General features: G+C 37.9%; 2 protein-coding genes across 2 annotated transcripts; both read left to right on the forward strand.

Annotated features, from left to right (window-relative positions):
- The first annotated feature begins 10,083 nt into the window (after positions 1-10,083).
- Positions 10,084-79,171, forward strand: CPB1 (carboxypeptidase B1). Its single transcript, XM_082459615.1, has 12 exons — positions 10,084-24,904; positions 34,293-34,532; positions 34,642-34,717; positions 42,341-42,465; positions 55,801-55,900; positions 55,994-56,095; positions 56,931-57,032; positions 59,394-59,504; positions 59,594-59,684; positions 60,365-60,567; positions 72,150-72,234; positions 73,967-79,171. Exons 2-12 carry the CDS (start codon positions 34,462-34,464, stop codon positions 74,152-74,154), a joined length of 1,254 nt encoding a protein of 417 aa, XP_082315741.1. The 5' UTR covers positions 10,084-24,904; positions 34,293-34,461; the 3' UTR covers positions 74,155-79,171.
- Positions 79,172-80,740: 1,569 nt separating this feature from the next.
- CPA3 (carboxypeptidase A3) lies at positions 80,741-120,793 on the forward strand (the record flags this gene model as incomplete). The annotated part of the gene is given in 17 exon segments (XM_082459465.1): positions 80,741-80,763; positions 80,936-80,979; positions 80,982-81,030; positions 81,128-81,203; positions 83,935-83,994; positions 83,998-84,059; positions 97,862-97,964; positions 98,074-98,175; positions 99,218-99,319; positions 101,059-101,115; positions 101,117-101,170; positions 102,069-102,159; positions 103,155-103,255; positions 103,259-103,357; positions 105,040-105,093; positions 105,095-105,125; positions 115,557-120,793. Coding segments are annotated over 17 exon segments (1,296 nt in total). The 3' UTR covers positions 115,745-120,793.
- Positions 120,794-121,896: the final 1,103 nt, after the last annotated feature.

The raw sequence follows: 121,896 nt of genomic DNA on the forward strand, positions 1-121,896 counted from the left end.
AAATTGCATCAGTCTTCTTGAGTATGACAGTCACGTCTGTTACACATAAAAATGTCAGGATGTCTATTATGCAAATTGAGCAGCTAAACACTCAATTACCCAATACACATGCACAAAATGCAGGCTCTGCATGTGAAAACAGTATCAAAAGTGTACTGTGGTAGAACCTAATAGAATTGTCCTGGAGGGAAACCCAAGGCATCTGAATATATAAATCAGGAATTTATAACCTCTACTTCTACTGTCTCATCTGCCACTGGTTACCTTGGAAACATGCAGCCCCCATGGAGACTTTTGCCAGTGGTCCAGTCTGTTCCAGAACCACATGGAAACAGTTTCTAAGTGGGTAAAGGTAAAAACCTGCCATCAGATCAGGGGTCTGCCTCTGCAAATCTGCCATCTTAGCTAAATACCCAAAATCACACAGCAGCAAGGCCAGAACTTAAACCAGGGCTTTGCTGATACTGTAACAGCAGCAATATTTCTGGGGAGTCTACCAGATGCCAGGCACTGAACTAGGTACCTGCTATCTCAGAACAACTAAACTAGTATAATTTTCTTATTTTCATAGATAAAATTTGAGTCAATAGTTATGGCAATTACATGAGGTCAGGTCACTAGTAAACTGGCAATTCAGGATTTGAATCCATGTCTTTCTGTCTCCAAAGTCCATGCTCTTTAAAAACACCCCAGATTATTCCCTTGAGCCTCCGTCTACTATTGTTCTCTCCACTATTCTATAGTTTCTTGCTTTTACCCAAGTAGAATTTGTTTCCCAAGATCTCATTTCGCAACTAGAGTTTACAGATCTCAAGATGGAACAAAGACATTCCAAGGAACAAAAACTGTATCTAAGATTTTCTCCTTTATCAAAGTATATCTAGTATTACTTGTTGTAAGTTATTATATTTTTCCCTCAGAGAAAAATGCTCCCACAGATCTTAGAGTTTGTGAAATGCTCATGAAGAGCCAAAACCTTAAATTAGGTGTTCTCTAGCTCGAAGAGGAACTATCGCACAAAAATGCAAATTTGGTGAGTATTTGTATTAAGATATAAGGAACTGGAGAAATCATCCTCAATTTGAAAGATGAGAAGAGAGAATTCTGAGTATCTGGTAACTTTTTATAGTCTCACTATAAAGTAATAGAATATTCCTGCTCCAAAGGTACCTTCAAGACCATCTATTCCAGTCCTCATTGTATTTATTCAGGCTTACTTATTCAGAAAAAAGGATTTGAAGGAACATTTAATTAAAAGATATATGAACTGGAACATTTAAAGTAAAAAGATAAATAACCATATAAAAGAAGGAAACAGATCATTCCATCTGGAAACTAAAGGGAGATCATAATTGTACTTGGGTATCAATTCCATTTGCAGCTTGTTGGCAGCAAAGGCAAAAATGGAAAATGTTATTTGTCTATAACAATTTATATTATGTCATAATGTTAAAAGCTAATATATATAGGAAAGGATGAGGTAGTACCTAGCACGACGTAAGTTGCTCACTAAGTGTTCCTGCCTCCCCTTTTTTAAAAGGGCCATTTTTCTTTATTTCACATAACTTCCAGTTAGAGAGTAGCATCCCTTTCTGAAATAACATGGTTTTGAAATTACTTTCTCCTGGGCACAGTTCTTTCCTTATTAAATAAATAAACAACTCCTATATTGTAGGATAAAATTCAACAAATAAGTGATAAGTTCTTCATAACCTTAAATTGCCCAAAGGACTAGATTTGAAGAGAAAGAGGAAAGGAAGAGAAGGGAAGGGAAGGGGAGGGATGAGGGAGGAGAAGACTGGAGAGAGGGGAGGTGGGGGAGGGGATAAAACCGGCATCTAATATGTATGTATGTTTATAAAAGTTTAAGTAAATTTCCTCTAGATCTCAAGATTCAGCTGACAATATTTTCCCTTAATCACTCAAGGCAACTCACCCACAAGCACCCAGTGATTCCAGGAAAGCCACACCCGTTCATTTATAAATGTTGATGAGGACTAGTGACAGGTAGGTGACGGCCATTCTTAAGAGCTATATGCATTTGAGGGTTTGATTACTTAATCAAATAATTTTATACATTTTAAGTGTTGGTTCACTTATTCAAAAGTTTTAAAGTTTTAATAAGTGCAAATATGGCTAAAGCATATGAGAACTTTAAGACCCCATAGACAAAAATCCTAATAAAATAGAGACAACATGGAATAATCCAAGGCTTTCCAATTGGCAGGCCACTGCCAAGGGTACAGATGTGCTAATAGGAAACAGGTGATCTGAGATAGTGCTCTCTCTCTCTCAGCCTCGGGGCTCTGGGAGCAAGTAGCCTTGCCTGTTTACCCCAGTGTGTAAAAATAGTATCATTTTCTACGCATAAAAAGAAGGGGAAAGCACCAAAAGAGACTATGAAACAACAGCAATGAATATGGAGAGAGAATGTTGATGAGAAGAATGATTTGAAACAGAAGAGGAAAATAAAGGCATTGAAAAAACAGGTCACAAATGGTTATAGAGATGTAGTCAATTCAAAAGAACACAATAATTACAAATAAGAGTTACAGTTTGAGCATTTCCAGGCAAGATACTATGGTTAAGAGTTAAACAGGCAAAGAAATACATTAAATGCTCTAAGGATGCTAGTGTCTGAAACAACAACTTTATTATAAAGTCTGCTTCTGGGATACTACAGGAAAGTAAATAAATATTTTGTTTTGTTTTGTTTTTATTTTTCTTAAAGCTATACAACTCAAAATTGCATTCCCTTCAGTGTACGCTAAAATGAAATACCCCATTGAACACAGTCACTCAGGTTTTAAACACACAACTGGTTTTAAAATGCATAACTTTTCATTGGTAACTATAAAAATCTGAGTACAAATATATATGCTATTCCACGAACTAATAATTAGTAGTTATTTCCTGTTTCAGTGAGTTTAAAATTCAAAATTTAGTCCTTGGTGCACTAAGAAAAACAAAGATTGGCTAAGTTACAAAGTTTTATTTAAACTTAACTTGGATAATCATATGAAGATTGTTTCTTATTAATATTCAATTTAAACTCAAGTGATAAAATCCCTTTGAGAATGCTCACAATGGCTTGAAATCAAAGTAACTTATTCACTTTCAAAACTTTTTATTCAATCCCAAATGTAGGGAAAACCTTACAACTAAACCTCCTAGGAACTATTTTTACTTTTAAGACACAGCCAGTCAAGACTATTGTTATTATAATTATTTGAGGAATTCTATGGTTTAGGAATGTTTGTCAAAGTTACTTTTCTGTTATCTCTACAGAAAATAAAATTAATTCGATAATAATCCCACAAACCAGAGACAATTACTCCTAACATTCTAATATATTCTTATAGACATTTTTCTTACACGTTATTTTTATTTTTTTACATAATCCTATAGTTTTGTATCATGCTTCCTAACCTAATATTATACTTTAAGCATTTCCTATCTACCTGATATTTCAATCACATTATTTGTAACAGTTACATATTACTCCATCGTATAACTACATTATAATTTATTCCAGCAGTGTTAACTATTGTTAAACATTTAAGTCATTTGCAAAATTTTATTACTAGAAACAATACAGACTTCCCTGGTCAAACATTAAAATGTGCAACAATGTACAACCAAAAAAATCAAAATAAAAAACTATTTTAATATATAGCCAAGTAAGAGAAAACTAAAAGTCTTAAGGTTAAGTAAGAGATTAAACCTCTCATCAGGGGTATTAGAATCAGATAGGCCATAGGTGCTGGAGGCTGCAATTTAACGAAGTTAGGAAACAGGAGACAAGATGTCACACCCATGAGAGTCAGAACTAAACTCTTCATAAAACTGGGAGCGTGAAGGACTGTGCATTCTATTCTACAAGCTCTGGTTGCCAGCCTTGGAAAGCTATAAAGAAACTGAGCATGTACATAGGGATAAGGTTGAAAAAGAATCACCTGTAGGAAAGCAGAGCACCAAACCAGTGCCATGGGTAAGAGGGTCATATTCCCTGGGTATGGAAATTCCAACATGAGAAACTAATAGAACTGTTTGTCCAAATCAGTAAAACTCATAAATCCCTGGAAGAGGCAAGTACAAAATCATTCCACAGGAATGACTCCACAGAGACAATTCCAAAACCCAGGATACTGGGACTTCTGTGGTAAACAACCCCTACTGAAGAACTGCTCACAGTAAAAACTTGTAAGCCCTACACAAAAGTGAGCTACACTGAAGCAGAGTGAGTAGATGCAACTAATGGAATCATCTGAACCCTAAGAAGGAGATAATAGAGCAGTCCAAAAGAAACCTGCAAATAAATATGAAAGTAAATTTCAAATGGTCAAAGAAATAAAGAACAGAATCTCAATGTCAAGAACAGAGAACAGAATCTCAACATCAAGATTAGATGTACAAATGTGATTTTAAAAAAAGAAACTCTATAAATAAAAATATGTGATCAACATAATTTTTTAAATTTAAATGTTTTAATTCAAAAGCCATTAAGTGGAGTTGAGTATGATGGGTGTCCATGCAAGGTCAATAAGTGGGGGACAAAGATGCAATGAGAAATGGGCCACATACAGGTAGGACTGATGCAATAAATATATCTAGGATAATGGAAGTCAGTTTCCTCATGTTAGAGAAAGGAGTGGCAAATACAAAAAGAAAAAATAAAGTGGATTGGAATTGAAGGTATTAGGGGAACTCATGGGTGTCAATATAGATGGTTTGGGAAGTAAATACAGAAGTATATATATGTTTACGTATTTATGTGTATGTATCTAGATATATACATACAGAAGGAGAGAGAGATAACGTGAGAGCGATCTGAGCGTAACAGCAATGATTCCACCTAACACTCAGGTCTTACTTTTGAAATAACCACTCTCCGCTAAAAGGAACCACAGGGCTCCTTGGAGAAAGGCTGCTTCCTGAGCTAGGGTAAGGAAAGTATAAGGTGAGCCTGAAACATCTTTGGGCCAAAAAGTAATAAAATGCTCAGGGAATCATGGGTAAATATCAAAGACACAGACATCAATGTAAAGAGATTCCCAGCCAATTTTTGGAAAACTTGAGCATCAAAATAAATAATTACTTCAGTGGATTATAATCCATTGAATAAAACAGAAATTCATGAGTCCATACTGATATAAATAAATAAATGAATATCTAAACATGGAGAAAAGAAAGCTTTTCCTTACAGCAGACTACCAGTGAATAAATAGAAATAGAATAAAGAAATCAGGAAATCACAATTTGACAACCATCAGAGAAATAATTAATTCAGCCAAGAAACACGAATGGATGCTAGAGCTACTTGGTGAAATTTTAATGAGAAATGGGATGTATAGTTAGTTTCAAAGTACTTCTTCTCAAAACCCTTATTAATTACAAAGGGATAAAGAGCACCTTTACTGTGGAGAATCCTGACAGATACCACTTTAATCATGGTTATGATGATAAGGGATGGGACAAATCAAAGCCATGTGCCACCTGATAGGATGCAATGAGAAGAATATGGTATCACTTCTGTAATATTCCTATCAAAATACACAAGCTGAATCTAACCATGAGGAGATATCAGAGATATGAAAACTGAGGGACAGTCTACAAAATAACTGGGCTGTAATCTTCAAAAGTTTCAACATGAAAGTCAACGAAGACTGAGGAACTGTTCCAGACCAAAGGAGCCTAAAGAGACAGCTACACGCAATGCATAATTCCGTGCTAAATTCTTTTACTAAAAAGGGCAATGTTGAGACAACTGGCAAAACCTAAATGGAGTCTAATTAGATGGTAATGTAATGTACCAATGTACCAATGGTTAACTTGTAATGTACCAATGTTAACTTCCTGATTTTGATGATTGTAGTTATGTAGGAGAATTTCTGCGTTTATAAGAATTACACACTACAAGCAGGAAAAACTACAATCCTGCAGCCTGTGGAACAAAAACCACATTCACAGAAAGACAGACAAGATGAAAAGCCAGAGGGCTATGTACCAGATGAAGGAACAAGATAAAACCCCAGAAAAACAACTACATGAAGTGGAGATAGGCAACCTTCCAGAAAAAGAATTCAGAATAATGATAGCGAAGATGATCCAGTAGCTCGGAAAAAGAATGTAAGCAAAGATCGAGAAGATGCAAGAAATGTTTAACAAAGACCTAGAAAAATTAAAGAACAAACAAACAAAGATGAACAATACAATAACTGAAATGAAAACTACACTAGAAGGAATCAATAGCAGAATAACTGAGGCAGAAGAATGGATAAGTGACCTGGAAGACAGAATGGTGGAATTCACTGCCATGGAACAGAATAAAGAAAAAAGAATGAAAAGAAATGAAGACAGCCTAAGAGACCTCTGGGACAATATTAGATGCAACAACATTTGCATTATAGGGGTCCCAGAAGGAGAAGAGAGAGAGAAAGGACCAGAGAAAATATTTGAAGAGATTATAGTCGAAAACTTCCCTAACATGGGAAAGGAAATAGCTACCCAAGTCCAGGAAGCGCAGAGAGTCCCACATTGGATAAAACCAAGGAGAAACACGCCGAGACACATAGAAATCAAGTTGGCAAAAATTAAAGACAAAGAAAAAGTATTAGAAGCAGCAAGGGAAAAACGACAAATAAAATACAAGGGAACTCCCATAAAGTTAACAGCTGATATCTCAGCAGAAACTCTACGAGCCAGAAGGGAGTGGTATGATATACTTAAAGTGATGAAAGGGAAAAACCTACAACCAAGATTACTCTACCCGGCAAGGATCTCATTCAGATTTGATGGAGAAATCAAAAACTTTAGAGACAAGCAAAAGCTAAGAGAATTCAGTACCACCAAGCCAGCTCCACAGCAAATGCTAATGGAGGTTCTCTAAGTGGGAAACACAAAAGAAGAAAAGGACCTACAAAAACAAACCCAAAACAATTAAGAAAATGGTAATAGGAACAAACATATCGATAATTACCCTAAATGTGAATGGATTAAATACTCCAACCAAAAGACACAGGCTTGCTGAATGGATACAAAAACAAGACCCATATACATGCTGTCTACAAGAGACCCACTTCAAACCTAAGGACACATACAGACTGAAAGTGAGGGGATGGAAAAAGATATTCCATGCAAATGTAAATCAAAAGAAAGCTGGAGTAGCAATACTCATATCAGATAAAATAGACTTTAAAATAAAGAATGTTACAAGAGACAAGGAAGGATACTACAAAATGATCAGGGGATCAATCCAAGAGGAAGATATAACAATTAAAATATATATGCACCCGAAATAGAAACACCTCAATACATAGCCTTATGCTCATAGCTGCTAACAGCTATAAAAGAGGAAATCGACAGTAACACAATAATAGTGGGGGACTTTAACACCTCACTTACACCAATGGACAGATCATCCAAAATGAAAATAAATAAGAAAACAGAAGCTTTAAATGACACAATAGACCAGATAGATTTAATTGATATTTATAGGACATTCTCCTAAAACAGCAGATTACACTTTCTTCGCAAGTGCGCATGGAACATTCTCCAGGATAGATCACATCTTGGGTCACAAATCAAGCCTCAGTAAATTTAAGAAAATTGAAATCATATCAAGCATCTTTTCTGACCACAACGCTATGAGATTAGAAATGAATTACAGAGAAAAAAAATGTAAAAAACACAAACACATGGAGGCTAAACAATACATTACTAAATAACCAAGAGATCACTGAAGAAATCAAAGAGGAAATCAAAAAATACCTAGAGACAAATGACAATGAAAACACGAGGATCCAAAACCTATGGGACGCAGCAAAAGCAGTTCTAAGAGGGAAGTTTATAGCTATACAAGCCTACCTCAAGAAACAACAAAAATCTCAAATAAACAATCTAACCTTACACCTAAAGGAACTAGAGAAAGAAGAACAAACAAAACCCAAATTTAGCAGAAGGAAAGAAATCATAAAGATCAGAGCAGAAATAAATGAAGTAGAAACAAAGAAAACAATAGCAAAGATCAATAAAACTAAAAGCTGGTTCTTTGAGAAGATAAACAAAATTGATAAACCATTAGCCAGACTCATCAAGAAAAAGAGAGGACTCAAATCAATAAAACTAGAAATGAAAAAGGAGAAGTTACAACAGACACCACAGAAATACAAAGCATCCTAAGAGACTACTACAAGCAACTCTGTGCCAATAAAATGGACAACCTGGAAGAAATGGACAAATTCTTAGAAAGGTATAACCTTACAAGACTGAACCAGGAAGAAACAGAAAATATGAACAGACCAATCACAAGTAATGAAATTGAAACTGTGATTAAAAATCTTCCAACAAACAAAAGTCCAGGACCAGATGGCTTCACAGGTGAATTCTATCAAACATTTAGAGAAGAGCTAACACCCATCCTTCTCAAACTCTTCCAAGAAATTGCAGAGGAAGGAACACTCCCAAACTCATTCTATGAGGCCACCATCACCCTGATACCAAAACCAGACAAAGATACTACAAAAAAAGAAAATTACAGACCAATATCACTGATGAACACAGATGCAAAAATCCTCAACAAAATACTAGCAAACAGAATCCAACAACACATTAAAAGGATCATACACCATGAACAAGTGGGATTTATCCCAGGGATGCAAGGATTCTTTAATATACACAAATCAATCAATGTGATACACCATATTAACAAATTGAAGAATAAAAACCATACGATCATCTCAATAGATGCAGAAAAAGCTTTTGACAAAATTCAACACCCATTTATGATAAAAACTCTCCAGAAAGTGGGCACAGAGGGAACCTACCTCAACATAATAAAGGCCATATATGACAAACCCACAGCAAACATCATTCTCAATGGTGAAAAACTGAAAGCATTTCCTCTAAGATCAGGTACAAGACAAGGATGTCCACTCTCACCACTATTATTCAACATAGTTTTGGAAGTCCTAGCCATGGCAATCAGAGAAGAAAAAGAAATAAAAAGGAATACAAATAGGAAAAGAAGAAGTAAAACTGTCACTGTTTGCAGATGACATGATACTATACATAGAGAATCCTAAAGATGCCACCAGAAAACTACTAGAGCAAATCAATGAATTTGGTAAAGCTGCAGTATACAAGATTAATGCACAGAAATCTCTTGCATTCCTATACACTAATGATGAAAAATCTGAAAGAGAAATTAAGGAAACACTCCCATTTACCATTGCAAAAAAAGAATAAAATACCTAGGAATAAACCTATCTAGGGAGACAAAAGACCTGTATGCAGAAAACTATAAGACACTGATAAAAGAAATTAAAGATGATACCAACAGATGGAGAGATATACCATATTCTTGGATTGGAAGAATCAATATTGTGAAAATGACTATACTACCCAAAGCAATCTACAGATTTAATGCAATCCTTATCAAATTATCAATGGAATTTTTTACGGAACTAGAACAAAAAATCTTAAAATCTGTAAGGAGACACAAACGACCCCGAATAGCCACAGCAGTCTTGAGGGAAAAAAACGGAGCTGGAGGAATCAGACTCCCTGACTTCAGACTATACTACAAAGCTACAGTAATGAAGACAATATGGTACTGGCACAAAAACAGAAATATAGATCAACGGAACAAGATAGAAAGCCCAGAGGTAAACCCATGCATCTATGGTCAACTAATCTATGACAAAGGATGCAAGGACATACAATGGAGAAAAGACAGTCTCTTCAATAAGTGGTGCTGGGAAAACTGGACAGCTACATGGAAAAGAATGAAATTTGAACACTCCCTAACACCATACACAAAAATAAACTCAAAATGGATTAGAGACCTAAATATAAGTCCAGACACTATAAAACTCTTAGAGGAAAACATAGGAAGAACACTCTTTGACATAAATCACAGCAAGATCTTTTTTGATCCACCTCCTAGAGTAATGGAAATAAAAACCAAAATAAACAAATGGGACCTAATGAAACTTCAAAGCTTTTTCACAGCAAAGGAAACCATAAACAAGACGAAAAGACAACCCTCAGAATGGGAGACAATGTTTGCAAATGAATCAACGGACAAAGGATTAATCTCCAAAATATATAAGCAGCTCATGCAGCTCAATATTAAAAAAACAAACAACCTAATCCAAAAATGGGCAGAAGACCTAAATAGACATTTCTCCAAAGAAGACATACAGATGGTCAAGAAGCACATGAAAAGCTGCTCAACATCACTAATCATTAGAGAAATGCAAATCAAAACTACAATGAGGTATCACCTCACACCAGTTAGAATGGGCATCATCAGAAAATCTACAAACAACAAATGCTGGAGAGGGTGTGAAGAAAAGGGAACCCTCTTGCACTGTTGGTGGGAATGTAAATTGATACAGCCACTATGGAGAACAGTATGGAGGTTCCTTAAGAAACTAAAAATAGAATTACCATATGATCCAGCAGTCCCACTGCTGGGCATATACCCTGAGAAAACCATAATTCAAAAAGACACATGCACCCCAATGTTCATTGCAGCACTGTTTACAATAGCCAGGTCATGGAAGCAACCTAAATGCCCATTGACTGACGAATGGATAAAGAAGATGTGGTACATATATACAACGGAATATTAGCCATAAAAAGGGATGAGACTGGGTCACTTGTTGAGACGTGGATGGATCTAGAGACTGTCATACAGAGTGAAGTAAGTCAGAAAGAGAAAAACAGATATCGTATATTAATGCATATATGTGGAACCTAGAAAAATGGTACAGATGAATCAGTTTGAAGTGCAGAAATTGAGACACAGATGGTAGAGAACAAACGTATGGACACCACGTGGGGAAAGCAGTGGGGTGGTGGTGGTGGTGTGATGAATTGGGCAATTGGGATTGACAGGTATACACTGATGTATATAAAATTGATGACTAATAAGAACCTGCTGCATAAAAAAATAAATATAATTAAAAAATTTTTTTAAAAAAGAATTACACACTAGAGTAATCAGAAGTGATAGGGCATCACATCGGCCACTTACTCTTAAATATGTCAGGAAGAAAAGTTCTTCATCCTATTCTGACAAGTTTTCTCTAGGTTTGAAATTATTGCAAGTTAAAAGAATAAAAATGTCAAGCAGTAGAGCAGGCACAGCTAACAGTGAATTATTTGGAACCTAGAACAGAAATGATTTGAAACCAAAGGGACTGTCCAGTAGAAACTAACACAACATTGTAAAGCAACTATGCTCTGATCAAAAAAAAATAAATAAATAACAATTTTAAAAATAAAACAAGGAGATTAAAATATGGGACAAAAACTAAGAAAATGAGTGGGAGATTTCAGAATTAAGGATTTGCAAGGGCCTTACATTGGTTCACAGGAGGATACAGATGTACTGTTTAACTTTAGAATTTAAGAAGGCACATAGAAATTTAAAGGTAACATAAGGTAGATATAGAATTAAAAACTTCCAAATTAGTAGAGAAAAATATGAGAAATAACAAAAACATGATCAATCTTATAGAAAGCTGGATAAAGAATAAAACCATAGAAACTGAGTAAGTGTGATTAAAAAAAAGTTATCAATACTATAATAAACATTCTTGGATATAATCTTCTTTATATATATTTAATCATATCCTTAGAATTCCCTAGAAATGGAATCACTGTGTTAAAATTTATGTCCACAATTTTATTATAGATGCATTAACTTTTGATACATCAACAAGTAAACTAAGGTTTTATTTTACAAACTACCAGTTTTTAATAAAACGTTTTAACTGCATATCTCTTAAACTTCACTTTGCCGTGATCCACCCTGTTGATGATGCCCCAGCCACACTATTCTTCTACCTGCTCCCAGAACACGGCAACCTCTTTCTCACCTTAGTGCCTTGCAGGTGCTGTTCCCTCTGTCTGGATGGTCTCCCACTTTCCCTCACAGCCCACGATCAACACGTTCCCTTTGGTCTTCCCACCATTTCCACCTTCCCAGAGAAGTCCTCCCCTAATTCTCCTTTAGCCCTTCCTAGGAGATCATCTCCCAGGGAATCCACAGCCACATTCTCCAGAAAACTTTCCACAACTTTCTCTCCTAAAACTGAGGAGTGCAGTGTCACCTTCTTATATTAATTTTTCTAAAGCAGTCTTTCTCTTCTGACACACTATATTCAATTTTTTTCTTTCATAAATCAAGCTGCTAAGTGCTAATAAAACATGTAATAAAAAGGTAAATGGCCTCTATTAATCTTAAGTACTGTCTCCTGTAATATGATTTTTAAAGCTATATTCTCAAATTATATAAACCCCGTGGGGCTGATTGTCAATGTCTTTCATACATAAGAAAGCCTCATTGTGGCTGTCATGTAACTTATGCCAAATCTGTTTTCTTCTCAAAAAAAAAAAAAAAAAAAAAACCTCGTTATAAGAGACTTCTGTGAACTTAATGCTAGTGAAAGGAGTCACACTAACTAACAGTTCATGACCTTGGCTAAACCACAGGAGAAACACCCTCTTAGATCACTGATATGCCTCACTTGCACTTCAACAAATCCACAGTTTCCCTATTAACAATCATCAAATACTGGTGAAAATTTTTGTCATTTTAGTTTTTTCCATTTCCACTAGGAAATGACTTGGACTGGCTTTAAGGGTCTGGTGATGGCCGCCAGGAACGAGCTGGTGAATTATTAACATTACTAGACCTGTCTGTAGCATTTAGGATTTTCAGAGTGTTTTACGATCCCTTTTCTTAGTCATAACTCACAGACTTGTGAAAGAGGCAGCCCCTGTCATTTTTGCTTTGCGATTTGGATGCTGATCTATGGAAAGGTTAAATACCGTTACCAAGGTCACCAAGAGTTCTCCTGACAGAGCCTACTTAAGCATTCATTGCTGCTGACATAGGGCTCTGGGGAGAAGGAAAGAGACGAGGTGAGGAAAAGCCCTAGGCTAAGCACATCCTGAGGATAGCCTTTCTCATAAACTACTAAAGACAACTACACCAGGAAATATCCGATTTTGTCCAATTCTCGCTAATATTAAATAGCGTTATCCTTAGAATTCCTGGGAACAGCAAAGCTAGAAACTGAAATAGAATGGGAAGGGGATGAAAGAGAGTACGTTAACTTTTTTCACACCTCCAAGATATACTATTTATTTTCTACTTATATCATGTTGATGCTAATACATGTAGCTTATATTTACAAACACTAATGTAGTCTGTCGTATGTGAGGAAAGCATTAATTTTTCTGTCTAAGGGTCACAATAGGATCTTAGTGTCAAAGGAACACTCTCATTACTGAGAGTGGTACACTGTCTTCAGAAAAGTTAAGTGGCTCCTCCAACATCACACACCCTGTCCCCAAGCCATGCTACCTCCCTCTGGCCTTCCTCTGATAGACACTACTGATACCCTTAAATATGTAGAAAACAACATCCATGAGGACATTTTAATTGGGGGGAGGCCATGAGTGGAGGGAATCAATTAGCAACAAGAGCTACTAATCAACTGGATTTGGATGAAATACTGAAAATACTCCAAAATCACATGATCTGAAGACCTTTAAGAAGAGGAAGTCACCATTGCTCAGTAATCATCAATCCTTGTTTACTGCTTATCCTAAGAACATAGACAAAGAGTTGGAAACCCAGCTGAGCTCTGGAAGCAGGCTGTGCCTCCAATCCTAGGCTCTTAGTCCCCATAATCACTAGTTTAATCAGACTACCTTCTGCACATAGAAGGGTGCAGTTATGGCTATTTCTCACAGAAAGCAAAGTAAGAGCGTAAGAATCAAATCTCTAGTCTTTTCTCTGTTTATTCCAGATACAAATTTATTTCCATCACGCTGTGGTTCATGAATACATTTGATCATAAAATCTTGGCAGCTCTTGGGAGTTAATGTTGTCTAACCTGGAGGAGAATGGATGCCAAGGCAGGGCCTAGAGCAACTAAACAGAACTGGACCTTCAACAAATTTCCTTCATTTACACCATCCTCTAAGCAGAGTCCAAGCATGGCCCTCTTACTCCTGCCTTCAGCAGCAAACCAAAGACTTTTCACTGGGGGATTTGGGGATTTGGTTTGTTTTCCCTTAGCCCTGTGACCATGATTTTTCTAGTATGTGAGCGAGTGCACTCTCTGCCGAGCTCCCCAACTGGTCCCCACAGAACAGACTTGGCGCCCAAGGCAACATAGCTAGGCAGACCACAAAGTCTCCAGAATGAGAAAATGTTGGAAGCTGATAATATATTCAGCTGAGCATTCTTCCTGGCAGTGTGAGCGAGAGCCTGATTTGGACCTTAAAAGCTAAGTGGCAACAACAAATGAGCACTGGCCTGGAAAATCCACTTCCTCTTAGGCAAGATAAGGTAGGTAAGGGGAAAATAAGTTTAGGTATTTGCAGAATCTCCCTGCATTAAAAAAAATCTTCACAGTCATATACAGGCTACTTTCATAGAATCATTCAGCTCTACATCCCTCGTGTGTAATCCAAACCTCTTTGCATCTCTGACTGCATTCCAGTACCTGAGGGTCAAGTATCCCACTGAGAGCTTGGAAAGAGAAGCCAAAAAGATTTGGAGCTGATACGGGTGACTGTAGAGCACAGATGGTCAGTTATCGATGTAATCTGTGTATCTGGGAGGCATGTGCTATAAGAAGGCAGCTGCTAAACCAAATGAATTAAGCCACCGTTTTTAAGAAGAGAGGGTGGATTGGAAAAGGATAAAAGTTTTGAATGTATGCAGCTGTGGATTTTCCCGAAGTGCAACCCTATGGAAGTCAGAGGGATAGTCCATTTTACTGTGTGTGTGTGTGTGTGTGTGTGTGTGTGTGTGTTGGGGGAGCGGGGGAGGGGGAGGCGGGAGTAATCATTTTGCAAGCTCACCTTTAACTGTCTCAGTCCATTGTTTTCCTGGTATGCTAGAATGTGTTATATTACATCGGTTGTCTGTGCTCTGGGATAAGATAGTAGTTCCAAGTTTAAAAGAAGGTATTGGCCTGCCATTTTCCTATGGAGGGAGAGCAGGGAATGCTTTTACTCCATTTATTGGTCACTTAGACGTGTGGCTTAATCTGTACGGCTGGATAAATTCTGAATTTTCTATCCGTGGTGTAACCCATAATGTTAGTGGAAAATGAGCCAACATTACTTTGTTCTGGCAATGTGAGCAGCACTGAATTCTAATTTTGTTTCTCTATCTAAGCCCCAGAATGGAAACTGCCAAGGTCAATTCATTTCAATAAATCAACTGTTTCAGATGGCCATCTATGCTGAACTACAGCTGCTGTTCTTTTTTTTTTTCCCTAACAAAATGATTATGAAGCAAGCATGTTCCAACTATTACACTGTTTTACTGAACTAATGAATTGCTCTGGGAAGACTGTTATGAAGACTTTTGATCAATTATCGTATACAAACTAGTTAAAAGGAAATACATCATAATTAGGCTAACAAAGCTGCTGTGACACCACCTCTCCTGATGAATGAATTCCTTTGAGACTAAGTGGGCACATAGGGGTACTTATGTGTGTTTCTTCTGTTTATGGATTTTCATACTTTATAATATGATAGATTAACCAACACTGGCTCACAACTGCTCTTTGTCCAGAGTTTAATGGAGGAAAAAAATACCTTTTGGTCTCTTTAAAAAATCTTCTCCTAGATGTGTGAGAGGAATAAGCATATGGTGTCCAGCAATACTACTGAGAACATGCACCTAGATCAAAATGAGGAAACACATTTCAGCTGTCACTTCCATGTCATTACAGCCCCTCCTCAACTGCATTTATGTTGCCAACAAGAATCCTCACCAGATCAAAATGATTGGAATCAGGCCCAAGACAGCTGTGGCCTAGATAAAGAAAACCAAGTGATTTTCAGTCTCCTGGATACCAAGGAACAGAATATGTCATTGATGGCCAGTTAGTGATATTATTCTACACTTCAGTACTGCTCGTCTGAGTGTGACACTTTCTGTATAGTCCTTGGACCATCACTGTTTGTTATAGTTTAAAAAGGAAAGGATTCCATTTACTTTAAAGCCTTTTACTGCAAAGTCGGGAACTCAGCAAGTGACGCAGAGAAAACTTCAGGAGACCATAAAAAGAACCAACCATCCAATCAACTACAATGCCCTTTATTCTAATAACTTTATTGTTCAAAAACTGAGGAGAAATTGGCATGTATACAGAGTTTAGATTAGAGAGTACCAAATGACATATGCAGTATGACTCTGGATTTACTAAAATTTGACCTTATACATTACTTAAAAGGGAGAAAATGACTACATGAAGGAAAAGTCATCAGTCAAACCTCTGGGCATTGAGAAGTTTGGGCATTGAGGAGAAATTAATCCTTTTACAGCTACCCATATTTAAAGACACTGTTAGCATTATGCTCTATGAGATGAAATTTAATGAGTTAAAATTTTGTAGGTCAGATATGAATGTGGGCAAGATCAAAGTCATTTGAACTTTATGCCCAAACAAATAGAAGAGAGTCTCTGGAACTCAGGGGTAGTACATTTCTTAGGAAGAATCCATGTACCATCTTCCCCTGTTCCACGAAAGAAGCCAAAAGGAGTCCCTTTAATGGGCCTCCATTTTCCCTTGTGAGTGATCTTGTTCTTGTCTGAGAGGCTCTCCCCCACGAACTCTTGAGCCTCTTAGTTTATAGAGCTTCTTGTTGCCCTAAGCTCTTCTTCCCCTCTGTAATCAACCCTCACTTTCCCTGAAATAAAGATAATAACACCATGTAGGAGATAATTTGAAAAAGTGTGGTATCCTTGGAAGACCAATGTTAAAAGAGTCCAATCACTAGTAACTTAAGAGTTCTCCCCCAACTTTTCTCATATCACAGGACACATAAAGTTCATATCTGTACAGACAAGGCTGTCTGAGGTCAGGCAAGCTGCCTGGGGTTGCTCCAGCTACAAATTGCCACCCTGAGGACTGAGAGCATAAACATCTCAGTTATACTGTAAGCTATTCACGTGGGAAGCTTTACTGTCCAGCAGAGGATCTTAACCCTTTTTGTGCCATCGACCCCTTTAGTATCTGGTGACGCCTATGGATCGTTTCTCAGAATAATATTTTTAAATGCATAAAATAAAATTCATAAGATTAAAAAGAAAACTGATTATACTGAAACAGTTTAAAATATTTAAAAACCAAATGTATGATATAGTGTATGTGCTTTTTTTATTAAAGCATGAAATAAGAAGATCTAGTGGCAAGTCTAGTAACTACCATAATTTCAAAGTAGTTGTGAGGATAGTTAATATTTCAAGATATCTGCAACAATTACATTGTAACATGAAAACATTTGTTATTTCTATTAAAGACAAAGTCATGGGTGTTGCTAATATGACAGTGGTTTGTGGCTTAAATTCACAGTTGAGGGCTATGCCAACTTGTAGTTAGAAGTGAGAGGAAATAATCACGTAATTTTTTCAAATCCCAACTCACAAACTCCCTGATTTTTCTCTATGGATCTCACGCTGAGACGCCTGCTTTAAGAGAAGAAAGCTACAGGAGAAAGAGTCTTCTCTGCTGCTTCGTATTCCTCCCTTTCCCCAGATTTGGCCTAAATCTCTTAATCCCCTTCCTGCTCCCTTTTCCTGCAGTTTCTCACTATTTCTTCCTGTATCTGTCTTCCCTTCACTCTTTCCTTACTTCCTCCTCTCATTCTCTTCCTTCTCTTCATTCTCTTTTCTCACTTTCCGGAATCCCCTTCTTGACGCACCGAGCACAGGAGCAGGCCGATCAGGACAGGCCCTTGAATTGGTCCATCCATGGCGCGCAGTGGAGGTTTGGGCACAGAGGGAAACGCATCATGAAATGAGGCCAAGGTGTGAGATGGATGCAGCCTGCTCCAGGCCAGGCTTCTCTGTCACAAGTGAAAGAAAGAAAGTAGTCTCCACAGCTCAGAATGGAAATGGGCAAATATTTGCTAACTTTAGTCAATATACAGTCACTAAAGTCATCCAATCTCCAAAGTAGAATGTTTGACATAATTTTTATCACTTAAATATCAAGTTCATCCTATAGAAACTAAGGTTACATTAGTTAATCCCATATTGTTACAGAAATTAGTATTAACAAAACCCTAAAAATATTTCTGGATACTCAAGAAGATTGGAAGGAAATTCAAGCATTTAAAATTGTTATTCACATACCTCAAATACACAGCACTCAAAAGTGTAACGATACTACACACACACACTTATCACCCTCCTCCTCAAATAATATTCTAGAAGCATCTTATATGATTATTCTCTTAGAGACCACTGAATTTTCTGGTTGGCCTTCTGGACCATGGCTGAGTAATCCAGAAGATGGTTAAATCCCCGAGTAAGTAGTTAATAAAAGATACTGAATAAATATGGAAACAATAGGAAAACAAGAGACTCATAAATAAAATTTATTTTCAAATTGTGCCAGATAGATTAGACTTCTCAGTGAGGAAAAGGAATTCATTAAATGTTAAATATTTCATTTCAGTAAAGCACATGTAACAACATTTAACATAATTTTGTGAGACCATCTGAACTAATTCTGCAACAAAAAACTCAGCCACCTGTGTAGAAAACTGTCTGAAAAAAATAATTATAATTTATAAGAATGCCAGTTGGGAGAAAGCACTTAATACTACGTTGTCTAGCCAAAGAAAATGAGATCTAGTCCAATTACTTCAATGTTCTGACATGAAGTTTTTGTGTTATTTTGTTCTTAATTCACCATGGAGAAGACTCAATCAAGAGGCAGGTAGAAGCATCTGTGTGAAAGTCACACCTGAATTCACACTCTTTTTTTTTTTTTTTTTCAGATGACTCTCCCCTTTCCAGACTTACACAGGTCTGCCTTCCTGTTCTTTCAAGTACAAATAAACATAATGTCTCTGATTCAGTTCTGGGCTCCCTGACCAATCGTGTGACCTTGAACAATTCCTTTTTTCTAAGTCCCAGTTTCTTCAAATATAATATAGGTGTAATTCATAGAACAAATATGAAAACCAAAATAGACAATCTATGGTAAGTTGTTAGTACTGAGCCTGGCACAGAGTAAGGTCTTCATAAATAATACAGTGATGGTCTTTAACTGATCCATCCAACTGATCAGATAATATTTCAAACTAGGAGAAGGAAGAACAGTTGAATTTTGTATACTGTGGAATGCCTTTTACCTGTTTAGGAATCTATTTGTTCTCCTTATATTTTGTGAAACATATACCAATGGTGTGCCAATGCTGTACCATTTTTTACACACCAAAGTTGTTAGAAGTATAATTTTAACTTCAAGTGTAAGCAGTTCATATTATGCCCGGGACTAAGTCTTCTGCCTTGATACAACATAAAGAAAACTCACATCTGCCTAGACAGAGAGAGAGAGGACAGCTATAGCATTGCTTCTATTCGGGAGAACAAATAAAAATTTTGTGATTTCTGTACTTTGAAATCCAAAGTACACTGGCTTAGCCTGGGGATTTCCAAAATAATAATTTTTTCTAAGTAATAATGATCTTTAAAACTAGGAAAATGATTACAAATCATCTCCTTTATTCAGTCCATTCAAATATAATATCCATAAAAGCTTTGTGTTGTATTAAGCCCTTACCATTTCCTCTCTCTGCTTGGTCTTTTCATTTATTCATTTCCCATTAATCGTAAAATTGAAATAAAAAGAGAATGAATTTTTTAAAGTCACTTTCCATTCTGGAACTTGGCTAATTTCTTCTAAGTGCACTTTAGTGCTGTTTAATTTGTACCTAGGGGTAGCACACTGTTACTGCACTATTCGCTTATTCCTCCAGATAAAAGCAATTAGCGGGGCTAGCCAAACCCTCCACCTGGCCACCATCCGCATATGCATAACACCGGGAGAAAACAGGAGGCTGAGTGTTCCTTAGGGCATGCTTCCTTGGATAGTCAAAATCCTCACTTTCTCCTGTGGGCCTGTGGTAGTGAAGGCATATTTATGGAACTCAGATCATCTCTGATCTAATCCCGGTAGACAATAAACATAGGTTGTATTCCTATTCTGATAGTTCAAAACCAAACACAGTTTTTTCTACTTAAAAGCTATTGCACTAACAAATAGAGAATCTTTAAATTGCACTTACTAATTTGGCGCTGGTTGATACTTCGGGGGTGTGTGTGTGTGTGTGTGTGTGTTTAATACCACCAAGCAATTTTCTGCAACACCAGCTGGGTGTCCTACAATTTAACTCAACTCTAACACTATCTACCTGGAGATAGCATCAGATCCTACAGGTTAAGGGTTCAGACCCACAAGGCTTGCTCACCCCCGCCTCCACCGCTTCAAGATGCCAATCACAAGTCCAGATTATCACCTGTGTTTCTGACCTACCAGCTGTAGACCAGTGGTTCCCACCACCCAATTAATTTGCTAGAGTGGCTCAAAGAACTCAGAGAAACACTTTATTTACTAGATTACTACTTTATTATAAAAGGATATAGCTCAGGAACAGCCAGATGGAAGAGATGCATAGGGCAAGCTATGTGGGAAGGGGCTGGAAGCTTCCATGTTCTCTGGGTGCAGCACTCTCCCTGAATCTTCATGCTTTCACCAACCCAGAAACTCCAAACCCCGTCCTTCTGGAGTTTTATGAAGACTTCATTACACAGGCACAATTGATTAAATCATTGGCCATCAGTGACTGATTCAACCTCCACTCCTCTTCCCTCCCCAACGGCAGGCAAGTGGGACTGAAAGTTCCAACCATCTAATTACACGGTTAGTTCTCCTGGCAACCAGCCCCCATACTTATGTGCTTTCCAAAAGTCACCTCATTAACATACACTCAGATGTGGTTGAAAGGGGTTTATTATGAAAATCAAGACACCTTTATGGCTCTTATCACTTAGGAAATTCCAAGGGTTTTAGGAGCTCTGTGCTAGGGATGGGGACAAAACCCAAATATATATTTCTTATTATAAATCACAACGTCACAATACTGGAACTCAATGTTTTGTTAATGTTATATAAGAAAAGTCTAGAAAGAAACAAGAGTGATCCTGGTATGACTCAACCAGTATTATGGATGTCCACACTTTGGAAAATGTAGTATAGATGCTGGACTACAGTAAGATTGTCTTTGTAGGGTCACTGGACAACTCCATAACCCTATGAATTAGAATTTAATAAATTTGAAGTGTAACTTGATATATGCCTGCGTTGAAAATGATTTTTCTCTTAGATGACGGCATCATTAGTTTCTAGGCTTTCTTCCCAAAACTTAGGATAGCATTTTCTCTAGTTTATAAGAAGTTTCACTCCCCAGATGTCATCTGATGAGTGCTCATTTTGATGCAGAAAAGTTTGAATTTAAAAATTAAATCATGCTTCATCTGGAAATTAATCTGGGAATCTGGTACCCAAGAGAGCAGTCATTTTTAACTAAGGATCTATTGTGTCACGCTCAACTGAAGCGAACATTAAGCATCTTGTACAAGATCAGTAGTGTAAAGAAATGTGCAAGAATTTTAGGTGAATAGAACACAGCACCACATTTTTATTCTGTGTGAAATGCTTGTAATTAATCTTGCATTTTTATTTTTGAACAATATTTATATCTTTCTCCTTAGGTTTCAACAAGAGACATAGGGTTCAGAAGGCCTCATCTTGGAGGTCTTGGAATTTTCACTTTAGAGAATGATTCTTCTTGTCCTTGGTCATGTTTTGCCTGATCTTAGAAGTTGCTCAGTACCAAATTCATAGGTGATTTAGGAAAAATGCCGACCAAGCTATTATATCAAAGAGTTGAAGGGAAGCCCCAAGGATCTTTAAACCAAGTAACTCAAAGTTGCAAATTTCTTCTTCCAAAGCAAATTAACTCTTTTTTTAATTAGTTGGGAAAACCATCTGCTAAATAGCTTCTTTCTTTACTATGTACAATTTAAACTGCTGTTCACAGCTGTAATCAGGGTGCCTAGCTCAGTGTCAAGCACAGGGAAGATGCTACATAAATACCTGTAGAAATAATAAAAGTTTAGTTTAATGAATAGATGAATCAATGAATGAATGAATGACCATATTATAAGTCTTATTCTATCACTACCAACTTAGCTGAAATGTCCTGAGAAGTGTTACTGTTAACATTATTTTAACATTCATCATCATCACATTTTCCCTATTCATACTGTCAAAAATATACAAATGTAGAATTGGACTCTAGATTGCTCTGCAGTTGTAAGAAGCCAGGGAACAGAGCAAATCAAGGTAGGGGAAATTTTCTAACCTCTTAACTTCTCTGGCAAATAAACTATCTTGCATGTTGTTCTGGATTTGAAAAGGTTTTAAAACAAATAACATTTTTCCTCTTAGCCCCTTTAAGAATCAATCTAAATCCCAGTTGTCAAATGTAAAATGTCCTTCAAACATAAAGGGACAAAAAAGGGAGGAGATGAACTGATACATTCAAGGACACAGTTTTAAAGAATTAGATTGCTACATTGCCTCAGAGCAGTCTGGAAATGAAAATTGCTAGGCTTTTTGGTGGTATTAGCAGAGTAGTAAATATAATGTATGTCATTTTTATTCCAGACAGGAAGACTGGAGGTAGTTACTAGTGAATGACAGTAAATTGTACCAGATGCCAAGTAAATTTTAACAGCCTTTTAGCTGCACTTCTCATATTCACATACTCATTAGTATTTTAATTTTTAGGTATATAACTCAAGGTTTCAATACAACCCCATGTAAAAACGAAAATTGCAAAGATGTCTATAGAACATCCTGCTCTTGAGACAAGAATCCACAGATTCTTGATCAAGAAATTATTCTGTATCTACCCAAGAGAAATGAAAACATATATCCACACAAAGACTTATATGTGAATGTTCTTATTATTATTCATAATAACAAAAACACCCATGAACTGGTAAATGGATAAACAAAATGTGGTCCATCTAGACAACGAAATATTATTCAGCAATAAAAAGGAATGAACTACTGATAAATACTACAACATGGATGAACCTCAAAAAACATGATGTTAAATGAAATAATCCAGGTGCAAAAGACCACTTACTATATCATTCAAGTTATATGAAATGCCCAGAAAAAAATCTATGGACATAGAGAGCAGATCAGTGATTAACTGCACAGGGGCCTGAGAGATCTATTTGGGGTGATAGAAAGATCCCAAAATTTGGATTTTGGTGATAGTTACACAGCTGTATAAATTTACATCCTCACTGGTTTCTCATCAATCCTCAGATTACATGATCTCTCAGGAGTGTGCTTTTCCGCCTTAGAGTTGATGCTGTAAAGGACTGAGACTTTGACGAATGTTGGGATGGGTGAATGCATTTGGTACCTTCACCTTTCCAAAGATCCAGACAGTCACTCCAAAGTGCCTACTGCACATTTCTACTTGGATAACACATTGGCAGTGCAGATTCATATACTGTATTTCATCAAATCTAAATCACCATCAGTTACAAAATAAACCATTACTTTACATACCATTAAGGAAAAAAGTCACCTATTTGATTATGATATGCTATTCATTGTAAGAATCACAGCAAATTAAGACACATTAACACGGGGAGAGTTCCCTGGTGGTCCAGTGGTTAGGATGTGGTGCTTTCACTGCCATGGCCTGCTTTCAATCCCTGGTCAGGGAAATGAGATCCCGAAAGCTGTGTGGCTTGGCCGAAATTTAAAAAAAAAAAAAAATGGGGAGGGGGACACTGTGCCTTGGGTTCAAAGAATTGTGGGAAGGAGGTGAAGAATTTCCTCAGCTGGACTTCAGAAAGAAAGTTATTTCAAGCAGCTGGCAGAGCACAAGCAAACGCATGGGTGTCTGAAAGTACCAGGTGTGTTTGGGCAACTATGGCACCTGGAAAGACCAAAACTAACTTGAAACAGCCTGTTATCAAAAAGATCTGAGCAACTAAACAGGCTTTCAACGATCACCCATAATCCCCTACCTCTGAAATGTACTCAGCATCCACATTCAAACTCTCACTGAAGCACAATCTCACTTCAAAAGAAGATGCACCATTCACTTCAGTCTTGAAACCACCCTCTTTTAAATCACCTAGTGAGCAGCTACACATTTTTAAGAATTCTATAACTTAGAAATCAGCAAATTACACTGGTTCTTTAGAATTCTAAATAAACAGAATATACCTTTAAAACATATTCCTTAAAAAATATGTGTTAAATGTAAAATTAAAAAACATAAATAAGGAAGGATGTCTGGTGCTTACACAGATTTTAACTAACAGCATTACGTAGGCTGAAGTTCAGAATGTGCTATGGGGAAATGTCAAGGATAACAAACATCATTTAATTGGATCATGGAGACAAGAATTAACAAGAAATGGGCCCCTCTTCTTTACTTCACTTTGGGGAGGTAGTATCATAACTAAAACAGAAAGAAATTAGAAGTACTCAGCTCCTAGTTGCCCCTGCCCCAGCTTATCTTCACCTGGAAAGGGTAGAAGGAACCAAGCCCAAGAAATATGGGGAATAGTGAGAAAGCATCAGTCTGTTTACTGCGGTCACAGGCTCTAGGCCCAGCTGGACTGTGCATGGAACTCAAGTTCCTCTGGGGAACTGGAAGTGCTTGCAGATGTTCAGAAGGAACAAATGCCAAGGAACTTTAAAGAATTCAAGTTACCTCTAGTCAAGAAAAGCCTCCCACTCAGTAACTGCCACCCTCTTTGTAGGCAACTGCTGCTGCTTTCCCACTTGTCACATCTGAGCTTCTACTCCTCAGGCCGTGTTTCAAGGTTTCTTTTGCCCTGGGTACAGTTGTTCCACTTCACCTCACAAAACCGCAGCTGCCTACAAGGCCACCAACCTCTCTGCACTGCTCAGTTCCAGAAAATAATCTATTGGAGCAAGCATCGTTTTCATGCTGGCATGTAAGTACCTCAGTGTCGCTGATGTTGTCTCGTGATGTAATGCTCTAATAGGTTCTTATGGATGATGATGGAGCCATAAAAGGCATGACTGATGTCTAATCTAAACATACTACACATATACCTTCTTCCTGATTTGCCTCTCCATCTGGGTCTACAGTCTTACTAAAGTTCAGAAGCCTTAGCTTGACTTGGAAGCAAGCTAATCCTACCAGTGGACCAGTGGTTCTCAACAGGAGAGGTTTAGCCCCGAGGCGACATTCAGCAAAGTCTGAAGACACTTTTAATCCTCACAACTCAGAGGGCGTAAGGGGGTTACTACTGGCATCTAATTGGTAGGGTCCAGGGTTACTACTGGCATCTAATTGGTAGGGTCTGCTAAACAGACTAAAATGCACAGGACAACCCCCAAACAAAGAATTACCAGACCAAAATGTCTATAATGTTAAGATTAAGAAACCCTGCAGTAGCCTAACAAAATATCATTAATTCCATGACTTTAAGCTCATTTCTCATTTGTCATGTATTTTTGGAGTACAGAGTTACAGTACTTGCCTTCAAAGATTGAACTAGAATACGAAACTGTTCTGCATACCTACCATGCATACATTTAAACCATATTCAGAGATCACCAGCATGAGATAAAATAATGCATGCCAAAAACATTGTTGACTCTTTTTTTAATTTCCAAAATACATGAAGCTATTAATATGCATAAATCATTAACAATTCATTTAATAAGTGCATGAAAGAGCGAAGTCTTGACAGTTTCTATGCATAATTTTCACTTATGAACCTGTCTCTAGACTCTTTCTCATCCCCATTAAAGTCTTACCTGCCTTAAACATAATATCCCCTACCATAACCAGGAAGAATATATGGAGTTCATCTTTCATATCAGCAGATTTGAGCCACACACCTGACCCTGCAGGGCAGGAATGTACATTATATTCTGAATCTGCCTGATGCCATTATGATACTCTCACTGAGGTATTAATATATATAAACATTCCATTTGATGGACAAAATGCTAAACAGAAATAAGCAAATGAATGAGTTTAAAAACGGTATGAGTTAGAGAGTGAAAAAGAAAGAAGACTGGGAACAGAAAAAGAGAGTGAGAGAAAGAGCTTTTCCAAAAAAGAAATCATCAAGGCTTATGCCAGATATGTTGGGGATAATTACTTCAGCTATGTCCTTCTCTCAGCTTCTGAAGCCCTGCCATTGTCCACAGTTTGTGACTTGGTCCTGTATTATTCTTGTTCAACTTGTCAGTCTGTCGGTTAGAATTTGTCATCAAACTAAACTTTTACCAGCTGCTACCCTTATGCCCGTTGGACTTAAACCAGCCACTCTTTCCCACATTTTATACTCTGAACTAAATTGTGTGTGAAAATTACCTTTTATTGACTTTAGTGAGAGCCTTATACAAACAACTGAGGGCAGATTTCAACTGCCCACTGCCAAAATAGCCCTCTGTCCCATCTGTTGGATGCACATATCATTAAGACTTTTATTAGCCTCGGAAATGGAGAACTCATTTTATGGTGTTAGTTAGCTAAAAATCTACAAAAGTCCTTGAAAAGCAGTTCTTACTGGTCCTGGTAACCACTGCATCTGAGCAAACGTTGTTAAAGAGCCAGACTGGGAACAGATATTGAAAGATAAGAATGCCTCTAAATGATAGCACCAAACTGTAATTTCATGTCTATAAATTCATACTTTACATTAAACTGCTCAGGGAAGATGTACCTATTGTCCTTCCAAAATGGAGACTTTTTAAAATTTAAGTTTTGAAAGAAAATAAGAAAAATTCCTCAGAAGCATTTGGGAAAACATAATTTCTTAAAGAAACCACTGTGAAGGAAAGACACGGCATAAGAGTCACCATCAGAAGAAATCAAGAACTTTCTTGGAAAAGTTATAAAAGGCTTAACCATTAGGGGCCCAGGGAGAAGTAATGATCTTTTACCAGAAGAAGAGAATAAAATCATGGAAGCCTAATATGGCTTTTTACAGCTCTGCTTACAATTACACATTAAACAATTTACCCCTTGTGGATGAGTTCCTGAAGCCTGCTGAGATGTGGCACTCAGAGAAACGAGTACATGCTGCTTTTCTTCTGTTGAGGTTTATTTTTATTAAAACAAGAAACTTACAACAACTAAAAAAAATTCATTTTTGCTGAATTTTACTCTTTCTAAGAAGACCGACAGCATGGATGAATATTTATCCAATGTTTGTAGTAAGTCCAACAATAAAAGACAATGGCTTATACATTCACGCCCAGTCAATGTCCTATGGGCTGGAATTCATAAAATAAAGGCAGCAGATGGCATTCCTAAATTTAATTTGCTATTTGACTCATCCTTGTGTTCCCACTCTGAAATGCAGACACTGAATGTTTATCTAACACTGTTAGAAAACACAAGACCATGCTTTGAGCAAGTTTATCATGTAATCTGATGTTGGACCATCAATCCTGAGAATGAAAACAGTAGCCCATCCACAGAGGCACTCTCTTCAGATTAAGAGGGACCAATATTAAGAGTAATTAAGAGTATTATCAACAGCCAATACGCCATGTATCAGGGATGGCATTTCATACAGTTTGGAATCACTTCTCATGACAGTAAAGCAGTACCAGAGACCATCAAAAAGAAGAATGTGCTTTGATTCTGCTGCTCTAATTTGAAATTAAAGAGGATATTTTTGTGTGTTTCGACCTTACCTCCCAATGTTCCATTAATGTGATCGCTTTTCCTTATGGGTTCTTCTCTTGAATACTGTGCTACTGTCTTTGATTGTCCATTAGTATGTATACATCAGACCAATATTCTAGACCACCACACTCTAAAATGAATACTTTTTGAGACTTACGTTACTGCTTCTGGCAGCTGTCAAAGTAATTCCTGCTGACATCACGTTTAACAGACTTGCCTCCCAGTCAGATCAATGTTGGGAAGCAGCATGCAGTGCTACAAAATTAGGTCATTAATTGTGAAGCAAGCTCACCCCTGCTTGCATTTGGAGACCAAAAAACTCTGAAGTTAAAAAAAAAAAAAAACTGAACAATCAAAGATTCTGGAATCTTCTTTTAAATCTCAATAAAGGTGTCAATTTAGCTACTTAATTCTCAGAGTTCTTTGGAAGAATTTTATTATTTAAAAGTATGGTGATATAATACCTAGTCCTCCAAAGGGATCTGAAAACATTCCAACATTAAAACATACACCACTCCTAAAGGGTGAAAATCCAAGTGCTAACACCCATTGTACTGACCATCTTTCTGAGCACTCAAATGTTAACTTTTTCAAATGACTACAGATGAATCTGTTGTTAACCTGTTACTCTCAAGTGTCAACCTGAGTGGTCATCATAGTATTTGCCTATAAAATTACCTCATAATAATATAAAAGAAACACAAGAGTCTCAATGACTTAGAACCTGGGAAGAGAAAAAACCAATCTGGTAGTTAGAACCAGACTGCCAAATGACAGCATCAGCTGCATTATCTGTGTGCCTGGAGGCTTCCCTTCCAAACTAATTTTAAGAATAAATTGAAATTGAACTGGAGCCATGCAAAGTAGAACACAGACCTTTTTGAAGATTCGTATCAGGTAAAGAGTAAACAGGTTGTCAGAGAATATTGACATTTTCTTTTTAGAATTGATTTTATGCTTTTATTTTTCTAGCCATATGGCATTTTATATTATTAACATTTATTTATTAAAACCCTGCCCTTTCCTCAAAAGGTTTTAAGGAGTTTGAATGTTCTGTTACAGCATTTTAAGATAAAAATAGCTCCCCATTATCTTACAAACTAGAATAAAACAAATATTTCTATCTGAATTAAAGGTGGAAATGTACACCTTCTTACAAGTTTGTTTCCAAAGCTGTTAAGATGGAAATACAAAAAAGGTCATTTATTAATTTAAAAATTCAAAATACCTGGAATCTTTCCCTAAAATCTATCATCTAATACGCAAATCAAAGATCAAAATATTAAGATGGTCTATAAGAATTAACAAAGATAAATCTTTTGTAGATCCAAAAACAGGTTGGTTTATTTGGCATCATTCCAATTTACCTCCCCACTCTTCTGTCCTGATTAATTGCCCTCAGCAAGGAGCTGTAACCTAGTTATTCTGTTTTCTTAATTCCTATTGATGGGGTGTTGATAGAAGGATAAAACAAGAACCAACTGCCTTTTAACTAACCCATTCTTCATGAGTTAATCAATCATAACTTGTCCATTTTAATTATCTCCCAAATTCCTAATAGAGATATGCTTGCAGTTTCCAAATATTTGCATGATTAAAGATGTTTTCCTTGTTTCAATAAGGAACCTCAAATTGATGAGTCAGGTGGCAAGATTTATGGGGTGAAGTTGTCCTGTTTATCTCCCAGCTTTCAAAAATACTGGTCTGCAATTCAGTAACAAAACAACATTCCCACCAGAGATATGCAGACTATGCCGATTAATGATAATGTACATGTTTAAAAAAATATATGTACCAACAGCAGTAGATGCCAGAGAGAAAAGCCTCCAAGAAAATGTTTACTAGCCTCCCTCTTCAGATCCATAAAAAGACAGTCTATTTGAATATTAAATATAATTACACAAAGCTAACAGGCCATTGGTACACCTGGATAACATTTTCAGGTCGTTTTTGCCCTCCTTGGAGCCATACCATAGATTGTGTCATCAATCAGTTATACCACTCAAATTACAGGGAAATTCTGGCTGCTTCACAAACTACTGGACAGTTCAGTTATGATAAAAACGTGAGCAGAATTTTCATTGCACTGACTGACAATCAGTTATTTTGATTGGATGCAAACAGAAACAAAAGCTAACTTTTTTCAAAAATAACTTCCCATTTAGGAACTACCCTCTTCTATCACTGAAAATCCTACCATGTTTTAAACATCAGAATTGAAGCAATAATGTTCCTCTTTCATAGTAAATGGTCTAGCAACTGATGATAGAATATGATGGTGATGACGACAACAATGATGATGATACCGGGTTTCTGAGAGAATAATTTTTATATAAAATTTTTCCTATTCAATATCCAATAGACACAAATATACGTACAAAGTAACTGAACTCCTCCAAGTCATTAGAACTGTTTTCTCTGATTTAACAGAAATTGCACATTCCCTGATTTATCTCTCTTCCCTTGAATCATCTGGTCCTTCAACAGTAAAGAAGAGCCTTCTATTTACTTCTCACCCATCAGTTCTAGGTAGCACTCAAGTTGAGAGAATGGTTTGCCCAGAATCACCAATTGACCCAATTGTTAAACCTACACGCTACAAAAAAGAAGAAAGATGTCAAGAAAACTACTTCCTTAAAATTTGTGTCTAACCACTAATATGCCTGGCACAGCAGGGCTTGAAGAGCAGAAATCAAGCCCTTTTCATCTCTGAATACTCAGAGTCACTTTGAGTCACTCCTCGCAGGAGGGGTGATCATTACTTGCCCCTCCTGAGAGGAGTGATTTATCTGCCTGGTGAAACTTGGGAGAGCCTGACATCCATGACAACATCATCCTGGAGGCAGGGTACTGTTTAGAAACATAGAGAGTGCAGGTCCATCTCTCCTTCTCTTGGACCTGTCTATCCTTCAGTGAAGCTTTTTTTATACAGCTCCAAAAGCAAGTTATACTTCAATATCATAAATCATATAATTAAATGTAATCAAATGTAACTATATATACATTTGTATATATTCACTGAACTTCCCTCTAAACAGTATAACTTATAATCCAAGGTGGGTGTTCAAAACATGCCTGTAAACATTCTTCTGAATATATTCTTAGTATTTTACAATCACACCGATAGCACTTAGCCCACTGACCTTAACACTGAAGTCACAATAAACTTTTTGGCCTTGAACAAAACAGACCAAGAATCCACAAGTTAATGTGATTCCCTTTGTTAACTCAGTCTAGAGTTTCCCAAAATGTGTTCCCAAAATCACTGGTCCTAAGTGATGCTTTCGAGGAAAACGTTCCACAGCCAAATACAATGGTCTAGCAATAGTCCTAAACCTTCTAATTTAGCTGGACTTAACCAACCTGGCACTCTACTGTGAGATAAGTTTGGGAAATACTGTATCAGAGTCCCTTTTTGATAATTTACAATACATATTAACAACTCTAAAAAGCCCTACACTAAATGAGTTGGTTTATTTTAGTTTAAAGCAAACACATTTGACCTTAGAACCCTTTCCTATTTAACACCATGGAATATGCTTGGGGAAGTGCTCTTCCAGAAAGTGAGACATCACATAGGATGAATCATAACTCCATGGGGCAGTTTACAGCCTCTCCAAAATCTCACGCTGTTACATGAAACACAAACAGATACAAAGGTGCCTCTTGGCTTATTAATCACCAAAGCTCCGCATAAAAAAGAAGAATTTAAATATATAAACATGAGATGGGAAGCAGCAATTTTAATATCTATGAAAAATTATTGCAACTAACAAAAACAAATGTTAATTACTGAAAATCCTAATTGCCCTCCACTTGGATTCACAAAGTACCAATTGAAATAAATTCTCTAGCATGTTTACCATCCCAAGTACAATACCACAAGTCATCCACAAATGATTATGTCATTCTTTTTTTAGCCATCCAGATCTGAACCCCTACTCTAAGTTGTTACACATGACAGAGTTGCTCTAGACTCCCTTCTTTCAGGCGATGGTGCAGTTTATACAATAGCTAATATTTCCTGTTGTAACTGTACTGTTGTCTCAGTGGAAGAGTCAATACTGAAATTTAAGAAGAAAGCTACCTGACTGTCTAAAGCAGACACTGATGTTTTATGGAATTTCTTCAGCCGGTTAGATCTGGTACCCTAGGGAGGCATGGCTGAGGTCAATACTACAGATTGGTTTCCTCATACTGTTGGGAGTCCTGTTGATATTAACCTTAATTAAATGCCATATTAGGCAAACTGAATGGATTTGGTCCCAGTCCCTGTCAGTCAGATTAGTAAGAGTGACCAACAGAGTAGCACACTCATGGAAAAATTCACCAGAAGTCAACAGTGTATAGAAAGAGGTAGGAACTGTTGAGAGACAAGTCTTCATGGATCCCTCTGTTTCTGCATGTCTTGGGACAGCTTTTATTTTGGACTATCTTTTCAAAGATGTTTGTACAGCAAACAACTTGAAAGACAGAAATGACATCCTCCTCTAGGGCAAAGGAAAGTTCTGTTTGCCGTTCAGGATATTAAAGCTAATGTCTCCTCTGGGGTAAAAGTTGGGCAGATTTGCTAGCAGCTCCCTTATAAGATTGAGAGGTTCCTAAACTTGGTATACCTCAATTGTGACACAAACCTTTGCACCCAGCATCTACCTGGGCCCTCCTCCACATCATCCCTATAGGACTGGGGAGTAAAAGGACTGAAACAAACATAAAGCTTATGCTGTCTGCTGTGCTTGCATAATAAAGTCCTTGAATTTTGATCCAGGAGTTTTGTCTTCTGCCAGCATCTATGAAACTGTGGCTGGATAACCTTTTATCTTGTACGTAGGATAGTATCTCAGACCCTTCACACTTTTTGACAAAGACCCAGATTAATGTACAGAGATAACATGCTTATAAGTTGGAAGACTCAAAAGTATAATTATATCAATTCTCCCCAAATTGATCTATAAATCAGTGCAACACCAATCAAAATTCCAGCAGGATTTTTCTATTTTCATAGACATTGACAAGTTGACACTGAAATATATATGAAAATGTAAAGTACTTAGACTAGCCAAGGCAATCTTGGAAAAGAACTAAACTGGAGGATTTATATACTCTCTGACCTTAAGATTTACTATATAGTAATTAAGACATTGTGATAGTTGCATGAAATTAGAGAAATAGATCAATGGAACACAATATGAAATCCAGAAATTACCCCGCACATATACGGCCAAATGAATTTGACAGAGACACCGACTGTAATTCAATGGGGAAAGAAAAACCTTCTCAACAAATAGTACTGGATCTACTAGATACCCATGTTTTTTTAAACGTGTTGATCCATAACTTACATTGTGCATAATGACCTAAACTACAAAGCTCCCATAAGAAAACATAGGCAAATATGTTTGAGGCCTTGGGATAGTCAAAGACTTCTTGGGAAAAAATGTAAAAGACCCAAATTATAAAAGAAAAACAATAATGAAAAGGCAAACAAGGGCTTCCCTGGTGGCGCAGTGGTTGAGAATCTGCCTGCCAATGCAGGGGACACGGGTTCGAGCCCTGGTCTGGGAAGATCCCACATGCCGCGGAGCAACTGGGCCCGTGAGCCACAACTACTGAGCCTGCGCGTCTGGAGCCTGTGCTCCGCAACAAGAGAGGCCGCGATAGTGAGAGGCCCACGCACTGCGATGAAGAGTGGCCCCCACTTGCCGCAACTGGAGAAAGCCCTCGCACAGAAACGAAGACCCAACACAGCCAAAAATAAATAAATTTTTTTAAAAAAATGTTAAAAAAAAAAAAAAGGCAAAAGACTTCAATAGATGCTTCACAAAAGAGGACTTACAAATGGCCAAAAAATTCATGACAAGATGTTCAATGTCATTGGCATCAGGGAAATATGAATTAAAACTACAATTAGATACCACTGCACACTCACTAAAATTACCAAAATTAAAGACTATAACACCAAAATGTTAGAGAGAATGCAGAGCAACTGGATACTGGGGGAAGCTTAAAATGATACAACCACTGTGGAAAAATGTTTGGCAGAATCTTAATAGTGTGAAGCCCTCCCTACATTATTACTTAGCAATTCCATTCTTATATTTACCTCCCTCCAAAAAGAAAACATACATCTACAAAAGGTCTTGTATACAAGGTTTATTGCAGCTTTATTCATGATAACACAAAATTGGAAACAATACAAATATCCACCAACAGGAAAATAAACTGTAGTATACAATAAAATACCATTCGTTAATAAAAAGGAACAAACCAATAATACAAACAAAACACTAATAAATCTCAAAAATGTTATCTCGAATGAAAGAAGCCAGACACAAAGAAATATATACCATATGACCTCATTTATATAAAGTTTTAGCACAGACAAAATTAACGCATGAAGCTAGAAATGGGAATAGTGGTTGCCTGAGGGGAGTACAGAAATAGACTGAAAAGATGCTCAAAGGAACTTCTTAGGCTGATGAAAATGTTCTACACCTTGACTGGGATGTCAAATTCTATAGAATTTGTTCTATATAATTCTCAAATCAAAAAAATGTTAAAGGCTATAAAATAGATTTTATTTAAAACTCCTTTACCTCCAGACTATTCTAGGTCTGACATCCAAATCAGACAGGCTGAACTTCAGATTATTTGCTCTGTTTCCACAGGTGTTAAGAGAGATATACTCGCAGACCTTACACAGCTACCAGGGCAACAATGCCAGGAAAACCTTTAATCAAGATTTGATAGTGCCTATTTGCAATCAGGAGAAGAAAACAAAGAACACCCCGGATTATAAAAGCAGGTGAAACCCACCAAAAGACCTAATCAGGCACAATGCTGGCGTTCTTGATTCTCGTGACTGTGACCCTAGCATCTGCTCACCATTCTGGTGAGCACTTTGAAGGGTAAGTGACTGACACCTTAAATGAGCAAGCCCTTCCTTGTTAGCCAAAAAATTTGAACACATTACCCAATTGTAAATTTTCTCTCTTTCTTCTGTATCTCACCATTCAGTGAGAAGGTGTTCCGTGTCAGTGTTGAAGATGAAAATGACATCAACTTACTCCGTGAGTTGGCCAGCATCAGTCAGGTAAATAACAATTCTATGCTATAGGGTTTCCTTCACACTTATTTTAAAATCTTAGATTATACTATGATTCCATCAAAGGAAGAATGACATGAAATATTAACTGTAGCACTTTTGTAGCAAGAAATAAAAACTTGAAAAACATTTAGTGCCCCCATGCCTTCTTTTTCTGCCTAAATTAGATTGCCATAAGCCCTATAGTATTATATATCCAGGGTAACTTTTTAAAGAGCTGCCAGAGCATGACAACTGAATGAGCTGAAACTGCTGCAAAGGTCATAGAACATCTAATGTACAGTAACTTCCCTTCTAAGGCAAAAGAGAAAAATGATCAGCTTGGATATTACAGAAAAACTGGGCTTTTGTCCAACTTGATATTCATTTCCACATCCCATGTATCATCTGTTCTCTTTGATTTTCTTTCATTCCAAATCAAACAGCTTGAGTTTTCATGACCTTGATTCAGGCCCTCTTAATGATATGGCATGAAGGGGGTAAAGAAGGTAAAAAGCCAGGAGTGATTTTCATACTTTTACTTTCAAGAAACCAAAATCTCTAGGCTACTTTATTTTTAAAAATCCACTGTATATGGGATGAAAACTGACAGTTTTAATTATATATATATAGTGTGTCAGGAAGCTATTGCTGACCACAATAGTTTACTTGATCCAATGCTGTCTTTTCATGAATATAGAAACCAAAATATTCTACTAGCTCCTAAGTATCTATCTATCCATCCATCCATCTATCTTTCTATAGTTATCTTTTTAGCTTTTAAGGTGTGGAGGAAAAAAGAAGGTAAAGAGTGTCATAATCTGAAACAGATTCAGAAGGTTAGAATTGAAAGAGAAAATAAAGTCATCTATTGCAGCCTTCCACTCAAATTTGAACTTCCTCACTGGAAACAGCATCCCTGGTTACTAGCCCTGATAAAAACTATTTATTTCCAAGGATAGTAGGAATACTGCTTTTTCAAGGTAGCAAATTTGCCTTACAAATCATTTTAATCGTCATACTGAGCTGAAAGCTACCTTCTCTATCTTTGACCCATTGGACCTAGCTAAGCCAAATACTGTCTCACTTCTAAGATTTATCTTTTCCAGGCCTTCCATCATTTCTCTTAGCACTGGTTTACAGACACTTGATCATTCTGGTCACCTCTGAATAGAGCTCAATCTTTCTGTCTATATTTCCTTTTTAAAATGTAGCTCTCAGAATTGACAATGGACTTCCAGGTGTGCTCTGATTAATACATACTGTAGAACCATTGCCTGCTTTCATTTGTAAAGCAGACACTTATTAATGGGGCCTAAGATTCTTTTTAGCATCTTGAACAGTTAGAATGCTCTTAGCTTATAGTAAACCTATTGCCAATCAAAACTATTAGGCTATTTTTTTCTCACGTGAATCACCCTCAAGCAAGGTATTCTTCCTTCTGTACTTGCGTAATTAATTTTTTAACCTAAATACAGGATTTTAGATTTACTCTGTTAAAAATTATCTTGATAGCATATTGAGACAGTTTTAAAAATTAATTCACTCATCCAAATAATTCTTCGCCCTAACTTTGTATCACCAGCAAGTTTGATAAACATGCCTTCTTGACTTTTATCTTTGTCACTGATAAAGAAAAAACATTAAGGAAGTCAGGGGTCAGCACAGAATTAGAGGCACCCTTCATGGTTCATTCATGTAATACCTGTTTATCATGAGGCTCCAATATGCCAGACACAGTGTTAAGTAAGCACTGAAAGTGGTTCATTAACCAACTCTCCTTGGATGAGTCTGCTCTACTTCCCAAGTTACTGTGGTGTTACCTACAGCTAACACTGTGCTTTCCAGCTTGTAAAGAAGAATATAAATGCAGAGACTTGGTCAAACGCTTTGCTAAGATCCAGATTCAGCATTCTATCAGGCTAGTGGTCTCTTTCAGTAATAACATGAAGTTAATTGGGCTTGACTTATTCTTTATTTTTTTGGCTTGACTTATTCTTGCTTTAAACCATGCTGGCTCCCAAGGATCATGGCTTCCTTTTCTGAATATTCGTAGTCCATCTGCTTCCAGTTTACTTTGCCAGTATCCATGCCAGGCCCCTGGAGCTCCCACTTCTGGGATTCATGTGTCTTCCTGTTCACGAAATCCAAGACGTGCCCCCTCCACTCCTCAGTGATCCCTTCAAGCTCTGATTCCTCCAAGATTGCTGGGAAAGTTCTGCAATCACATCCTCAGTATTTTTTTAGTTACCTAAAATTCAGCATTTTCTGGTGGTCAAGACCAGAGAATCTGGACTCAGACTTCCTGGGTTCGATTCCTGGCTCCACCATTTGCTAGCTGGACCTTGGATGCCTCTCTGGGTCTCAACTTTCTCATTTGTCAAATAAGGAGAATAAGAGCATTTACCTTACAGGATTGTTGTGAGATTTAAAAGAATTAATATAAGTAAAGCACTTAGAAAGAACTTATATAGTAAAAACTATGTAAGCATTTGTTGTTATTACTGTCATTAGATCCAGGATTTTGAATGCAATTTGCATTACCAGACTAATCCCCTCTCTCCTTATCTATCCTGGGCCTCAATGTTCTCTTTCCAAAGAAGGTTTTTCTGCTAAAATCATAATATTTGAAAATTTCTTTACTTACGGTAATTTCATCTCTCAGGAGAAGTAGAAAAAACAAGAGATAGTATAACTCCTTAGAAAAGACAAAAGCCAAACAAGAGTTCAATCTGGCTACTTCCTCTCTTCCAGCTGCAAACATTATACTTTAGCTCCAAGCAGTGAGACAGCATGTTTCTTCTTTATTCATTTTATTTCCAACATGATTGAAAAAGAGATTTTTAATCAACAGATGAATGGATAAAGAAGATGTGGCACATATATACAATGGAATATTACTCAGCCATAAAAAGAAACGAAATTGAGTTATTTGTAGTGAGGTGGATGGACCTAGAGTCTGTCATACAGAGTGAAGTAAGTCAGAAAGAAACAAATACCATATGCTAACACATATATATGGAATCTAAAAAAAGATAATGGTTGTGAAGAACCTAGGGGCGGGACAGGAATAAAGATGCAGAGGTAGAGAATGGACTTGAGGACATGGGGAGGGGGAAGGGTAAGCTGGGACGAAATGAGAGAGTGGCATGGACTAATATATACTACCAAATGTAAAATAGATAGTGGGAAGCAGCCGCATAGCACAGGGAGATCAGCTCGGTGCTTTGTGACCACCTAGAGGGCTGGGATAGGGAGGGTGGGAGGGAAAAGCAAGAGAGAGGACATATGGGGATATATGTATATGTATAGCTGATTCACTTTGTTATAAAGCAGAAACTAACACACCACTGTAAAGCAATTATACTCCAATAAAGATGTTAAAAAAAAGAGAGATTTTTACTCTCCTTAGCAATCTTGCAAGTGCAGCATATTCTGGACTGTAGCCTTCCTGATAAGATCACTACAAGGGCATCTAGTCTTTGTATTCATCCTTGGCCATGTGTCCTTCCTCCCTGCTTTTGAACATGTCCTTTTAAAAGTTGAATGTATTGGAGAGACCTGTGACCACAATGGACTCTAGCAGCCTCCCTCTTTCCATATGTAATTGTATAGTAAGGGTTTTATTTTATCTCCTTGCTCCTTTATTGGAGATATTCACCACAAAACCTATTCTCTTTTCTCAGTACTTTCTTGAACTCTGTTTCTGTAGTTTCAGGTGCATGCCCAAGATAACTTGGTTACAGTCTTCCAATGTTCCCATCACTTCCATTATGATTGTAAGCTTCTCCCTGCTGTCTGGAACTAGGCCTAGAGTAGAAGTCATTTCCTCTTCCAACAAGAAAGGAAAATTCCATCAAGATAAATGAAGAGTCTATAATATGCTCAACTCATAGTCAAACGTAACGTGAAGAAACAAATTTGTGTAAATATGTGAAGAACCAAAATTCCCCAACACAAATATTTATTCTTTTATGAATCTTTCTTATTCCCAAAAGAATTTAAGGTGAATACACTACTTGCTTTTGTGCTGGTTTTGTAATATACTTTAGGAAGGACTCTTTAAGTATTAGCCAGCTGGCTGATTAAGTTGACATTCCCACAGTGGTATCACTTAAAGACATTCCTTTATCTTCCAACAAATGGTTCTTTGTCACTCAGGTTCCTGGATTTATAATTTTATAACCTCAGTTTTATAACTCCTTTACATATAATAATTCAATTTCCCATATCTCATATCACATATTTTACTCCACTTCCATATTTTAAACATAGATCTCATTCACAAAGTGTTGGTAATTACCGAAATTTATATTTATCTCCCTGTACCAATATTTTAAGTTTATTATTTGTAACCATACTTAATGCATTGTAAACATCCATAGGCCTATAATGTTGCTCCTGATTTTTGGCTCCGTTTCTCCTAAGAACTGGGGACTAACTCCAGGTTACTAAGTCTGCATCATATTTGCAGGACTCCATAGTGCTGGATGTTGGTATGTTTGCTGGCCAATTTTCTCCTTGTCAAACTGGAGTTTTTACAGGACCTCAGGTTAGGTCTGCAAGTCTTCTGTCAAACATGCTTATGAAATTTCTCTACCCCATTTAAAAATATATATATATTTTCTTAAATGGGGTTCAGAAACTATATATATATATATATATATATATATATATATATATATATATATATATCTCCCAATATTTGGCAGAGTTGGGACAAACGTTTGCACAAGAGGTTAGAAGATTAGGGAAGGCAACTTTCAACTTAATATCAGAAGGAAAACCATCCAAAAGGCAATTAGGCTGTTCTGAAGTAGTACTAGATATACTCTAGATTGTATTAGAACCATCACCAAGGATATTGGGCAGGTATTTGTTACTCTAAGTGGGAAGCTAGCATCTTAATGTAGGTTCTTCCAGAGCAGATCCTTAGACAAAGATTCAAGGGCAAAGATTTCATTTGGAAAGTATAGGGAGCCTGGGTAGACAAGTGAGGAGTGATACAGAGAAGGGAGGGCAGCAAACAAAAGGGGCACTATTAAGCCAGCTACCACAGAGGATGACTAGAGCTTAATCCTACAGAGAAATTCCAGGAAAGGGTGCAAACCACATGCATCAAAATTATCCCACCCGAGAAATGACAGAATTGGAATATTTAGACATCAACTTGCTAGGGTCATTGGTTAAGCACTTCTCTGGAAAGAGTTATTTCTTTGGCACCTCCTGCCTGCTGTGAGCTGTTAGGCTTTTTCCAGTTTGGGGGAGTTTTCAAGCACAGAGATGAAGATCTTGGCAGTGGGGAGTCTCCAGAGCACGCTAAAAGGCCCCAGTGTTAGGTATGAGTGGGGCGCTGTCAAGTTGCCTACAGATGCTTGGAGGACTTTATGTGCTTTACCAATTCTAAACCTCTGTGTCTATAATAAAGATACACCTCCCTCTCCCATCCCACCATGGAATGACAGGCATTTATTAAGAACACAAATTCAGAGTTAACTTTCTTTAAATTTTTTTTTTTTTTAAAGATTTATTTATTGATTAGCTGATTGATTGCTATGTTGGGTCTTCGTTTCTGTGTTAGGGCTTTCTCCAGTTGCGGCAAGCGTGGGCCACTCTTCATCGCGGTGTGTGGGCCTCTCACTATCGCGGCCTCTCTTGTTGCGGAGCACAGGCTCCAGACGCACAGGCTCAGTAATTGTGGCTCACGGGCCTAGTTGCTCCGCGGCATGTGGGATCTTCCCAGACCAGGGCTCGAACCCGTGTCCCCTGCATTAGCAGGCAGATTCTCAACCACTGCGCCACCAAGGAAGCCCCAGAGTTAACTTTTAAAAATATGCTTTCTCCTATAATGTGCTTGTCTTCATGGCCCTTCTCTTTACAATGCTGGCTAACTAGAATTCATCACCCGCCCTTGCTTTCTCTGTCTTTATCATGATAAGCCTTTATACTTCCTCCACTACCTTTTTTTTTTTTTTTAATATTTATCTATTTATTTATTTGGCTGTGTTGCGTCTTAGTTGCGGCACGCAGGATCTTCGTTGCGCTCACGGGCTCTTTACTGCAGCACGCGGGCTTCTCTCTAGCTGAGGCGTGCGGGCTTCTAGAGCACGCAGGCTTAGTTGCCCCTTGGCATGTGGGATCTTAGTTCCCCGACCAGGGATCGAACCCGCGTGCCCTGCATTTGCAGGCGGATTCTTAACCACCGGACCACCAGGGAAGTCCCCCACCACTATCTTTTAACCTCTCACCTTTATCCTCTCATCTTTGACTCAATAGATCACATTCTGCAGCCAATCCTTGTCAAATTATCAGTACTCTCTCTTTTCAAACCTTAGTGACAACCACGCTCACACTATTTCTTCTGGAATCCCGCCTCTGTGTAATCCTAATGTCCCTGCCTCCCATTCCCCTGACCTTCCCTATGACCCTGACTCATGATTCAGTACCCTCTAGACATCTACAGAAGTTTGAAGATTACCAGGACAGGATATAGGCACCTGGATTCTCCACAGGTATATCTAAAACTGAGTCATCTTATTATCTTACATCATCAGTTTCTATTTAACAACCTCTAAGTCTGCCCAAACTCCCTTCTAAGTTCCAAAGCAATAGTCCTAAATACCACCACCTGTCACATCTCCATCCTGAGACTAGCTCATAAATATCTAAACAGGTATTGAGTGAGACACAGGGCAGAGAAAGATCCAATGTCAGGGTCACCTCAGGTTTCTAGGCCTTTACTCAGCTCAAGCAAAGAACAGAAAAACAGACCTGTGAGAGGCAGAATGTCATTGGTTAATGTTTTCCCAAGGAGAAAGGAGATCTGAAACCACACATCCACAAAGAAAAACATTAGAATTATCAAATATGTCATCCTACTTTTGTGCACAATTTCCTCTAAAATCTCCCCATGTTTGATTTGCTCACTAGTGTATTCCTGGTCTCAGGCACAGAGCCTAGCACATAGTAGGTCCTCAGTAACAGTTGATGAATAATTGAACAAATGAAAATGTCAGCACGTTATTGGATCCTCAAGAATATTTTGTTTCTGGCCATGGTGCCAACATGACCACTGTGGAAAGATACATTTTTCCTCCCTGATGGATCCTCCAGAGGTCAGGGATGTTCTTGGTTCCACACATTACTGTGACTTGTATAGCCCTGAGTTCCAAGATAAACTCATAAAATGAGTCCATTAAAAAGTAAGAGAAAGCTCAATTTCTCACTTTTAAGTTTTGTGGCTCCAGTTAATTCAGCATCATTCATTCAGCACATACATCCATTACCACAAACATTGCTATCACAATAAGCAACTGTTCTAGAAAACCAATAAATAGAAGAGAGCAGTTATAGAATACTGCAATTAACTAGCATTATGGGAGATAATTATATGCTCTTCATGCTTGTTCATAATCAATTAATGCTATGTACGTATGTGTAAACACTTTTAGTGACATCTAACTGCTTGGTCCCAACACTTATTCATTCAAAGGAGAGGTTTTTAAGAGATTGCATGGATAATTTGAGTCTGAAAATAACTCATTGGAGTACAGCAATAGTGTGCTTGCTGGTGATAATTCACCCGCTGAATTATAGGTGTCCAGAACAATATACATCTTATTCCTTATTCAGATCGACTTCTGGAAACCAGATTCTGTCACGCAAATCAAACCTCGCAGTACAGTTGACTTCCGTGTTAAAGCAGAAGATATTTTCACTGTGGAAGACTTTCTGAAGCAGAATGAACTACAGTATGAGTAAGTTTATGTTTTATAGTTATGAAAATTCTCTCTCATGTATGCTCTCATCCTGGTCTCCAAAAAACCCTGGGAAGATAAAAATAAGACCAAGACAATGGCTTCCCCAGGGCCCCACAAATAGGTCATGGCAGAGCTGGCCCTGAATTCCAAGTCTTAAGATGTCAAGTCTGGTAGATTTTGTGTTTAGTTATTGCTCTAATAAAAACAAGTTTGACTCTTGAATCCCAACTCTTCAGCCAGATATTTGACCTGCTACTGGTTTACAAGTGATATATAGACTAAAGGCCAAACCAGTGGATATTCTATTATCAGCCTGACACAGTTTTAGTCCCAAATCATATCAAGTCTTCTTGCCAGATAATCACCAGACCTATTGTGAGCCATGAGGGTTCTTCATGCTCCTTTAGATTAAGGACCAGACTAGAGTCAGACTGAGTGGTCCTTCTGTCCTTTTTCCTCCCAAAGTCCCCAACTATCTCTAATGATAGGAGAAGGCATGGAGAGAAGGACTGAAAGAAAGGAAAGTGGTTCCCCAAAGGCTTAGAGTAGAGTTGGCTAAGCTGATCACTCCATGAATCTTCCCCAAATACCACACTGATCCATCTAAGCCTTTTAAGATGAGAATGTCCTCTAAGTAGAGACGGCTGTCCATCTGTTGATCCAACAAATAGATAGTGAGCATCTACATATAACAAATGCTGAAAAAACAGATAGGGCCCATCCCCTTCAGAGGAAAATGAACAAAGAATTGCAATATGTGTAACAGATGTCAAGAAGAGTAAAGAGCTGGAATTGCAGGGGAATAGATCAAGTCTAGGGATCACGGAGGGCCACACTAGGAAAGGAGGCTTCAGCTGAGAACTAAAAGACGAGGAGTTAGCCAAACAAAGACAATGAAAAATCATACTCTAGGTAGAGAACAGACTATATGTTAAGGCTTAGAACTTCCCTCAATCTGCATTTGAGGGAAGGAGGAAATGAGGTCTTTAGTCTAAAGCAGAGTTTTTCCTCCAGAGAGTGGATCAGCAAGGAGCAAAGAGACAGTCTCACACTCCAGTCTTGAACATTCAAATGTTTATCCAACAGTCCTCTACCACAAGCTCAAGTCTCCATTATATTTTGAGAAACTGTGACCTACATAATTTTAACAGAAATTTTCTCTTATTTTTCACATCCTAAAACTATAGAATAGTATTTATGCTAGTAAAGATATCAGAATTTTCACCTATAAAATCTGCATCTCCATTAGGAGAAGTGGTACAGCATAATGCAACAAGCAAATGCCTTGGGAAAAAACAGACAAGGCTTAAATCCTGACTCTGCAACTTCCTGGCTGTCTGACCTTGGATAATTTGCTTAACCTTTCTGAGCTTCAGTTCCCTTGTCTTTATAAGGAAAGGATCCTTCTAACCGTATCTTCATAAAGTGAAGATATATACAATGCCACTCTCAAAGGGCTGTTGTGAAGATGAAATAAAACAATATGTAAATAAATTGCAACTGATAGTTTTATTGCTGTGAACGCTGCTATAGTTGACTCTTGTACAAAGAGGTAGATTATACATCTTTTAAAGGTCAACAGAAACTTGTTTAACCCCATTATCATGCTTCACACAGCTTAGCTATCTGCTTCTGCCTGAGGGAAGTGTCAAAATGTGACCTTAAGAATTGACTGTCTTTTTAAAACAAAGATATAATACAGTAAGTTTCAAAATGTGATTAAGATTCACGTCTGTGATATTTTGCTCTTTTTATTACACTAGGAAGGACTTCTAAAATCCTAGCCTATAGGAGCCCTTAATAATATTCAAAAAGATGAGTTTCCTTATAATTCTTTAAGAAAAACAGGAGGAAGATCAGTGACCATAAGCTAACCCTAGCCACCTGAATTGACATCCTAATTCTACTCAGATCACAAAGTAGTAAAATGGCTTCTAATCAGGTAACAATCTCCTTTTACCAGGAGGAAAATTCATGTCTTTTTTTAATGGGTAAACTTTTAGGGAACTGTGTATGAATGCTGTCTCACGTAGAATATAGGATGCTCCCTGAAGGCTAAGATCTTGTTAATTTTTGCTTAGCACATTTGTGGCATATAATTTTCTAAATATTAAGTAATAATAACTCCCTAGAAATCCTGGAGCAGCACACCAGCAATATCCTTGCCGGGGCTGCAAGCAGTCCCTGTGCATCCCATTATTACCTCATGTGGTAACTAATATGTATTTAGATGGTTTCCTGCTGGCAAGAATTTGCAGTTGTTTTGCTATGTAACAGGAACCATCTACTGTACAAGTTCTACCAAAATAGCTTTTCAGATTTTTCAGTGGTTCCAACCCTCTTCACTAAGACTTTCATCATTCGGTAGTTTTAATCAGATTCTGAATTACCATGGGAAAAAATTAAAAATGTGTGTACCAAGAAAAATAACTATTTTTTAATAGATCTTTATTGGAGTGTAACTGCTTCACAATACTTTGTTAGTTTCTGTTGTACAACAAAGTGAATCAGCCAGATGCATAAATATATCTCCATATCCCCTCCCTCTTGAGCCTCCCTCCCACCCTCCCTATCCCACCCCTCTAGGTGGTCACAAAGCACCGAGCTGATCTCCCTGTGCTATGCGGCTGCTTCCCACTAGCTATCTATTTTACATTTGGTAGTGTATGTATGTCCATGCCACTCAAACTTTGCCCCAGCTTCCCCCACCACCCCATGTCCACAAGTCCATTATCTAAGTCTATGTCTTTATTCTGCCCTGCCACTAGGTTCACAGTACCATTTTTTTTTTTTTTTTTTAGATTCCATATACATGTGTTAGCATACGGTATTTGTTTTTCTCTTTCTGACTTACTTCACTCTGTATGACAGACTCTAGGTCTATCCACCTCACTACAAATAACTCAGTTTCGTTTCTTTTTATGGCTGAGTAATATTCCATTGTATATATGTGCCACATCTTCTTTAACCATTCATCTGTCGATGGATACTTAGGTTGCTTCCATGCCCTGGCTATTGTAAAGAGTGCTGCAATGAACACTGTGGTACATGTATCTTTTTGAATTATGGTTTTCTGAGGGTATATGCCCAATAGTGGGATTGCTGGGTCATATGGTAATTCTATTTTTAGTTTTTTAAGGAACCTCCATACTGTTCTCCATAGTGGCTGTATCAATTTACATTCCCACCAACAGTGCAAGAGGGTTCCCTTTTCACCACACCCTTTCCACCATTTATTGTTTCTAGATTTTTTTATAATGGCCATTCTGACTGGTGTGAGGTGATACCTCACTGTAGTTTTGATTTGCATTTCTCTAGTAATTAGTGATGTTGAGCATCTTTTCATGTGCTTCTTGGCCATCTGTATGTCTTCTTCGGTGAAATGTCTATTTAGGTCTTCCACCCATTTTTTAATTGGATTGTTTGTTTTTTTGATATTGAGCTCCATGAGCTGTTTGTATATTTTGGAGATTAATCCCTTGTCTGTTGTTTCATTTGCAAGTATTTTCTCCCGTTCTGAGGGTTGTCTTTTCATCTTGTTTATGGTTTCCTTTGCTGTGCAAAAGCTTTGAAGTTTCATTAGGTCCCGTTTGTTTATTTTTGTTTTTATTTCCATTACTCTAGGAGGTGAGTCAAAAAAGATCTTGCTGTGGTTTATGTCAAAGAGTGTTCTACCTATGTTTTCCTCTAAGAGTTTTATAGTGTCTGGTCTTATATTTATGTCTTTAATCCGTTTTGAGTTTATTTTTGTGTATGGTGTTAGGGAGTGTTCTAATTTCATTCTTTTACATGTAGCTGTCCAGTTTTATCAGCACTACTTATTAAAGAGGCTGTATTTTCTCCATTGTATATTCTTGCCTCCTTTGTCATAAATTAGGTGACCATATGTGCGCGGGTTTATCTCTGGGCTTTCTATCCTGTTCCATTACTCTATATTTCTGTTTTTGTGCCAGTACCATACTGTCTTGATTACTGTAGCTTTGTAGTATAGTTTGAAGTCGGGGAGCCTGATTCTTCCAGCTCTGTTTTTATCCCTCAACACTGCTTTGGTTATTCAGGGTCATTTGTGTTTCCATACAAATTGTAAAATTTTTTGTTCTAATTCTGTGAAGAATGCCTTTGGTAGTTTGATAGGGAATGCATTGAATCTGTAGATTTCTTTGGGTACTATGGTCATTTTCACAATGTTGATTCTTCCTATCCAAGAACATGGTATATTTCTCCATCTGTTTATGTCATCTTTAATTTCTTTCATCAGTGTTTTATAGTTTTCTGAGTAAAAGTCTTTTGCCTCCTTAGGTAGGTTTATTCCTAGGTATTTTATTCTTTTTGTTGCAATGGTAAATGGGATTGTTTCCCTAATTTCTCTTTCTGATTTTTCGTTGTTAGTGTATAGGAAGGCCAGAGATTTCTGTGCATTAATTTTGTGTCTTGCAACCTTACCAAATTCACTGATTAGTTCTAGTAGTTTTCTGGTGGCATCTTTAGGATTTTCTATGTATAGTATCGTGTCGTCTGCAAACAGTGACAGTTTTACTTCTTCCTTTCCAATTTGTATCCCTTTTATTTCTTCTTTCTTCTCTGATTGCCATGACTAGGACTTCCAAAACTATGTTGAATAAGAGCAAGAGTGAACAACCTTGTCTTCTTCCTGATCTTAGTGGAAATGCTTTCAGTTTTTCACCACTGAGTATGATATTTGCTGTGGGTTTGTCATATATGGCCTTTATTATATTGAGGTAGGTTCCCTCTATGACCATTTTCTAAAGAGTTTTTAAGATAAATGGGTGTTGAATTTTGTCAAAAGCTTTTTCTGCATCTATTGAGATGATCATATGGTTTTTATCCTTCAATTTGTTAATATGGTGTATCACATTGATTGATTTGCATATATTGAAGAATCCCTGCATCCCTGGGATAAATCCCACTTGATCATGGTGTATGATCCTTTTAGTATGTTGTTGGATTCTGTTTGCTAGTATATTGTTGAGGATTTTTGCATCTATGTTTATCAGTGATATTGTTCTATAGTTTTCTTTTTTTGTGATACCTTTCTGGTTTTGGTATCAGGGTGATGGTGGCTTCATAGAATGAATTTGAAAGTGTTCCTCCTTCTGCAATTTTTTGAAAGAGTCTGAGAAGGATGGGTGTTAGCTCTTCTCTAAATGTTTGATAGAATTTGCTTGTGAAGCCATCTGGCCCTGGACTTTTGTTTGTTGGAAGATTTTTAATTACACTTTCAATTTCATTACTTGTGATAGGTGTGTTTATATTTTCTAATTCTTCCTGGTTCAGTCTTGGAAAATTGTACCTTTCCAAGAATTTGTCCATTTCTTCGTGGTTGTCCATTTTATTGGCATATAGTTGTTTGTAGTAGTCTCTTATAATCCTTTGTATTTCTGTGGTGTCAGTTGTGATTTGTCCTTTATCATTTCTAATTTTATTGATTTGCATCCTCTCCCTTTTTTTCTTGATGAGTCTGGCTAAGGGTTTATCAATTTTGTTTTTCTTCTCAAAGAACCAACTTTTAGTTTTATTGATCTTTGCTATTGTTTCCTTCATTTCTATTTCATTTATTTCTGCTCCGATCTTTATGATTTCTTTCCTTCTACTGACATTGGTTTTCTTTGTTCTTCTTTCTCTAGCTGCTTTAGGTGTAGGGTTAGATTGTTTATTTGAGATTTTTCTTGTTTCTTGAGGTGAGATTGAATTGCTATAAACTTCCCTCTTAGAACTGCTTTTGCTGCATCCCATAGGTTTTGGGTCATTGTGTTTTTGTTGTCTTTTGTTTCTATGTATTTTTTTCTTCTTTGATTTCTTCAGTGATCTTTTGGTTATTTAGTAGTGCACTGTTCAGCCTCCATGTACTTGTGGTTTTTACAGGTTTTTTCCTGTAATTGATTTCCAGTCTCATAGCATTGTGGTCAGAAAAGATGCTTGATATGATTTCAATTTTCTTAAATTTACCAAGTCTTGATTTGTGACCTAAGATGCGATCTATCCTGGAGAATGTTCCGTGCGCACTTGAGAAGAAACTGGATTCTGCCACTTTCAGGTGGAATGTTCTATAAATATCCATTAAATCTATCTGGTCTACTGTGTCATTTAAAGCTTGTGTTTCCTTATTTATTTTCTATTTGGATGATCTGTCAATTGGTGTAAGTGGGGTGTTAAAGTCCCCTACTTTTATTGTGTTACTGTCGATTTCCCATTTCATGGTTGTTAGCATTTGCCTTATGTATTGAGATGCTCCTATGTTGGATGCATAAACATTTATAATTGTTATATCTTCTTCTTGGATTGATCCCTTGATCATTATGTAGTGTCCTTCCTTATTTCTTGTAACAGCCTTTATTTTAAAGTCCATTTCATCTGATATGAGTATTGCTACTCCAGCTTTCTTTTGATTCCATTTGCATGGAATATCTTTTTCCATCCCTTCACTTTCAGTCTGTATGTGTCCCTAGGTCTGAAGTGGGTCTCTTGTAGACAGCATATATATGGGTCTTGTTTCTGTATCATTCAGCCAGTCTGTGTCTTTTGGTTGGGGCATTTAATCCGTTTACATTCAAGGTTATTATTATTACTTTGTTCTTTTCACACACACACACACACACACACACACACACACACACACTGTATTTTATTTTTACAAGAGATAAACTGACACCAAGCATTGTAAATGGATGACCACAACAAAAGCAACAATGATTGCAATTACCAAACACGAAACACACTCATACTATGTCATAATATTGACATTCAGTCCAGTAATCCTCCACTGTAACAGCTCCTTTAGTTTGCAGTGAAAACTGATTTGTATATTTTTTTGCCTCTGAGTCCTTGTGGGATTTTTTTTTTTTTTGTATTCAAACAGAAAGTCACAAAAATTATAATCATCCTCATCAGTTCACTCAGTCCCATGTAATTAATTCTTTTCTTATCTTGATCTTTTGTTAGCACTTTTATGAATTCATCAGTTTTTCCATTAGAGTTCTGAAAATGCTTATTCATTCAGTTCAGCAGTATAGTCAGTTACCAGAGACCTGTACTTGTCAGAGTCTTTTCCTTGAATTCCTTGAAGATGAAACCCTTTTACAGGAACATTTTTGCAAAAGCATCAGAGTACACCCAGAACTGTCTGTAAATGACAAAAGACTTAAAAATGACCACGGTTAAAGATTTGTTGAAAGTTCATTATAATGCAATTGACAAGGAAATTTAGTTATTTCTGAGATATACATTTTAAAGTAATAACTAGAATTATGGCTTATAACATTATACCAGAACATATAAGATTTTTAGAAATTTCATGTAATGTCTGAAACGTTTATATTAACATATTTCCATACAAATACCCCAAAGAAAGTTTAGTATTAGTTGTTTTTTTGTTTGTTTGTTTATACTGCAGGTTCTTATTAGTCATCAATTTTATACACATCAGTGTATACACATGTCAATCCCAATTGCCCAATTCAGCACACCACCATCCCCCCACCCCCGTGGCTTTCCCCCCTTGGTGTCCATACATTTGTTCTCTACATCTGTGTCTCAACTTCTGCCCTGCAAACTGGTTCATCTGTATCGAGGTTATTATTGATATGTATGTTCCTATTACCATTTTCTTAATTGTTTTGGGTTTGTTTTTGTGGGTCTTTCCTTCTCTTGTGTTTCCCGCCTAGAGAAGTTTCTTTAGCATTTGTTGTAAAGCTGGTTCGGTGGTGCTGAATTCTCTTAGCTTTTGCTTGTATGAAAAGCTTTTGATTTCTCTGGTGAATCTGAATGAGATCCTTGCTGAGTAGAGCAATCTTGGTTGTAGGTTCTTCTCTTTCATCACTTTAAGTATATCCTGCTACTCCCTTCTGGCCTGCAGAGTTTCTGCTGAAAAATCAGCTGATAACCTTATGGGGAGTCCTTTGTATGTTATTTTTTGTTTTCCCTTGCTTCTTTTAATATTTTTTCTTTGAATTTAATTTTTGTTAGTTGGATTAATATGTGTCTTGGTGTGTTTCTCCTAGGGTTTATCCTGTATGGGATGCTCTGTGCTTCCTGGACTTGAGTGACTATTTCCTTTCCCATGTTACGGAAGTTTTCCACTATAATCTCTTCTAATGTTCTCTCAGACCCTTTCTTTTTCTCTTCTTCTGGGACCCCTATAATTTGAATGTTGGTGCGTTTAGTGTTGTCCCAGAGGTCTCTGATATTGTCTTCAACTCTTTTCATTCTTTTTTCTTTGTTCTGTTCCTCAGCAGTTATTTCCAACATTTTGTCTTCCCACTCATTCGTTCTTCTGCCTCAGTTATTCTGTTATTGATTCCTTCTAGTGTATTTTCCATTTCAGTTATTGTGTTTTCATCTCTGTTTGTTTGTACTTTAGTACTTCTAGATCTTTGTTAAACATTTCTTGTATTTTCTCAATCCATGCCTCTATTCTATTTCAGAGATTCTGGATCATCTTTACTATCATTACTCTGAATTCTTTTTCAGGTAGATTGCCTACTTCCTCTTCATTTATTTGGTCTTGTAGATTTTTACCTTGCTCCTTCATCTGTGACATTTTTATTTTGCCGTCTCATTTTTTTTTTCCTTTTTTTTTTATAAGTGGGATTGTGTTCCTGTCTTACTGGTTGTTTGACCTGAGGCTTCCAACACTGGAGTTTGTAAGCTGTTGGGTAGAGCTGGGTCTTGGTGCTGAGATGAGGACCTCCAGGAGACCTCACTCCAATGAATATTCCCTGGGGTCTGAGGCTCTGTTATTCCAGTGGTTCGGACTCAGAGCTCCCACCACAGGAGCTTTGGTCCAACCCCTGGCTCATGAACCAAGATCCCGCAAGTCGTGCGGGGTGGCAAAAAAAAAAAAAAAAAAGAAGAACAATAACAAAGTAAAAAATAAAATTAGACTTAGAAAGTAACAGCTATGTTAAAAAACATAAAATCAAAATTTTGATGAAACAACAACTGGAAGGTAAAACAGAACCACAATAGTAAAAAAAGAGGTGGAAAAAAAAATAGGTGGAAAAGGCCTTGGCTGTGGAGGGCGGGGCCTAAGCAGGGGTGAGGTTTGGGCGGTGGGCGGGGCCTATGCTTAGGACCCACAGGGCTGGAAAAGGCCGGGGGTGGGGGGCCTTAGGCTCAACAGAAGGGACCCAGGCGTGACTCCCGCCTCTGGTCTCAGAGGGCAGGGGACCCCACCTGGGAGCCCAGCAGGCTTCCTCCACTCCTCTCCTGCTCCTCCTGGAGGTCCCCTCCCACCTGCCTCTCCTGATCTCCCTCTTATGCCACCCGGGCCCACGTGGCCTGGAGGGGACTTTGGAGTGCAGGGGACTGGCCTGGGAGCTCAGCAGGCTCCCCCAGCCTGAGTGGGTGGGGCAAACGCCCTCTGCTCCTTTCCACTCCTCTGGTCCTGGAGGGCCCCTCCCACCTGCCTCTCCTGTTCTCTCCTGGGCTCCCTCCTATGCCCCCAGGACCAACCCAGCCCGGAGGGGACCTCTGAGGGTGTAGGACCTGGCCCAGAGAGCCGGGCAGACTTCCCTGGCCGATTGGGCAGGGGAAACACCTGGCCCACTCCCCCCTGATCTGAGTCTCCAAGGGTCCCTCCAGGGTGGGAACCCCTCCCCCATCTCAGCCACCCCTCAGGGGCGCCGGTCCTGTCCGGCCTCTGTACTCCCACGTTCTACCAGTTCGTTTGGGGGTTCTTCCCGTCTCCTTGGGCATCGGTGTCCCCCACCAGCATCCGGCAGGCACCCTAGTTGTGGGGAGACACGAACTCTGAGTCTTCCCACACTGCCATCTTGACTTCACCCCCCAGTAACTGTATTTTTAAATGCTTATGTCACACCCTAGATACAGAAAGACTAGGAATTGGATGGTGTAAATCTCCCACTTATGGTTCTGAAGCCAAGTTGACAGAATCTTTCGGTGGGTGGGCCTTCACAGAATTCCTTCTTACAAATTTCAGGAAGGTGGTCTATGCCCTATCCAATGCAGGAAGAGAGTGATTGTTGCTATCTGCCTATAACATTTTTCTTCATATTTCAGATTCGATCAGTAAAGTGTCCTTGGATAACAATGTGTCCATAGTAATGTTCTTCAGTAGCAATGGGTGTGTAGTCTGGGGACTGACCTAATACTCCTTTTTCAGGAATCTGAAAGGGGGAGAAAACTAAGTCATGTCTCTCCTCCTCAGACACTGTGGTTCTTGCTTTGTTGGGAGTCCCGTTATCTAATTTGCCTGCATGCTAAAAAAAAAAAAAAAGAAGAAGAAGTGGGATAGCACTATAAAAGGAACATATAAAAGTATAAAACAGTGTACATGCCTCTGTATTTTGGAGCTGTAATGCAGTCCCTATTACCTTATGAGTCATTATTTTAATCTCCTAGAATAGAAGCTCATTATTTAGTAATAATATTTTGTAATGTAGCTAAAGTAGTACTTTGTCCTAAATCTAATAAAATCAAATTATCATAGGGCTGGAAAGGATCATTTAAGGTCAATTTCCCACCTTCAGGCAAAAGCACCACATTTCAACCTCATTCTGATACTCTTTTGCAAGTTACTAGAGGACACTTTTACTCTTGGGTGTCATCTTAAATCTAACTGGTTTTATTATGCTTCTTTGTCCTGATTATTGATGAAAATGTTTAAATATTAACATAATAATAACTCTAACAGAATGTCTCTTCTTAGTACCAAACAAAACACTAACCTCCACATAGTCACTTAGTCTCCCAAATAATCTGAATTTGAGGATTGTATGCAAAAGAAGGATATTGCAATATGCTGTGGAGGTCCTATTTCCCCCCTCTACTCAGAGCTGTTCCTGGTAGGTCAGAGATCACTATGGTTATGGTCTTAGGGACAAATGTCTACTGAATGTCCTGAGGCTGTAGAATGCCTGGGAGCAATTAAGTGATGATTTCTTTTCTCTGGGCAGCCACTAAGAAGCCACGTGACCTAGATGATTATTTTACTTGCTGTCAATGGAAAATCTTGTTAAAGGGAAAGTAGATGTCATTTACCATTTCCTCTTGGATTTTTAGTTTTGCCATTCTGTCAGAGAAGTTCATCCTTGTTAGGCAGGATTTGTTCTTTCAAACTGATAATCTTGGAATACAGTTGTTTTCTTAACGGTTTCTGCCTGTTGATTTTTAGCTTTCAAGGTTTTTGTCTTATTGGTTTTGTTTTGTTTTTAGTTTTTAGTTATATTTGAAAATCATTTACCTAAACTATCTCTATTCTAGATGTTTCCCTAGAGTTTATGAAGGTGGCAACTGGCAACTTTACTGTAGTTTAATTTTTTTTCTTCATAAACCTTGGAAGACATCTATGTAAATGACCAAGGCCTAGGGATTTGAGTCAAGTCATTGCATTTTAGAACTGAAAAGGACATTGAATACCAGCTAATAAATATCCCATTATACAAGTTATGAAATTAAGGCCCAGAGATTAAATGACTTTGCTGAAACCAATTTACATGTTAGGCGAAACTATGACCCTGATCTTTTGATTTCTAATTCTAGATTCTTTCTAATTCCACCCTATTCCCTAACAATCCAATTTGGGTGTTGAATATAATTAATTATAGCACTTACTATAATCATTGTTCTTAACTATAGCAGGCAGAATGACTGTCCCTCCAAAATGTCTACATCTCAACCCCTAGAATATCTGAATATATGCTAATGGCAAAGAGAAGTTAGGATTGTAGATGGAATTAAGGTTGCTAAGCAGCTGAACTTAAAATAGGTAGGTTGTCCTAAATTGTCCAGAGAAGTCCAAAGTAACCACAGGGTCCTTACAAGTGGAAGAGGGAGGCAGAAGAGGAAGTCAGAGTGATGAAACATGAGAAGGACTTGAGCTGCTATTGCTGGCTTTGAAGATGGAGAAGGGCAAAGAGCCAAGGAATGTGGGCAGCCTTTAAAGGGCAAGGAATCAGACTCTCCCCTAGAGCTTCCAGAAAGCACTTCACTGTTAACACGTTGATCTTAGCCCAGTGAGACCTGTGTTGGACTTCTAAGCTGTAAAATAATAAATTCATGTTGTTTTAAGTCACTTAGTTTGTGGTAACTTATAGCAGACTTAGTTTGTGGTAACTTATAGCAGCCATAGAAATGAAAGCACTAACAAAGTACTGATGGCTGCTTAATGGGAAATTTTCTTTCCACAGAATAAATATTAAACTCTTCTCCTTTTCCTTTTTTTTTTTTTTAAATACTACCTTAAGATAGTTAAGCCCTTAAGACAGTATTTGCCTCTTGCTAGGAAACAAATATCATTTAGTATTAATTTATTGCATTTTCCATAAACAGACACAAGTTCATGCACAGTTAACCAAAAGGAGAGACCAGGAGGGAGGTTCAGAGGATGTCCCTGACATACTTCATCAGAATGCCCTTGGGGCAGCCGGAGGAGAAGTAGACTTTTGATATGCGGCTACAATTCTCTGTGTGTCAGATAAAAACATTTCAAGGCTTGACTGTGGATAATAGAAGTTTCTGTAAACTAACTACTGCCCATGATATTTACAGTCTATGATCAAGGACATTAGTGCTCATAAAATTTTGTCCCTTCAGAACACACTTTCCACTCAAAAGTAGCAAAGAGAAACAAAGTCATATATACCCATACCTTCACACCTGCCTCTTATAATAAGACCTTTCACCTGAATAATCATTTTTAGAAATAAGCAAGCCTCAAAGTTTCTGTCACCAATTTTCATATTACCTTGCTACAGAACCATTCTTACATTACTTTAAACCAGCCAAAAGAAAGGCAAGCAGAAACGAGTACTTTAAACTCAGTATTCTTTGGTCTAAAAAAATCTTTAGCTTGTCAATATTTCTGAATTTCCACCCATCAAGATATTTTTCTCAAAACCTAGAGAAAGGCCTCAGGTGACCGGCTGTCCCAATCTACCTGGGATTGAGTAGGTTCCTGGGACATGGGACTTTCAGTGCTAAAACGAGGAAAATCTTGAGGAAGAAAGACCATAGACAGGGCTGGAGGGCATGTTTCTGTGTTGCAGCCCAAGGCCCTGATGCAGAATGCCCCAGGTACCAGGGAAATCATTTTCCAAGTTTAAGGTCCAAGGACCCCCAAACAGGTGAAGTTTGGGCCAAAGAAGAGCCTGCCCTGCTCACAGTCTCCAGTATCCTTCTCAATGATTTACTTACTTTGTGTGATGAGCAGCTCAAGTTGAAAAGCATAATCAGAGGACAGATCTGATTTCATGGAGAATGTACTGTACCATTGGCTAAAGCATAAACTCCAGGTTTTTGCTGACTGGCAAACATGCTTATGTTCACAGGAGTACCCCCTTTGATTTATTACAGGGTATTAATAAGCAACCTCAGATCTGCACTGGAGGCTCAGTTTGATAGCAGGGTCCGTGCAACTGGACACAGTTACGAGAAGTACAACAACTGGGAAACGGTATGACGTGCACCATGTGATTTAGACAGACATTGCTTTGGGAATTGAACCAAGAATGTCACACATTAATCCACAAATGGTTCCATTTGGTAGATAGAGGCTTGGACTCAACAAGTCGCCAGAGAAAATCCAGACCTCATCTCTCGCAGTGCCATCGGAACGACATTTTTAGGAAACACTATATACCTCCTCAAGGTAATCCTTTTTAACCATAACCTTCCCATGTCTGAGGGCTTTAAATCAATGACTTCTAACACACTAACATCTGTTTTACAGACATATTCATCCCAAACATTGTTATAACTCTTTCCCTTACTCAAACAGCTTCCCCAGATTGTTTTATCATATGTGAATTCTTAAATCATTATTTTGATTTACTCAAAAGGAAAAATGCAATAAAATAAGAGCAGTCCTATAAATTTAACCACATCCCTGTAAGCAATGTAAATGATCACCTACCTTGATGCAATTGTCCTCTCCCAGATGTTGTTTGCAAATCCATTTGCTAAAGAGGTTCATAAACTTCATATCTATCAGACAACAGTACACAACGTATCAACAATTTGTTTCTGTCGTCCTCTAATGCCATTTTTGTCATGCAATTCTAATGAAGAAAATAAAAAGACGTGGAATAAATGGGAGAGAAGGAAAACTTCTTACAAGATTAGCAACAATCATGATTACTTCTAATTACTCATCCAGTTGTCTTGGTCACGGCCCCTAACAGTAGCAGCAGAAAATAACCTCCATGTGAGTACAATTAAGCAGGGTAATCAAGCATCTTCTGAAAAATATGAGCTTGTCAAGCTTAATAAAAATAATAAACAGCCATGTAAGCCTTCAGCTCAAATATTGTGAGTGTCTAGAGGCAAGAACATACCGTGCTAGTATTATGTTTTAATTTAATCGTGGAATGTACCTCTTGCTGCTGTCAGCTTTCACCTTTCGAGTCCAAAGCCCAGATGGGTAGTGAATGTTAACCCCTGAATATGATGAATCACAGTTTCCCTTTTCCTTTTGTTTGCAATAGATTGGCAGACCTGGACCAAATAAGCCTGCCATTTTCATGGACTGCGGTTTCCATGCCAGAGAATGGATTTCCCCTGCATTTTGCCAGTGGTTTGTGAGAGAGGTCAGTATGTAGAATGATTACTGGCAGAGGAAAGTAGAAAGTTTTTTCTTTTTTTATTTCAATCAATCCCTTGTAAACTAGCTATAATAAAAAAGAATAATAGCATAGAAAAAATTCATAATTCCAAGATCCAAGCTACAAAGGTCACTAAGAGAACTTGATAAGGCAAAATTTTTAAACAGTTAAAAAATGGTATTTATTTGTATTTCACTCATCTTAACTTTCTTACCCACCTTTGGTAGAAAGGCTAACAGGTAGTAAATATCATGGATAGGGCATTTAAAAGTTAATGATTATGGAAAAACCACTAACTTGATCATTATCTCCTAGATAATAATCAATGTATACTTCAGAATAAAAGAAAACAATGCATAGTAGGCCCTATTCTAAATGATACTGTTTTCCACTCCTTTATAATTCTAATGGTAAGATATATGTAAAAACCCTTTTAAATATCCATGAGTCCATTATGATATAGATGATTCAATAAATTAAAAAAAAGGAAAGAAGGAACAACTCTTTCTTATAGAAGAATTACAACTAATAGATGTACAAATGAGCAAAATAGAAAGTTACCATTAGAACACCACAGTAATAACTACTTCATGTAAATCTACAGATGGATACAAAAATTAGTGGGTAAAAGTTTAAAGAGAAATAGGTTATTTGCAGCAGCAAAGTATCTCTTAAAAAATATGTATTATATTACAAAGGCAAAATTTACAGGGGAGAAGCCTAGCAGAAACTACCTTAACCAAGTGATCAAGGTTAACAACACCTGTGTCAAAGTCATAAAGGAAAGTCTGAGGAACTGTCACAGATAAGAGGAGACATGATGACCAAATACAATGCGGGGAAGCTGGGTAAAAGGTATATGAGAACTCCTTGTATCTGCAACTCTTCTATAAGTCTAAAATTATTTCAACAGTAAAAGTTTAAAATATTGAAATACTTTAAAAATATAAGACTATTATTATATACAACATAATTTCTTTTGGGTAAAGCACTTCTGTATCTATTCATTAGGCTCTTGGTTTCTAGACATGTTATGTGTCCAATTGGCACCATTTAATTTCAGTGAGTATCTCACTATCTGCCCTCTAGAAAGAAAGACTTTCATCATTACTTCGGTTACCTCTAATCACAGACCACTAACAGAACATGGTTCTATAGCTCTTCCAACATAAAAAGCACATGCTTTACCATGTGTTATTTTAATAAACATACATGTATAGAGCCATGAAGACTATATAAAAACTGTTACTACACAGAAGCCTTAAATATCTTAAAAATCTCTTCAAGCAAGCCTAGGGAAGAGTTGAATGTAAATTTAATATAATCCTGGGGCTGAAGAACTGGGACTAAGAGAACATAATAAATGGGTATGAGGTCCTTCATTCATACATAGGTATCCACATCACTTAGCAGGGAGAGCTAGACCCTTAACGGAGTTCCCTTCTCAAGAAAGAGGAATACGAAGAAGACTTCCATCATTATGCAACTTGAGACTTGCTGAGAGCCTCTCCAAAATCCATCAGTGTGATCTCACTTCATAGCGGGAGGCTTTTTCATTCTTCTTCCTCTACTGAGACCATCTACAGGAGGTCTCACCAAAATTAAACAGATTTCTAGATGACAGTATTAGGAACATGCATAACCATCCACAGACATTCCTTACTTACTTACTAGGAACACCCTCACAGCCTACTAACTTTGAAAAAAAGTTCTTACCCTCATATCCTACTAACTTTGAAAAGAAGTTATTACAATTACTATTTCAAAGGAAATGAGTATTCGTGTTCTTTAAAAGTCTTTAATTTTATTGAATTTTTGTTCATCTTTAAAGTAAATAGTTAAAATAAAAAGTAATAATTATATGAGTTATATATGGATGAAATAGAGCAGGGGTCCCCAACGCCCGGGCTGTGGACTGGTACCTGTCCACGGCCTGTCAGGAACCGGGCCGCACAGCAGGAGGTGAGCGGCGGGTGAGTGAGTAAAGCTTCATCTGCGGCTCCCCAGCGTTCGCATTACCGCCTGAACCATCACTCGCGTTACCGCCTGAACACCCCCGCTCCCCCATCCGTGGAAAAATTGTCTTCCACGAAACCGGTCCCTGGTGCCAAAAAGGTTGGGGACCACTGAAACAGAGTATCCTAGAAAAAGAGAAGAACTAGAAACTATTTTAAACAAAACTGGCAGTAATATTTTGCTATTTGCTTTTTAAATATTAATAATACCTACTTCAAAAGGGGATGCCACTTTTGTTACCAAAGTCAACATTCATCTAGTCTATGTAAATTTTAGCAGCATAATGCATTCCATTTTTCCATGAAATTCCGCTTTGTAATTTATACACAGGCTGTTCGCACCTATGGACGTGAGATCCACATGACAGAATTTCTCGACAAGCTAGACTTTTATGTCTTGCCTGTGGTCAATATCGATGGCTACATCTATACCTGGACCAAGGTATATGAACCAATACTGAGAGGGGCTAATGAAATTAAAACCAACCACTTTCTACTATACTTGTCCTAACCATAAACTGCACTTTTCAGTACCGAATGTGGAGAAAGACCCGCTCCACCAACGCTGGATCCACCTGCATTGGCACAGACCCCAACAGAAATTTTGATGCTGGTTGGTGCAGTAAGTATCTGGCTGACCATTTTGCATGCGTCTTTTGAAAAGTATAGGAAGAAAGTAACAGGAAAACACAATAGTGTCTAAAATAAGAATAAAATATAAATTTTTATATTTTAGAGTTCTAACTTTCTGAAAGCACAAACAATAAACAGTTTATTCAGTCAATAAAAATGTATTGCTTATTCTATTATGTTCCCAGCTGTGCTAGACGCTGGAAACATCGGACTGAACAAACCAGACATAATCCTACTACTTATGGAATGTAAAATCTAGAGGAGACCATCATTAAATAATTATTTAAATAAAATTGTGATATAATTATAATTTTGTGATTTAACTCTCAGTAAATGATTATACTAATATAGAAATTTCTCATGGATATTAGTTTGTCCCTACTTATTAATCTTCTTACACTATATTGATCTCATTGTTTAGCACTACACAGGGACATATTGGTGATTTCACATGCAACTTTCTAGCCTGTTAGCTTAAAAACACCCTACTCTTGTGACTAAATGTATGCATACTTTATAATGTACACATACATGAGGATGATTATAAAAACTCCTGTGAAAACAACTTATTTTTTAACTCTCTAACTCTCTAATTTGAAATTTTGAAACATGACCTGTGGGAACGTCAGTAGATGACCATTTGCCATTAACAACAATATGTTTTTCCAGGTGTCGGTGCCTCTAAAAACCCCTGTCATGAAACTTACTGTGGATCTGCTGCAGAGTCTGAAAAAGAGACCAAGGCCCTGGCTAATTTCATCCGCAACAACCTCTCTTCCATCAAAGCATATCTGACAATCCACTCATACTCCCAGATGATGCTCTACCCTTACTCCTATGATTACAAACTCCCAAGGAACAATGCTGAGTTGGTAAGTAGTCATGGTAGTAGATATAGCATTTCACTGTTGAGATTTTTGAATTCTATTCCTAGAAAAAAAAAATTATACAAACAATTTCTGGAAGTTCCATTCTTGATTTTCAGTAATAGAAGCAAAAAACTTACCACCACAGATTTACAAGGAATCTGAAATTGGCTAGATAAATTGGCTAGAAGAAATGTGATTTTGATGCAGAGAATGATCCCCAAAATGCGGTTAATTCACTAATCTTCAAAATGACAACAGTTCCACTTCCTCCTGCTTCACCACAATACTGACACACATGATGATTTCAGACGCATCTGGGGTAATCAACAAAGTTCCTTCACCTCATACATAATCTTAATCAGAAAGTCAATTTTATCAAGTTGCTTTGAGCTGGATTTGACATGCACAGGCAGACTATGGCAGATCATTAGGAATTTGGCACATTTGGTTGATATCAGGTTAAGTGACAAGATCCTAATATTGCTTATTTCTAAATTGTTGGATTAGATGAGACACAGATGTAAATCAATCAATGAACAAATGATGTGAATGGGTCCTTACTATATATGAGAAATAATGCAAAGAAAATGAACTATCCCTGACTCAAAAAATTAGCAATCTTGTTGGAGAATCAAGATACAACCACATGAAAAGTTAAATAATATAAGAGTTTTATACTATTCAAATTAACAAATATCGTACATCAATGTATAATTTTCTTAAATAAGCAGGTTTGAATCCTTCAAACAACTTTTTTTTAAATTTATGAACATCTGGCTGCCAGAAGTTGGGACCAATGATCTGAAAGAAAAAGTGTAAGATTTAAAGCATTTGAGTTATGCCAAAAAAAAAAAAAAACAGTATTCCACCTAGACAACGACATAGATATTTGCCTTACCTAAATGCATAAATTCAAAGACCCAATAACTTTATCAACTGGAAATTGTTTTGTACTTTCAGATTCAGTCTTTCAGAGACCAAATAAAACATGTAATGCTGTAAATATTTTGTGAACAGCAAAATGGGAAAATAACTCAGCTTCTTAGAAAACTGATAGCTAATAGTTAGCCAGGTCCTGTTCTTTAAAAAAAAAAAAAAAAAAAAAAAATGCTATTTTTCATTTCATTTCATTTCAGGAAAATCTTCCCATCTTCCCTATCTGTAGCCAAAAAACAAAAGAGGACATCATTAGCTGGAACCATTAAATATTCCAGTTTTCCAATTAGGCTCAGTCTGTAAGTGTTCCCAGCAGTGGATGCTCACAGGCCTGCTGTCCCAGAGATGGGTGTGGCCAGCTCCTCATTTCAGTCCTAGATTTCCAGGGCCACCAGAGCAGAGGAGGTGGGGGTATGTTGTTTGCTTAATTCATGTGAATATGTTTAAGCTGTACCACATCAAGAGAAAAAGACAAAGCCACAAAAACTAAAGCACGAATGAGTTAGTAAGTAAAATATTAAAACTAAAATTATAAACCATATTAAATGTAACAATAACCAATATATCCAATTTGCTTAATAACTAGTTTTAAACATAAACACTAAAAGACTAATGCTAACAGAAAAGCTTGAAGTGTTCTTTGGGATTGAGCTGCTTCACAAAGTTTCAATACTTTTTCTTACTTGGGGAATAAGTTTAAGCCCTTTTAGCGATGAAAACTTTGTTGCCCCACTGGCTCCATACAATAACGTAGTACCTGACTGCTCTAAAAGTCTACAAACTTTCTTTTAAAAAAAAGAATCAAGTAAGTTCTACCTTTAGAATCTCATGAATAATTCTTGCTACTTCCCGTGGTTTCTCCAGGAAAAGACCCAAGACTCAAAGTGAGTTTAGTGGGCCAATTCAATATGTGCCCCAAATGGTGTGAAACCATTCCAGAGAATGTGATCCACTGATACCTTCCTCTAAGAATCACTCCTTCACTTAAAATCAAGGAAAGCGAGGTAATAGTAAAATATATATTCATATATATATATATTAGAAATTCCATCCTCCAAAATTGTTTTCAAATTCTAATTAACAAAGAAGTGAAACAGAACTATATCAAAGTAACATATTCATAATCAATTCTCAAACAAGCATAAACCACAAAATAATCTTACCTTGTTTATATTTATACCCACAAATCTAATAAATTCAAGGAAGAGGACATGTTACTTCTTATGTTTTCTAGAGCATGATAAGATAGGTGAATAAAATACAAAAATTCTTTGCACTTATATCACACACATTGATTTAAAAGTTACTTTAATTTCCAATAATTTTTTCTGTGATTAAGATTTTGCCTAGTATCTTAAAAGAGATATTTAAATGCCATCAGTAAAATCTAAGATGCATATTATTTGATTATTTGATTCATTTGCGATCTGAATTTAGTTTGGCACCCCAAAACAATTTAAATCATTTGAATAGTTAACTAGAAATCCTTTCAGTCTTTTTCTTATTTTGTATAAATCCAATTCACTTACTTCCTAAGAACATTTTGCTAGAACAACTCATAACTATAGTGTTATCACAAATACATGTATAGCCAAAAGAGAATTTGAGTCTCCCAAGAAGAAAGATATTGGCTTTTCCATGGTTTTTATTTGTAATGAGGATATCACTTTAAAAAAGTAAAAGTCTTGACCTAGAAAGATGAATGTTCCACCCAAATCTAGTGCCTCCATATTAATTCTCAATTAGAAAAAATGTGACCCCACTGTAGAAAACAAGAGAGTAAAAGACTAATAAGATGAATTATTGGCACCATACCACATTATAGATAACTCAGAATTTTCTTAAAGGACTACAAAGCAGACTTTGTCTTATACAGATTTTAGTATATATACGTGTGTGTGTGTATATATATATATATATATATATATACATATATATGATTCTTATTTTTCTTTATACCTATCAAACTTATAAAATCATATTTGTAGCTAAAAAAATGCTTCAGTGAAATAATCGGAAGGAAATTATTCTGTACAGAAACATTAGGCCTCGAGAGTTCAAATTTAGAACATACCGTAAGTAGCAATCCTTTGACATTTGAGTCGTGATGAAAATGTATACGGCTTCATTTCTGAAAGATCTTACGTGTAGATTACCTGACAATTACTTATATCATGAGACAACCTTCAGAGGGAAGAAAGGCAGAGATGGGAATGCAAAAGACCAATGAAGTAAAAGTACAGAAGTAATAGCATGGATTAAAAAGGCTACCAAAAAATACATCTTCAGCAGATGAGTAAGAAGTTTGAGGAAACATAAGAGTGTCTTACATGCATAATGCTTTCCTGACTGCAAACTGCTTTTACACACATATATTATTTAAAGAAAAAATACAAAATGCACTGTGAGTTTCCAATGACTTCATAAACGTCCAGTCCCTCAGTGTTGACTTCTTCAGTATAAAGCTATCACTACCTTCAGAGGAAGTTTTAAGATCCAGAAAAAGAATATCTTTACATCTCCAAAATTCTAAAGGGTAATGAAATATTGAGTTATATGACCTCTTTATCATCAGAGGAAATAAAAACTAGGAGACATAATTGAAAAGGCTCCCAATCCTATCCATATCTTTGCATTTATTGAGCATGGAAAAGCTCCCAATCTTTGGTCTACCTTCCCCTCAAAGAGGCGCACACGGCACTGTTAATAGTAATTATTACTATAATACTACTTCTAAATTCAAAAGCAGAAACCCAGAATAATAACCCATCAACTAGGTACCTTCACCCATTTCCCAGACTGACCAAATGGAAAGCTGACGTATACTACACAAAGATGCCAATCCAGGGCATGCATCTATCATTACATTTCTACATTAGAAGCACAGAATTTCACAGGTGGAAATCTTGGAATTTCTCTGCTTCTGCTTTCTCATTTTCCAGCTTAGACAATGAAGGCTTGGCTAAGCCAACACCAGTAGTAGAGTCAGCCTTGGGCATGGAGCTATTGGATGCTGAAGAATTTCCTAAGCTGCCCCAACTTCCAAAGATGCACACACACATACTTGTGTGGCCATGTTCTATGTTGGTGCTCCATGCAGCCGGTCTGCAAAAGACCATTCATTAAATAAAGTCTTTTATGTCTTTTATCCCACAAATATATCACTATTACCTCCGACCCCGGACCTTGCTAAGGATTGACACTGGTCAAGTAAGATCCCTGACTTCTCAGGGCCCAGTCTTTATGATTCTGGCTGGTACTTTCATGGGTATATGTACATTAACCAGGAGAAATATGACAGTCTAAAAATTTCTGAAAAATTATTAAACTTGGCAGAAAGATAGAACTCCATTTCTAAAATCTAACGCCTTCTAGTCCAGAGACACCTCGCTACCTCTTAGTTAAAGCTTTAGTTAATGAGTCACCGAGATAGAAACCCACTGCTCCCTCCCAAGCACGTGAGCATAAGCCAAGACTATGATTAGAGATACACATGAAAATCAGGGGGAAGAAATATTGTGAGTAGGATGTGGACAATTGCAGGGCCATGCGCACACTCAGTCGCAGCTGTCACCACGTCCTTGCCTAATAACAAGAGCAACAGGGCACAGTCCCTGTGTCAGGCAGGCTGCCGGCAGCTAAGGCAGACAGGACTGAGGCACAGAACATCTGCTTCAGGAATTTTCTCAGGATTTCTAATCTCACTTATAAGACAAAAAAATTTTAAATGACGACTGCAGAATTTGTTTGATTAGAGAAACCAGTTGCTGATTTACCATTATATATTTTAAGTGGCTTCTTGGCCTGTTAAAATTCTCCTGCAGGGCCTGGTCAGTACATGACTCATCAGGCAATTACCAGAAATTCCACTGAGCACCTATTAAGTGCTCGGCATAAACCATGGTTCCTGCCATGAGGAAGGGAGCAGAGGGGGTCAGCCTGTTGTGAGTGTTCTCTCGTAGGAAGAGTGGGAGTGAGGTAACCAGGTTACGGAGGGACTTGAATGTCAGGATGACTCCTGTGTCACTGCGGGCCCTGGAGCCAGTGACCTGGTAAACAGAATGGCCACGTCAAATACAGAACTCCCAGTTAGATCTGATTTCAGATAAACAACAAATAATTTTTAGTGTTTAAGTATGCTCCAAATATCGCATGGGACAGACTTATACTGGAAAAGCATTCGTTGTTTATCTGAAATTTAAATTTAACTGGGTATCCTGTATTTTTGGCTAAATCTGGCAACCCTTCAGGTAAAGTGTGATTTTAGCCGGTGTGACCTAGCAGCGGCGCTTCGGAGACACTTGTACTACCCTCAGCAGAGGAAAACAAGGCATTCAGAGCACCTTTAAAACCAGCTGTCTTCTTTTTCAGTTTTTCTCTCTAAAATACTTTCTTCTTTAACATAATTACGTCTTTTATCTGACTTTCCTTTAAGCTAATTTTGCCTCCTTCCCTTCCCCCAGAGGACATCTTGGGGGGGCGGGCGGGGCCTTTTTGATTGTTATCACTGTGGGAGTGTTCCCACATGATGTGGGTGGAGGCCAGGGGAGGCTGATAAACACCCTGCAAAGCTCAGGACAAGCCTCCACAGCAAAGGATTATCCAGCCCACAAGTGCCAAGGCGGAGAAACCCTGCTTTAAGCAAAGGTAAGAAAAGTCTCATTCCTGGCCAAAGGTCCCTGGCTTTCACAGGATCCTACACCTCCTCACAAAGAGCTTACAATTTTCTGCAAATCTCAAGTGCGGCAGAGTACATTCCCATCATACGGCATTTATTTTTTAACATTTATTTGGAAGAAGCACTACCGCCACCAGGGGAAAAAAAAAAAAAAAAAAATTCTGGACTTTGCAACTTCAGCTGACTCATGCTTCACATTTTACCTGAATCTGAAAGAGCTTAAAAATATGTATTCAGATCAGCCAAAGAAAGAATTTGGTTTCCATCAGTGAAAGCACTGCCACGCTCCCCATGGAGTCTGCCAGGATAGACAGGCTCTGCTCTCTAAAGCAGGCCTCCCCACACGCCTTGCCTTTTCTTCGTCTCAAGGCTTTGCAACCAGAGCCTGCACTTGTTTACCCTCCTCCTTTTTCTCAGAAACATATTTGTTTCAAAGGCTTTCTCCTCAGTCCCTGCCTCAGTAGGCCTTAGAGGCTTCTCCTTTTGCACCAAAATTATAAAAGTTCAATTCCTCATTGGTCCCTTGGTGTAAGCTACCCATTATCACAGGACAGAAGGAAGGAAACTGCCCCTAAAGATCATTTTGATGCTTCCATTATCACATGTATTCACCCAGAGGGATGGTTAAACTCAGAACTTCAAGTTAGAAACAAAGTTCTGAAGAAAATTTCCTTTGAATTGGTATATACCCCACCGTCAGTTTGGGGCTTTCGTTTTCTTGTACGGTAATAATGGGCCAGTGGAAGATTAGAAGAGGCAAGACCCCACTGTCGTGACACTTGGCTGTGTACGTAGAGGTTGCAATGAGGACCATGAGCACAGTCACGAGACGGGGCTTCCTGATCGCATGTTACCTAGGAATGCAGGTCAGTGGAAAAGGACACCCTCGCCTTATTCATCTCACCAGCCCCCTGGAGCTCAGAGCCTGGGGAAACGTTACACTAGTTGGTCCTTTGTCTCTTGGGCTTTGAGTTAGATGTGACATTTTAGACTCTCTCTGTCTTTTGCTCTATGACCAAGGCCTCTTTTTAAGAAAACAGGTGACAAAAGAGAACATGCATAAGACGTGGTAGGAAAGTCATATCTAAGGATTAATAAAGGCTGGCCATGTTTGGCCTTGACTGAAAGCAAAGTTTTCTCTGAGGCTGATTTATATTTAGCTTCCTTCTGTTCTTTACAACTGGTAAAACCAGCTCTAGCAACACTTCTTTTGAAGTATTCCAAGGCCACAAGGAGAAGTGAAAAAGAGCACAGGATTTAAAGCAAGAAGAACCTAGCTCAAGTCAGCCACTTATGGGGCTGCATGCCCTTGGGCAAGTTCTTTTATCCTCTCTGAGTTTCAGTTCTTTTATCTGTAAAATGGGGATAAAAATACCTAGCTCTTATCAAGAGCTCTTTGTCAAAGTCGAAGGTTTTATGTAAATGTTAGTTCTTATTTTGAACCCACTGAGCAAGGAGGTAAGATCTCCCTCAAATGACAGGTTATATAGAAAGTGTCATTAATTAGAGTTTCAAGACATGGATCATGCTCTCTGATGTACTATTGTTTCTGCCAGTCTTTTGTCAGCTGTCTTAGTCCCTTTTTACAGAAACATACAAGGAAAAGGAGTTACCTCTCTAATATTTTAGCAAATTCAGGAATCACCCCTCTCTCTACCATTTCTGGCAGGGGTCAGTCACCCAGCTTGGCTGGAACATTCCCACCAAGCGTGCTGCCCCCATGGCATCCCATTCTGCTAGAAAATTCTGTGTTGATGAAATGTGGACAGATAATGTTAGGAAGATAAATGAGTAACATTTGTAAAAGTATTTGAACTCTTAAAAAAAAAGAAAAGACCCACACTGATTCCAGGGATTTTTGTTACAACACTTGGAACTTAAAATATGATATTTTGGTTGATTAAAGTCTGCTCTGACTTTTTTGTCTCTTGGCCTCGGAGGGGCTGAGAGAAAGGGTCCACAGACTTCACTTTTTTCTTATCAAAGGAAATAAGTTAAGTGCCCAGCAGAGGTCAGTGTGTAAATGCGGTAACCCCATCAACCATCACTACATGGCACCACCACTCTCCCCGCAAGCATCCTCAATCTCCACTCAGGGGGGTCACACTCCAGCCTTTGTAGAGCTCAGCACTCTGCACCCCCATCCAAATCAGGCTCACCTGAAGCCCTAGGAAGAGACTAAATCAACCAACCAACAGTGTGCTAGGTGTTAATGCAATCTGCTGAGGATACTAAATGAATAGCCAAGAATCCTCCCCCTACAAAAAGCTCACCTAGGGGACAAACAGATGCAAAAACAAATGATTACAGCACAGAGTGATGGGAACTCTGACAGAGACATGTGAGCCCTCACAAAGAAGGGGTGCTCATTGCTCCCTAAGAGAGTTGGGGGCAGCTTTGCAAAGAAGATGACATTTAGACTGAATTTGGAAGAACAATAGCAAGCCTCCTTGTGAACATAGAGGGAAAGAGAATTCCTACAAAGGGAGAAGGACACCCTACGTCATGGAGATAAGGAGAGGCGGGGAAGGGTATAGAAAGTAGTTCAGGGAAACCTGGCTCGGAAGGAACACGGGGATGCAGGGCAAGTGATGCAGCCTGAGAGCAAAGAGAGGGACAAACTCACAAAGACTCTTTATGTCAAGAGAGGAGGCCAGACTTCAACAGAAGGTGAGAGAGCCACTGAAGGATGTGATGATGAGGTGACGGTCAGAGAACGAGTGGTGAGGTAGACATCAGGATGAGAGAGCAACTTAGGACAAGGAGAACCAAGGCTGAGGCACAGACTAGATGTTCCTTCAGTGGGCACCCGTGACAGGAACAAAATAACAGCCATCTTAAGTTCACATCAATCTTGGATATTGCTTCAGCATCACAGGCAGAGCAACTGTTTCCAAAAGATGCCTCTGAAGGCTTAGAAAGCACTTGGTTATTGCTCTGAGGAAAGGCAAACTAAACATTTTTGTGTGGCCCTAAGGGTAGTTATGACTAAATGGATAAGTTGATAAATCAGAAGCAATAACAGATCACAAGTAAGCCCCTTCAATTTTGCCAGGTAACTCAAATCTTATGTTACACCAATAAAAATACTGAGAGACTTGAAGGCCATCTGACACACAGGAGGTCAAGAGATAAAGACAATGATCTTGTCTTAAATTGTCTATAGTCATCACAACTTCTCACATTTGGAACTAACCCTGAAGAATTTCCTTTTTTTCCAGCTCTACTGGGATGTAGTTGACATATAACACTGTGTAAATTTAAGGTGCACAATGTGATGACTTGATACACGTATATACTGTAAAATGTTTACCACATTAGTTTACACACCCTCTACCTCACATAATTGTCATTTTGTTGTTACGGTGAGAACATTAAAGCTCTATTCTCATAGCCATCCTTAAGTATACGACGCAGTATTGTTAACTACAGTCATGCTGCTGTACATCAGCAGTCCCCAACCTTTTTGGCACCAGGGACCGGTTTCATGGAAGACAATTTTTCCAAAGACGGGGCTGGGGGGTGGTGGTGCGGTGGTTCAGGGGGTAACGCGAGCGATGGGGAGCGGCAGAGGAATCTTTGCTCACTCACCCACCCTCACCTCCTGCTGTGCGGCCCGGGTCCTAACAGGCCGCCGACTAGTACTGGTCCAGGGGTTGGGGACCCCTGCTGTACATCACATGCCTGGAATTTATGAGAATCTTATTTCTACTAACTACAAGTAAGAATTCAAGGTTTAAGGAGGAAAAAAAGCAGAACAGAAGAAAAGCCTGAGGAAGGTAGCTAGGGAAGGAATAAGAGTTCTTTAGGGTTCGAGGTTCTGCCTTAACAGAAAAATAAGTAACTAGAAATTTCCTTGGATGAATCGCAAGTTAAAGAAATTGTAGAACAGTAGGAAACATGTTGTTTGCCTACGAAAAGAACAAGTACCTCACTGTGTTTCACATCTCTAAAAGATGGTTTTAAATGTATTCTGAGCATTGCGCAATGTTTACAGATTATTTCTCATTTCAACTGGCAACAGGCCCTATACTAAAGCATGGAGAGAAGACCTAACTCTAGTATGTTGGTTAGAATAAGATTAAACAACAGAAACAATACCTTTAGAACACAACAGTAAAGATTCCATACAGTATAAGAAAGCACATATTAGTTTACCAGTTTGGGAAAAAGGGAAATGAAACCCTAAAATGTTCAAATTACTGTCCCAAAACTCTAAGAATAATAAGTTAGTTCCAAGAAACTGACTGCATCATTTCAGACCAGAAAGTCTTGATTTAAGTTTTATAATTCCTTTTAAATTTCCAAATTTACCACTTGTTTCGATGAAGCATTGATGCTTTGGGAGCTGAAATTCTTGACGTCTTACAGCCATGCCCTCATCAATTTGACTTAAGACTTTACTAAACTGGTTTTAATATTAGAACAAGGATTAAGGGAAGCTGCTATTTTGTAAAAACAGAATTATTCTGATGTTGTCACCAACTTCAACAGTTTTCCAGGCATACGTACAAGACAATTATGATGCCAAAGTAAGAAATATAGCTAATTTCATAGCCAGAATGAGTTACGGCTAATTCTCCTGTAGTAACAATCAGATTCACAAATCTGTGTTCTCCAGACAGAAGAGTAAAGCTTGCTTTCAAAGTGATTCAGTTAAATAGACAATCTGTCAGTGGACACTGGAGACTTTACTGCGCAGGGAGGAGCTGAGTGCACAGCCCTTCTCCCTGGGGGGCTGGGTGTAGGGGCGGGAGGGCAGCGGGTCTGATGAGAAGGTGATGCTACTTCTAATAAAACGAAAAAAAAACATAAGGTAATACTTGCTACTTTTTTAAATTCTGGAATTCAAATGTTCTGCCTTTTGAAATAAAATAAATGTTCTCTAATTTTTCAATCTAAAAAATCTTCCATGCTGGAACTACCACTCCTCCTTGGAATTGTCCATTCTTAAGCATTTTTACACTATCACTGAAGGTTGCACCACTATCCAATCATTCTTCTGAGTGGTTTTTGACACTCCTACCCCAACTCACATAATCCTGTCATGACTTAATCTTTGCTTTATAACCTGCCGTATTTCCAGGTGGTTTTTGCATTGTTTTGTTTGGAATTATTTTGTACGTTTTTGATTTTTGTTTGTTTACCTCTAATAGGTAGACAATCTCTTTGCACAACCGTAAAGACCTCCTTGCCTCCTGCTTCTCTCTCACAAGCTCCAGAGACAGGATAGATTTGCCAAACTAATCCTTAGATATAACCTAATTCTTCATACACAGTGACATTTTACTATGTCAATAAATGTGATATCTGGGACAGTTACAAATCACTATAGCCTCATTTCTCCAGCCTGAACTAAGGTTAAAAAAAAAATGTTTAACAAGCCTAAATAAGAATTCCAGGAAAAAAAAGAGCAACTAAATTCTATGTAAATAAAAAAGAAAACAAAGTAAAAGAATAAACTCTGAATACAACAGAATTTACAGCTAGGACCCAGATTTTACTGCAACGGTCATTTAAAATAAATGTAAGGACCTAATTCTCAAATAATAGGGTAAGAAGAGTGCTAACCATCTCAGGGTTTCAACAAACACTTACTGAGTAACCACTAAGTAACAAACCCTGGGCTAGGCCCTGGGGACACGGAGATAAAGGACAGAAAAAGTCACTGAGAACTCAGAGGGCAGCTAATGGTATTGACACAATATGACACAACTCTGTGTGTGACAAAGGGAAGCTCAGAGTGAGTGCTTGAGGAGGGCATTAGGGAAGACATCCTTCCACAAGAATCACTTGGATCATATGACAAAGTTCGCTGGAAAATGGGGATGCGCACTGAATAAGTTTAAAACACTAACCCGAACTGTGACTTACATGTCTTCAACGTCTTAAAAATAATGTACAGATGTTTGGTTTTTTTGTCAGTGTGTGCTTTTATTTCTTCACTCACTTACCGCTGGCTCTTTTGCAGAACAGCATGGCTAAAGCTGCCGTGAAAGAACTTGCCACACTGCACGGCACCAAGTACACATATGGCCCAGGAGCTTCAACAATCTGTAAGTCTTGGCGTCAGAACTCTGCAAAGACTCCACGTGCTTATAAGGCAACAAATGGTTCCCAGCGTCTTTCCTTTCTATCATTTAAAGCATGTGACTTTTGCCTGACAGTGAATTGTTTTATAAAATATGTAATCAGTTTCCTGTTCAGAAAAAAGGGGGAGAAATATCCCTTTCAGCCCACGGAAACATTTGCTCTCCGTAAACATCTATTGAGCATCTACCACTTGCCAGGCCCTCAATAGATGCTAGGCGAGAAAGGAAAGAAGGATGGAGAGAAGGCAAGAGGGAAGGAGAAAGGAAAGAGGAGGATGGAAAGAGGAGGATGGATCTTCAAAGAACCCACAGCAGGGAAGCGGGAAGAGTAAACATTAATTGTCATACAGGAGCTAAGTGCTGCGACAGAAGGATGTCTAAGGAAAGAGCACACCCAAAGACTAACCACCCCACCCTACAGTATCAGGAATGAGTTCCCAGGATGACGACACAGAAGCTTTATCTGGAAGGACAATTGCTGGAGGAAAGCAATAGAGGGAAGGTTTTCCTGGCTAAACAGATGGCAGTTTCGAAAGGCTACTTCAGGCTCAAGCTACTTTCAAGGGATGTGAGCAAGTGGCAAAAGAGTTAGATACGGGCTAGACCCCAGAGCCTTGGGGCTGCAGTTCGGATTTCACTGGGAAGGCACATTCTGCAGCCCCCATTTTCAATTTCTATATATATTTGCCTTTGCATGATTTCTTTCTGCCCCAGGTCTTAAAGGACCAGAAATACAAGGGAAAAAGGCCAGTCCCATCATCAAGGGGGTTTCCATGCAGTTGGAGAGGCTCCAATCCTGAGGGGTTTCTAAAAGCTTCATGTAGAATACAGTTTCCTGTATTCTTGTCCTTTATTAAACTTCTCTGTATCAGATGGGGTATACTATTTTCTTAAGGGATTTCTATCAGAAATAACCCACAGTGACATGGCACCTATTCACATACTGTGAACTTCTTGTAGGTTTTCTTCAGGCAAGTTCAATGAGGTTTCTCTTTCCATTACCGTGTAAGCCCCTGGAGGGCAGGGGCCATGTCTCTGCTTTGTCCTAGCATCTCCAGAGTGGAGCACATGGCCTGCTGCTCAGTGACAGCTGTACGATTGATGACTGAATGAATGAATGAATGAACAAATGAGTGACTGAAAAAATGAATGACATCATAACTGTCACCGAATGAATAACTGAAGGCATGCCTAATCTGTGCCAGGCCGTATGCTAGACCCTGAAGAAACAAAAATGAAGGCACAGCCCTGCCCTCAAGCTGCTCCAGTTTCATCATTCAGCACAGTTTCAGCAGGGTTTGGAGTCCTCTCCTCTCACCAGTCATCATGCAGTTTTCCTTATTTTTCCAGGAGATACACATCCTTTTCCCAGAAACTGTATATATTTTGTAAACAGATTACACACTACATAGCACAGTTTACCTCAGCATACAAGCACTCTGAGAAGTTTATATATTACAAATTACATACTTCCTGGGGTATTAAACACATCACTCCCACTAAGTAGACTTAGAGGTAAGATTGGACAAATTTTTAAAACAGCCCCATAGCTTTTGTGATCCAGATTACTAGAAAATTCGCCTACCTATACTGTTTAGTGCAGTAAAACATTTGTAATTATAAAAGAAAGCTGGCGGGGTTTTTAAATCTCCTTCCTAGATTTAAAACTTTTCTTTCTTCTGTTTGCTCATTTCAGATCCCGCTGCTGGGGGCTCTGATGACTGGGCTTATGACCAAGGAATCAAATATTCCTTCACCTTTGAACTCCGGGATAAAGGCAGATATGGCTTTGCCCTCCCTGAATCCCAGATCCGGCCAACCTGTGAGGAGACAATGCTGGCGATCAAATACATTACCGGCTATGTCCTGGACCATCTGTACTAGCCCAGAGCGCTAACAGCCTTATTTCTAAATGTTCACTCTTTGTTTCTTTTCTATCCTGAATGCTGACTTTTGTTTGCCTAGATGTTTTTCAGGTCCTTCTCTTTCTTTTAAGATTCTGGGTCTATTAAACTACCTGGGTCTTTAATATTGATCATAATAAAAATGAACCATTACAATTGAAAAACCTGACAGACTGTCTACTTCTTTGGGGGAAAAAAGACGTGAATGAATGACTAAGGCAAGCCGTGCACAACCAATGATGTAGGTCAGCCATACGGGAGGGAAAGTCCTTGGAGTGTTGCCAACCCTGGCAGACTGCAGACATGCACAGGTTATAGTGGGGTGCTGATGAGGAAGAAGACATATAAGGGGAAACCCAGGACTGTAAAATGTGGTATAGGTGAAACGATCCAACCGTGGTTTAGCTTTCATCTCAGCTCACTCAAGTTATTTTCTGAGCTGTTTACACCACATGCCAAGCACTTTGCTAAGCAATTGAGGACAGAGCAATGAAAAAGAAAGAAAACATTTCTGCCCTCAATGGTTCTATAAGCCACTTGAGAAGATGGACATGAAACAAATAATTATTTAACTAATTATGTAATAATCAGTGACTTAATTTATATTACCTATCTGATGTGGAGGAGAAAGTTCTCTCAGGAAGTGCTAAAGCCTGAAGAATGATTCACAGTTAGCTGCAAGAAGGGAGCGCCCCTTCCAGGCCCTGTAACTATGCAGAAGCTGTAAGAAGAAAGCAAGAGAGGGTGGAACTCAGAGAACTGAGGGAAGAGGGGCATGTGAAAGGGCTGAGGAGGGAGTTGGGGATCATATCAGGCAGGGTTAGAGGTCATGTTAAAGATTTGGAACAACTGATCTAAGAACAATGAGAAGCCTTAGGAGACAGATCCAAAAAAATATTGCTGCGATTTGTGTCAAAGAGTGTCCTGCCTATGGTTTCCTCTAGGAGTTTTATAGTATCCGGTTTTACATTTAGGTCTTTAATCCATTTCGAGTTTATTTTTGTATATCGTATTAGAGAATGTTTTAATTTCGTTCTTTTACATGTAGCTGACCAGTTTTCCCAGCACCACTTACTGAAGAGACTGTCTTTTCTCCATTGTATATTCTTGCCTCCTTTGTCATAGATTAATAAGTAAAGGAAACCAAAGCAAAAATAAACAAATGGGACCTAATTAAATTTAAAAGCTTTTGCACAGCAAAGAAAACCATTGACAAAACAAAAAGGCAACCTACTGAATGGGAGAAGATATTTGCAAATGATTTGACTGATGAGGGGTTAATACCCGACTTATATAAACAGATCATACAACTCAACATCAAAAAAATAAACAACCGGATTAAAAAATGGGCAGAAGAACTGAATAGACATTTTCCCAAAGGGAAAATGCAGATGGCCAACAGGCACATGAAAAGATGCTCTACATCACTAATCATCAGGGAAATGCAAATCAAAACAACAACGAGATATCACCTCACACCTGTCAGAACGGCTATTATCAAAAAGAACACAAATAACAAATGTTGGTGAGGATGTGGAGAAAAGGGAACCCTCCTACACTATTGGTGGGAATGTAAATTGGTGCAGTCACTGTGGAAAACAGTACAGAAGTTTCTCAAAAAACTAAAAGTGGAACTACCACATGACCCAGCAATTCCACTCCTGGGTATATATCCAAAAAAATATAAACACTAATTTGAAATGATACATGCACCCCAATGTTCACAGCAGCATTATTTACAATTGCCAATATATGGAAGCAACATAAGTGTCCAACAACAGATGAATGGATGAAGAAGATGTGGTACATATATACAATGGAATATTACTCATTCATAAAAAAGAATGAAATTTTGCCATTTGCAGCAACATGGATGGACTAGGAGGGCATTATGCTAAGTGAAATAAGTCAGAGAGAGAAAGACAAATACTGTATGATATCACTATATATGGAATCTAAAAAATACAACAAACTAGTGAAAAAAAAAAAATAGGCAGATTCACAGATATAGAGAACAAACTGGTGGTTACCAGTGGGGAGAGGGAATGTGGAATGGTCAATATAGGGGTAGGGGGAAAAAGGGGTTATTATGTGATTATATGAAATCATGTGTGTGAAACTTTTGAAAACTGTAAAGTACCATAGAATTTAAAGAATCTTTCATTCAATAAAAAAAGAGCAATGAGAAGCCACTGGAGATGTTAAATTGTAAATGACATGATAAGAGTTTTTTGTTTTTTGTGTTTTTAAACACCAGCCAGGCTACGGTGTGGAAAGCAGACTGGAAGTGAAACAAGAAGGTGCCAGGGACCCTGGCTGGACCAGCTGGGCCTAAAATGAAAGAGGCAAAAATAACGCTATGACTTGTAGGTCAAACATGACTTGAAGTTTTCCAGAATTAAAACTGAATGTGCTAGTAATGTTGGAGAGTACTGTGCAAAGTTCAAATTTTAAAATATAATAATATGTATTTAGATTATAATTTGGGGGCATGGCTTACTTTAAAATCATAAAACAAAACATTACCTCATTGTTTTCCATGTAGATTCAAGGAAGAGAAGATTCCATATCTAGCATAATATGTTGAAATATCTATAACAGTGTTCCATTCAAAACCAGAATCCATTAACGTCACAATGATTTGTTTGGAAGCTGTCAAGCCAAAGAATGATTAATTGCACTAATTGTCCACTAGATGGTAGCAGTGCAGCTGCTACAATTTGTCAGGCAACCATCTTCAAAATAATTTAGTAATATATCATTTAAATAGGCACAGAAAAAGAGAGACCCTTAAGTGCCAAAAAAGAAATTCCCATAAATTCTTAAGCAGTATTGATGCTAATTTTAAAAATAGATGTAATTTAGCAAAATTATTGTTTCTTTCTCCCATTCTGTTTAAGTTATATCCATGTGAATTGCAAAGCTAACTCAACCATACTTACCTGAGTGAAGTTATCTTGCTGGAGGTGTATCATTCAACTCAGTTCCACAGGACACTCCCTTACCCTACCTCTAGCAGGTGCCATCAACTTCTAACTAAGGGATGCTGTGGCCCAAAGTTCACTGCTTTAAAATAGAAATTAGGAATATACATGGGCTTTTCTAAAATTTCAAGGAATTTTTAAGAAGAATTAGAAATAGGAAAGCAAATAAAATCCATGTGCCTGAGATTTCCTGCACTAGAGACATTTTTGCTATATCTCTTGCCAACTGAGAGTTAACAGCTAGCAGGCCAGCAGTGCCACTTGCCTGAGCTTCACCAAGAAAAAAGAGAAAAGAAGTTTCTGCTTTAGGCCTTCCCAGTGCAATATAGTACTTTATGCCTTCCTGCCCGGCTGACCAGAGACTCTCCTGCTTTGCCAGACCAGACATTGCCCAGCCTTGCCCACACAGGAGCCCCTGGCTGTGAGGGCACCTCTCTTCTCCCTTTCTTTGGCTAATTCCCACCCTGAGAAGAACCTAGGACAGGCTCTGAGCTCCTTCAGTCCCTAACTCTCACCTCCCCAAAGCAGTAATTAACAAACAGCAGGGGCTCAGCCCCCTGGATCTTTCCTACCTCAAACAGTGTTGCTACAAAATAGCAAGACTGGTTTCCCAGTCTGGAATATGGGAGGTCTACATATCTAGAATCGCATCTCATGTGTTCACCTGCTTTGCCAGATAACCTATATGCATTGGTCAAAGAGAGAATTTCAGGAGTAGAAGGAAGACGGCAGAACCATGATAGTTAATGATTTGGGGGCCAAATGGGGTCTTGATGAGCCTCTTAGGTCATCTCATTTGAGCAGGTAGTCACTCCCCCTCTACCCAGGTCTGACGCTGCCTGAATCACTCACCCACGTCTCTGTGCAGAAATGCCACCTTTCGTGCAACTAATAAAGACAAGTTTCTCTGCAGCATTTTCCAGGGCAGTTTCATTTCAATGTTAAAAATCCAATATCCATAACTAAAGGCAACAAATTTTTCTTTCAACATATCCTTTATGAGATATCGAAAGGTATTCCAGACGTTTACTATATTTGATTTGAAGATAGAGAATCATTTGAAAGATTATAGTAAATCACAGGAGAACTTTCACTTCCATTTTCTAGGACATTACTTTTATAATGATAATGTTTGAAAAATATGCAGAAAAGCATAGTTTAAAAAATACAGTGGTATTTTTAACTGTGTCTAGACATACAAAAATCCTAGGAGTGCAAAGATCCAGAAAGATGGAAAATTATTGTCGTGTGAAGCATTCAACTCTAAATATTTTTAAAGAGATTAAATTAACCTATGAAACATCACACCATCTTACGTAGTCAATCCTAAAATGATACGGTGTCTAACAACTATTCATCCTACTCCATACATACGCCACGACCTTTCATAAGTCTTGATTCAGGAATACAAGGTTTTACTGAACTACGCCTGCTAAGAAACCATACTTGTTCTGAGAAAGAGCTCCAAAATATTCTTGAAATCCATCTATTGTACCGTTTTTAAGAGGCTAAATAGATGGGGAGGAGTGGGAGGCCTTAAAGCATCATATGTCTATGTCCTATTCCAGAAACAAGGAATTGTCAATATGCAACAGATATTAAGAAGTCAAAGATTATTTATCATCAAAGTCTTATCTTGAGAAATACCAGGATCCTTCAAACATTTACTTAGATCCCCAAATAAAAGTGTCCTTCCTAGCTGACCTGAAAAACAGACACACAAGCCTTTTCTATACAGTTTTAAAAGTAGTCATACCAGAAAAAGGCTTTAACATAGAAAATTTAGCATAGAATGCTAGAATTAAGAGTGACTTCTATTTTCTTCCTTCAACTTTTCCATATTTTGCTAAATTATTTTCAATGGGCATTTATTACTTTTAGAATCCAAACAAAATTCCTAAAAGCAAAACTATAACATAAAATTTTTTTTCTTTAAGCAGTCCACATTAAAACAAATACAGACAGATATCTTGGCCTTACAGGACACAGCTACCACTTTAACCTACCACATGATACATGCTGATACTCATCAGTTCTGCAGCCTGACAGTGGCCAGCAAGTGTGTCTATAGAACCTGACAACTGTATTAACTGCTTAGAGGACACAGGCATGTTTTTGTACCTACCATCCACCAAGTCCCTTACGTACGCATCTCATTTAGCCCTCACAGCCACTTGTTAGAGTCCCATGTGCATCCCTATTTTACAGATGAGGAAACCAAGGCCTGGAATGACTAGGCAGCCTGCTCAAGGTAAAGTAGCTAGTGTCTGGGAGCCACCCTGAGGTTACGTTTGTCTAACTCCAAAGTCAAGCTCTTCCTTTTCCTCTGTACTCCTGCCAAGCGCCCCCTTAGAATTAACAGAGCAAGAATTTGCCTTGGGATTTTCCAGTGCTGATAAGCTTGTCCAATGTCAAGAACATGAAGGCATTTGTAAACCCCTCCACTTCCTTACCTGCAGGGTTGCAGCAAGGGAACCCTCTTGGGGGACCCGTCACATTGCACATCTATCAGGTGGAGAGGAATGAAGCTATCGCTGCTATACATATAACAGGGGCATCTCCCCAACAGTATTATTTTGATAATAAAAATATACAACTATGACTCTGAGAAATTTCACGTATGACCATCTATACATGAAGAGGTAGTTTTAAAGGAAATTCTAATAAGTTATCTGATTAAATTCACTCAGTATATTAGGTTACCTATAATTCTGGGTAAAAGCATTGCCTTCTCCCAAATAATCCATAATTAACTGAGTTTTGTTCAAGATTAAAGACCCCCCCCAAGACACTGTTTAAAATGGTTTATAAATGACTTTCAGTAATTCAACTTTCAAAAAGCATTTATTGGGCACCTATAGCATCTAGACCCTGAAGAGAGCAGCCCATGAACAAACATTTGAGCAACCATATTATCTTGCCCTCTAAATGTCCTCAAGTTGCTTACGAATAGGGGTTCCCCCTGAGGACAGAGGGAGGGAAAGGGGAAAGGAGTGGGATGTAATTTAGCAATTTCTGTAATGTTTACTTCTTTACCAAGAGAGGTACCGAGAAACGATGGCAAAAGTATAAAATCTAGACAGTGAACATATCAATGTTTTCCAGACTACTTACAGTATTTTTAGTATATTCAAAATAATTTGTAATCAAAAGTTCTTATTTTAACAATTTACAATGTAGCTTCAAAAACATGTTTTAGAGGGGTGGGATAGGGAGGATGGAAGGGAGGGAGACGCAAGAGGGAAGAGATATGGGGATATATGTATATGTATAGCTGATTCACTTTGTTTTAAACAGAAACTAACACACCATTGTAAAGCAATTATACTCCAATAAAGATGTTAAAAAAAAAAAAAGTTTTGCTATTAGGGACCACCCATCAAGGTTCTGTGGCCAGATACCCAAATTCATCTCATGTTCCAAGTACAAATTTAAACCGATTCCTTCCATTCTTCAATTCAAGCATATGGTAGAGTTGTATTTTAGAACAAAGAACTGGGTTCAAATCTCATCATACTAACTCTGCTTCCTTGGGCAAGTTATTTGCTAAACAAAGAATTTGCCTCTCATCTCATCTGTAAAATGGGTATTCCCAGTTGTAAAAGGTATATGAGTAGCGTGGAGTTCACCTGTCACAAAATGGGCATTTAGTATTAGTGTTGCCACCCTACTCCCCTCCCCAACTAGAAAATATGGGGTGGGGGCATTTCGTCCACCAGAACCCTAAGAGGAAATGAGCTGCTCCTCCAGATAAGAGCTGAGGCATAAAACTGGCAGAGGGGCTTGGGACAGGCAAAGAAGAACCGCGAGGTTCATCCTGCCTCTGGTTTGATCGCTATCACCCTTGCAAATGCTCCTGTCCGCTTTGACAGGTGAATCTTGCCGCCCTGCGTTCCAGACTCCATGTGGGAAGAGGATTATGAAACGCTTCTTTACAGTTTACATGTTTCATCTTTTGTATTCTTAAAGGGAGAAGGTGCTCCGTGTGAAGCCCCAGGATGAAAAACAAGCAAACATCATAAAGGACTTGGCCAAAACCAACCAGGTAAAGCAAATAGAGGGGTTTTTTAAATCTTTTCTTTCTGTTCCCTAAAACCTGCTTCTTTTGTCTTTTATTTTCAATGCCCACGGAGCTACCAAAGACAAAGATAGTGGGAAGTGACAGGAGCTACTTGGATAATTCAGCCAGTTGCCAGTACTTCCCTTGTTTTTATTTATTTTCCCCCAAATTACCACTTCTGTTTTCCCACCCAAAAGCTTTGCAAACAACAGCTTTTTCTAGGTGAAAGTGTGAAATAGGGAGACGTTCCTGACACCTTTATCATGGCCTCTTCTCCCTCCCTTCTGGTAGTGCCTTGCCTGCCACTCTCCTCACTGCCACACTGATCCGTACCAGTGGCATAATTTCTGTCAAAATGATGATAACATCAAGGTACTGGTTAACTGATAACAGCAATGCACTGGTTGATAATATCAAGATGTGACCCTTTCCAAGAGCGGGTCCATTGCGAAAGAGAACTCTTAAAGTTAGATCAGTCTTTTAAAATCCAATGGGCTAAAGTTATCATTTTCTCAGTTATTCAGCTGCTCCTATGCACAAGACACACTGTGCCAGCCACCTTACATACATCGTTTCAAATTCTCCATCAGACTTTCAGTGTCAGTGTCAAAATGTAACTTGTTGAAAACAGAATAACTTAAGTTCAAAGACAGTAAATTAAATGACCAAGATGACATATCAAATTTAAAGCCAGAATGGAATCTGAGATCTAGTCAGATACCCCCTTATTTCCACATCAAATCAATCCAAAGTTCTGCCTGTACTAATTACCAAATGGTTTTCAAATCCATCCTCTCCTCTTCATTCCTCTGTCACTGCCAAATTCACGTCTGCCCTACCTTTTACAGGGACAATTTCAATAGACAGTTACAATTTGTCTCGTGTTCAGGGGTGTAGCCCTGCCTCCCACAAAGCCAAGTCCGCATGGCACCCTGCTTGCTGTCTCTAAAGCCGGACAACTGCATTCCTCCACTTGAAGCTTTTTAGTGAGAGGCAGCCTAGTCTGGAAAGAGCATGGTCTTCAGAGGTTCAAACCCCAGCTCTACCCTAGCTCTGTGTCCTTAGACAAGTGACTTAACCTCTCTGGGACTCAATTTCCTCCTCTGTAAAGTGGGGATAACAATCACACCTACTTTCTAACGTTGCTGTAAAGACTAAATGAGCTAATATTTGGGTAATGCTCAGAAGTGGGCCTGGCCGTAATAAGCACTGTAGAAGCATCTTCTGTTGGGATCGGGGTGCTATTCCAAGCACTTCATAATCTCCAACCTCTGCACTCCACCCTCTTTCTCACCCTTCAAGCACCATAAACACCAAAAACTCGCCCACTTTGGCCCTACACACCTTTTCTCAGGAGGAATGCACTTCCCTCTTTACTTGGCTCACTGCTATTTATTCTTCAAGACCCAGCTCAGGCAGTATCTCCTGGAGGAAGTCCTTCTCTGTTCATCAACTCTCATGACCCAGTTCGGGTTGCCTGTCGTGCTCCTACAACACTTGTGCTTGCCTCTGGCATTGGTCAGCATGTTGGAAGTGCATATACGGCTCTGTCTCCCACACTAAACTTCTTGCTTCTCTTTTATTAACCTCTACAACCCTGGCACCCAGCTCTGGGCCTGGTGCTTAGTAAATGCTCATGAAGGTTCACTGAGCCTTAACTCTTGTACTACATTAACCTGTTGGAACAGAGAGATTGCTATTGTGATTAGATGGCCCTACCTTTACATCACACGTTACATCTCTCACATGTCTAATTCAGGCTGTAGCTTCTTGATCCAAATAAGCCAATAAATATTGGTTGGTTCACTGCAGCCCCCTATTGGCACATAACTGATTGACCTAGAGGTAGAGAGGGAGTCAATCAGAAAACAGCCAGGTAGATTTAGACACGCCCACAAGCTTGGCATGATGGGTAGAAAGTGAGCACTTTCTCTACATTTCCAAGGTTGGGAAATTATACTTCGTTGGGTTTCACAATTGAGTATGATTTTGAAGAACACGAACTGGAATCTTCTTAAATTACTTTAATCTGAATGCTATCTTTATAGTCCCATTCACCAAATTTCTGAAAGTCTCAGCTAGAGGAAGATAAAGAGAAGGGAATCAGCAGTTGCTAAATGCCTGCATGGCCCACATGTCACAGCTGTTTCACAGTCTTCACAACACTCCCAGTGGAGGACTGAAACTCAAAGAGTTTTAGTAATTTGCCCAAGGACATACTGCTAGAAAAAAGACATGGCTAGAGACTATGCTTTCATTGGACACAAACCTTCCAGGAATTCCAGAGTTTACAGGGACATCTGGTTCTGAGGCCTGACTCAGGAGCAGGGGCAGGGGAGGGTGATGTCATATATTAATCCACATTCCCAATTAGAGGCAGATGCTGTGGTTAAATCAATTGTGAAACAACTCCAAATGACCCCAAGATAGTAGAAGCAAACAGATTAACCAAAAGCTGCTCATTCTTTTCGCAACTGTACATACTATGTCCTAAAAAAGTGATCAGTACAATAGTTCTTTTCCCACTCCCTAATATTCAACAGTTCTTAAATATATTTGCAAAAATCTCACAGGTTTATTAAGAGAAGAGTCCATACTTCAGTCATGTTGAACCTCAAATTCCTTTCATTATGTATGACACATAGTCATTTCTTAATAAATATGTGTTGGGTGAGCAAATAAACAACTGCGACTAACACTGAACTCATCTGCACAGCTTGACTTCCGGTATCCAGACATCACTCACCATGTAGCTGCTAACATGACAGTGGATTTCTGAATTAGTGAAAAGGAATTCCAGTCCATTCAGGCTGCCTTGGATCAAAATAAAATGCACTATGAGTAAGTCCTATGCAAATATTCAAATGTGCTAGAGACTCAAAGTCTTGGAGTCTTGAAATTGAAAGGCAAGTGTAATTTTTAAATTGGGCCCCCCAAAATGAAAGCTCTATCTATGAGATAAAATTTGTAATTACTTCCGAACAGACTATGGAGGCCTGCTTATAAAAGTGATGAGCTCAAACTTGGCCACTCAACTTCTATCTTACGTTTGCTATGATCTGCAAGAATGACAATTACGATATCTGCCATCTCTAAAACTCAGCCCCTTGTAAGGACAGAGTGCACGTGAGCAGGCATGGATGGTTTCGTCACACTCGTCACCCCTGCCAGGTAATCAACCCAGACCTCAGCACTACTGATGACTACCAGCACCACATTCTTGTATTTGAATTCTCCTGATACATAAAAGGAGACCCTAACAATGTTCATCCTTGAGTCAGAGATGCAGGAATGTAAAATACATAATAAATAAATAATTCTTTATGAAAGAAATTCTTCCTCAGAGAAAGCAAAAAAAATGCAGTAAAATAAGACAAATCTAAGAGGAGAGAATTCTCGAACGGCCAAAGATGCAGAAATGAGTCGCTGTGGTCCCACAGAGAAATAAAAGGAAATTGGAACTTAGCACTAACCATGGGTCATGCACACGCAGTCTGGGCCCTGGGGCAACAAATAAGAAGGGAGCCCAGAGATGAATATCACAAATCGACATACAATATAGAAAACAAAATGTGTTTTTATACTTTAAAATATTTAGCAATTTGATGTACTGAGGGATCCTGTACTCCCCCAGCCCTTGTCATTCCAGTAGTCCCCTTTATTAAGACCCCCACCACTCAAAACTGCTAAACATCAGTTCTTTCTTTTTGACTTGCTATTTCATGCCTCTGCTACATAACTTAGTGCTGTAACTCAAAAGGCCTTCTACTTCTGGCTCAGACAAAGATCCTATAATGTCATATTACAGAGCAGGATTTATTGCAGCTCATCACGACTTGATTGTATTTATTATATTGCTTCAATATTCCTAGTAAATATAAATACTATTGAAATGAAGGAAACACATACATAGACAAGTAAACAAAAAATATTCCTGTCTGTGGCTTAATGGCTTAAAGTCACAGGCTATTATGTGTGATTGTTTTTATCACTGTCTTTGTTTTTGTTGTTGTTTCAAGAGGGCTGTAAAACAAATGTAGAAGTTAATATATGGGGAGAACATATTCAAAATTCATTTATACCAGCATTTAAACCTTTTCAATTAATATATTGATATGTGTTTTTCTATGATTTTATAAATTGTGTCATTAAAATTAGAAGTAGACACTTTATAAATATACGTCCAAATCACAGAAATTAGTAGTGCGTTATGGACTGTATGCTTTTGCTAAGGTCGTTATGACGTCTTGATTCTTTCATCTAAAAGAAATCACCCCTCCACCCTATATACTCCCTGGTGATTGTGTCTCTTGAATCACTTCACAGCCAGACTTTTCAAATGTGTGCCTCGATTATTACAATCTTCATTTTACTTCATTAATATAAACCTGACCCAGATTCCTATGATCAACTAATTCTTACAAAGTATCTAGCCCAAGCTAAAATATATTTTAGTTGGCAAACTTTGTATAATTTGGTTTGAACAGCAGGGTAAAAATGAAGCAGTATGTTTCCTTAATATCCTGGTAATGTAGACAAGCAGCTAGTTGCTCAACACTGAGTGTCGATAGTGGAATAAATCACTGTCACAGAAGACACCCAGGCAGGGGGCTGCCATCTTTCCATTATATCAAATAACTCACATCAGCCCTTTCTCCTCTTTGGTCCTCTCCTAGCCTGGAACAATTCTGACTCAAACAGAGGTCTAAATCCAGATCCTCAGGAATAGTGTGGTTTTCACTTTGTCCTATGCCAAATACTTCCTTGCTATCTACATCAAGAACCAAAGTGTTAAACTACCTATAAAGACTAGTTTTATCTAATTAGGAGATGATTTCTAGAAATTGGTCCAAATTAGCCACAGTTGTGAGAAAGCCACATAATTAGATAGTTACCTTCCTCAGAAATATAAATATGTAAAGTGATCTGTGCAGACAAGAACTATTTAAAATCTTGTCTCCAAGTACTAATTATATAGATAATTTTATCTGCATATTAATTACATGTGTTACTTGGTGTCAGTCAGTAACAGAAGAAGGTTCTAAGAACAGAAACATCTGGTTGGACCCAGACACCAGTCAGAATAAAACCACATTAAGAGGTTGGCTTGACACAATGATTTACTAAGACACCCTTCATTAGACAGTGCATATAAACCACTATTTAGTTTAAAGCATCTGTGTGATATTTTTTTTAATTTTCAGAAAATTAAATTACCAAGACAGATTTTATTTTAAAGTAGCATATTTGCTCCCTTTCTTTCCCTTTACACTCTTACAAAATCACAAAAGGCCAAGCCTAAAAAACAAATAATATGTATATACTAACAAACCTGAACAGACTGGTCCAATAATGTCTAAAAGAATGCACATCCCTTGGACTGAGCCTTAAAGGACAGACACCATATTTAGAGTCAGCAGTTGAAAACCCTAGTGTTTTTACTAATTTTTCTACATTTTAGATATTTGTATTTTAGATACATTTTAGATTATCTCTTCTTTGATCAAAAGTTAAAATTAGAAAATAAAGAGTTGTTAATGAAAGGTAATTCAGGAAACAACAACTAATATAATAGTAAAACTCAAATGATACAATTAAGTAAAATCTTATTAAGACCCACATAAGATTATGTGAGAAATGTGGAAGAGATCTATACCAAACTGATCATCAACACTTCATGTTAATGTCTAATTACCTAATAACGTTCAGTCAGATACAAATCCATATTCCAAGTATATGCATGGTCCTATCAAATAAGTATTTCAACCAAATAAATCATTCTAATGGTTCATCCTATTCATTTTTCCTTCTGCTCCACATTTTTATATATTCCTTACCCAAGAATAAAATGGGTATTGTTAATACCTGATACAAATGTCAAAGAGATGTTGGTCATGGTGGGAAGCAGAAGAGTGTGGTAGATAAGAATATAGATTCTGGAGTGAAGGTGTCTGAATCTAGTCCCATTTAAGCCATGCATTAGGTATTTAACATTGACAGTGCATTTAACTTCTCTCCATCTCATTTTCCTCATCTTTAAAATGATGTTTCATAGGGGTTTCATGAAGATTGGCTGGGACCATATAATGTTCTTTGGCTGGCTCCTTTACTACTTTTATTAATGCAAGTGGAGGAAAGACCACTTATACATGTGCTTACATGAGCATGTGCACACACATGCACACACACTGTGCAACAGGGGATAACGAGAGACTATCACCAGCTGCACCCTTTCCCTCCTACTGAATAAATCAGTGCCTTAAAGTTTATTATCCAACACAGAGGTATGCCTCAAATGCTGGGGGAAATCCATGTCCATAAGTGCCAAGTATGATACAAAGTAACCCAATTAGGGAGTTACTGGAGACAAATGAGATCCTGTAGAAACCTGAAATCATGCTTTTTGAGTAGACCCTATCCTGCAGGAATGTGAACATGGGGGAAAGGCAGTCCAGACTAGTTTATAAGACACGATAACAATGACTCTGCCTCCCTGAAACATCCTTCCCCACTACAGTTACACACACACACACACACACACACACACACACACACACACACCCCGAAGCTCATGGCAGTCACATATACTGGCACACAGTTCTCCATTCCTTCCTTTTTGTTAATGGAAGTACACTTGAGTACAATATTATATTCGTTTCAGGTGGACAGCATAGTGATTCAGTATTTTTATAGATGACACTCCATTAAAAGTTACTACAAAATAATGGTTATAATTCCCTATTCTGTACAATATATTCTTGCTGCTTATCTATTCTTATGTATAGTAGTTTGCATCTCTTAATCCCATACCCCTATCTTTTCCCTCTCCACATCCCTCTCCCCACTATTTTGTTTTCTAAATCTGTGAGTCTGTTTCTGTTTTGTTATATATATATTTGCTTGTTTTATTTTTTTAGATTCCACAAATAAGTGATATCATACAGTTTTTGTCTTTCTCTGTTTGACTTATTTCACTAAGCATAATATTCTCTAGGTCCATCCATGTTGCTGCAAATGGCAGAATTTCATTCTTTTTTATGGCTGAGTAATATTCCATTGTATATGTATTTGTGTGTGTGTGTGTGTGTGTGTGTGTGTGTGTACACACACACACACACACACACACACACCACGTATTCTTTATCCATTTGTCTGTTGATGGACACCTGGGTTGCTTCCATATCTTGGCTATTGTAAATACTGCTGCTATGAACATTCGGGTGCATGTATCTTTTCAAATTAGTGTTTTTGTTTTTTCTGGATATATACCCAGGAGTGGAATTGCTGGATCATATGGTAGTTTTATTTTCAGTTTTTTGAGGAACCTCCATACTGTTTTCCATAGTGGGGCTGCACCAATTTACATTCCCATCAACAGTGTACAAGGGTTTCCTTTCCTCCACATCCTCGCCAACATTTGTTATTTGCAGACTTTCTGATGATGGCCATTCTGACAAGTGTGAGATGATATCTCGTTTTTTTTTTTTTTTTTTTTTTTTAACATCTTTATTGAAGTATAATTGCCTTACAATGGTGTGTTAGCTTCTGCTTTATAACAAAGTGAATCAGTTATACATATACAATATGTTCCCATTTCTCTTCCCTCTTGCATCTCCCTCCCTCCCACCCTCCCCATCCCATCCCTCTAGATGGTCACAAAGCACCGAGCTGATCTCCCTGTGCTATGCGGCTGCTTCCCACTAGTTATCTATTTTACATTTGGTGGTGTATATATGTCCATGACACTCTCTTACCCTGTCACATCTCACCCCACCCCCTCCCCATATCCTCAAGTCCATTCTCTAGTAGGTCTGTGTCTTTATTCCCGTCTTGCCACTAGGTTCTTCATGGCCTCTTTTTTTTTTTTTTTTTTTTTTCCCCTTAGATTCCGTATATATGTGTTAGCATACTGTATTTGTTTTTCTCTTTCTGACTTACTTCACTCTGTATGACAGACTCTAACTCCATCCACCTCATTACAAATACCTCCATTTCATTTCTTTTTATGGCTGAGTAATATTCCATTGTATATATGTGCCACATCTTCTTTATCCATTCATCTGTCGATGGACATTTAGATTGCTTCCATGTCCTGGCTATTGTAAATAGAGCTGCAGTGAACATTTTGGTACATGACTCTTTTTGACCTATGGTTTTCTCAGGGTATATGCCCAGTAGTGGGATTGCTGGGTCGTATGGTAGTTCTATTTGTAGTTTTTTAAGGAACCTCCATACTGTTCTCCATAGTGGCTGTATCAATTTACATTCCCACCAACAGTGCAAGAGTGTTCCCTTTCCTCCACACCCTCTCCAGCATTTATTGTTTCTAGATTTTTTGATGATGGCCATTCTGACCGGTGTGAGATGATATCTCATTGTAGTTTTGATTTGCATTTCTCTAATGATTAATGATGTTGAGCATTCTTTCATGTGTCTGTAGGCCATCTGTATATCTTCTTTGGAGAAATGTCTATTTAGGTCTTCGGCCCATTTTTGGATTGGGTTATTCGTTTTTTTGTTATTGAGCTGCATGAGCTGCTTGTAAATCTTGGAGATTAATCCTTTGTCAGTTGCTTCATTTGCAAATATTTTCTCCCATTCTGATGGTTGTCTTTTGGTCTTGTTTATGGTTTCCTTTGCTGTGCAAAAGCTTTTAAGTTTCATTAGGTCCCATTTGTTTATTTGTGTTCTTATTTCCATTTCTCTGGGAGCTGGGTCAAAAAGAATCTTGCTGTGATGTATGTCATAGAGTGTTCTGCCTATGTTTTCCTCTAAGAGTTTGATAGTGTCTGCCCTTACACTTAGGTCTTTAATCCATTTTGAGTTTATTTTTGTGCATGGTGTCAGGGAGTGTTCTATTTTCATACTTTTACATGTACCTGTCCAATTTTCCCAGCACCACTTATTGAAGAGGCTGTCTTTTCTCCACTGTATATGCTTGCCTCCTTTATCAAAAATAAGGTGCCCATATGTGTGTGGGTTTATCTCTGGGCTTTCTATCCTGTTCCATTGATCTATATTTCTGTTTTTGTGCCAGTACCAAACTGTCTTGATTACTGAAGCTTTGTAATATAGTCTGAAGTCAGGGAGCCTGATTCCCCCAGCTCCATTTTTCGTTCTCAAGATTGCTTTGGCTATTCGGGGTCTTTTGTGTTTCCATACAAATTGTGAAATTTTTTGTTCTAGTTCTGTGAAAAATGCCAGTGGTAGTTTGATAGGGATTGCATTGAATCTGTAGATTGCTTTGGGTAGTAGAGTCATTTTCACAATGTTGATTCTTCCAATCCAGGAACATGGTATATCTCTCCATCTATTTGTATCATCTTTAATTTCTTTCATCAGTGTCTTATAATTTTCTGCATACAGGTCTTTTGTCTCCTTAGGTAGGTTTATTCCTAGATATTTTATTCTTTTTGTTGCAATGGTAAATGGGAGTGTTTTCTTAATTTCACTTTCAGATTTTTCGTCATTAGTGTATAGAAATGCAAGAGATTTCTGTGCATTAATTTTGTATCCTGCTACTTTACCAAATTCATTGATTAGCTCTAGGAGTTTTCTGGTAGCATCTTTAGGATTCTCTATGTATAGTATCATGTCATCTGCAAATAGTGACAGCTTTACTTCTTCTTTTCCGATTTGGATTCCTTTTATTTCTTTGTCTTCTCTGATTGCTGTGGCTAACACTTCCAAAACTATGTTGAATAATAGTGGTGAGAGTGGGCAACCTTGTCTTGTTCCTGATCTTAGTGGAAATGGTTTCAGTTTTTCACCATTGAGGACAATGTTGGCTGTGGGTTTGTCATATATGGCCTTTATTATGTTGAGGAAAGTTCCCTCTATGCCTACTTTCTGCAGGGCTTTTATCATAAATGGGTGTTGAATTTTGTCGAAAGCTTTCTCTGCATCTATTGAGATGATCATATGGTTTTTCTCCTTCAGTTTGTTAATATGATGTATCACATTGATTGATTTGCGTATATTGAAGAATCCTTGCATTCCTGGGATAAACCCCACTTGATCATGGTGTATGATCCTTTTAATGTGCTGTTGGATTCTGTTTGCTAGTATTTTGTTGAGGATTTTTGCATCTATGTTCATCAGTGATATTGGCCTGTAGTTTTCTTTCTTTGTGACATCTTTGTCTGGTTTTGGTATCAGGGTGATGGTGGCCTCGTAGAATGAGTTTGGGAGTGTTCCTCCCTCTGCAATATTTTGGAAGAGTTTGAGAAGGATAGGTGTTAGCTCTTCTCTAAATGTTTGATAGAATTCACCTGTGAAGCCATCTGGTCCTGGGCTTTTGTTTGTTGGAAGGTTTTTAATCACAGTTTCAATTTCAGTGCTTGTGATTGGTCTGTTCATATTTTCTATTTCTTCCTGGTTCAGTCTCGGCAGTTTGTGCATTTCTAAGAATCTGTCCATTTCTTCCAGGTTGTCCATTTTATTGGCATAGAGTTGCTTGTAGTAATCTCTCATGATCTTTTGTATTTCTGCAGTGTCAGTGGTTACTTCTCCTTTTTCATTTCTAATTCTATTGATCTGAGTCTTCTCCCTTTTTCTCTTGATGAGTCTGGCTAATGGTTTATCAATTTTGTTTATCTTCTCAAAGAACCAGCTTTTAGTTTCATTGATTTTTGCTATTGTTTCTTTCATTTCTTTTTCATTTATTTCTGACCTGATCTTTATAATTTCTTTCCTTCTGCTGGCTTTGGGGTTTTTTTGTTCTTCTTTCTCTAATTGCTTTAGGTGCAAGGTTAGGTTGTTTATTCGAGATGTTTCCTGTTTCTTGAGGTAGGCTTGTATTGCTATAAACTTCCCTCTTAGCACTGCTTTTGCTGCGTCCCATAGGTTTTGGGTCGTCGTATCTCCATTGTCATTTGTTTCTAGGTATTTTTTGATTTCCCCTTTGATTTCTTCAGTGATCACTTCGTTATTAAGTAATGTATTGTGTAGCCTCCATGTGTTTGTATTTTTTACAGGTCTTTTCCTGTAATTGATATCTAGTCTCATAGCGTTGTGGTCGGAAAAGATACTTGATACGATTTCAATTTTCTTAAATTTACCAAGGCTTGATTTGTGACCCAAGATATGATCTATCCTGGAGAATGTTCCATGAGCACTTGAGAAAAATGTGTATTCTGTTGTTTTTGGATGGAATGTCCTATAAATATCAATTAAGTCTATCTTGTTTAATGTATCATTTAAAGCTTGTGTTTCCTTATTTATTTTCATTTTGGATGATCTGTCCATTGGTGAGAGTGGGGTGTTAAAGTCCCCTACTATGATTGTGTTGCTGTCGATTTCCCCTTTTATGGCTGTTAGTATTTGCCTTATGTATTGAGGTGCTCCTATGTTGGGTGCATAAATATTTACAATTGTTATACCTTCCTCTTGTATCGATCCCTTGATCATTATATAGTGTCCTTCTTTGTCTCTTGTAATAGTCTTTATTTTAAAGTCTATTTTGTCTGATATGAGAATTGCTACTCCAGCTTTCTTTTGATTTCCATTTGCATGGAATATCTTTTTCCATCCCCTCACTTTCAGTCTATATGTGTCTCTAGGTCTGAAGTGGGTCTCTTGTAGACAGCATATAGATGGGTCTTGTTTTTGTATCCATTCAGCCAGCCTGTGTCTTTTGGTGGGAGCATTTAATCCATTTACATTCAAGGTAATTATCGATATGTATGTTCCTATTCCCATTTTCTTAAATGTTTTGGGTTTGTTATTGTAGGTGTTTTCCTTCTCTTGTGTTTCTTGCCTAGAGAAGTTCCTTTAGCATTTGTTGTAAAGCTGGTTTGGTGGTGCTGAACTCTCTCAGCTTTTGCTTGTCTGTAAAGGTTTTAATTTCTCCATCGAATCTGAATGAGATCCTTGCTGGGTAGTGTAATCTTGGTTGCAGGTTTTTCTCCTTCATCACTTTAAGTATATCCTGCCACTCCCTTCTGGCTTGCAGAGTTTCTGCTGAAAGATCAGATGTTAACCTTATGGGGATTCCCTTGTGTGTTATTTGTTTTTTTTTCCCTTGCTGCCTTTAATATGTTTTCCTTATGTTTAATTTTTGACAGTTTGATTAATATGTGTCTTGGTGTGTTTCTCCTTGGGTTTATCCTGTATGGGACTCTCTGTGCTTCCAGGACTTGATTAACTATTTCCTTTCCCATATTAGGGAAGTTTTCAACTATAATCTCTTCAAATATCTTCTCAGTCCCTTTCTTTTTCTCTTCTTCTTCTGGGACCCCTATAATTCGAATGTTGGCGCGTTTAATGTTGTCCCAGAGGTCTCTGAGACTGTCCTCAGTTCTTTTCATTCTTTTTTCTTTATCCTGCTCTGCAGTAGTTATTTCCACCATTTTATCTTCCAGGTCACTTATCCTTTCTTCTGCCTCAGTTATTCTGCTATTGATCCCATCTAGAGTATTTTTAATTTCATTTATTGTGGTTTTCATCTTTGCTTGGTTCCTCTTTAGTTCTTCTACGTCCTTGTTAAATGTTTCTTGCATTTTGTCTATTCTATTTCCAAGATTTTGGATCATCCTTACTATCATTATTCTGAATTCTTTTTCAGGTAGACTACCTATTTCCTCTTCATTTGTTAAGTCTGGTATGTTCTGACCCTGCTCCTTCATCTGCTGTGTGTTTTTCTGTCGTCTCATTTTGCTTATCTTACTGTGTTTGGGGTCTCCTTTTCACAGGCTGCAGGTTCGTAGTTCCTGTTGTTTTTGGTATCTGTCCCCAGTGGCTAAGGTTGGTTCAGTGGGTTGTGTAGGCTTCCTGGTGGAGGGAACTAGTGCCTGAGCTCTGGTGGATGAGGTTGGCTCTTGTCTTTCTGGTGGGCACGTCCACGTCTGGTGGTGTATTTTGGGGTGTCTGTGGCCTTATTATGATTTTAGGCAGCCTCTCTGCTAATGGATGGGGCTGTGTTCCTGTCTTGCTAGTTGTTTGGCATAGGGTGTCCAGCACTGTAGCTTGTTGGTCGTTGAGTGAAGCTGGGTCTTGATGTTGAGATGGAGATCTCTGAGAGATTTTTGCCGTTTGGTATTACGTGAAGCTGGGAGGTCTCTTGTGGACCAGTGTCCTGAAGTTGGCTCTCCCACTTCAGAGGCACGGCCCTGATGCCTGGCTGGAGTACCAAGAGCCTTTCGTCCACACGGTGTACTTTTAGGCAGTTTTCCTTTCTGATGAGCTGATATCAACTCTTCATAGTGAAGTTGTAATTTGTGTCCAGTTTCTCTTCATCCAGCAAATCCTGGCTTTATCACTCACTGTCCCGGAGCTTATCCTATGACGAGATGTTCCAGGTGATGAGGCTTCAACAATCAGCGATATTGACAATGGCATTCTTCTCCTGAAGCATAAATTCTGGTCTCCGGTGCAAAACAGAGTCCAAGGCGAATCCCCAGCTTCCTCAGCGTTTCTGGACGCTTCCCGGGAGACCCACTAGGGTCTCAGCTTCTGGGGACCACGGGCGGAAAAGGCGGGACTGGAACCATCTCGTTGTTTTGATTTGCATTTCTCTAATAACTAGCAATGTTGAGCATCTTTTTCATGTGCCTGTTAGCCATCCATATGTCTTCTTTGAAAAAATGTCTTTTCAGGTCTTCTGTCCAATTTCTGATTGGGTTTTTTTTTTTTTTTATAATTGAGTTGTATGAGTTGTTTATACATTTTGGGTATTAACCAAATACCCAAATTGTCAGTCATATAATTTGCAAATATTTTCTCCCATTCAGTAGGTTGTCTTTTTGTTTTCTCGATGGTTTCCTTTGCTGTGCAAAAGGTTTTAAGTTTAATTAGGTCCCATTTGTTTATTTTTGCTTCTATTTCTTTTACCTAAGGAGACAGATCCAAAAAAATATTGCTACAATTTATGTCAACGACTGTTCTTCTTATGTTCTCTTGTAGGAGTTTTATGGTTTCAGGTCTTATATTTAGATCATTAATCCATTTTGAGTTTATTTTTGTATATAGAGTGAGGAAATGTTTTAATCTCACTATTTTAGATGTAGCTGCCCTGTTTTCCCAGCACCACTTACTGAAGAGACAAGAATGTCTTTTCTCTATCAGATATTCTTCCCTCCTTTGTCATAGATTAATGACCATAGGTACATATATTTATTCCTGGGGTCTCTATTCTGTTCTATTGATCTATGTGTCTGTTTTTGTGCCAGTACTCTACTGTTTTGATTACTGTAGCTTTGTAGTATAGTCTGAAGTCAGAGACAGTGACACCTCCAGCTAACTGAATCCAACAAGGATTATATAAAAAGGATCATACACCATGATCAAGTGGGATTTATTCCAGGGATGCAAGGATGGTTCAATATTCACAAATCAATCAATATGATATACCACATTAACAAAAGGAAGGATATAAAATCACATGATCATCTCAATAGATGCAAAAAAAGCATCTGACAAAATTCAACATCCATTCATGATAAAACCTCTCATCAAAGTGGGCACAGAGGGAATATATCTCAACATAAAAGCCATTTATTACAAATCCAAGCTTGGGTTCAAGCTAGGTGAAAAGCTGAAAGCCCTTCCTCTAAATTGAGGAACAAGACACAGATGTCCACTCTTGCCACTTCTATTTAACATAGTATTGGAAGTCCTAGCCACAGCAATCAGACAAGAGTAAGAAATAAAAGTCATCCAAAGTGGAAGGGAAGAGGTAAAATTATCACTATTTGCAGATGACAAGATACTTTACATAGAAAACCCTAAAGTCTCTATCCAAAAACTATTAGAACTAATAAATGAATTCAACAATGTTGCAGGATACAAGATTAACATGTAAAAATCTGTTGCTTTTCTATACACTAATAATGAACTATCAGAAAGAGAAAGTAAAAAAAAAAAAAAAAAATTCTGTTTAAAATCGCATCAAAAAGAATAAAATACCAGAGAATAAACTTAACCAAGGAGGTGAAAGACCTATATTATGAAAACTATAAAACACTGATGAAGGAAACTGAAGATGATACAAATCCCATGCTCCTGGATTAGAAGAATTAATATTGTTAAAATGGCCATACTACTCAAATCAATCTACAGATTTAATGCAATCCCTATCAAAATACCCATGACATTTTTCACAGAAATAGAACAAATAATCCTAAAATTTATATGTACCCACAAAAGACCACATATTGCCAAAGTAATCTCCATTCCTTCTTTTTTACTCTCTAAAAGCAGCAGAAGGAGGGAGTCTTGAAATTATCAACATAGGATTCATTTTGCCTCTTCTCTGAACTTACCAGCTCCCTGATCTTGGGACTCAGGCTTCCTGGAGAGCTGGTCAACTGGACAAACTTTGCACAAGCCTCAGTAGACTAAGAAGACTATAGATCTGACAGCAATACCCAGGGATTTCACTCCTTGTGATGGAGGCATTGCTGTATACGGTTTAGCTAGAGTACTAAAGTCATACATCTCTAAGTTCAAATCCCAACTTCTGTATTTTAGTTATATCCATGTTGGAAATCTACCTAACCTCTATAAAAATGAGAGTTATAATAGTACCCAATTAAGAGTGTTGATGTAAAGATTAAGTGAAAAATGTAAATAACATGCTGAACAGAGAGCCTGGTACATAAGACTCAATAAACAGCCATTTCTATCATTAAATCCTCAGGGATAATTATTTATCCTTTCACCTATATTTAGGAACAATTTTTAACAAATTAAGCAAATCTTGGAGTGCTAAAATAATATTTGAGAAAAAGTAATTTGGTTTCATCTACTTAAACCTGGCTGCTGGTTAGTGGAAGGGCTCATGAAAATAACATCTGGCCATAGTTCTTAATTTCCAGCCTTAGGCTTAATTTCTAGTCCTTATCAGCAACAATCTGTTACCATTCTGATGTCTTCATGCAGCTGCATTTGTGGAAAGGTCGTATTTCAGCTCACACGATTTTCTTTTGCTGCTGTTATCACAAGAGCTAAATTGATATGTGCAAGTCTAAAAATATTCTTAGATACGAGCTTCCTGTGACTAATTAATACTGCCGTATGCTACAAATCAACCTCTGAGACCATAAAATCTCTCTTTTCCCTGGTTCCTCTACTTCTATTAATGCAGGTGGAGCAAAAGCCACATACCCTCTTTAGAGCTTAAGACAATTAATTATGTCTGTAGAGACAACCCAGAATATAACTTCCAAACTTCTCAGACTTCATGTGAGTTTTAGTGCAACATGCCCCACCTGATTCCAAATTTGTTGTCATAATTTTTTTCTCAGAAATCCCAGATTCATCCTAAGTCAAAAGCCAAGCATACAGTGAGTTAGATATAATATGCATAATAATGTGCTTGTCAGTGATGTTAATGGGAATCAATATTCATGAGCAGTACTTGGTCTCATGTGCTAAATAAACTCTAATTAAGAGTATAACCTCATTTATGTTCTTCCTCTACACTCAGATCAGTCAATCAGCAAGAACAGCACAGCTCTAGATAAATGGGAAGATTGGAAGCCAGACACGTGACACATCTAAAAGACATGGTTACAGAATAATGAAGAAACAGGGTAAACTTGATCTAAGATAGAGATGAAGGAAGAGAAAATTTCTGCAAATGAAAGATAACTGCTTTTCTTTCTCCAGTAAACGTGTATTTTATCATTCCCCCTGTCAAACAGAATCTTGATTCATGATGTACAAGAAGAGGCTGAGAAACAGTTTGATGTCAAAGAAGATATCCCAGGCAGGCACAGCTATGCAAAATACAATAACAGGGACAAGGTATAGTACAAAATGCCTGAACTTCCAAAAAGAAAAACGTCACCCTCAACATTTGTTGTCTTTTAGTTTTCTTTTATTCTAATCTCTCAAAATTGTTTTTGTTCTTAAGATTGTTGCTTGGACTGAAAAAATGGTACATAAGCATCCTAAAATGGTCTCTCGTATTAAAATTGGAACTACTGTTGAAGATAATCCACTGTATGTTCTCAAGGTAAAAGTAACTTAAGAACTAGATTCTTACTATTGTTGAAAAATATGAATGTAAGAGTTACTTTGTGACGCAACTAGCTAATTTTTAGACAATAAAAAGTCTTATTTCTTTGAAGAACATATAAGCTCTAGACATCCATTCAAGAATAGAAGTGCCAGGTGGTTTTAGGTAGAACCAAGAAAGTCCCTGAATAAACCACCTGACAGACACAGTGGACAAAGCCAGACAAGTTTCTTATCCCATATCTTTATAACAAGAGTTTATGATGTCCCTGGTGTATAAAACAGTTTTCCATCCATTAAAATTCAGTGAAACTAATGACTAAATGTCAGGAAGAAAAGAAATTTAAGAATCATATAATCATAGGATCTCAGTACAGTAAGTGAGGCATTTCAACTCTGTGTTGATAGGGAATTCCTTCTATGACCGAGCTGACAACTGCCATTCAGCTGCTGCTGGAATTTTGTACATCCAAAGACATTGCTCCCTAAAGCATCCCCTTAATAACTGAGAAGCCCTTCCTTACCCTGATTTCCCATCCATTCATGCTCTCCAACCACTCAAAACAAATCTAAATTCTCTAAAATTACAGTTCTTCAAATATCCAGCCACTATCCCTCCTCCCCACTGCAAACACAACTACAAAATCTTTTCCACTCCAGGCTAAACATCATGTTTATGAAGTAAGAAAAATAAAAGGAAATGGCAGAAACAGAAGCAACTTCATAATCTTTTTCTCAGGCCAAAGGATATTAGCAATAAAATAAGGAAAACAATAGATTGTGATTTTTTTAAACCCTAAAAGCAACTCTTGACACTAAGAAAATTTTTTTGGAAAATATACTATGAAATAGATTATGAATTATGTATTTTAAGGATACATGCCATGGTCCTCCCTGAGAAAAATATGTGCATACACAGTTACTCATTCAACAGAAGACAGGTGAAAGAATTGCTCTGAGACTATGAATGAGTATTTGGACAACAAGAGATCAGTGTGTAAGTTCATGTAAAATAATATCTCAAATTTATTTTTTAAAAGATTGGGGAAAAGGATGAAAGAAGAAAGGCCATTTTTATGGATTGTGGCATTCATGCACAAGAATGGATCTCCCCAGCATTCTGCCAGTGGTTTGTCTATCAGGTAAATCAATTGGAACATTCACACAATTCTCCTTTGATTGTCAAGTCTCCATCACTTCACTGAGTGGCAACACCCCTTTACAAATGAGTGCAGTTCCTCTTAACAAGAAGAGCCCACATTTGGTGCTGTCAGGAAATAAACGCTCTGGATTTTACTCATCGTTGAGGTTTTTATAAAATTGACACCTTCCTTTAAACTTCTTGAACTCCAGCTGACAGTTTATAAAACTAAAAAACAGGGGCTTCCCTGGTGGCGCAGTGGTTGAGAATCTGCCTGCCAATGCAGGGGACACGGGTTCGAGCCCTGGTCTGGGAGGATCCCACATGCCGCGGAGCAACTAGGCCCATGAGCCACAATTACTGAGCCTGTGCGTCTGGAGCCTGTGCTCTGCAACAAGATCGGCCACGATAATGAGAGGCCCGCGCACCGCGATGAAGAGTGGCCCCCACTTGCCACAACTAGAGAAAGCCCTCGCACAGGAATGAAGACCCAACACAGCCATAAATAAATAAAATAGTGTTTAAATAAATTAATTAATTAATTAATTTTTTTTAAAGAAGCCAGCTTGTATATCACCTGCTCTTTAAAAAAAAAAAAAAAAAAAAACTAAAAAACAATTTTTGGCTACAATCTGGTTTTTTCCTAGAGTTAAGTATGGGAAATCTGAAACTATATTACAACCTACAAACTTGGCCTTTCTTCAGTGAGTTTGAAGTACAGAACATTAGGTCCTGTTTAGATATTGAATTGGCTATGCACACATTCGGAATTTTCATACTTAAGTTTCCATTCCAAGTGAAAAATAACTCACTTTTTTAAAAAAGTAAATCCAGTTTATAAGTTTGTTGTTCTTCTCACTCCATTTCTATTGTATTCTGACTCCTACTATCTTTTAACTTCCTCTTCTCTGCCAGCTTTTGCATACATCATGCCGCTGGAATATGACATCACAGCTGCTTTCAGGGCGAGGATACTTTTCACTAGGAATGAATCTGCCGGTAGAACTCATTTATCCCTGCAGTTGTTTTAGTTCTTCCAGCTGAGGGCCAAGAGCTCAGCTTACTTAAGTAATAAGCTCGCTTACTTAAGCCATAAAGGAACACACAAGATAGGGCTACAAGAAATATCTTGGCTCCAGTACAGATATACCTGGAAGACATTTTCCAAGAATAATGAGAGATTTTAGGTAGCCATAGAGAGTCCAGATAATTAGAGAAATTTCCATCTGATGTGAGAAAACAAGTTGATTGGTCAATCTAAATGCTCTAATTTTTTAATTAACCAAGTGTTTTTTCTTTAATCCTACTTATAATTAATTCATGAATCCTCCCCAATATTTACATATTCCTATGCTTACAAATTCAATATATATTTACCGAAAGATGTGAGGAGAAGAATCTATTTAAAACAAGTTGTACTGCTAATTTTTCACTTGGCCTCTATTCTTTCTATGAAACGTATCTTGCATGCTACATTTGGAATGCTACAAGTCTTGATAATTAAATGATCCTTTAAAGAATATTTAGTTCAATTAATTTCACTAGTCTGAATAAGTGTCATTTTTTTCTGTCATCTATATGGGTTATTTATCTTTATGCAGTTTAGGGGAAATACGTTTGAAATCATGTGACCTTGGGCAAATGGACTTAAGCAGTGGTAGTCATTACAATTATAACCACAGCTTTCCACATGGTAGCTAAACTTTATACCAATAGCTTAATTTTTTCCTACCCCTGCAGGCAACCAAAACTTATGGTAAAAACAAAATTATGACCAAACTCCTGGACCGGATGAATTTTTTATGTTCTTCCTGTGTTCAATGTTGATGGATATATTTGGTCATGGAGACAGGTACTGCTCTGTAGTCTCTTGTTTGCATTTAGGTAATATATTATTTACTGACTTACATGCACATTGAGTGTTATGCATTAAGTTTAAGGTTTGGTTAATCAATTCCAGTTCAGAAAAGTGTATTTTTAAAAACTCAGTTTCAACTAAGGAAAGCATGATTTCCTGGTTACACAGGAGTTCTTGAAATAATATGAAATTTCTGCTGCTAGAAGCTAGTAATGCAGAAAAATGAAATAAAGCAGTAATTATAAAGGAAATGTATATTATACAATATGGCAAAAGTATTTCTAGCTAAGAATAAAAGTCATTTAGAGACATTCTGAACATACTGACTCCAAAACAAAAGTCATTGTATTGCATCAATTTGGGACAGAATCTGCAGTGGAATAATTGTATCAAAAAATAAATAAAAGAGTGACACAGATATCTGTCTTTTAAGAGAATTCTTTATACCCTGCTGTTGCTAAATAAGATTGATTTTGAGATTTCAGACAGATACTATCACAAAAAGTTATTTTCTGAAAATTATGCTCCAACAATCACAATTTGACCTGTATTATTTCTGAATCTATAAATGGTGAAAGATGTAACGAAGCTAAAATTCAAATTACAGGTAATATCAGAACAACACTGATCATTTTTTAATACTCAGAACTAATCAACAGTTTTTAAAACTAACTGAATTTTTTATCAAGGCCTTAGACTATTAATATAAAAAACGCTTCTGAAAATATTACCAGTTATAAGAAAAATATTTTTTTTCTTTATATAATGGGTCTCAGGTTAACTAGATAAATTTCAAATAAAGCTGTAGACACCTGCAGGGAGAATGTGAAATGATCAAATTGAAAAATGCTAACTGAGCTTGTGTAAACACTTCCATCATTCAGTACTGCAGGACCGCATGTGGAGAAAAAATCGTTCCAAGAACCAACGTTCCAAATGCATTGGAACTGACCTCAACAGGAACTTTAATGTCTCAGGGAACTGTGAGTAGCAGACAAGATCTCAAGGGAAATAGCTCTAAAGAGTGTTTAGACACCGAATTTAGTTAAACTACCTACTTATTCAGTAAAGATAGGTATTCCCTAAGTGTTAATTTTCTAATCTAAAAAATGAAAGATAATCATCACTACCATAGAAGTATTATGAATGTTTTGTTGAATGGGTGGAAGTAGGAGGTAGGACTGTTTATCAAACAATCTCTTACTTAATATATCTAGCTTGCTAAAAATCAGGCACAATCCAGAAATTCTGATAATCTGAACAGAGATCTCAGGTCCCTCCTCTTCCTGATCTGATAAAATTTGAGAAATACCAGTGGTTAGAACCAACATATAGGTAGTTCTTCAGATGTGTAGTGAAAAGAAACATCTGGGGCAAAGAAAGTGAAAAGGTTGCAGGGAAAAGCAATGATAAGCAGAGGCCTGCTACATCAGATGATGCTGCAGCTGCTACACAAATATTACTTTATCATTACATACATTCAAAGAGGAATTGCCACTATCCCAATTCATAAATTTCTTCTTTATCTAACTTTGTTGAAAATACCACCTCAGCATGTAATTCTATTCTACCATAATGAATATGATAATAGCACATATCCCTAAGTGAAAGCTGCCTACTGAAACAGGTTAAAGAAACTCAGGCTCAGAGAAGGTAATTTACAGCAGTCTCCAATGAGTTAGAGCTGAGGCTGAACTGGAACTGACTCCAGGCCCTGGGCTGCTTCTGCTGAGTTATTCCTGTGACCCTGGGAAACGGAGGAAAAATAAACAAGGCTAAGAATAAGAATATTCAAATGGGCTAAGTCTGTTACACTCTTGAGTTATGCATACAAGGTTAGTCTGCTGGGACACTGAGGCAGCCCTGTAAACCTGGGAGACTAAAATGTTAAAAACATTTTGTGAATCCCTGTCAAAAGAAGTAAGGGCTGTACTGATGGGGGGCAGATTCTGATCTCATCCCTCCATGTCCTCTGCAGCTTTCCCTCACACCAAGGACCCATGTTGGGAGATCTATCGGGGCCCTGCACCAGAGTCCAAGAAAGAGACCAAAGCTGTCACTGACTTCATTCGAAGCCACTGAAAATCAATCAAGGCTTACCTTACCTTCCATTCCTACTCCCAGATGCTATTGCTTCCCTGTGGATATACATCAGAACTGCCACCTAACCATGAGGAACTGGTATGTAGGAAAAGCCTGTGGTTTATGCACTGACACCACCATTGACTTTCAGTCTGTTCATCATTAACAACCTGGGTTATCTTGAAAAAATTTCACATTTGAATACCAAAGAAGAGAACTAATGAAGTCTACCTTACAGTTAAAACCAAAACCTTAGGTTAATTTTTCATGTGATAAAAGTACATAGATAATACAATCTTTTGATATGATTCTAAGATAAAGCCAGTATGAAGAAAGGTCTAGGCTACCAGAGTAGAATTCCATTACTACACAGATGTTGCCTAGTTAAATATTTACATGGGTCATAACATAAAACCATACACAGCAAAAGCCTAAGACAATAGCAAAGACATCTGCTATTCCTGTCACGAGACACCAGATTTAAGGAGAGCAATTGTATCTTTATCCTTCTGATCAACTTGGAAATTACATTAATTCTTTTATTAACCAAGGAAAGAAATTTTGAATGATTGTGAAGCTTCTGCACTAAAAACACTCTCTCCCAAACTATGATCCGCTAAGCATTCTTTTCCTTTCTATGAAAATGAATTTGATCATGTTAGCTTGAAAAAAAAAAAAACTTCTGCGTATGAGGGATAAATATTTTTAATTGCTCTAGAAGAAGTAAAAGCTGTGATTCAAATACTGCTTCACAAATTTTTTTTTAAATTTTTTAGAGGTTACAATTGCCTTTCTGACTTGAGTCAACTGTTTTCAGCATTCAATTCTGAGTGGGAGCAAAGATTTGAACCAGTCATTAAAACCTTCTGTTTATATACAACAAATATACAAGCAATATGTGGCCCATAGAGCCATTTATTTAATCAATCTAGTTGAGAATCTGAACCCATGAGTTTTATTAATTTATGCAAAGGTACAGCAATGCAATTCAATCTACCCTTAGGAAAATGGTATTATGGATTAAGAAATACAAATATACAAAACAAACCATTTTGAGTAAAGTAAGTGTTCTTACACAGCAACGAAATTGATTAAGAAAAAAACTTACTTTTTGGTTATATACATTACACATGTAGACTAAACAAAATCTTCACTAGAGTACAAAAGCGTTAGTGACTATACTCCATTAAAATGAATTCCAATAATCATTCCCGTAGCACAAAACACTATTGTGTATTAAAGGTCATAAGCTGCCACTCAAGAAGAAAAACTCTAATTTAAACAGAAGTACTTTAAAAAGGAGTCAAGCACCTTTCTTCCCTTGGCATACTAAAATCATATGTGGAGAAAGACATATGGTGGTGTGGAACCTATGAAGACCAAGGAAGGAGGAACGTGGGAGAAACTGACTTTGAGAGAGACAAATATCTGAAGCCAAAAAAAAATCTGAGAGGAAAAAGAAAGAATATGTTTTTTTAGAAGGAAGGTCAGAAGTCAAAAGGAAGAAAAGGAGGGAGGGAGAGAGGAAAGAAGAGTGAGTATGAAGAAAGGGTAGAAACACGAGCTATGATATTACTGTACATAACTGATTTCACATTTAGAAGGCCTCATGATGACAATATGTATATCTTGCTGAAAATAAATTTCTCACTCAATCGTTTATTTTATTTTGATCTTCAAATGCCAAATAACCAGTAAAATTGACTTTTTTTAATCTCCAGTGAATTAATGGCATTCACATGGTATCCAGTTACCCCACTCCTACTTCCCTTTCTCTCCAGGCCAAAGTTGCAAAGATTGGCACTGATGTCCTATCAACTCAGTATGAACCCACTCCACACCTGTGGTCCAACAGCATCAACCATTTGTACGTTTTTCCTATTATTTATTGTGTCACTTTCCCTAATTCTCTTTTAGAGACATTAAAGAAAGTTATAGAATTTATAAGTTAGGATTAGAACATCTTGGAACTGCTAATTTAAACTTCAGTTTTAACAGGAGATTCTGAATTATACGTGAATCTAGGAGACAGATTCCACCCTTTGGGGGGGGGGATAAGATTTTTCTAGAAACAAATTATACTGAACTTTTTTTTTTTTTTTTTTTTTAAATAAATTTATTTATTTTATTTTTATTCATTTTATTTTTGGTTGCATTGTGTCTTCACTGTGCGCGGGCTTTCTCTAGTTGCGGCGAGCGGGGGCCACTCCTCGTTGTGGTGCATGGGTTTCTCACTGCAGTGGCTTCTCTTGTTGCGGAGCACAGGCTCTAGGCGCGCGGGCCTCAGTAGCCGCGGCACATGGGCTCAGCAATTGTGGCTCACGGGCTCCAGAGCGCAGGCTCAGCAGCTGTGGCACACGGGCCCAGTTGCTCCGTGGCATGTGGGATCTTCCTGGGCCAGGGATCGAACCCGTGTCCCCTGCATTGGCAGGCGGATTCCCAACCACTGTGCCACCAGGGAAGCCCTATACTGAACTTTTACAAGGCTACAAGGTCAACAGAAGTAATTACATCAAGACAAATTTACAGTTTAATTCTTTCATCATCCTATTCTCTACCACCACTACCACCACCATTTTATCCTCACAGGAACTAACAAGAATTAACTGAGGCAGAGTCAATTCTTTTTTTTTTTAACCATTTAACTCTGACTGGACTCTTTCTTCCTTGGCCTTGTCCCTATGCCAGCACAGTCTTTTCCCTAGCTCCTGGGGGGAAAACGGGTAGGCCAACAGTTCAGCCACTCTGCTCGTGTAAGGCCAGTCTCCTGTCCCTCTCACCAGCCCCTTCCTACTGTGTTCAACCGAAATCTATATGGTGGATTAAGAAAGGAGGTCACAAGGTCCTAGTTCTGCTGCTTTTGCTTTAGTGTCTCAGCACCACTTCTTAATCTTCACTCTTTTTAAACTTTGTCTTTGCATTTTTTAATTATTGACACAGACTCCTTACAAGTCAGGCACTGTCCTCAGCCCTTGATTTTCACAATCTCAGTTACTCCTCACAATGTTCCATGAGGTGTGCAGTACTCGCAACTAGCTTAACTGGGATTCAGTCCCAGGTTTTAACAAAACCGAGGTCCGAGATCTTGACCACTGCACAGACTGCTTTCCCATTTGGTTTTTGCAGCTAAAATAACTAGGGATTTCTATTTTCAAGCAATAGAAAGAAATTCATTTAGTTTTCACCAAAGACCATTAATTCAGACCCTGGGAAGTGAGACGATTTCTCCTCAGATCCCACTGATCTTAGTTTGGAAATTCTTTAGTAAAACTCGCCTTTTCTCCAAACTATTTCCAAGTTTAAGTTCTTAGGCCCAAACTTTACAGGAAATTCCAATGAAACTGCTTACAAAACCTTAACTTCCTAACAAAATTTAATTCCTCAAAAGCAAGGCTTACACTTCAGATCTCCTCTCAGATCATACAATATCTAGCACGGGGCATGGAACAATAGCAGAATTAATTCTCATAAACTTGGTCAAAGAAAATGGTGTCCTGACTTGTCCAAAAGGTGTGAATGTGGATTGAAACCACAACAAAATTAGACTTGATTTAGCCTGTATCACTCTCTAGAGCCAAGATACCCAACATTTTTAGCATGAAGACTGCTGTTTAACTTTTAAACATTTCATGGAACAACTCACCACCACCCAATACAAATGATTATTTCCATGATACTTTTAGAACATGTGGATTGAAAAAATAAGTATGTGCATCTGTGGATTCCAGGCAATAACTCTACCTGGCCATACCTCATAAACCACTTCCCTAATCCAAGCTGAGAGAATAAACTGTAACTAAAAGTCTACACCCTCAACAATTGCTATGGAATTTGAAAATGCTTTAGTCATCACAAACAACTTCTAGAGCCTATTTACTGGAGGTTCCTTTGGTGGAATTAGAAAAATGACTTAAAAAAACAGACAAGTTCCATTCCTAGAGAACATTCATCAGCAAGCACGTATCAACCAGTTGTGTGCTTTAAAGGGCAGAAGAGAAAGTACAGTGACACAGCCGATCACCAGCATCCAGACAGATCTGCTGCAACATAGCCAGGCCAGGGATTCATTACACATACAAGTGGATGACAACAAGATTTCAAAACAGATGATATACCCAGCTACATAGGTGGACAAAAGTAAGCAAAGTAAAGGACCAAAGGACAGACTAGGACACCAGTTTAAAATGGCAGCCTACTTAGTGGATATTGAGAAATAGCAGGGCCAGATAAGCCACCCAGATATGATGTAAGAGGAATTCCTATACATCATAAGGAGGAAGAACACACAGATTTTCTTGGCAGCAAAGAACAAAGGGTTCCAAACAGGAGAAAACTTTGCAAATGGCAGCTAGGGCATCAAAGGATTATTACTCTCACTTTCTCTCTCTCTCTCTCTCTCTCTCTCTCTATATATATTTTTATATATACATATATACACACACATATGCACGCATGTATATACATGATGTATATTTGCATATATATGCAAATTATGAGCATATTAGAGCTATGCATTTGCATTGAATCGCAATTATTTAACAAGCAAGAATTGATGGCGCACCCAGCTGACAGCCCAGCGCTTGGAGCTTTGAGAGACCGGTGAGAAGAGTGAAGACGCAATGACCGCTTTCAAAGAGTCACATCCTAACTGGGAGGAGGAGATCACCAAAGATAACATAGTTCCCTGCTATCATGTGTCACTTTCAATATGGGAGGGTAAAGAGGAATTACTATTCTATACAACTGTGTAGTAGTACTTTAAACTTTATATTATATTATAAGTTTTTTTTAAGCAATTCAGATTTAGAAAGAATTGTCTCTTCCACGTGGGGCTACAGCAGCTTGATAGATGTTCAAAACTTTTAGGAGTGACTGCTTTAATAAAGCACCTGATTAAATGTTAATCAAACACTCACAAGAAGCAGGCAGTAACAAAGCACTTGACTTGGGAAGAAAAGAAAATAGGAGCACCGCACAATTAAAGTTTAGTCATTCCCATATCCTAATTGTCATTTAACAAGTTCCAGGATTTGGGGGGAAGCATCTAACATTTACCAGTATTTCTCTCTCTTTGATTTGATGGAGACAGAAGAAAAGGACTGAGGGAGCATTTTTAAAACCCAAATTGTGGAGAGATCTCTGACCTCCAGAAAAATATGTTTGCAATTTGAACCTAATAAACAAATAAGTTAAAACCATAAAATTTGAAACCAGGAGGAAACCTAGGAAATGATCTAATTCGTGGTTCTCAAGCCTGACTTCCAACTAGCATTATCTGAGGAGGTTTTAAAATATGCAGATGATCAGGTCTTATCCCCAGAGATTCAGATTCCATTAGTCCCTGGTGGGGCCCAGGCACTTGAATTTTTTTAAAGTGGTCAAAGTGATTCTAAGATGAAACGAGGGTCGAGAACCACTGATAGAAGCTAAATCCCTCATTTATAGACTATGAAATTGAGATACAGAAAGATTTCATCACTTAGGGGCAGAATAGGGTCAAAAATCAGCATTCCAGACCAGAGTCAAATTGTATACCAACTATTTGGCCACGAAGCAGCGATGTTTAGATGGCACAAAAATTGATATTGAAAGATTGTGAAATACTTATATTTGCATATCAACAGCATAGCCAATCCTTTACCATCTTAGAAATAACTGAAGATAGTTCCTAGTTAGCAAGAATAGTTCACTGAATTGATAGGAATCAAGTAGCTTGTATCATTAATATCATCCATCTATGAGTCACACGATGAAATAAAAAGTTAATTTCAAAGTGCCTTTCTTGTTCCCTTCCCCACACATCAAAATTGCTAGCTCTGCTCTTGTTTCTCAACTCTGTACTGTTTTCTATACTCTTTACTACTCTACATTTTGAAAAGGAGAAAATCAAGACCCTGAATTTGTAGCTCAACACCCACTATCTATCCACGAAGACATTCAAGCTGAAATTATACTGAGGGCAACAGAAGTGCAAAGTAAATATTTCAGTTCATGCCCATGCATCTCTAGCTTCAGCTCTTGCTTCAAATAGAATTTCCACTCTTGTTGACATAAAAGTGCGTGTTAGTATGTTTAATGCCTATCAATAATATTTTTTTAAAAACATAGAAGTTAAGTCACCAGTGTCACTTTATGTGGATTTCTCTGGCATGAAACCAGAGTGTTAGGTCAGTTCAGTTTTACCTTGACTTGTTTTGACTGTATTACAGTCAGTTCCTTGCACTTAATGTGCCTTGAAAGGAGTAGGAAATTTTTTTCTTATTGTCAACATTTTAAGAAAATGTTAACAACAAAAAAAATTATCTTGTAGAACTCAATTAAGACTTTTTATTGAGAGGACTATAGATTGACATATGGTAGGTAGTAAGTACAATGGTTAGTCATGCAAACTCTGAAGACATGCAGCTTTAGTTTGATTCCTGACTCAACCACTTACTAGCTATGTATCTTTTTTTTTTAATTGACGTGTAGTTGATTTACAATATTATATTAGTTTCAGGTGTACAACATAGTGATTCAGTATTTTTGCAGATTATAGTTTATTTTAGGTTATTATAAGATAATGGCTATAATTCCCTGTGCTATACAGTATATCCTTGTCACCTATCTATTTTACACATCTAGCTATGTTGTCTTTGAGTAAATTGCTTAATCTCTCTGTGCCAAAACTTCCTCTTCTGTAAAACAGCAATTGGTACTTAAATCATAAGGTTGTGACAGGAATTAATGAAATGAGTTAGCATACATAAAGCACTTAGAAGGGTGCCTGGTGTTTAGCAAGTGATTGTTATTATATTCTATAAATATATACACATATTTTAGTGGGTACAGACGGAGATAAATAAAAGGCTAAGCAGCATGTTCAACAAATTAAGTTGTATAATAATATATTCTTACAAGTACAAGTCTTTCAGTGTTGTATTTATTTTATGTCTTAATATAGTTTTTGCTTGCAAATTTAAGGTTTTGAAGATACAGAAAGTGGTATCATAAAAGAAAATGTATTACACTCAATAACATCACACAATTATGAAAAATCACAAATTACATAAATTCTCAATCACCACTATTAATCTTAATGAGAAATTTCTCATAAAGTAAATTTTTCAAAATGAAATATCAATATTCTTTAACTCTTTGAAATTATAGCAGTTTACTTAACTGCAAATGGAGGGCTGGTACAGCTAGAAACTGGCCACATTTATTGAAATGTCTAGCACACTCTAAATCATCATGCAAGACACAATTCCTATTTACCCTACCTCCATTGCTAGAGAACTCATGTTCTTTTTTACTAATGAACTTAAACTCAACTCTTGCTAAAAATGGCAGCCTTCTTGATCACTAAAGCCAGTATATCTATCTCAGCTCACATGCTCCACAAACTCCCTGCAACATTGGACCTTGTTGATATACCTTCTTCTTGCCATTCCCTTGGCTTCCTTGACACCAAACTCACCTGGTTTGCCTCCTCCTCCTTCTTTTCCACTTTGTCTCTGCTGACTGCCTCTAAAAGCAGATATTTTCCCAAAAATAGGTATTATGCAGATATTCCACAAGGTTGTCTCTTCAGGCCCCTCCTCTTCCTTCTGCTTCTTTCTCATCAGGGAAGTACTCTCTATCCTCACAGGCTGGAGCCTGCATTTGCCACCTAGAGGCGCCGGGGTGGCCCAGCTAGGAAATCACCTTTCATCCATGCAGCAGTTACCTGCAGGGATCAGTGGGAGCCCAGCAGCACCAGGGGAACCAACTAGATGAAAACAGCAATGCAAAGGCTCTGAAAACTATACTGACACTGGAACCAGAAGTCACTAAAGAAGACCAGGGCCTGCATGCTAAACCTAAACAGGGTGACTGCCTGCTAAAGTAGATTTCCGTTAAAATTTAAGATTTAACATAATAGCCAAAGTGTCTAGGATACAATCAAAAATCCCTTATGCCAAAAATAAAGAAAAGCACAGCTCGAATGAGAAAAGACACTGACAGATGCCAACACTGAGATGATTTAGGTGTTGGAATTATCTGACAAGAATTTCAAAATTGTCATCATAAAAATGCTTCAACAAGCAATTACAGATAGCCTTGAAACAAATGATAATATAGAAAATCTCATCAGAGAAATGCAAGGTATAAAAAGGAAGCAAATGGAAATTATAGAACGGAAAAACACAGTAACTTAAATTTTAAAAACTCACTGGAGAGGATCAATAGCAGAATGAATATGATGGAGGGAAGAATCAGTTAACTTGAAGATAGAACAATAGAACTTATCCAGTCTGAAGAGAGAAAACAAATTGAAAACATATATAAACAAAGCCTAAGGGACCTGTGGCATAATAACAAATGATCAAACATTCATATCATCAAAGTCTCAGAAGGAGAGGAGAAAGAGAATAGTGCTGGAAAAAAATATTTGAAGAAATAAAGACTGAAATTTCCCAGATTTCCTAAAGACATAAACCAACATATTCAAGAAATCAAGTGTACCACAAACAGAATAAGTTCAAAGAAACTCACATCAAGCCACACCATACTTAAAGTTCTGAACACTAAAAACAAAGTAAAAACTCTTGGAAGCAACGAGAGAGAAACAATCTAGAGGGGGCAAAACAATTCAAATGACAGCAGATTCTCATTTGAAAACGTGGAAGGCCAAAAGGAAGGGATAACATTTTTCAAGTGCTAAAAGAACTATCAATCATTAATTCTATATTCAGCAAAAAATATCCTTCAGAAATGAAGAGGAAATAAAGATATTCTCAGACAAAGGAAAACTAAGAGAATTTGTCACCTACAGACCTACCCTTTATAAGGAAAGCTCTCCAAATAAAAAAGAAATGGTAACAGAGGCTTGAAACTGTGGAAAGGAAGGAAAAACAATAGATGAGGGAATGAATGAAAGAATAATGAATGGATGGGTGGATGAATGAAGGATAAATAGACTATCTTTCTCCACATGATGATTGAATCAAAAAGTATAATTCCATCTGATGTGATGTTTAATATATGTAGAGAAGTAATCAAGACAACTGTATTTTAAAAGTGGGAAGGGGAAAAAATCTAAATGCAAGTAGGATTTCTATATCTTACTTGACATGATAAAACACTGATACCAGTAGACTGTGATAAGTCATGTATGTATATTATAATACATAGAGCAACCACTAAGAAAACTATACAAACTGATATACTCAAAAACATTATTATAAATAAATCAAAATGGAATCCTAAAAATGTTCATGTAACCAACAATCAGGCAATAAAAGAGAAATGGAGGAATGAAAAACAGAGGGAACAAACAAAAATCAAATAGTAAGATGGCAGATTTAAGGTATATCAATAATTTACCTAAATATATTAATTAAAAGACAGAGATTGGCAGAGTGGATTAAGAAAAATATGATTCAACAATACACTGGCTACAAGAAACTCACTTCATATATAACATAGGTTGAAAGTGAAAGGCTGGGAAAAAGATACACCATGCAAACATTAATCAAAGGAGGAGTGGCTATATTAAACATCAGATAAAGTAAATTTCAGAACAAAGAAATTTACCAGAAACAAAGAGGAACATTAATGATAAAAGGATCAATCCACCAAGAAGACATAATAATCCTGAATGTGTGCAAGCCAGTTTCACCTGTGATGCTTCTGCCAATAATTTTCAAATCCATTTTCCCAGGCTCCTTCCTCCACGGCACAGTAAATCAGAGAAAGGTGGCAGCGACCCCTGGCTTTCATCAGCCTCCCCACCCTCCCAACTCACGTTTCAATGCAGGACTGAGGCTTCACATATCCTTCTGCATCAAACACTATGTATTTGGTAGGTGCTGTGCACAGGACTGAGGGGAAAAGGCACACAGAGACCGACTATTGCCTCAAGGACCCTGCACAAGCCCCGCCCATGGAGTCCCCCCTGCCTTCTCTCCCAGGGCTGGACATGACTCTTCCATTCTGCCAAGGCTGGACATCTGACCATACTCATCTGACTGCTCCGGCCCAAACAGCAACGCAGTGTTCTGCCACCAGTGCCCAGATCCCTAGCAGAAAGCACCCATCCCCTGTCTGACTGATGCTAAACATCTTTTTTCTTCCTTCCTTTACCCTTTCTTTTCCCCATCACTACTCTGAGTTCCTGTTTCTGTTAACATGTGGATTTTTTTCCAGCTACCCAGATTGAAATCTCAATCATTTTCATCAAATTCTGTGACTCTTCCATTCCAACGTTTCTTACATAGAGTCCCACCTATTCTATCCCCAGTGTGGTGACTCTACACTAGTCCAGGCTTTCACTTCACAGTACCTCCAAACTGGTCTCTTTCCAGTGCTGCCAAACAAAACATCTTTCCTTTTTTATTAGGTTTTCTGAGCTTTGCCCACAAACTCTTTTTTTTTTTAAATTAATTAATTTATTATTTATTTATTTATTTATTTATGGCTGTGTTGGGTCTTCGTTTCTGTGTGAGGGCTTTCTCCAGTTGCGGCAAGTGGGGGCCACTCCTCATCGCGGTGCACGGGCCTCTCACTGTCGCGGCCTCTCCCATTGCGATGCGCAGGCTCAGTAGTTGTGGCTCACGGGCTTAGTTGCTCCGCGGCATGTGGGATCTTCCCAGACCAGGGCTCGAACCCGTGTCCCCTGCATTGGCAGGCAGATTCTTAACCACTGCGCCACCAGGGAAGCCCTTGCCCACAAACTCTTACTGCTCCATTTTCCAGTCCAACTGTATCTCACTGGTCCCTAAAAATGCCTCCATGCTTTCCATCCTTGTAGTTCACTGGCCAGAATGCTTTTCTTCAATCTCCATCTGGAAAAATACTAGCCTTTCTTCAAGGCTCTCCCCAAATACAACCTCCATCATGAAGGTGGTATTTGAGCAGGTACTGAGCATGAAACGCCATCCTCCTCACCAAGCATAATTGCTTTCTTCCTTTAAATCTTCACAAGATACTGTACCTTTCCTATGGTACTTTTATATTCTGCCCTATCTCTATTGATTTACATAGTTGACTTCTCTCCCCTCAACTGTAAGTTCCAAAGACACCAGTAGCATCTTCTTCATCTTTGTACCCTTGCACCACCCACCCTCCACAGTGCCAAGTAAAGTGCACTGCGCATATTAAAGGTTTTAATAAATATTTGTTGAATAATTTTAAAGCCAACCCTGTCTCTCTCTACCAAAATATTCCTTCTCTCTTTCTTCATCACAGCTTTGAATTTTTCTTTCAAACCTAAAATGTTTGTATCAAACTCATTACTTCTCCTAAAACATAAGTAATTTTATGTACAAAAAAATTAGTTTTTCAATTATGTAAATCAAAATATACATAAATGCTTTTACAGTATTTGCATACACTTGTATAAGCCTTATACGTATATAACCTCTAGATGTTTATATTCTCAGTCTTTTTTTTTTTTTAATAATTTTTTTTTAAATTTATTTTTATTTATTTATGGCTGTGTTAGGTCTTCGTTTCTGTGCGAGGGCTCTCTCCAGTTGTGGCAAGCGGGGGCCACTCTTCATCGCGGTGCGCGGGCCTCTCACTATCGCGGCCTCTCCCGTTGCGGAGCACAGGCTCCAGACGCGCAGGCTCAGCAGTTGCGGCTCACGGGCCCAGCCGCTCCGCGTCATGTGGGATCCTCCCAGACCAGGGCACGAACCCGTGTCCCCTGCATTGGCAGGCAGACTCCCAACCACTGCACCACCAGGGAAGCCCTATTCTCAGTCTTTTTAACAAATAACATTCTTAGTAAAATTTCACAAAAATTGACATGGAAAAGTTGGATTAGGGGATTAAATATATCCTTAAAATAATTGATTTAAACTTTCTTGGTCTTTTAACTATAAAATAGTTTATCCTAGCAACATGAATGGAAAGAGACCTGAACTACTAAAAAGAATGTAATTTTGCATAGCTTGTATGTGTAGTTTTCCTTGGTGGGTTTTCAGTGACCAGTGACCCCTCCTCAGCTGGTCTCCTCAACTGCTTGCACTTGCTCAGACCACTCCATCTACGACAATGTGCACCCAGAAGACAAACTCAATTTAGACTCAAAATGATCCAAGCAAAATGTAATTTTGAAAATGCAGCACATATTTAAAACGTGTGATGGATTCCAAAGCCATGATTATTTTTTACTCGACACTATACTATGCAGACCACTACTCCCATTCCTTACTGCAATTAACTGTACATGAAATTATTTTAATTGCTAATTTTACACCAGTGAATTTCCATTTCAAGAAAAACATTAACATTTGTTTCTAATTAAATATTTATTGCTTATGTTTTACAGACCCGACATCAGGTTCTTCTTTAGACTGGGCTTACAACCTGGGCATCAAACACACATTTGCCTTCGAGCTCCGAGATAAAGGCAAATTTGGTTTTCTCCTTCCAGAATCTCAGATAAAGTCAGCTTGTAAAGAGACCATGCTAGCTGTCAAACTTATTGTCAAGTATATCCTCAAGCACACTTCCTAAAGAACTGCCCTCTGTTTGGAATAAGCCAGTTAATTCTTCCCGTGCCTTTCACTAGAAAGTCAATCTTTGCTTATCCCTAAAATGTGGTTTCCACATCACCTGAATAGGTCCTCTCTTGTTCACTTAAGTCCTATGTTATTTCTTTTTGCTTTTATTTACTCTCAATAGTATCTTAACAAATAGCCTTAGGTGAAAGTTTAACCAAGTTAAGTTAGAACCGAGCACAAAGTATTATTTTGAGTATTTTGAAAGGTGATATACAGTGGGTCACAGGAAGGAAATGAGAACCTTCACTTTCTCCAGAACCAGACTTTCACCATGTGGCTTCATCATTTCATGTGCCAGTATAATAAAAATAAAACATATTCCAAAATGCACCTTCTGTTTTTTATAAATTATGTTCTCTACATTCCTCTATTAGTATTAATAATCATGCATTAATGCTTCTTATGCATTCTGTTAATAAGAAAGAACATCTTCAATTTTTCAAAACATATTTTGCCTACATATTTTTTTTTAATACACGTAGACAATGTTTATATCCTCACACTAGCAAAAGGATGTTCTAGCAGGAAATAAAGTGATTTATTTAGAGATGAATCTCAGTGCTTTAAACAACCAATCCAGTTCTCACCAACATAATGTACATAAAAATCAAAATAGTTTAAACTGCCATAATCAGAGGAAATTACCTGCCAAAACACCTCTTGGCAGTTACAGACACAGCCAGAACATCTGGTCAGCTGTGAGCCCTGCCTAATAATGGATAGAAAAAAAGCCTGGAAATAAAGTTGAAAAGAGAAAGTCATGTCGACCAAGGGCAATCGGAGTAACTTATTACCTTTATACTGTCTATAATAATATAATAATATTAAGATAGTGTTACAAAATACCTTTTCCCTAACTTTATTCTTCAATATTTCATCATGTGACAACAGTGGCATCTACATTGTAAAATCCAGAACATAGATGCCTGACCAGAATTTGAGGGACAAGTAGAGAGTTCCTTGACTTCCTATAAACTTACTTCTCAGAACAATCTGGATAAAATTTTTGAGGATCTTAAAAGACCCTGAGAAAGCAGGTTAACAAATAATCTGGTACATTCCTCACGACTCCTTTAAGGGCCCATAAAAGAAAGAGTGCCATCAAATCTATAAGGTGATGGTATTTCTGATAGTTAGAAGGTAGGTAAAAGTTTCCCGTGCAGAATTGTCTAGGGGAAACCAATATAAACTAACAAAATTGCTTTACAGGTGGAGGAGGGAAAGGTGACAGAGGCAAGAAAGTAAAACATAAAACTCTGATTATGAGGTTAAACTGTCCCTTATAAAAAATATAATATCTATACCTAAATATTTAGCATTCAAAACTGGCTCAGAACCCAGGAACACAAATTTGTTCCATTAAACATGCCATATGGGAATTATACATTCATTCACACTTACTTACTCAACTGATAAAGGACTGGAAGAAATTGTAATCTTAAAATTTACATAAATATTTCTAATTCCATTAGGTCTTTAGGTGGCAGAGGTAAAAGAGATAATCCCAATTATTGAATATCATCCAGTGTTCACCTAGTTTATAAAAGACACAAAAGTTCTACTCACCATTTTATTTGAGCCTTTATGTAGCTTAATATTTCTTTTCTCAATCAGAGAGAAAGCATTCGAGGGACTAAAAATCAAAAATCCTAACAAGATCATTCCTTATCCTAACTGAATACCTTCTGCATGACTTCTCAGGGTATTTCGCTTGACCTCATATGAATTATGAAAATAAACATGTGAAGAAAAATATCTATCAGTATATTAAAATTTTAAAACTATAAAACTTCATTTTATTTATGGAAAAGTTTAAGTAGTCAGTGCTTGATTCTTCCCTTGTCATTTCTCATTTCTCATTAAAATGACTTGGTGCCCAAGTTACAAGTAGTGCTGTCTCTTAAAATATTCTTGACAATGTCTCACAAAAAAAATCTTCTAAGTCATCATTCCTCTTCTAGTTTTCATACCACCAAATTCACTCAAGAAACATTGTTTCATATTTTGAAAATTTTTATGGCCATGATCTAGTAGCTGAGACATAGACCTCTATTATATGAGAAAATGAAACATCTTACTGATTACTTTTAGCAATGCAAATAAATTTGAGTTTCCAATGGGCATTATGATTCCAAACTGATTTTAAAATGTCATATCAGAAGTACCCTCCCCACACCCTACACATCAGATACGTTCTATAACTACATAAGTGCTCACTGGCTAAGTAAACATTAGGCTTATTGACAAGAGTTTCTGTTTCTCATTTAAAACAAACATTTATGCCTGATTTTCTTTAGATGAAAAAACAAACAAGTAATTCCCAGAGAAACGTGCAAGAAATCACTGAAAATACTCAAGTTCTCTCTATTCTCAGGTTCTACCAACTTGTTCTCACAAAGTGTTTAAATTATTTTGGTCATTTCAAATAGATGAATGTTGGGCTTTTGTGGACATGGGAAAAGATCAAAGACAGAGAACTTCTAACCTTTTACCTTTAACGTAGAAAATGTAAATGGGAGTTTTTCTAAAAGAGAACGTGCATTGGTTCCAAAAACCTACAATGAAATATGGTAGTATTAAATTGATGTTGATTTCCCAGGACACAAATTATAAGAAGCAGTAGCAGAAAGCAACCTGAGTTGAACACTCATTTATATGAAGCAATGGCACCTAGAAACTGTGCCCAAGCTTATAAACTTCTAGTTGTCCCCTAAAATCTATTCTCCCCTCTTCCCTAGTAATAGGCCTCCCAATTTTGAACTGGGCACATGGCCACTCAAATAAAGGCTCAATTTCCAAACTTCCCTTTCAAACAGAGGTGGTTCTTGGACTGTTCTGGCCAGTGAGTTGCAAGAGGAAACACCATGTGGTAAAGTCTAGAAAGCTAACTTCATAGACCTCTGGCATATACACTTTGGTTCTTCCTTTCTGTTCTTTTCTCTTTCTTTTGGCTGGAATACAACTGTGATGACTGAGACTGAGCAATCAGCTTGGACCATAAAATGTTCTTGAGAACTGAAGTTAAAAATATGATAGTAGGCGCTATCATAACAGTTCCAGATGTGATCTGGATGAAAATCCCCAGAGGGTGTTATACAAAATCACAGGACTAGAAATCAGGAGGTTGGGTTAGACTCCTGAATCCACTGAATGATATTCAGCAAGACACAATCACCCTTTGCCTGCCCTCCTTATCTCCTAGATTTTTGTTAGGATTTGAGATAATAGATGTTCAACAAGGTAAGCTACTTATTTCCATTTTGTCTATATTTGAGACAAAGAACACTTATCCTAAACAGAGTTGGCTCAGGTGGTTCCTAATTGAGGTAGGTGTCAGGTGGTACAGAAACATGGCACCATTGCTGCCCTCAGGTGTGGTTTTCCCCCCAGGGCTCTGCTATAATGAGGTACAAAGGGATGTGTGCATATGATATTTCCCTGCATGCAAAGTTTTCATCAGATTGTTACAATCTAAGGGTTACTGATGCTCAAAAGTTTACAAGCACAACTGAAAACAAAATCCAACATAATCTGAAAAATATCTGCACACATAAAAATGAACTCCAACCCAGGGAACTCAGAGTTTGTAGAGAAGTTTGCTTCTTTTTTGTTGTTGTTTATTAATATTGATTGTTTTCTTTGTTTTTTTAACAACATTCAGAAGAAATACATAAAATGTCTACTAGATAGCTGGAAAATATAAAACATTTCCAATTATCAAAAACAAGTAAATTAGACGTCCTAAAATTTTATAAAATAATTAAAGCATGACAACGTATTTGTTATAGTATGTGGCCTGAACGTTTCCCTGCTCTATAGTGTCACCTACAGTTTCCCCAGTCGTTCTGACCCTGAGCTGGTGCTTGTCCAAATGTAGTATATGGAGAGTGACATCACCAAGATGGCCAAATAAGGTGTCCCTCACTAATATCTCCCCCTCAACAACAACAATTTGGCATCCATCCATGGACAAAGGTGCCTCTGTGGGAGCAACAGAATCCAGCCCCATATGCCAAGGGTAATAGACATACAGACCTCAACCCTGGCTGTGGACCCTGAAGTGGCCCATGAACTGGCTCTAGCCCCTCTTGGCCACAGTCTGGAAGCCCCTGGAGAATACTGACTTAAACAATCAGCCTTGGACTTCCCTGGTGGCACAGTGGTTAAGAATCCACCTGCCAAGGCAGGGGACACGGGTTTGAGCCCTGGTCTGGGAAGATCCTACATGCCACAGAGCAACTAAGCCCATGCACCACAACTACTGAGCCTATGCTCTAGAGCCCGCAAGCCACAACTACTGAGCCCATGTGCCACTACTACTGAAGCCCGTGCACCTAGAGCCCATGCTCCGCAACAAGAGAAGCCACCACAATGAGAAGCCCGCACACCACAATGAAGAGTAGCCCCTGCTCGCTGTGACTACAGAAAGCCTGCGAGCGGCAACGAAGACCCAATGCAGCCAAAAATAAATAAATAAATAAATTTATTTTAAAAAATCAGCCTCTTACTTTGTGAAAGTCCAGGAGTTCAGTGGAGAAGTTCTAGCCATTGCACCACTGGAGAAAAAAAATCCAAGACTGGACACATTGGAGAGGGTAAGAGGAATAGTTTGACTTTACCCTCATCACCTCTCTCTCAAGGGGGCACAACTCAGCCTAAGAGAGCCCTTCTTGGCCTGCAACTTCTCCCACGGAGGAAAAGGAGAGCATGTGAGTGAGCACCTGGCTTCCCCAGCTATGTGGGACACTACTGAAGAGGCCCATTTCTCTCTCATCTCATTCAGAGTACTGAGTCATGAGCTGCCTGACTGTGAGCAGTGAGCAGCTGGGAGAACAGGAGCCAGGGCTTGGAACGTATCAAAGGGACATGAATGATACTAACCATATCACAGATTCCATCATAGAGACCTGCCTAAGAGTCACTGGGATGCCCTGCCTGCAGATCCCCCCAAGCAGCACAGTCACTCCGAGCTCTTCACAAACACACACACACACACACACACACACACACACACATACCCACACCCCATGGCCGGCTCCCTGTGTGTGCTTCCAATAGTTGTGAGAGCAACCTTTGGCAGACAGATAGTGAGCACATACTCAAAGCAGGCCTGAATCTGTGGGCCAAAGAGAAACCACAAACTTGAACTTTTAGCACTTCCCCTGGGAAAGTAAAAAGGAGGCTGTCAGCACCCAGCCTGGTATATTGCAGGATCAAGAGAAAGCATACAGGCTTAAGAATTCTGCCACAAGATGAAGTAAAAAGTGTGGGGCCAGCATATCTACAGAAAGTCTGAGAAAGCCTCAGGATTTCTAGCACAGCTGAAGGAAGGTTATTTTTCTCCTACTGTCAGTCAGTAAGGACTGGAGGAAATGACTGCTACTTCAAATGTGAAGACAGCAACACAAAACTACAAGGAACATGGGAAATCAAGGAAACATGACACCACCAAAGGAAAACAATAATATTCCAATAACTCACCCCAAAGACATAGAGATCTGCAATTTACCTGATAAAGAATTCAAAACAGCTGTTTAAAGGAAGCTCAATAAGCTACAAGAAAACACAGAAAAATAATACAATGAAATTAGGAAAACAATATATACAAAAAATGAGAAGTTTAATAGAGACAGAAATTGTAAGAAAAAAAAAAAAAAAAAAGAACCCAACAGAAATTCTGGAGCTGAAGAATACAATGAATGAAATGAAAAAAATGCAATAGACAGCATCAACATCAGAACGGATCAAGCAGGAGAAAGAACCTGTAAAGTAGAAGACAAGAACTTTGAAATTATCCAGCCAGAGAAGAATTAAGACAAGAAAATGAATGCCTACATGAATTATGAAATACCATCAAGAGAAGAAATCTGCAAATTACAGAGTCACAGAAGGAGAAGAGTGGGAGAAAGAGGCAGAAAGCTTATTTAAAGAAATAATGGCTGAAAACTTTGAAATCTGGGGAGAGATTTGCTCACCCAAGTTCATGAAGCTCACAGGTCCCCAAACAAATTCAACTGAAAAAGATCTTCTCCAAGACACATTATATTGATAATAAAACTGTCAAATATCAAAGACAAACATAGAATCTTAAAAGCAGCAACAGGA

The sequence above is a fragment of the Balaenoptera physalus genome, assembly GCF_965194825.1.
Source record: "Balaenoptera physalus genome assembly, chromosome: 4".
In the NCBI taxonomy this organism is placed as follows: domain Eukaryota; kingdom Metazoa; phylum Chordata; class Mammalia; order Artiodactyla; family Balaenopteridae; genus Balaenoptera; species Balaenoptera physalus.

Bases quoted from the DNA above. Each gene is read 5' to 3' on its own strand.
- CPB1 (XM_082459615.1), top strand. From the start codon at position 34,462: ATGCTGGCGTTCTTGATTCTCGTGACTGTGACCCTAGCATCTGCTCAC. The intron at 42,466-55,800 runs GTAAGTTTATGT...GATTTATTACAG, and splicing joins CAGAATGAACTACAGTATGA to GGTATTAATAAGCAACCTCA. The intron at 72,235-73,966 runs GTAAGTCTTGGC...TGCTCATTTCAG, and splicing joins CCCAGGAGCTTCAACAATCT to ATCCCGCTGCTGGGGGCTCT.